We start from the raw sequence: 144,179 nt of genomic DNA, 5'->3' as shown, positions 1-144,179 counted from the left end.
ACCACTATGCCACCAGGCCAGCCCCACAAGCTGAGTTTTCATTTATCCTATTCTTAACAATCTCAGGTGTCCTCCAGTACTTTCAGCTCAGTCAAATCCTACCCACCCATCATGCTCTCCCTCAAGTTTCAACTCTGCCCTGAAAATATTTTTCATAATCAGGCAACCCCAAAGAGCTCTCTTCTCCTTCTTGCCTGAACTTTTGCAGCCTGGAATGTCTGTGTCACAGAACTCAATCATTGTAGTGTTTGAATTTTTTAACCTAGCAGAGTGACATTAGATGTGTTCCTTGATAATGTAAATCATAATTCAGAGAGGTATTGTTAGGACCACGTCAGAAGGTAAGGGGTGCAGTTCAAATGCCATATAGGAAACTCATGAGGGTAACAGTGACTCCAGGACTCAGGATAGTTTTTATCTCACTTATACTAGCTCATTGCTGTCTAGCAGACACTGTCCCTTAACCAACTCTCAAGAAATCCAATTCCTACAACCGTCTATGAAGATGAGAGGGAAAACCTTTGAAAAGGCACATTTGTAGTGTCAGGAATACATGGAATATACCTGTAAGGTTTTCACATCCACAGAGTGAAGAATAAAATGAGGAAACCAGTCATCCATACACACACACACACACACACACACACACACACACGCTGTTCCTGCCATGTATTCTAAAAGTTAAAAAAAATTCAATTAACAAAGAGATCTTCATTGTTTTACTCTCCTGAAGAAACACTGTGGTCCTTTTATAGATTTTGTAGTTTGCCATTAAGAAAACTCTCACTCCCTCTGAGGGGAGGGACTCTTAAAGTGTATAAATGTTTTCCTTCTAATCTAGAGGATGATGAATTCAATGAATCCTAAGAAACACAACTTAAAGTCTTTTAGACCTCATGGCTTTTGTCATTACTTTATAATCTCAAGATTATACAGCTTTTGAAATATATATGTGTATAATTATAGGTTTGTAGACGTTTGGATTTTGTATATGTTAATTAACTGTAACCATTACTGTATTCATATTCAAATTATAGCAACTTTGATCAGTGGATATTCCCTTTGGACCAGCTTTTGTGTCCTTTTGTCATGACTTGAATAGTCTTTGAAAAGCTCTCTTCATTCCCAGTACAACCAAGTCTATCGGGCTCTCCTTTGTGTCCTCTTGCCTCAGATACGGAATGAAAAGAATGAACATTTCTCTAAAGAACCCTGGATTTTCTTTGTGGAAAATTTATATAGAAAAAGACATCAGAATCTGAGCACTGGAGGCACTGTGGAACGGCAGTGTTTCTGAGACACTTCAGTGGAAAAAGCTAGAAAAAATAGGTTTTTATTTTTATTCTTGTAAAGTTATATTAATCTTTCTATTAAGTACCAGTAATATACTTTTTTTCTATTTAAATCCTTGATTATATAATTGCACCTTTTAATTTTGAATATATTAATTGCTAATAAGGTATATAATTATAATTATATTTCTTCTTTAACTAAAATATGAGACAATAATTTCAAAACAATATATTTATACCAAAATAAGACTACCGAATAGAGTTCAATATTTTCTATGTATTTCCTCATTTTTTAACACTGTATAGCATATTAGAGGTTTATGCAAATTATTTTGTTCTAGACCGGTAATTATCTGATGGAGAGCTGAGTTCACTTGATTCAGGTTCCTTTAACTTCCAGGGCACTGACATTCCCACTGCAGATAATTCTCTATTCTTAGAAAGTAGAGTCTTAGTTTCTAGTCTTTTCTTGGTAGAGATCGCTCCTGGGTAAGGGGAAAGGTTCACTCTACCTGTCCCTTTTGAGATTTAGGCAACTCTTTCATTTCCCACCACTCCGGATCAATCTTCAATGATCTCTCTCTCTTTCTATGAGGGATGTGTGTGTGTGTATGTGGGATATCTGAATGAACTAACCAATTCTACTTCCTATTACTTAATTTTCAGTAATATTAAAATCCAAGTGTTTGCATCATCAGTTAACTTTAGCTCTAACAAATCTTACCTTAATCTTATAGCTTTATGATGTATGCTGGCCTATTTTATAGGCTAAGGATCCTTCTTCATTTTATACTTACAACATTGCCTTACCAATTTAATATATTCTGCTGTCTATTGTTATAACAAAGGCTATAATAAGTAAATCCACATAGTTATCCTAATTAACATTATCTTGACCCAGTGCCAGTCAAATTGTTACTTTTCTCTAGAGAATCAAGCTGATATCTAGTATCTTTGAATCCTATATGAATAATAAAGAGCATACAAATTTTAGCATTTTAAATTTTGCCTGAGTCTTTTTTTTTCCACATGGGTCAAATTCAGTCTTTACATCCATGTTATCAGTATACTCATATAAATTATGAGCAAGTTTGTTGTAAAAACTGTTTCTCAGAGGCCATTGACTAAGTATAAACATGTATTACCTTATAATCCATGGATTTAAAAATCATTCAAGCCAATTAAGAATGTTATAAAATACAATCAGAATATATCAAATACGCTGAATTAACTTTGAAATACAGTAACTAAGAAATGTTAAACCAAACACAGACAAGGTACAAGTGGAAACCCTTTTGTAGACTCATGTGATTTCTGGATTATCTTGGTCCTGTATAGCCATTTCCCAGATGATGACAGTTGTTACAGGTTTTATAGAATTTGCAATTAACATTTGTGTGTACATCCTCTTTACAAATAGCTTTAGCAATTTAGTATCAACTATAGATATTTTTATATATATTATAAAATATATATTTTACATATTATATGACATATGTATGTATTTAATATATAATATATTATATATTTTATAATATATAATATACAACATATTTTAGTATTTTAGTATCAACAATATACATATTTATTTATTTTTCTATTAGAGAAAATCAAATTTGTGTATAGAGTCTAATATTAATTTTATATTTTAATATTAATTTTATATTATATTTGTATTTTGTAGTAAATAAATTTATTGCTAGATGTAAACATATAAGCACATGGAATTAGCAGAGGTAAATTAATAAATTTTTTTTGTCATCATCCAATTATTTCTTAAAACACTTTTTAAATCTAAAAGACATTTATTAATATATCTCCAAATTGGAGGCCAGCCCAGTGGCATAGTCGTTAGGTTCACTACATGTTGGCGGCCCAGGGTGTGCACTTTGAATCTCAGGCATGGACTTACACATCGCTCATCAAGCCATGCTGTGGCAGCATCCTACATAAAAGAGAGGAAGATTGGCACAGATGTTGGCTCAGCGACAATCTTCCTCAAGCAAAAAGAGGAGGATTGGCAACAGAGTTAGCTCAGGGTCAATCTTCCTCATCAACAAAAACCAAAAGCAGATATCTCCAAATTGAATTAAAATTTTGGAATAAAATGGTTAAAAACATATCTTTATCAATGAGGACAGAGATACTTACTTCCAGGGCACAATTTCAGGCTGCCACGTTGTTTTTCTAAGACCCTAGATTTAGGTAGAAACCTCTTAATAATTCTTTGGCCTGTGGCTTTTCCTCATCAAATCAAGTAAATGTCATTTTTAAAATTGAGATTAAAACTATGTTAGAAAAACCTTTTTGAACATTATTTAGTTCACACACTTAATTTCATATGCAGAAATTTAGTATCATTCTTATTTTTCTGGCTGAAAATCAACAAATCACACGCAATAAAAAATCTTCAAATTCAAACTCACTATATTGTAAACATTTGATTATTTATATATTAATTATTTGCTTGGAGTTCACCTTCCAAACAGACAATTCTTTTTTTAAATTTTTTAAATTCATATTAGGCCAATTTTAATTTTATAACTCACTAGTAAATTCTGTCATTTTGAACTCTTTTTTCTATAATAATGCAGTTTGCCTTAAAGTCCTTTTTGCTTGATATGAACAGAGCCAAACCAACATGGTATGTCTATTGTTTTACGTACTTTTAATGTAAGACTTTTCAAATGTATTTATGTCATAAAGTGTGTTTCCTGTGAACAGAATGTAATTTGATTTTCCTTTTCATGTCCAATCTGATTGTCTTTTTTTAAAACTATTTTTTATCTTTAATGTATTTTCTGTCTCATTTTTCTACCTTTCATTTATTCTAACTCTTCCTGGTTTTTTTCCCATCTGGTCCTTGCTTTATTTTGGATTGATTATTGTTTTGACAGTCCACTTTTCCTGTCTATTTGTCTGTTATCATGAACATCCTCTCTATTTCTTCTTTTTTTTTTTAAATTGAAGTAACACTAATTTATAGCATTATATAATTTCAGGTATGCGTCATCATATTTTGACTTGTGTAAAGATCACATGGTGTTCACCACCAAAAGTCTAGTTGCCATTCTTCACTATACAAATGTGCCCCTTTACTCCTTTTACTCTCCCCATACCAAGTTCTCCTCTGATAACCATTAATCTCTTCTCCATATCTATGTGTTTGTTTATCTGTGTAGCTTCCACATATCAATGAATGTGTACAATATTTGTCTTTCTCCATCTGACTTATTTTGTTTATCATAACACCCTCAAGATCCATACACATTGCAAATGGCAAGATTTTATCTTCTTTATGGCTTAGCAGTACTCCATTATGTGATATGTGTGTGTGCGTGTATACACACATCATTTTTATCCATTCATTTGTTGATGGACACTTAGGTTGTTTCAAGTCTTGGCTATTGTGAATCATGCTGCAATTAACACAGGGGTCCACATATTTTTCAAATTAGTGTTTTCATGTTCTTTGGATAAATACCCAGACGTGGAATAGCTAGATCATATGGTAGTTCTATTTTTAATTTTTTGAGGAATCTCTATGCTGTTTTCCATAGGGGCTGCACTGGTTTTCATCCCCACCAGCAGTGTACAAGGATTCTCTTTTCTCCACATCCTCTCCAACACTTGTTAATTCATATCTTTTTAATAATAACCACTCTGACAAGCATGAAGTGATATCTCATTGCAGTTTTGATTTAAATTTCCCTAGTAATTAGTGATGTTGAACATCTTTTCATGTGACTATTGACCATCTGTATATCTTCTTTGGAAAAACACCTGTTCAGATCCTCTCCTCAATTATTGATCAGGTTGTTTTCTGTTGTTGTTGAGTTGTATGTGTTTTATATATATTTTGGATATTAACCTCTTATCAGATATGGGAATTGTAAATATTTTCTCTCAGTTGGTAGGCAGTCTTTTCATTTTCTTGATGGTTTGCTTAATTATGCAGAATCCTTTTAGTTTGATGTGGTCTCACTTCTTTAATTTTTCCTTTGTTTCTCTTGCCTGAGGAAATATATTAAAAAAGATACTGCTAAGATAGATGTCAAAGAGCATACTACTTAGGTTTTCTTCTAAGAGTTTTATGGTTTCAGGTCTTACATTCAAGTCTTTAATTCATTTTGAGTTAATTGTTGTGTACAAGGTAAGATAATGATCTATTTTCATTCAATTGCATGTGGCTGTCCAGTTTCCTCAACATCATTTGTTGAAGACACTCTCCTTTCTCCATTGTGTGTTCTTGGCTCTTTTGTTGAAGATTAGGTGTCCGTAGAAGTGTGGGGTTGTTGCTGGGCTTTCGATTCTGTTCCATTGATCTGTATATCTGTTCTTGTACCAGTACCATGCTGCTTTGATTACTATAGCTTGTGGTATATTTTGGAATCAAGAAGTATAACTCCAGATTTGTTCTTTTTTCTCAAAATTGCTTTAGCCATTTGAGGTCTCTTATTGGATTGTGAGTTGGTTACCAAATTGAAGTGGCTATAGTCATTTTTAATGTTTTTTCCCTTAACTTTTATGTTCTAATTTTTTATTATCCTATTCTGATATAAAGTTGCAATTTTCTGGTTCTAATTATCACCTTCCTTAAAGCTTTGTCTGCCCTTGCCTTTTTGTTTCAGGTAGAAGAGCACTTTTCAAGACTTCTTATAAGGTAGCTCTAGCGGCAGTGAATTTCTTCAGCTTCTGTTTGTCTGGGAAAGCCTTTATTTTCCCTTCATATTTGAAAGATAACTTTTCTGGATAGACAATTCTTGGCTGACACTTTTTATCTTTCAAAATTTTGAATATATCATTCCACTCTCTCGGGGCCTGTAGAATTTCTGCTGAGGAATATGCTGATAGTCTAATGAGGATTCTTTTTTAAGTTATTTCATTTCTCTCTGGCCACCCTTAATGTTCTTTCTTTGTCATTGACTTTCCACAGTTTTAATACAATGTGCCTTGGAGAAGATCTTTTTGCATCGAGATAACTAGGTGTTCTATTAACTTCATATACTTGTATATCTAGTTCCTTTCCCATGTTTGAGAAGTTCTCAGCTACTATTTCTTTTCTTTTTTTATTTTTGGTGAGGAAGATTGGCCCTGAGCTAACACCTATTGCCGATCTTCATCTTTTTTCTTGAGGAAGATTGTCACTGAGCCAACATCTGTGCCAATCTTCCTTTATTTTGTATGTGGGATGCTGTCACAGTATGGCTTGATAAGTGGTGTGCAGGTCCACTCCTGGGATCTGAACCCCCAAACTCTGGGCTGCCGAAATGGAGTGCGTGAACTTAACCACTACACCACTGGGTCTACCCCAGTGACTATTTCTTTAAATAAGTTGTCTAGACCCTTCTCCTTCTTTTTGCCTTCTGGGATACCCATTATCTTTATGTTGTTTTTCCTAATTGAGTTGGATATTTCTCATAGAATTTCTCCATTATTTAAAAAAATCTTAGTTCTCTCTCTTCTTCCACTTGGATAATTTCTAGATTTCTATCTTTGAGCTCATCGATTCTTTCCTCCATATAGTCTGCTCTCTTCCCAATGCTTTCCACTTTATTATTTGTCTCATTTGTTGAGTTCTTCAGCTCCAGAATTTCTGTGTGGTTTTTTTGCAGAGTTTCAGTCTCTTTGGTGAAGTACTCCTTCTGTCCATTAATTTTACTTGTGAGCTCATTGAACCATCTTTCTGAGTTGTCTTGTAGCTCGTTGAGTTTCTTCATGACACCTATTTTGAATTCTCTGTCAGATCACAGTCTTTCATGATTTGAAGTTTGGTTTCTGGAGAATTTTCATTTCCTTTTTGTGATACTATGTTAGTAGTTTTTCACGGCGCTTGATGAGTTGCTCTTCTGCCAGTGCATTAGGGGTAGCAAACACCTTTCTCATCTGGGTAAGACTTTACTTTGATTCTGAGCTGGTTCTGGTTGTATTTGAGGGCCTGCACTTTCTATCCTCCATTGCCTCTTCCAGGGTTATCGCCAGTGCCCTCATTGTACTGCTTGTGACTCCAAGGTTTTTGCTGCCTTGCTGCTCATGGTTGCATGCCCACTACAGTCATGGGCATCACCCCCAGGGTCACCAGACTGGTGAGTACTTCTATTGCTCATATGTCACCTGGGTCTTGGGTTCCCCACTGTGGAAGGTGGAGGGGTAGAGTGCAGTGAGAGCCAGGGTCCCAGGCACTTTCACCATGTCTGTGTTTGTTGGGTCTGCAGGAACTCGGGTATAGCTGGCGGAGCCAAAGTTTTAGGTGCCACTGCAATTGAGGGGAACCAGGGTTGTGGGGTCTGCCATCACTGTTCCTGAGTTCTTCGTGGGCTGCCACAGCCTTGGGCACTGCTGCCTCAAGTGCTAGCTGAGATGCTACTCCCAGGCTTTTTGGGGTGCTAGCACCACTGCTGCCAGGGGCACTGGGTTCATGGGTGTCATGCTGCTGTCGTGTGGGCTGGGGTCACGGGAAACACTGCCACTTACCATGAAGGGAGGAGTACCTGTGTTTTGGTCACTGCTTGGGTTCCTGAAGCCTCTGGTCTTGGGTGATGGCATGGTTCCTGGAACCTCAGGGGCTGCCAGGGGCCTGTGGTCTTGGATACAACCCATGCTGCTGAAAGAGCTGGTGTCATAAGTGTTACCACCAGGGGAGGGGAAGTGGCCTGAGTAGAGGGCACTGCTGTGGTTCCTGGGGCCTCTGGTGTGATTCCTGGAACCTTAGGCCACAGGCACTGCCACAGCTGCTGGGGTTACTGGGGTCTTGGATGCAGCCTCTACAGCTGGGAGGACTGCGGTCAAAGGCCCCAACACCTGTGGAGGGGTTGGGTCGCAGTTACTGTTGCTGGTTCCTGGAGCATCCTGTTGCAGGCACCACAGTAGCTCCTGGTGCCTCCAGGAGAGTGGGCTGGCTGGGCTCCTGGAGCCTCCATTTGTAGGCATTATCACAATTCCTGGGGTCTCTGGTCTCAGGGATGGCTGCAGTTCCTGGAGCCTCCAGTTTTGGGAGCTGCCACCACTGTTCCTCTGGTTCCACCACCTCCAGGAGTCTAGTCCACCCACCTTCAGATGCATAGATGTATGCATCTCTCAGGCATTCTGGTGTGCTGTACCAAGAATTCTTTGTGGTCTATGGATGTCCTACTGGCTGTAACATACAGGGCAGAGACAAAGGGAACCGTGATGCTGACATCACCTCCCAAACAGACAATTCTTAAAAAACTAAAATCTATGAGAATTGTTTTCAGTTCAGTTTAACAAGTTTGTAACATTTGTAATAATTCTAGCTTTGTGTGTTTTTGTGTGTGGAGGGGTGACAGTTCTTTATTTGAGCAACTCACATGTTCATAAGTACACAAATTTAAGTTTGAGATTCTATTTCACATTTCCTGCTAGATTAAATTCTTTATTAAAATAAGAAAGGACTAAAACTCAAGTAACTTATCTATGCCTTGGTCCTTTGTAATCTTGTTACACTATGAGAGAATAGTTTTTATATATTTCCTATTACTCAGAAGTCAAAAACTAGATGATCACTAGAGTAGTTATAGTCATTAAAATATACATCTGAGAGGGAAGTTCTTGGTTTTTGTAATGTTAGTGGGGCAGTCTCTGCTAGAGTACAGCTCTTCTTGTGGTAAATACTCCGGGTGAATGTTTAATCCATTATTTCTAAGTTGTGCCTTCTCAAGATCTCAGAAACCCTCTTGATAATTTTTGAGGGTTTAGCATTATATTGGGATAATTTGATAAAAGATTTCTAGGCATCACCTAAATTAAGATTTCCAAATATAGCAAATAAAAATAGTGGATGCCTAATTATATTGAAATTTCAGGTAAACAATAAAAAATTTTCATATCAGTTGTATGTCCCAAATAGTGCATCCCATATTAAACGATAATTTTTTTTAGCATGAGTGCATCCTCAGCAATATTTTGGATTTTATCTAGCAAGAACTTGATGCAAGTTTAAGTCTATAAGCAAACTCAAATTTGTCTGTTTGTTGTTTGTTTTATCCTGCTTTGTCTTGTCTTGTCAAGGATCTTAATAAGGTTTGTAAGATATTGTATTTGTGAAAATGACAACTAAGAAGTTTGTGGGTTTTTTGTAAACATCATCTTTTCTCATACATCATATCTCATTCTGGCCAGGATTTTAATTTTCTAGGTTCCTCTCTTTACTATATCTGGTATCTGGCCCCATGTTAAATCAAGGAAAATGCCCATATGGATCATCTTTGGAATACAAATTCCCAATTATCCTGAATGAAGAATGTAATGGTTTAAAACAAGCTAGCGGGGTAGGGACTCCCTTCCAAACGACAAAATGAAAATTTTTTTCTGGGTCACAGAAAATTGCTGGAGCCTTCAGAGGCAATAAGCACATAGACATCCTGAGTTACGATCTCTATCTCAAACCCCACATCATTCTTAATTGAAAATAGGTCATTTATGAAGCTTAAGCTTAGCATCCCTTGGAAGCAGAGCAGTGTTACGTTTGGTCTACGTTCTTCTGTCCAAATCACTGTTTTGGAAGAGGAGTATTGCTCCATTTCCTGCCATGACTACCTCCAAATTCTGTGGACAAAAGATGACCAATTTGATGTTTAAAAACCTCTTTGGGTTTCTGCATTCTGCTCAGGGATTTATAGAACTGGGAAATACATTGTCCTTAAACTGACAATGAAGAAAATGTTGGACAAATAACAAGCCCAAAATTTTCCTTGAACCCATTTCAGCGATAAGGTCACAGGGCAACAACTGGCCCTAAATCTAAATATACACTGGAACCAGCAGGGAGAGAAGTGACAGACATGAGCAATGTTTTCTCAGGGAAAAAAAAATCCAGCGGGACATCATTTAAGACAGTTCCGTTAGTAAGACTGGTGTATTGGTGAAGAAAGAGTGAAGCTTCTCTCCAAAAATATAAGGAGAGCCTGCATATATTTGAGAGATTTTATTCCATGAAGCCCATGGGCATTCACAGAAAAATTTGAGAGAGAACTGCGAAAATCTTCCTTGGCATGCAAAAGTGGGGGAAAGAAAGAGCAGCCACTGCAGGAAGGATACGAAACTCCAGGGGGACTCTTCTCTCCATCTCTCTTACAGAATAAAAGCCATGATTTGTGAGAAGACAGCAATATACACAGTTGTCTTTGGACAATGGGAAAATCCATTGCAGCTACAGGAAGAACAGGAAACCCCTCTCCACCATGAAGAAGAGTAGGAATACACGTTGATTGAAGAACTATAATTAGGAGAGAGGCAGGAGTACCCACAGGGCCACACCCCTGAGCCCCTCAGACATGGTGCCTGCCTAAGTTTGAAGCTTAATCAGAATGTCGCATACCTGCCTTTTCTTCTGCCCAGACCATGTTCAAACTATTAAGCATCAAGTAACTCGTAACTTGCAAAACCCAGACCCTCTTTGAGATGCAGTGAAAAGACCTAAAGCTGACGTTAGATAGACATGGAAGGATACTTTGGCAAAGTAGTCCCTATCCTAAACATACAGTATTGCGAAAGGAAATAGAAATTGCTGATTCATTGATACTGGTTCATATCAGTAAGGAAAACCTCAAACGAAGCCCAAATCCTATTTATATTATATCAAATCCCACACCAAAGGCCTAACAGAAGGAAAGACATGCTTGTTTCCAAATATAAAAACTTATTTACCTCCATTTGAATTTTGATACACAAGATGTCTGGCATTCAATAAAAAAATTAGGAAACATGACAAGGCAAGAAAAAAATGAGACAATAATCAGAAACAGATTTAGATGTGACATAGAGGTTAGAACTATATAAAAAAGAATTAAAATAATCATGATTCCTATGTTAAATGCTCTAATGGAAAGCTGGACAATATTTAAGACCAGATGGAATTTCACGGTAGAAATGAAAACAATAAGAAAGAATTAAGTGTAAATACTGGGAGTAAAAAGCCGTAGTTACATAGAAGAATGCCTTGCCAGGCTCATCAGTAAATTTGACATAGCAAGGAAATAAATAATTGGACTTGAAGGTAGGTCTATAGAAATTACTAAAATTGAAACAAAAGACTATAAAAGACAAATGAAAGAGAAAACAGCATCAAAATTTTGTAGGCCAATGTCAAACAGTCTAACATACATGTGACTGGAATCCCAGAAGGAAGAGAGAGAGAGAATGGGAAAAAGTAATTTTTTAAGGAATAAAGGCCAAGAATTTTTCAAAATTAAAAACAGAAACCAAAGCACACCTCCAAGAATCTTAGAGAACACCAACCAGGATAAGAGAAAACAACCAAATAGAAAAAATAGTTTTGAAAACAGCAAGAGAAAAAAAATAGTATGTATAGGGGAACATAGACAACAATTATAAAAGGGTTCTCTTTATAAATCATGACAGCTATAAAAAAAATAGAATATTATTTTTAAAGTGCTAAAAAAAAAAGGAAAAAAACCTCAGCAGCTATTATTGGGGAGGTTTTTGATTCCTGATTCAGTCTTCTTACTAGTAATTTGTTCAGATTTTCCATTTTTTTCATAATTCCATCTCAGTAGGTTATACTTTTCTGGGAATTAATTCACTTTTTCTAAGTTGTCCAATCTGTCAGTGTATAACTATTCATAGTAGTCTTCTGATTGTTTTTTTGTGCACGTGTAGTGTTGGTTGTAATCTTTTCTCTTTCATATATAATGTATTTTTTTAATTTGAGTCTTCTCTTTTTTTCTTAGTTAGCTAAGTTTCTTAGTTTGTATATTTTGTTTATCTTGAAAAGACAACAGCTGTTAGGTTTCGTTAGTATTTTCTATTGTCTTCAGTCTCTATTTCATGTACTTTTGCTCTGATCCTTATTATTTTCCTCCTTCTGCTAACTTTGGGCTTTGTTTGTTCTTCTTCTCTAGTTACTTGAGGTGTAAAGCTGGGTTGTTTATATGAGATCTCTCTTTTTTTAAATTAATGTAGGTGTTTATCACTATGAACTTCCTTCTTAGAATTTCTTTTGCTGCATTCCATAGGCTTTAGTATGTTGGTTTTCTATTTTCATTTATCTCAAGATATTTTTTATTTCTTCTTTGACCATTGCTTGAACTAGAACATTTTGTATCTCCACATATTTGTGAATTTTCCAGCTTTCTTTTAGTGATTGATTTCTAGTTTTATAACATTGTGGGCAGAAAAGATGCTTGATATGATTTCAATCTTCTTAAATTTATTAAGAATCGTTATGTCACCTAACTTTGCTCTATCCTGGAGAATGTTTCATGTGCACTTGAGAAGAATGTTTATTCTGCTGATCTTGGATGGGATGTTCTGTATATATCTGTTAAGTCCATATGATCTTTGATGTCATTGAAGTCCAATGTTTCCTTCCTGATTTTCTGCCTGGATGATCAATCCATGTTTGAAAGTAGAGTACTGAAATCTCCTACTATTATTGTATTGCTGTCCATTTCTCCCATCAGGTCTATTAGTATCTGCTTTATATATTTAGGTGCTCCTGTGTTGGGAACATGAATATTTACCTTTGTTATATTCTCTTGTTGGATTGACCTGTTTATATTATATAATGATCTTCTTTGTCTCTTTGGCTTAAAAATCTCTTTTTTCTGATATAAATATGGTTATCCTGCTTTCTTTTGGTTCCATCAGCATAGAATATCATTTTCCATTTCTTCACTGTTAGTCTGTGTGTGTGCTTAAAGTTGAAGTGACTCTCTTGTAGGCAGCAAGAGAGTAGTTGGGTCTTTTTTTAATCCATTCAGCCACTTTATGTCTTTTGATTGGAGAATTTCATTTATCTATATTTAAAGTAATTATTGATAGACATAGATCGCTACTGCCACTTTTAAAGTTACTTCCTGGTTGTTTTGTAATTCTTTTGTTTCTTTCTTCGTCTCTTGTTCTCTTTCTTTGTGATTTGATGATTTTCTGTAGTGTTATGCCTAGATTTCTTTCTCTTTATGATTTGTGTATCTGCTATTGTTGTTTGCTTTCTGGTTACCATGGAGCTTAAATAAAACATGTTTATAGCAGTCTATTTTAAGCTGATAACAACTCAACATTGAACATTTACAAAAGCTCCATATTTATACACCCCCCTCACATTTTATATTTTTAATGTCACAGTTTACATCTTTTACATTGTGTATCCATTAAGTTATTGCAGTTATAATTATTTTTAATACTTTTGTACTTTAACCTTCAGACTAGAGTTATAACTGATTTACCCACCACCATTAAAACTTAGACTATTCTGATTTTAACTATATATGTACCTTTATCAGTGAGTTTTATACTTTGAAAAATTTTCCTGTTACTAATTATTATCTTTTCATTTCAGCTTGAATTCCCTTTAACATTTCTTATAAGGTTGGTCCAGTGGTTATGACCTCCTTCAACTTTTCCTTGTCTAGAAAACTCTATCTCTCCTTCAATTTTGAAGAAAATTTTTCCAGGTAGAGCATTTTTGGTTGGCAAGGTATTTTTTTTTTCTTTTATCTCTTTGAATATATCATGTAATTCCCTTCTAATCTGCCATGTTTCTGCTGAAAATCTGTGGATAATCTTCAAGAGTTTCTATGTATGTAGCAAGATGCATTTCTCCTGTTTTTTTTGAGAATCTGTCCTTGTCTTTAACTAGTAACAATTTACTTATAATATATCTCAGTGTGAATCTCTTTGGATTCATCTTTTTTGGAACTCTCTGTGCTCTCTAGATCTGGATGTCTCTTTATTTCCCCAGGTTAGGGAAGTTTTCAATGGTTATTTCTTTGAGTAAACTTTCTGCCTCCTGCTCTCTCTCTTCAACTTTTAAGATCTCCATGTTGCTATATTGATCACTTGATGATATCCCATAAGTCCATAAGAATCAAGAGCTATCTTACGCTTTTTCATTCTTTTTTTTTCTCGTTTGATTGGATGAATTCCACTGCTCTGTCGTTGAATTCCCTGATCCTTTCTTCCACTTGCACTTTACATTCTATTTAGCTTTTAGGATTTATTTCTGGAGGTAGGCACATGACCACAAATAATATAATAATTCCCTGGAATTCCAAGGTGCTTCTTGTAGGCTGGATAGTTAGCTGATATGCCAACTCCTCTGAGGAATCTACTTCACCCAATTTCACATTTGTTACAAAATACCAAGCAATTTTGTTGTCACTTATGGTGATAATGTAGTTGACTTTATTTTGGTATGTTGGAAAATGAGCTTGTAACTAAAGTCACAGCAACATAAAGAGTCATAATTTTCTCTTGACACAGACTTTAAACTTAGTTTAAACACTCATTTGAAGAGAAGAGACTGAATGCCATGATCCCTTCCCTTAAGATGCTTAATTATCTGTGTGGCAGTATAGCTTAATGGCTAAGAGAAAGGCATCGAGAGCTAAATTTCCCAGATTCAAATTTCTACCTCATTATCTACTTACTCCTTAGCCTTGAGTAGCTTATTTAACCTCTCTTCACCTCACTTTTCCCGAGTGTAAAATATGGATTGTACCTATTTCATACAATCAATAAAATATAATATACTTGGTATAGTGCCAGATACATAAAAAATATCATGAGTTTGCCTCTGTTGTTAGTGGAAAAATGAAATTATTACTACAAATAATAATTTCAAAGATATAATGTGGCTTACTATGCTAGTATTTGGGATAGAAATATGGAGCAAGAAGAAGTCTGATTGTTTCTTTTCTGTGTTTGTGAGGAAGATTAGCCCTGAGCTAACACCCGCTGCCAATCCTCCTCATTTTGCTGAAGATATTGGCCCTGAGCTGACAGCTGTGCCCATATTCCTGCACTTTATGTGGGATGACTGCCACAGCATGGCTTGATAAGCAGTGTGTAGGGCTGTGCCAGGGATCCAAACCATTGAACCCTGTGCAACCAAAGCAGGGTGCACAAACTTAATCGCTACACCATTGGGTCGGCCCCCTAATTCTTCCTTTTAGATGTTCTCAACTTTTTGAGAAAGACAGACCCAGCTTATTGGGATATGGTTTTAAAAGTGTAGGTTTAACACCAAAATAGAAAACACAAAGTATTTTCAACAGAGGAGATATAATGCAAGACAGTTGGTTACACAGCCTAAAATCAAACAGAGGATGGTGATACAACGCAGCAGTCAGCAACAGAACAAATTGACTCCCACCCCTGGGCTAAAAAGACAAAGAAAAGAAACAATGGTATTATCAGAGCAGCAGTCTGAGACAGAGATGAGTTGGAGAATGTCCCTGGCTTTTCCCTTTCCTTAGTCTCAAATATTTTGCCACTGGCTCCAATTGGCTGAATTCAATGGGAAGCCAGCTTACCCAGGTACTAGGAAATGTGCTCAGAAGCTGGAACATCCCCAAACTAAGCAGAGTGAAAGAAAAGCAATAAATAGTATGAGGGCAAACAGATCCATGACTGAGAGAAAATAAGTGTATTACGAGTGCTGATAGTAAGTAAAAATGATAGCGAGCCTCTCACTCTGAGTAAGAATAAAGCAAGAATGAAGCTAGAAAATCCCAAAGACACCACCATATTCAATGGTGAAAGACTGAAAGCATTTTCCCTAACATTAGGAATAAGACAAAGATGTCCATTTTCAACACTGTATTCCACATAGTATTGGAAGTTCTAGCCAAAGCAAGTAGGCAAAAAAATGAATGAAAAGGCATCCAAACTGGAAAAGAGGTAAAACTATCTCTCCTTCTGGTGACATGATCACATACGTAGAAAACCCTAAAGATTCCACACGCACACACGCAAACATGTTAGAACTAATAGAATAATTCAACTGACTTGCAGGATACCAAATCAACATGCAAAAACCAAGTGCATTTCTATACACTAACAATGAAAAGTCGAAAAAGTAAATTAAAAAAATTCACTTACAAAGCATCAAAAATAACAAAATAAATTAGAAGAATGTAACCAAGGGGATGAAAGTCTTATATATGGAAAACTATAGAACATTGTTGAAAGAAATTTTAAAAGACATAAATAAATGGAAATACAGCCTCCATTCAAGGATTGGAAAACTTATTAAGAAGACAAAAATACTGGGACCAGCCTGGTGGCATAGTGGTTAAGTTCATATGCTCTGCTTTGGTGGCCTGAGGTTCACAGGTTCAGATCCTGGGCACAGACCTACACACTGCTCATCAAGCTATGATGTAGTGGTGTCCCACATACAAAATAGAGGGAGATTGGCACAGCAGTTACCTCAGAGACAATCTTCCTCAAGCAAAAAGAGGAAGATTGGAAACAGATGTTCGCTTAGGGCCAATCTTCTTCACCAAAAAATACCCAAACCCAAATGACAATAATACCTGAAGCAACCTACAGATTCAGTGCAATCCCTATCAAAGTCTCAATGGTGTTTTTTTCTTGAGAAATAGAAAAGCTCACTCTAAAATTCATGTAGAATCTCAAGGGACACTATTGAATAAGCAAAACAATATTGAAAGAAAGCAACAAAGTTGGAGGACTCAACTTCCTGATTTCAAAACTTAATATAAAGCTACAATAATCAAAACAGTGTGCTAGTGACATAAGACATAAGTCCAATGGAATAGAATAGAGAGCCTGGAAGTAAACCTTGTATGTATGGTCAATTGATTTTGAAGAAAGGTTCCAAAACCATTAAATGGGGAAAGGACAGTCTTTTTAATAAATGGTGCTGAGAAAAAAGAATATCCATATGCAGAAGAATGAAGTTGACTGTACATTATATACGAAACATAACTCAAATTAGGTAAAAGACCTAAACATAACACTGAAATCTGTAAAACTCTTAGAAGAAAATACATGAGAAAAGTCCATGACATTAGATTTGGTAAAGCACAGGCAATAAAAGTAGATAATTTGGGCTTCTCCAAATTAAAAACTTCTGTGCATGAAAGGACATTATCAAGTGAAAAGACAACCTACAAAATAGGAGACAAAATTTGCAAATCACATATCTGATAAGATATTCATATTCAGTATATATAAAGGATTCCTACAACTAAACAGAAAAACAAACAAATGCATAAATAGGCAAAGGACTTGAATAAACATTTCTCCAAAAAAGATATGCAGATCACCACTAAGACCTGAAAAGAGGCTAAACCTCACTAGTCATTAGGAAAATGCAAATCAACGCCACAATTCAGATACTACCACAGGTCCATTAGGATGGCTATTACAAAGTCAAAAACAAAAAAGCCCAGAAAACAGCAAGCACTGGCGAGGATGTGGAGAAATTGGAATTTTTTGCTTTGCTGATAGGAATGTAAAATGATGTAACTGCTGTGGGAAACAGTTTTGCCACACCTTGAAAATTTAAACATGAACTTATCACATGATTAGTAATTTCATTTTTAGATATATACCTAAAAGAGTGAAGAGCAGGAATGCAAACAAGCACTTGTACACCAACATTCGTAGCAGGACTATTCACAATAGCCGAAAAGTGGAAACAACCCAAGTATCCCTCAAGGGATAAATGAATAAACAAAATGTGGTATATACATATAATGGCATATTATTCAGCCTTAAAAAGGAATGAAATTTTGATGCATGCCACCACAAGAGTGAATCTTCATGGTTTAAATGCTAAATAAAATAAGCCAGACCCCAAAGATAAATATTATATGATTGCATTTATATGAGGGACCCTGAATATCCCATTTCTTGGAGACAGAAAATAGACGGAGTTATTAGGGGCTGGGGGGAGGGGAAATAAGAGTTATTATGTAATGGGTACATAGTTTACATTTGGGATGATGAAAAATTCTGAAAGTGAATAGTGGTGATGATTGCACAACATCGTGAATGTACTTAATGCCACTGAATTGTACACTTGAGAGCGGTAAAATAGTAAATTTTGTTTTATTTACATTTTGCTGCAATAAAAAATATCATTTAGCAAAATGTTCAATTATTTTTCCATAATTTGACAAAAATTGTACGAGTCTTTGAGCCTTGAATTATTTTTGAAATACAATTTTGTTGTTGGCAAATTACTTCTACATATATATGTATTTATCATTTCTGCTATATCATATTTTATATATTTATCTAAGTATAATTTAAATGTGGCAAAATATAAAGGTCTTAATTGTACAGTTAAAACAGATCTGAAAAAATGCACACATTCACATGAGCCACATCCCTATAGGGCATTTCTGTCATCCCAGAAGTTTCCATATCATTTTTCATTCAATACTGACTAAAAGATAAACACTCTTTTAATTTCTTTAATCATTGATTAGTTTTTGCCTCTTGTAAAACTTTGTGTAAATGGAATCACGCGGTGTATTTCTTTGTGTCTGGCTTCTTTTACTCAACATAATGTTTTTGAGACTCACCCATGTCCTTATGTGTATCAGTAATATATGTATGATTAGTATTCCAATGTATGGATATCCCAAAGTTCTTTTCATTCTTCTGTTGATGTCTATTTGAGTCGCTTTCAGTTTGGAAGTAGTATGATAAAGCTGCTATGACTAGTATTGCACAAATCTTTCCTAGATATATGTTTTCGTTCCTCCTGCACAAATACTTAGAAGTGGAATTGCTGGGTTATATATAGGTGTGTGTTTTTAGATTGGCCTTGGGCTAACATCTGTCACCAATCTTTTTTTTCTCTTTCTTCTTCTCCCCAAAGCCCCCCAGTATATAGTTGTATATTCTAGTTGTAGGTTCTTCTGCTTGTGCTATGTGGGGTGCTGCCTCAGCATGGCTTGATGAGTGGTGCCATGTCCATGCCTAGGATCTGAACTGGTGAAACCCCAGGCCACCAAATCAAAATGGGTGAACTTAACTACTTGGCCACGGGACTGGCCCCTGATAGAAGTTTTTGCTAAAATGGTTGAATCATTTACATCCCACTATCAATGCATAAGGGCCCCAGTTGCTGCATATCCTTGTCAATTTCTTTCTATATTGTCAACATGTTTGTCAACCTTTTTTAACCATTCTACTGAGTGGGTAAGACATTCATTGAGGCTTTAATTTGCATTTTCATGATGACTAATGATGTGGAGTATTTTATTCCTACATATTCTTTTACAATGTGTACATTCAAGTTTTTTTGCCCATTTTTGTTTCTACTGGTTGTTTATTTATTATTGTATTGCAGGAGTTGTTTATATATTCTGGTTACAAGTTCTTAGCCAGATATGTGTTTATGCATATGTTTTCCCAATCTGTATCCTGTCTACTGATTTACCAGCTGATTTCTTTGCATGAAGAGAAGGTAATAACAATGAAGTCCAATTTATTGTTTTTTGTTTTATTCTTAGTGCTTTCTGTCCCCACCACCCAAAAACTGTTTACTGACTCTAGAGTCTCAAATCCTTTCTGCAATTTTCTTCTAGAAGTTTATAGTTAGATTTATGTCTCTAGTGTGATATAGAAGTTATTTTTTTATTTGGATATGTTGGCCTTAAACGAAGAGACGACCAGTTATTTCTTCAACAAAAATGCATTTGTTCAGGATCAACAAAGAATTGCAATTTGGAATCTGCAACCATGGCGCACCACGTGCAAGTTCTGAGCAACAAGGGGAGGAGAAACTTTCATAGGAAGGAAGAGGAAGTTGCGAGGACTATTGTAAACAAAGAGTCCTTTGGGAAAATAGAGAGTTAGAAGTGTAGTGACTTTCCACTGGCTGAGTTGTGACAGTCTCTCATTGGCTGAGCTCTTGCTGAACAAGAAGAGGAAGTCTTTCTTCTTTCTGTTGAGCTCGGCTAGTGTTACAGAACTGAGAGCTCCCCCTTCTGGCCTCCCAACTCCATTTTAAGTGAGGTTTCTATTTATTTTCACATTTCTCCCTTTTGATTGAGATCTTTCTCTGAAAGTATCACTGATCAAGAGTCAGGTTTTTCTAATTTCATTGGCCTTTTGCCCCTTGGTGCCAGGAAGGAGCTTTCCTGGGTGTCATGTCCCACACCAGAGGGAAAGTGCACAGATTGGAAACCTATTGAGGTCACATTTGAGAAATAAAGAGAGGTAGGAGGAAAAACTCTTAGGAATTTTTTTTCTAAAGTCCATATGTTATTAAGATAATAGGCATTAGAAATCATTTGCAACATTATGTCATGTCTAAGGTTTGGAAGTCAAACTTCCAACAGGTCTGTTCTGAACCTCTTGGGAAAACTGTCTCATCAGATGGTGCCTGCTTCAGTTCTGGGAAACCTTTACTTTTAGGTCACAAAATTATGTGCAGCTGTAGTCAGGGTTTGGTGCTTTCTCTAGGTGTGTCATATGAACCCAAAAGTCTGTTCCTTAGAGTTTTAAGACATAAGAGTTAGTTAGCAGTACCTGATAGGGGTCTTTCCCATGAGGTTGAAGAAAGTCCCTCTGGAAGTGTATTTTCCAATAGACAAAATCTCCAGGTTGCAAAGTGTGAAGCTTAAGATCTTGGTCTCCTTGGAGCACACTGTGAAAAGATTGCTCTACCAGAACATGGTTAATTTTGAACAGAATCAATTAGACATTTACGACACTGAAATATATCTCCTTTTATCAGCCATATGTCAAAAGAGGCAGGAGCCAAGTGCATAGTGTGTCATATGGCTATCTCAAGAGGTGAGAGTTTGTGAGTTCTAAAAGAGGTGGATTTGGGATTTAGAAGGACCAACAGCAATGCTTTTGGCCAAGGTATTTGGAGGGTCTCTTCTCAGTTTTTCTATTTGAGTCTTAATAATGTTATTAGCGCATTTGAATAAACCAGAGGATTGAAGGTGGTAAGTGCAGTGAAACTGTTGTAAAACCAGCCAAATAGTGAAGACTTGTCAAAATACCTGACCAGTAAAATGGGTTCCTCAATCATTATAAAGTCCAAGAGGAGTTCTCAGGTTATGGATAATCTTTTCCAAAAGGACTTTAGCCACAGAAGAATTAGTACCTCTCTGCAAGGGAAGACTTCAGTCCAGTGGGAAAACATACAGATCATGACTAAAGCAGATTTATATCCATGAGATGGGGAAGCTGTGTGGAATCCACTTGGCAAACCTTGATTGGTTCATTAGACAGTTTAAAATGTTTGGAAGCAATACAAACAGGCTTCTGTGAATTGTACTTTGGACAAGTGGAACAAGTGAAATAGACACTTTTTGTGGGCTTGTTAATGTTTCCCCAGCAATACTGACTCATGAATGTTATCGTTTTGTCAGTAGACTAATGGTTAAATGTATGCACGATGGTTAGTAATGAGAATTCTAGAGTCTGTGGTAAAACTGGGTTGTTCTTTAGTCCATACCAGAGCTTTTTCTTTTTATCAAACCAAGAATTGTTGAATTTCTACTCTTGTTTTTCACTTTATGGGGCCAATTATTGAGCTTCTCTAGCTGGTTTTTCTAGGTTATCATTTGGGGAATATCCCTTTTGACCATGTGAAAGGTTTGCCTGCTGTTGGTTTCTTTCAGGGTGGCATTCCTTGCAGAAATGTCAGCAAGGTGATTTTCCTTAGCTTCCAGAGAGTCAAGTTTAGAATTCCCTGGGTTCTTAATAATAGCTAAAGCAGCAGGTGAAAGAGGATCCAATAATTCCTGAAACATTGGGGCCATTTTTATTTTATTTTCACTGGAAGTAAGGAAATCACATTGCTTCCATGATATTCCAAAATCACAAGCTATTCTGAAAATGTATCACTATCAGTATAAATGTTGGCAGTTTTGCCCTTGACTAATGTACAAACCCATGTAAGAGCCTATAATTCAGCCTATTGAGTTGAAGTAGCCATAGGTAAAGGTCATGCTTCAATGATATCAATAGAAGTTGCAATAGGATATTGAACACAATGTTAGCCATTGTCACCTTTTTAGATAAGAGCCCAAAAACCATGAGCAGGGTTAACGTTACTAAGACATGAAAGAGTTGTGTGAGGAGCAGTCAACAAAAGAATTTCATAGGAGATGAAGAAGTTGGCTAAAATATGTTGAGGGTGAAGAAGATTCAGGAGGGCTTCTCTGAATGAGATACAAATATGGTTAAAGAGGATCCCTCAACAATTTCTTCAATGGTTTTCACCAAAAGGGCAGTGGAAGTAATGATTTTCAGGCAAGGGGGATCTCTGTGCCACAGAGTCTAGTTGTTGGCTATAATACCCCATGGGATGATGGTAGCTCCAATGTTTTCGAGTGAGTATCCCAAGAGCATGCCCTTCCTTTTCATATACAAAAGGGAAAAAGGGAATCTGATAACTGGGATGTCCAAGGATAGGTGGGTTCACTATACTCTCCTTTAAGGCTTTAAATGCTATATTGTCTGGTTCTTCCCATAATACTTGATCAGGGTGGTTGTTCCTTAGTAAAACATACAGAGGTTTGGCCAAGAGAAAGAAATTTGGAATCCAATTTTGGGAATAACCAACTAGTCCAAGAAAATACAGCTTGTTGCTTAGTTTTGGGTTTTGGGAAATGTAGGACACCATGAAGACTACTTGGATCTAGGTGTAGCCCTTGTTCTGATATAAGATGCCCTAAGTTTAAAAATTGGGTTTGGGCGGACTGCAATTTCTCTTTGGTGACTTTATGTCCTTTTAATGCTAAAAGCTTTAGCAGGTGGATCCTGTCTTCCTACGTGGAGGCTTGGGAGGGAGAGCAAAGAAGCAAATCATCCACATATTGCAAGAAAGGAGAACCCCGAGGGAACATCGCATCATCCAGATCAGCCTTCAGAATTTGTTATAAATAACGATTCTCAGTAAAACCCTGGTGCATTACTGTCTACATGAATTGTTTTTTTTTCTCCAAGTGAAGGCGTAAAGGTATTGTTTAGTTTCATCACATGGAATACTAAAGAATGCACTGCATACATCAATTACAGTAAGAATTTACCTCCAGTGGGAATGGATGATAGTAGCATATGAGGGGTAGGACGAATGGGTGTTGAGGGATAACAATGTTGTTTATCGCTAGGAGGTCCTGGACGAATCTCCCTTTGGCTCTTGGGTTTTCTCACAGGTAAAATAGGACTATTACTGGGACTATACAAGGGATAATGAGGCCTCGAGTCTTATAATCTTCTGTTATAAGCTACCTTGAAAGGCTTCTTCATTTATAGAGTACTGATTAATTATGCGGAGAGTTTTTGAGGGATCTATCTGAAGCTTGATGAGAACTACTCTCTGAATTTTACCAATATCAGCTGGAGGTTTTGCTTAAAAGGTGGGTAGTAGCTGATTCAATAGGGACAAATGATCAGCTCTAGTACTGTCAGAGATGGAGCAAATAAAAGACATCAAAGGTCATTTAATTCACTTGGTTGTCTGTTTTGATGACTACTGTCAAGTTCTAGAATTATTTCCCCCTTTTGGGAAAAAGAAATTCCAGCATGATACTTTTACAAGAAGTCTCAGCATAGTAAACAAATAGGAGTGGAGGAAATAAGGAGAAAAGCGTATGAGTCTCCCAAGGGGCCTAAACAAAAGGAATAGGTTTGGAGACGGGAAGCTGTTGAGGTTTGTTAGAAATCTCTGCCATTTGAACATTTTAGTACTCCAAAGTAAGGGCTGCTTTATTGTAGTGGTGTTAAGCACCAAGAGCGTGGCTCTGGTGTCAGTAGGACAGAGAGATCCATTCCCAATCTGGAGAACTGTTTCTCCAAGTCAGCTAAGAAGGAGGATTGGGAAGAACCCCTGAAGTTCCTCCAAGACTTGCCATTGAGAATTTGGAGAATATTGGAAAGGCTGATTAAAAGGCTGAAGTTGACTGAAGCATATACATTTGTAGCAATTTGTTTTCCAATGTCTTGGTTCTTTGCAATAATACAGAAACAAGGAAAATTTTGGTTTAATTTTTTTTTTTTTTTTTTTGAGGAAGAGTAGCCCTGAGCTAACTACTGCCAATCCTCCTCTTTTTGCTGAGGAAACCCGGTCCTGAGCTAACATCCGTGCCCATCTTCCCCCACTTTATATGTGGGACGCCTACCACAGCATGGCTTGTCAAGCGTTGCCATGTCCACACCCAGGATCCGAACTGGCGGACCCCGGGTTGCCGAGAAGCAGAGCACGCGCACTTAACCGCTGTACCACCAGGCCGGCCCCAGAATTTGGGGTTTTTTAGGGGTCTTCATTTGCTGGAGTTGAAGATTAAGAATTTCAAGTGGTCTTTCTTTTAGGTGACTTATCTAGGATGTGAGAGACCTGGTTTGCTAGATTAACTAAATCTGGAGTGGTCCTAGTCTCCCATTACATCCTGATCCTTTTTACTAGAAGGGAGAGGTCCTGGTTCAGCCCCTTAATAAGCATAAAGTTAAAAGAGATACCTGAGTGGAACCAACTTCTGAAGGAAAAGGAAAATTTTCTTTAGATCAATCTGAATTTTAACAGTTGATTGTAATAGTCGTGAATAGGTTCGTCAGGTTTTTGTGCACAAGCCTGAATTTTGTTCCAACCAGTAGGCTTTTGGAAAGCTCCAGGCGTTGCCCAGTGAAGTCATCTAGCAATTGTCTGAGCCTGACAATATAACAGCTCAGTGGGTTGGATTCCTAGTTATAACTCTAGAGAGCTTTCACAATTTTCCCAATTTGCAGTTTTCATCCAAAGTTGAGTCTGGAATTTATTGACAAACATATGAACTAGCCGATATAAGTCAGAGAAACCATGTTGGTAAATTTGAATGACTGCATTAAATTCCTCAGCAAATCGGTGAGGATCTTTGCTTACTTTGGGAAAATCTTTGACTATGGCTTATAGTTCAACTTTAGTTCAGGGAATATGCTAAATTAGGGTTTAGACTTTCGATCCTCAGAAGGCTTAATTTTAAAGGGGACTGGTTCTGATAGATTCAGAGGAAGAGAGAATAGGGAGAGGTTCAGGGAAAAGGGGAAGTTTGGTGAGACAGTATAGGGGAATTGAGAATATAGAAGTATTGAAGGGATGGAGAAAGACGGCACCACAGGCAGGGCGTAAGCGTGAGGAGTGCGGATGACGGGAACATGAGGCTTTGGAAAGCATTTTATCTTTTATTTAATCATTTACTTGCTTCAGTAAATCTTAAAATTTTTATTTTGCAAGGAGGCAATTTTAGACTCCTGATAACGTTTGGAAGCCTCAAAATACTAATAGGTGTTCCAGTCAGTCTTGGAAATTTTAGAGTTATGGTTGTCCAATTTGGTTTGAGGAAAAGTAAGTTTAGGGAGTTCAAAATTTTCCCCTAATGGCCATTAGTGTTCTGAATTACCTTTGGATAAGTTGGTCCACTTAGTTAGAAATTCACGTGAGGAAAAACTGTAGTTTTTAAACATAAAATTGTTTGTGGGGGAGGGTGCCCTCAAAATATTTAGATAACTAGGATGCCATTTCTCAGAGGTTTTTTTCTACAGTAAAAGAATATTTTTCAAAGAGCCTAAACAGCTCAAATAGTTTAAACAGCTTGCAACTCAAACAGCTTGAACAGCTCAAACAGCTTGCCAACTTACTACCTTCAAAGGAAACATCTTAATCCTGAAAGAGTCAAGCTGAAGACTAAACAGCACAGCTCTAACTGAATAGCCTAATCCAGAAGGAGTTAGGCTGAAAGTTAAACAGTACTCTTCCAATAGAACAACCTGGTTCCTAAGGAATCAGGCCAAAGGCCGAACGACACAGTTCCAATGAAACAGTCTCATTCCAGAGGGGTTGAAACAAAGGTTGAGCAACACAGTTCCAGTGGAACAACCTGATTCAGAAGTCAGTCTGAAGTGCCAACTGAGTACCTGCAGACAAAATAAGGCCTTAACCAGAAGAGGACAAACCCTTCAAATAGATCCTGAAGAATTTCAAAATCAGAAGAAAGCGGAAGCTTTGATCCAGGAGAAAGACTTACCCTCAAACTCCAAAACTGGAGTGAAAAGCAGTGAGATCAATGGGTTCTGTGGGCACCAACACCAGTTTTCCCACTAGCGTCAGAGTTGTCAAGGGTCTTCTCTGGATCCCTGTAGGGATCACCAAATGTTGACCTTAAACATTTCTCCAGCAAAAGTGATTTTATTCAGAATTAAGAAAGAATTTGCAATTTGGGATCTGCAACCGTGGTGAGCTACTTGTGAGTTCTGAGCAACAAGGAAAGAAGAAACTCTTTCATAGATGGGAGGAGGAAGTGAGAAAGGCTCTTGTAAACAAAGAGTCCATTGGAGGAATTGAGAGTTCATTGTTTGAGTCATGAGAGTCTCACTGGCTGAGCTCTTGCCAGACAAGAAGAGGAGGTCTTTCTTCTTCCTTTTGGGCTCTGCCATCATTGTAGGGCATGAGAGCTCTCCACTTTTGGCCTCTCAACTCCATTTGAAATGAGGTTTCTCCTTATTAATTTTCACAGATAGCAAGTTATTCCAGCACTATTTCTAAAATGATTTTCCTTTACTAACTAAATTTCATTGGCATTCTTTGTTCATTCTATATGGATGGGTCTACCTCTGGACTCCTGATTCTCTTTCAATCGAACTATTTATCTGTTTATTAGCCAATACTATGCTGTCTTAATTACTGTATTCTGATAATATAAGTCTCTGTATTTATTCTTTTTTCAACATTCTTTTGCATATCCTATATCATTTGTGATTTTGTATTTTTATATTGTACCCATATATTACTACAAAATATACCTGCCAGAATTTTGATGTTTTAACGTTGAATTATAGATCAATTTGTGGAACACTGACATCTGAGCAACATTGGATTATCTGATCAATGTACATGATTTATCTTTTGTTACAGTAAGTCCTAAGTTGTTTATGTATATGTTTATGTATATAATTGTAAATGATATTACCTGGAACATTGGTTTCAGTTCTCTGTCCTACTCTCAGCCTTCAACAGACTCCACGCACCTGCACTTCTTTCACATCTCATGTTTCTACCAATCACTTTTGGCTACTTCCTTGTACTCAGAAGGGGCCCAAAGTGTACCTGTAGAGTTTCTCAAGATCTTTTGCTCTGCCTTCAGACTTTAACAGGCTCATTAGGCCAGCACTTAATGGAAAGGGGTCTTTCTCAGTCACTCCCTGCAGCCACAGATGACAGAAGATTCATGTTCTGTGTAAGTCTCAGATGTTTGAGTTCTCAGTTCTCTTTTCCCATCCTCAGACTTTCAGCAGGTTTGCTGTGACTATGACTCAGATGAAGTCACTCTCAACTCTTCTTCCTCTTCAAATGTTCTACTAAAGAGGAAATCAGCAAAGGATCTCATCTCTCCTAGGAGAGTCTTGTCATTTTCCAGATTTTACGTCATCTTTTGTGTGTGTATGTGACCTCAGCTCTGTGATTGACATTAAGAAACAAACAAACAGACTATAATTTGTAGGTTTTCTGTCCTGTTCTTATTGCTAGGAGAGAATTCACATTTTTTTTTTACAGCTTCTTACATTCTAAGCAGAAGTTGAAGCCCTATTCCATTTTTATTTTCATGTCTATCTCCTCTACTATGCCTACAATTCAATTTCAGAGTTGTCATGTTAACCTCCTTTTTATTTAACCTTTTTTGATATGTTTATGACTTTTCTAGCATCTAATGCATAAAAAAGTTAATTTTTTTAAAAATAGTTATTTACACATGAATACCTAATGAAATGCACCATTTACAGAATAAAATAGATTGTTTGAGTTTCTCCAGTGAAAAATGAAAAGAATACTGGAACAGAGTCAGAGAGGAGTGGATTTAAATCTGGCTTTGACATTTATTAGCTCTGAGAACTTGAGCCTATATTCTAACTTCACTATTTCTCATTTTTTGAATCTACAAAGTAGAATTTAAAACACACACCACCAAGAATTCCTGAGAATTAAATGAGATAACCTATGTTAGTGTAGAGGCATATGTGGCATGCAAATGACTGATATCTCTGTTCCTTGAATCTGAATATAAGCAAATATCAGGTATTAGTCCAGTACAGATATAACAAATTATAATTCCTCTAAAACTTTTTAAAAGTGATATATGTTGCATATCCTTAGAGACTAGATTGTGGTTGTGTTTTTATTGGCTACAGCAAAAAATCAATATTTTTACAGTTTTGACTAATAAATGAGATTGCAAGAGACTATCATTTAGAAAAGAGTGTACATCTTTCTCATCCATTTTTCCCTCAGTGTAGTCAAAGTTTCTTTCATACATTGTTGAGGTTTTTTTCAGGAAATTTTTAAATTTTGATTCACATCTACAAATGCTGGTTTCATGATATTAAATTTATGTTTGTGTGATATGTTACAGTTTTTCTCCACTTGCCATGGTTGCTTAGGTGATTATTTCTAGCATTTGAAATGTTCTTTTCTGTTGTCTCTTTGCAGTAGTTTTGCTTATATATTTTCTGCCACTCTGTGTTTATATTTAATATTCTATATTTTCTTAGACTAATAGCTGTTTCAACATAGAGAGGAGTGAGGGGTTTGGCTGACTTATAGATTAAAGGGACTTCTCTTCTGTTGGAATGCAGCTTCTTGAATTTTTTGGTGTTTTATTGGTAGAAAAGGATGATTTTGTGACTTGTGACTTCTTCTGTTTGTTTATGTAGAAAACTTAGTTTTGACTGCTTACATCCTTCTTTCCCTTCACCGTCACGGCTCTAAGAGATGCCTTTCTCTTCCAAATCATTTCCCTTCTCCCAGAAGTTGTGCCCCTTCTCAATCTCCCTGTGGCCACTGATCTGATCAACTGGCCTCAGCCTACAAGATTTCTCCTTTTCAGAGCAGGACTTTCCTCTTCCTGAGAAATCTCGATCAATTCCTGCTTCTACAATGTCAATGCAGCTGGCTGTGAAATGAAATGCACTGAAATGATCATATCATCACTCACATATAATTTGGAGCTGTACTATTCTCTCTCTCTTACTTATTCTGGGCAAGGGTTATGGGTGGTTTTCTTTATTCTTTTTGTTGACCCGGAAGGTTTTTGGATTATATGTGGAGATAGACTTAGGCAGCTTCCATTATTTTTCAGGAAATGGCATATCATAAAGAGTGTCAATTCATATGAAAGAAATAAAATTGTCTTTCAAGTTGTAGCTAATTTGATACTTTTCATCTCATTAAAAAAAAGGTCAAGTGGTGAGAAAAAAATAAAACCCAGTTTTTATAGTTTTATTTAAGTAAAATCAAATAAACTCTTCGTATCTAATGTATACAACACGTGTTTTGACAAATATATTCAGGCAGACTTTCTTTGCATGATACAGTGTTAATGGAAGTAAGGTGTATTGGAACAGCATCCTCGCTTAGCACAGTTCTGTGACACAAGTTACCATGGAATCATGGAGTGCAAGGACTCAGTTCTGATGTGCATAAGTTTCCATTAGCTCCTTACCATGCAAAGTGAGGACTGCCTATACTCATGAGAACCTCTCCACCATCAAGATAAAAAACATATCCCTCAAAGTGTGTTTATGCCTCTTTCTAATCAGTCCATTCCCCTCTTTTTACCCTTCTTCAGCAGCCCTTGATCTCTTTTATCTTATACAGTTTAGTTTGCATTTTCTAGAATGTTATATAAATGATATAGTGTATATACTTTTGGGTTTGGCTTCTTTCACATAGCTTAGTTTGAGATTCATCCTAGTTGTTGCACATATCAATAGGTCAATAAAATAAAATAAGCGTAAATTATCCAAATTTCTTCTTTATCAGAGTTATTTTCTCTTCTAGGTCTTTTGAAATCCCATAATAATTTTGAAATCAGCTTGACAATTTTTATACAAAAGCTTGTTGGAATTTTAATTGAAATTGCATTGAATCTGTATATATAGTTTGGGACAATTGGCATCTTAATAATTTTATTAAATTTATATGTCAACTAGGCCAAAGGATGCTCAGATAGCTAGTAAAACATTATTTCTGGGTGTGTCTGTGAGGTTGTTTCGAGAAGAAATTAGCATTTGAATCAGTACACTGAGTAAAGAAGATTGCTCTCACCAATGTATGTGTGCACCATCCAATCTACTGAGGGTCTGAATAGAAAAGAAAGGTCCAGGAAGGGTGAATTTGCCCTTTTTGCTTGAGTTGAGACATCTACCTTCTTTCGCCCTTGCACATCAGTGCTCCTGATTCTTGGGCCTTCAGACTTGGACTGAGAGTTACATCATTAGCATACCTGGTTCTCAGGCCTTAGGATCAAATTAAATTACACCACTAGTTTTACTGGTTCTCTAGCTTGCAGAAGGCAGATCATGGGAATTCTCAGGTTCCATAAGTGTGTGAGCCAATTCCTATAAGTCTCCTCTTACATATATCCTATTGGTTCTGTTTCTCTGGAGAACCATGACTAATACAATAATGTTGCACATTTTGATGCATTAGGTTGGTATATATCTACATTTATTTATATTGTTATCAATTTAATTTTATTAGTTGTGAGGCCATGTACAGCTTTTGCTCAATTTATTACTTAATGTTGTATATTTTTATGTTATTTGAATTTCCAATTATTTGTTACTAGTATGTAGAAATGCAATTTGTATTTGTATTTTGACTTCATATCTTCCAACCTTGCTAGATACAATTACTAGTCATAGGATTTTTGTAGACTCTTAGAATTTTCTACATAGACGGTCATGTCATCTTTGAATAAAGACAGATTTAATTCTTGCTTTCCCATCTGATTTTATTTTTCCTACCTTACTGCACTAGCTAAAACCTCCAATGTAATGTTTTATAGAAGAAATAAGAAGAGATAGCTTTTCCTTATTTCTCATCTTACAGGAAAAACATTCAGTCTTTCCCTAAAAAATTATTAAATATGATGTGCACTGTAATTTTCTCATGCATGCCTTTCATCAGGTTGTGAAGATTTGCTTATATTACTAGTTTGCTGAGAATTTTTACTATGAATAAAGATTGAATTTTTTCAAATGTTTGAGATGATCATATATATTTTCCTTTGTTAATATTGTGGTAGAATAATCTTTTTTTCTAATATTAAATAAGCCTTGCACGCCTCAGATAAACCCCACTTTGTCATAATGTGCTGTCTTTTTATATATCACTGAATTTGGTTTGCCAAAATTTTGCTAAAGATTTTTATATCTATGTTCATCAGGGAGGTTGCTCTATAGTCTCTCTTCTTGTAATGTCTTTGTCTCATTCGTGTTTCAGGGAAACAGCCTTAAATAATGAGCTGGAAAGTATTCTCTATTTTCTGAAAAAGTTGTAGAATTGAAATTGTTTCTTCCTTAAATGTTAGCTGGAATTCCCTAGTGAAGTCTTCTGAAACTGGAGTTTTCCTTGTTTGAATGTTTTATCTGTTGTATCAGTTTTTTCATACATATGTAACTATTTAGGTAATATATTACTTCTTGAATGAGGTTGATAGTTGCGTCATTCAAGATATTTGTTCATTTCATCTAGGCTTTTGAATTGATTGACATATAGATCTTCACGCAGGTCCTTTACTGACTTGTTAAGAATTATACAGAATGAAGTGGTGTTACCTTCCTTTTTTCTAATATTGGTAGCTTATGTTTTTTCTCATATATTATGATAAGCCTGGCTGGAGGTTTAGCAATTATACTGATTTCCTCAAAGAAAAATCTTTTTGTTGCATTGATGTTCTCTATTATTTTTCTGTTTTCTATTTCATTATTTTCTGCCTTTATATTAATTATTTATTTTCTTCTGCTTAATTTTAGTTTAATCTTTTCTTTTTTTCTGGTTTCTTAATATGGACACTTAGGCCATTAATATGAGCTCTTTCTATTTTTTTAATGAACGTTTTCAATTCTGCACATTTTCCTCTAGGCACTGCTTTAGCTGAGGCTCAGATGTTGACATGATTTATTCCTTGATGCATAGATCATTTACAGGTAGTCAGGTGCCACATAAAGACATTTAGATCAACGAAGGGCCACATATATGACAGTAGTCCCATAAGATTAGCATCATATAGCCTAGGTGTGTAGTAGGATATACCATCCGGATTCATGTAAGTACTGTAGAGGAGGAAGAAACTTTCCTCTACCCTTCTAAGCTCTTCTGACTGGTCCAAGAATTTAATTGACAAGAAACAGATTAACAGGAGAAAAACAAATGAAAGTTTAAAAATATGAATGCATGGGAGAAATCCTGGAAAACCAAGTAACTTGATAAAATGACAAAGTCTTCACCTTAAATACCATCCTCAGCTAAAGACAAAAGAAGATATTGAAGGTGAGGAGAGGCAGGGCTTCAAGGGAAGGCAATTCACAGGAAGGTGAAAAGGAGCAATCGTTTGGAAAACAAGTGTTTGGCCACACGGGAACAGAAGAACACAGAGCGGAGCCCAGCACTCAGGCTTTTCTAGGTTCCTGCCTGTCTATCACCTAGTTCATGTTAGGATAAGGTGATAGCTTGCTTCCTGAGACAGGGTTTTTTAATCTGAATTCTTTTAAGCAGTGAAGGGAGAGGTAATAAGAAAAACTTTCCAAATCTTTTGATTCTTGAAAATAATTAGCCTAAAATAATCCCCATGTTAAAGAGACACATTTTGGGGTGACAAATTTTGTTCCCCTTCAGTACACTCTCTGATGTTCACACAAGAATAAAATCACCTAACGATGCACTTCTCAGAATGTATGCCCATCATTAAGTGACATATGACTTGTATATTGCTTCCTTTGTGCATATTAGGAGATTTTCAGATAGCTTTCTTTTATTAATTTCTAATTTGATTCTCACGGAGGCAGATAATACATGTTGCATGATTTAAATCCATTGAAAATGTTGGGATTTTTTTTATGGTCCAGAATGTGGTATATATTATTACACATTCAGTGAGTACTTGATGAGTGTTTCTGCTATTATAGGAAGAATGTGCGTCTTATAAATATCAATTAGCTTATTTTAGTTAATGGTTTTTAAATTATTTTTATTTCTGGATTTTTACAAATGCAGTTTCTGCACACGTAGTGAGATTTTACTGTAGCCTATATCCAAGTCTAAGATCTGCATGTAAACTAGAATTCACAGAAAAGAAAATGCTTATTGAACTTCTGCCTTTGTGTTTAATGTGTTGCCAAAAATTGTTGAAAAAGAAGCAGTGTCATACTTTTATTCTGAAATTGAGATTTCTCTGAATAGTACAACTATGTGTAAAAAAAATGTTGAGTGGAGGGAAATAATTCTCAAATATTAGCAACACATTTTGTTGTAAATCAACTTTAAAGATCAATAGAAAGTTTGGGGCTGGCCCAGTGGTGCAGAAGTTAAGTGCGCATGTTCCACTTTGGTGGCCTGGGGTTTGCCGGTTCAGATCCCGGTTGCAGACATGGCACTGCGTGGCAAGCCGTGCTGTGGTAGGCATCCCACATATAAAGTAGAGGAAGATGGGCATGGATGTTAGCTCAGGGCTGGTCTTCCTCAGCAGAAAAGAGGAGGATTGGCAGATATTAGCTCAGAGCTAATCTTCTTTGGAAAAATAAAAAAGAAAGAAAGTCTAAGCCCACGGTGATAGGGTAATAAGAATAAAGGGTATAAAACAAATTCTTTAAATGATTTATAATGAGCAATCATGACAGATTAATGTTGCCAAAATTTGGCAGATTTGGGTATTTTCTAAGCTTTATTTATTTTTTTTTGAAAACTAGTAAATAATTGCTTAAAAGTTTAAAATAGAGCAATATGATGAAATAGTTAATAATTGCATCTCAAATTTCTCACTAATATTTACCTGCAGTGGTTTAAAGAAAGAGGAAGAATTTGGTATATGTCAGTCTACTCCGATTTGTTTTCCATGTTTCTTCTGAATTTCTCTGTCTCGATATCACAGAGAAATATAGTAATCCCAACTTATTACTCAAAATTTTGATATTATGCCTTACTATCTTGGGGGTTTTAGATAACTGACCATGGTCAGGGTATCATGGATTCTTTCAACACTGAAGGCTAAATTGCTAAAATCATTCACACTGTATTAGTCAGGGTTCTCCAAAGAAACAGAACCAATTGGATGTTTATATAAAGAAAAAAACAGATCTTTTTATAAGGACCTAGCTCATGTGACTACAGAGGCTGGAAAGTCTCAAGATCTGTGGGGTGAGCTGGAGGCCCAGTAGAGAGCCAATGGTCTAGTTCCAGTCTTAAAGTTGGCAACTTGAGACCCAGGAAAAGCCAACCCAATGTTTCAGTTTGAGTCTGAAGGCAGGAAAAAGCCCATGTCCCAGTCGGAAGACTATCAGACAGCAAGAATTCTCTCTTACTCAGAGGAAGATCAGCCTTTTTACTCTACTCAGTCCTTCAGCTGATTGGATGAGGCCCATCCCAACTACAGAGGGCAATCTGCTTTACTCAATCTATTGGTTTAAATGTTAATCTCATTCAAAAACATGCTCAAAGAAACACTAGAATAATGTTTGATCATGTATCTGGGCACCCCATGGCCTAGTCAATTTGACACATAGAATTAATTATCTTACAGACCAATGGGAAGTGACTGATCAAAGAATTACATGCTATTCACTTAAGGGATATTTTGCCTTTAAAGGACATTATTTTAATACCCTCTCACAAATGAAAACAACTCCTAGTGAGAAAGCGCATATACCAAATCAAGTTGGTCAAGCACACAGTTCTTGGGTCCCCTTCAAGTCTCCAACTTTGGGTAGTTATATGAAGTAGTCTTTACAGTAGATATACTGCCTTGAAATTTAAATTATAGTTGCAAGGCAATATACATAGCAGCACTACAGTACACAGGAATAGAAGAGGAAGCAGTTATAAAAACTGGAATTTAGATATTATATGTATGCATTTGTATAAAATTGAATCCTAGAATCACAGTATAATGAGGTACAGGCCAACAGGGAGACATGAGTTTTATTAAAGATGTTTATCTGAGATACTTTTGTAAAAATAATGCCTCAAACACCCATCACTGCCAACACAGCCACAATTTTATACATCTGACTGACAATGGGAGTAGTGAATATCATTTCTGGATACACAAGTATCTGCCACTAGTCAGGTAGTTTTCTCATATTCCATCTCTTTGTCCTTGACAAGTTGGAATTAGAGTACTCAGTTTTAAAGTGATTGGTGTGAAATGTTGTTATGATAAAAACAGCTGTGATACCAAGAAAACCAAAATCAGAAGCAAAACATAAGATGAGTAATCCGTAACAGCACAAATTCTCAATGCAGAAATATTTTCAGAACACATACACACACACTCAGAAAAACATTTCTTGTCATTTACGCTGCACAAGAAAGATAGCAATTTTTCTTTCAATAACTTCTGGATATTCTTGCAAACTTATGTTTCTTTTGAATTTTTAATAGCGAATTAAAATTTTCATCCCCAGTCAGTAGAGACTAGTGGAATACATTAGGAACTTCAATCTTCCTTCCACAAAACAGAGGGTATCCATTATAGGAACTCCACAATTGAAGCTGGCGTCCCACTATGAATAGGAGTCAGGTTTGCCTTACACTTTTCTGACACCACCGGGATGAATGTCTTTATTTCCTCACCTTGTACCAAGTATCACCTATACACGACTCTGTCTTATTCTGGTGTAAATAAAACCCGTAGACAGATGAGCTTAGAGAGACTCCAGATTGGGAAGGAAACTCAATGGAATCAATCCACATAGCTCAAGAGAAAGTGATGAGAAGGATGTGGTTTTGAAAATCAATTCAAATGAATGGCTTGTTGCCAGAAATGGGAATCCAGATTTCACACTCAACATCTAATTAGGCCAAAAGTACTGTTCTGCACAGTTTTCTACTGTTAAATGAATGTAAATGAATCCTTTCTGAAAGTTATTGGAAGATTCTGATAGGCAATTTTTCCTTAAGAATTATGATTGGTGCTTATTTTTACTCTATCTTTTTGGTATAAGACAGTTTTGTTAGGACACAGCTTTATGAGATAGAAATTAGAACAAATAATTAAAAAACTGATATAAATACACACATACGTAATGAAAATGAATTATATGTAATCTATATATACATACATGCATATAATATATGTCTAACTTTTATATTTGTTAGACTATGCTTTTATATGTGGCCTATAAAAGGAAAACCTCAATATTTGGTAAGTGATATCTTCGTTTCATAAAATTTAATATATAAAGCAAATAGTATATTAACGTCTCCTCTCATACCTTTATTTTAAAATGTGCTTATTTAAAGAAATATCTCAAAAAGGAAACAAGAATTGATAATGAAATAATGAATTTTAACATACCACCAACCAGTTGGTGTACGTCATAAAATGGGTGTAACTTTTTCAGATTATAAATGTATAGTTTTGCTTCCTCCCTTCCTCCTCAGAGGAAATCTCTACAAGAAATTTTTGTTTTATATCACGTGTTTATTTTCCATTTTCCATTACATATGTATACTCCTACACATTTTGTAATATTTTAGTCTTAATAAATGAGGTAATATAATATGTGCATTTTTCTGCCGATTTGTTTTTTACGTTGTTTTGAAACCTATTCATGCTAATGTATATAGGCTGGTTCCTGAACTTTAAATACCTTATATCACTGAATAACCTTTTCATAAATTGTATGTCCATTTTAATTTTGAAGGTCTTTTATATTGTTTCAATTTCTTGAACTGTGCAACAATCAACATTCCCGTAATTTTGTACTTATGTACATAGGCTACTCTTTAGAATATACCTAAGAGTGGAATATATTCTGATACATCACCAAATTTTTCTCCAAATTAGATTTATGAATTTATGTGGATATTCACCAGTTTGTGAATATTCTTACTGTTTGCATTCTTGGCAACATTTTGTATTCACAGGCTATTAAATTTTGGTGTAACTACCCTGAATACTTCACCTTTTGGTGGGACCAAGTATCCGGGTAGGCTGGAAAAGGCAGGTGGGCAAGCTCAACCTCAGCAAAAAACACCTTCGCTGGACTTTCTAGTGGCTCTTGTTGCTAACCCTGGTCAAAGAAAATTGAGAGACCCATCTAACCAGTAACATGGATTTCCTATTCATGTATTAATCTCATTTTTCTAATATGTTTCCATATTTTTCTTTTGACTTGTAGTTTTCTTCAGGTCTCCTGAGTACTAATCCTCTCTCAGTTATGTATATTGAAAAAGCCTTGAGTACTTGTTTTCTTTTCCTACTTTATTTGTGTGAAAAATATTAATTTCAATGTACACAATATTCTCAAGATTTAATTTTGTATTTTATATTTTTTGAATATTGCTCAAGAAATCATTTTCTACCCTAAATATTCACATAAAACACTTCAAGTTATACTTTTCAGTTTTGAGTCATTAATCTAATTTGGAATTCATTTACATGTGTGGTGTATTATGGGGTGTCTATCTATCTACCTATTTTTGCATGCCTAGTGAATTATCCTAGCATCATTTACTGTCAAGTTTTAATATAAGAAGCCATGGTATCCCTTCGAGTCCCCCACCATGCTTTTCCTCAGGGATTGTGTCAGTCTGCTCAGGGACTGCTGTATCAAAATACCACAGACTGGTATTTTGAGTTGGTTTCTAGTGGGACCTCTCATTGTGGCTTGTAGATGGCTGCTGTCTTGCTGTGTCCTCACATGGCCTTTCCGCTGTGTGCATGAAAAGAGAGAGAGAAAGAGAGAGAGAGACCTCTAGTGTCTCTTCCTCTTCTTACAAGGACAGGAGTTCTATTGAATTAGGGCCCCACCATATGGCCGTACTGAATTTCAATTACCTCCTGAAATGCCCTATCTCCGTACATAGTCATATTGGAGTTTAGAGCTTCAGCACCTGAATTGTGTGGGTGTGTGTGTGGGGGGGTGTGTGTGGGGGGGGGGGGGGAATTAAGTCCATAACAGAAGTTATTACTTGTAAATTTTAGAATCAACTAACCAAGGATCTCAAAAATCTTTATTGCAATATTGATTAGATATATAATTTATAAGTTAATTTTGGAAAAGTAGGTGTTTTATGAAATTGAACCTTCCAATATGAATGTGGCATATATTTTACTCATTTTTTTTCTTTCAGTAGTATTTTGTAACTTTCTTTTTAAAGGAGCTAACCATATTTATCCAGGTGTTTTTTTAAAATATGCAATGCTTTTTTTTAAAGATTGGCACCTGAGCTAACATCTGTTGCCAATCTTCTCTTTATTTTTCCTTCTTCCCAAACCCAACCTAGTACATAGCTGTACATTCTAGTTGTAGGTCCTTCTGGCTCTGCTATGTGGGACACCACCTCAGCATGGCTTGGTGAACCGTGTTAGGTCCCTGCCCAGGATCTGAACTGGTGAATCCCTGGACCTCGAAGAACAGCGTGCAAACTTAACCGCTTGGCCATGGGGCCAGCCCCTTTATCTAGTTTCTTTCTAGGTAACGTATATTTCATTGTTACTGTGACTGGAAAAATTTTTTTCTGTTTTCTTTTGAATGAGTTATTGCTGTTGTGTTCATTTTAATTTAAGTAGCTATAACAATATCTTATTGGTTCCAATTATTTGTTTGCATATTCTGTACGGTCATATCAATACAGAATGTGAAAAGGAAAACTGAACAAATGTATAGATGTGCAAGAAAATAAAGTAATAAAAATTTTAGTTTATTTCATTTTAATATAATATCTCAAGAAATAGTTGACAATGAAAAATGTGAATAAAACTTTACTACTATCTGGTTGTATTTTGATCCATTGAACATCAATGTTTAATGTGTTGACCAACTCATAAAATTATTTCAATCAGGATGGGTAAAGAATTGAAAACATAGAGACACAGAATATTTTATGAAAGGACTCTTATGAGCTGTGATTAAATAAACTGTAAGATTGTGAGATTTGCAATGCTGACACTTTAAGAAAATGAGGTAAATTTTGATATGGTAAGTAAATAAAGAAATAACGAGCTAAAATATTGGCTGCATGAAGAAAGAAAGTTTAAAGAGTGGAGCTGATGTTGGTATATGAGAGATTAAAATAATACTTTGGTAATAAAACAGATGTAAGAGGAAGGTTTTGTTTGTTGCTTTTAATCGTGCTGTTTTCTAGGGGCACCAGAGTGTGAGAAAAGCATGGAGGATGTGGACAGGCTGGTTTGCAACTATGACAGAAAGAGATGTCAGAGCATAAGCTGTAAAAGTTCCTTCATGAGGAACTGTTTGACATTCTGGGCAAATATTGTCTTGATTCACACCAAGAAGGGAAACAATAAATAAAAGAACAAAAGAATGAGTACGTTCTAGGTATGAGACCAGACCTATGGATTAGCAGATTAGCTGTCCATCAAGTGAGGAAAACTCTCCACCTTTCACTTGCCAGGCAGACATATACCTGGATTTCATAGGAACTGAAATGTCTCATTGTATAATTAGAGTTAAGATTTAGTCAAAGTCAGATATAATGTATTAATTCTCATTTCTGCAAATTTACTTAGAAAGAAGCTATTGAAACTGACCTTGAAAGAGGGTAAAGGTTATGGGAAAGAGAGTCTGAGGGCATCAAAGACCAATTCACAGATCTGAATTTTTGCTTAATAACAGGCTCCCAGAGCTTTTGCAGACTTATCAAGAAATATTACTAGAATGAAGGACAATTCCCCTGGAATAAATTAATCTAAATAGTTAAAACCCAAGTTTCCCCAGCCTTCTTCCACCAGCCTATGGTTCACATGATATCATATTGATAGCAATAAGCCAAAGTTGCTTTTCCAGCATTTGAAAATTTGCAATGCCCAAACACTTTTGATATTACCGAGAGTCCCCAAAGGATGCCTTACATGCACTTAGCAACCAGTTTTACCAGCCACGCATACCACTTCCACACCTGAGATATTGCCTTCAGGGCAGTCATCATGGCATTGCATGTGGTATTCACCATGAGAGTGCTACCATTTATAGCAGGGTACTGTGAACTGGTGCTCCCCAAACCAAAATCCTTATGATTTCATAGTGGCACTGAATTCCATGCGATGGAGGGACATTGATTATATCCCTAATTGTTTGCAAGCATTGGCATCTGGACCTTTAATTCTCATCTCTGTACACCAACTATCCACCTTATTTAAAAAGTATGATTCATGTTCACATCCTCTACAGAACTTACTCTGAACAGCCTAAATCTAAATGAGAAGTGGATGATAACTGAAATTAAGGTCTTTTTAGTCAACCAGCTACTGGAACAGGGCAATTTAGAACCTATCAAATGTCATTTGTATTGTTATGTAATTGTTTACACATGTAATAAGATGTTTTGCACAAATTCTAATCTGTGCATCTCTAGGGCATAAGGGCAGTAACTCTCTTCTTTGTGTTTAAGAGTTCAGGGCATGTCGTGGGTTTCAGTAGATTTCGACAAATTTACCACTTGATTGATTACCACTAACAATAAACGCTTTCCAAATTGTGTGTGATTTGTAGTTATACAGACATATATTTAAATCTTATTCCAAAAGTTCCTTATACGAAAAACTTCTACATGCAACTATTTCTCATCTGGAAAATGAGGATAGTATTGCTTAAATTACAGTACCTTTATAAGAATGAAGTAGAATAAAAATACAAAAAGTCCCTTATCAAATACATACAAAAAGTAATCATCATAAATTTCTAAATCATTCGTGCTGCACTGTAAACACAGCACCTGTGTTGTTATTTTTAATTTATTTTATTTTAAAATGTGGACTGCTATACCGTTTGTGTGTTTAGAGAATCTTGAGATTTCAGCTAGAGATATATATATATATAGTTTGTATATATTTATGTTTATATATATATATATATGCATATTACCTTTCTTCCAGTGGCTGAAATATTTACAAATATAAGTTGATTTTTCTTCACAACTTGTTCTATGAGGTTGAGAATAATTATTTCCAGCCACTGTTTTATAGGAACAGGACCAACTATTGTTTGAGTGGTTTGGGTAGAAACCAAAAATAGCAGGAAACTTTAGAAATAAATTCTAGAAAGCCTCAGACTTTCACTGGAAAGCAGTGGTTCTCAGGGCTGGGACCATGGTGGGTTGACTTAGGCACTTAAATTGTAAAATGCAAGAGACACTCACCATAGTACCTGCTCTGGTTTTTCTCAAACTTTAGCTGCATTAGAATCACCTGGAGGATTTATTAAGATGCACGTTGCCAGGTTCCTCTTGAGAGTTTCTGAGTCAGTAGACTGGGGGTAGGGCCAGAGAATTTTATTTCATACAAGTTGCCAAGTGGTGCTCTTGTTGAGCAACCTATTTTGAGAACCACTTCCCTAGAGTTTTACTCCAATCTATCCATTTGTTTTTAGAAAATGTGATTTGTAAAAAAAAAAAAAAAAAAATTAGTAATAGCTTAAAAGTTAACTGTATTAAGTTGTTATTTTTTTGTTAGGAGAGAAAATCTTTTTATTCATGTCTGAAACTTTAACTTTCCTGGAAATGATGACAAGGTCTGTCAATTCAAGAATATTGAATAGATATTCACAATAATAAGTAGATCTATATATTCCAAAAGGAAAGTTTTAAATGCACTGGAAAATATATTCAACATTACTAGTGAAGAGAAAAAAGCAAAATTCAAAAGTGTGTGTATAGCATTATAGGTAACGACTCTTTGGGAAGAAAGCAATAAGAATCCAACTGAAACTGGCTGGAGCAGAAATTTTTAAAATGTAGGGATATAACTTATTGACTTATGTAACTGAATATTCCAGGTTGCAGGTGCATGTGGATCCTGGCCCTGAAGATCACGTCAACAAGCCTCATCTCTACAATCTCTGTCATCCTGTCTACACCCCGGCAAATGCATACACACACACACACACGTACACTCACACCCACTCATATATACAGTCACTTGGTTCTGTTTTCTCTCTGCTTCACTCTTCATGTAGTGATCTTCTGCAGCTACAGATATACAAAATCCCAGCTTTGCAACTCCAACAGAACGAAAATATTTCTTTCCTAATCATCCAAAAAGATGCCCTGGCCTTGACGGTCCTTAGATTAATTTGGGTTTGCCATTGTAAACTCAATTGTATTCTCACAACCATGAGAATAAAGAGTTAAGGTAATAGCCCAAACCTGGACCATGTGTCCACCTTTGGACCAAATTGAAACTGGAATGAGACTAGAAAAAACACAAATACAAAAACACAAGCCAGAAAAATGCAGGTTGTTTATTTTCCTAGGATTACAGCTAAACTGTTTTCCAGTCTTCCAGGTATTTAAGTGAGGAACATATAACAGAAAACTGACAAATGACCTGTGAGTAGAAGTGACGTGTGCCACCACTAAGCTTGCCCATAAGGAACAACTGATAATCGTCTCTTCCTTCAATGAACCCTAAGGATTCAGTAGAATATTTCAATGACTAAAGTTATGGCAGATGCACAAGATGGAAATTTCTGAGGTCTCTGAATTACTGAGAGCATCAAAAGCCTCATCTACCACCCTTCCCTCTGCTGGTTGGATTTACCAGGGTAAGAATTCATCCAACAGATATACAGAAGAGTGCATAAAATATACGTACGGTTTAAAGAATGATATTAATGGAAAAATACATGTAAACGTCTTCCAGGCATATAAAAGGAAAATGCTCAGGACACTAAAAGCATTCAATATGCTCCTATCTCCGGAAGCAATTATAGTACTATAAGAAGACTTGAATTTATAATATATAAAGAGGTCTGACAAGTCGACAATAAGAAAACAATCCAGTATAAATTGGATAAAATATTGAACAGACAGTTCACAACAGAAGAGATATTGAAGAGCAGCAAGGACATGAAAATATACTAAATATCATTAGTCATCACAGCAATGCTTAGAGTAAAACCTTAATGAATTACTACTACAAATTATTAGAATGGATCACATAAAAAATATTGACTTGCCTAAGTGTTGATGTGGCAGCTAATTTTATGTGTCAACGTAACTGGGCTAAGGAATGCCCAGATAGCTGGTAAAACATTATTTCTAGGTGTGTCTGTGAGGCTATTTTTGGAAGAGATCAGCATTTGAATAAGTAGACTGTGCAAAGCAGACCACGCTCACCATTGTAGGTGTGATCATCATACAGACTACATCATACAAACCACAGAGGGTCTGAATATTGAACAAAAATGAAGAGGAAGGATGAATTTGCCTCTGCTTGAGGTGGGAGATCCATCTCCTCCTGTCTTTGGACATCAGCATTTCTGGTTATGAGGCCTTTGACCTTGGACAAGGGCTTACACCATTGTCTCTCCTGGGTTCAGGCCTTTGGGTTTGGACTGGAATTTCACCACCAGATTTCCTAGCCCTCCCATTTGGAGGCAACAGATCATGGAATTTCTCAGGCTCGATAATCATGTGAGCCAATTCCTCATAATCAATCTCTTTTTATACACCTATGTATATCCTATTGGTCCTGTTTCTCTGGAGAACCCTCACTAATACTATTGGCAAATATGTGGAGCAAATGGAACACCCAACATTGCTGATAGGAATGTAAAATCATATATCACTTTGAAAAACTGGGTAGCAGTTTCTTATAAAATTAAATGTACACATTATAAAACCCAGCAATTTCACTCCTAGGTATTTACCTAAGAGAAATAAAAGCACACATATAAGAATGTTTATAGCACATTTATTCATAATAGTTGAAAACTAGAATAAGTCCAAATGTGTATCTACAGAAGACTGGATAATCAAATCTTGGTAGATTCATAAGAAGGAATAACATTCTGTAATAAAAATAAATGAACTGATGACATTAAACAACATATATGGATCTCAGAAACAGCAATACTGAAGGTAAGGAGCCTGAAGAAAGATAATAAGTGCTGTGTGATTTTATTTATGTGAAATTCTAGAAAAGGCAAACAATCTATACTGACAGAAAGCAGATTCATGATTGCCTGAGCATGAGGGAGGGGTTGAAATTCAAAGAGGCACAATGGAAACTTTAGTGGTGAAAATTATAGAGATAAATATATTTGCCTAAGCTTATAGAACTCTATGCTTGTATTTATTGGTTTCTTCTCTAGCGGTTCTCTGGAATCCTTGTATTAATGTTGATTATATATTTGTTTTTGTTGTTGTATTTTTAAAGATTGGCACCGGAGCTAACATCTGTTGCCAATCTTTCTTTTTTTTCCTTTGTTTCCCCTAAGGACCTAAGGGGAGAGTTTTATATTCTAATTGTATGTCCTTCTGGCTCTGCTATGTGGGATGCTGCCTCAGCATGGCTTGATGAGTGGTGCTAGGTCTGCCCCTAGAATCCAAATCAGCGAAACCCTCGGCTGCTGAAGTGGAGCACGTGAACTTAACCACTCTGCCACGGGGTGGACCCTGATTATGTATTTGTAATTTCTTTGGGAACATTACATACACAGTAATATAATCCATGTATATAATGGCAGATTTGTTTCTCCCTATAAATTTCTTAAACATTTTTCTTGTTTCTGCCTTACTCTACAAAATAGCATTGCCAGTAAATTTAACAGAAATGATGAGATTGGACATTTTAGACTTCTTTCCAATGAAAAAAAAGGCTCCTAAATATAAATATATGTTTATTACATATATAGAAACATTCACACACATACATATGTTTATATTTATAATTTTATATTATATGTAAATGGTTAAAATGCTGACATACATACACGATTAAAATGTGCCTATGCATGTATACATATATATACATACATAGCCATATATTTAATCAGGTTAAGAATGTATTCCTGTATTCATAGTCTTGTAATTGTTTATATCATGACGATAATTTTGCATCTATAAGATGATCATATAAATTACCCTTTTAAATGTTCTAATATGGTGAATAGCATTGATTAATTTGAGACTGTTGAAACAAGCTTACATTCCTGGGATAAATCTAACTTGTTTATAATGTATTATCTTTTCATGTAGTGTTAAATACTTTTGCTAACATTTTGCATCTATGTTTGTGAGTAAGATCAGTCTGTAATTAATCTTTTTCATACTGTCCTTACCATGTTTCAACTTCGAGGTTCTGTGAGCCTCATAAAGTGAGTTGGGGAGTAGTTTCTTTTTCCTACTGTCTGGGAAGGCTTTAGGTCTAGATGAAATTATGTTTTTCTTAAATGTTCAGTAGAACTCACTGATGAAGGCATCTACACCTATGTTTACTTGGTGAAAAGATTTTTGTCTACTGATTCTCTTTACTGATATTAATTCAAATTTTCTATTTCTTCCTATATGTGTTTGTAAGACTTATTTTTCTAACAATTAACCATATTGTCTAAATTTCCAATGCATTGGTGTAATTTTGTATGTACTATTGTCTTATCAGAAGCATCTGTAATCATGTGCCCATTTCATTGCTGATTCTGGCTATCTGTGCCTTTTTTCTGTCTTCTTGAATACTGTCACCAAAGATTGGTCATTTTATTCTTTGAAAGGATCAGATTTTTTTTCAGCCAATTACAATATTAATTCCAAACTCCTACAAGTTCAGTAGGAGAAGGAGAAAATATGGGCAATCACCTTAGGGGCACGGATATAAACATTCATGAAAAAATGTTAACAAACAGAATTGAGCAAGGGGTAGAAAAGTAGTCTATTTTGAACAAGCTGAGTTTATCCCAGAGATGGAGGTTTATTTCAGTGTTAGGAAACTCTACTAATAAACCATATTACCAGGTTCAAGAGGAAATCTCCATGTTCATCATAGCAGCTGCAGACATACGATGTAATAAAATCTATATTGATTTAAGATAAAATTCATGACAGTTATTTAGAAATAGAAATTGAAATGCCCTTACCTTCATAAACGGTATATGTGTAAAATTAATACCAAATTAAACGTTGAAATACTGAAGCTTTTCCTTTAAATAAAAAATAAGGATACCTACTATTACACACTGCATTAGAAGGCACAAGTGCCATAAAGACTGGAAAGGCTGAAAGAGTGACATTATTTGTCCATAAATACTTTCCAGACAAATGGGGAAAAAAATATCTGCAGAGAAAGTTTTAGAATTACTACAGTGTGTCAAATTTTCTGTACATAAGACGTAAAAATCAAATGCATTTATACACACAAGCAGTAGCAATGAGAAAATCATTTAATAATTAGCCCCCTTATATTCACACCATATACAAGAATAATCTCCAAATGAGTCATCAATGTGAATACAAAAATTACACTCTACTAGTTCTAGAAGAATGCATGTGTAGATTTCTCCATAAAACAAAAAGCCCACATTCACAAATACATTGTTGCAAGTGGGTTTAAATCTCCCATGGTGTGTTCTACAAGGCAAGGATCAAGGAACACTCGCATTCTTCAAGCTGGTTGTGTGTAAACTTTCAATTTAATAATAAATGTCACTTTTGGTACTAATTTTTGTGTTAAGCTTCAATTTGTAGTAAGCTTTTGTCCTAAAATCCATGTGTCTTTTGGCTAACTCAATATCTTTCATATAATTTATATAATGAGAAAAAAATTCAGGAACTATTCTTCAACTTTTTTTAAAAAGAGGCTTGATATGTATTTTAATAAGTTGATGCTGTGTTACTGTTCCATTTTTCAGAAAAGCTCCAAAGGTATCAGGGATAAATCAAACATGATACACCAATTAAAAATGTACAGCATAACTACCTAAGACAGGCAAGGCTAAGAGTTACTGTCCGACCTTCAGCACACAGCAACCCTGTTCCCAAGATTGTACTAGGCCTATCAGAAAAGCTGGGAACAGCAACATCATAGACACAAAAGGGCCAATCCTGGATTCTCCTTACCCAAGTAAAAGATGGAGGCAAGTTAACACAAGGTTTTGAAAAAGATATACTAAAATGAAAATCACTAAGAGCAAATGTCTTCCTTAGGACATGAAGGGCTAATATAAGGGATATAACAGAACCGTATGCATGTTGTCTGTGACCTCTGTGGACATTTGCCTAAATTCCCAGCTTGGAGTGATCGGAGCAATGGGGCTAAGGTCACTGGGGAATGTTTGGTTTTCAGTGGTATGTGTGGCACTGTCTCTGCGGTCAGGGGGCATAAGAATGAGAAAGCAAATAGAACAGGATGGGCAAAGAATGGAATGATTAAGACTAATGGCAGCTCTAACTGGATCTACTTTGCCATGGTTCCCCACCAGGCCCTCCACAATCACATGAGACTTCAGGAAAGCACCACACAGCATTGATTAAATGAAATACCACACAGAACTGATCTGTTAAATATCACCCCTCCCTTACTGTCTGCCTCCAGCATACTCCCTAGAGTAAGTTGTACAGGCAGGGAAGACACTACTATTGGGAGGAATCCCTAAGACTTTTCCAGGGTAGAATTCTGGCTAGTTCAAAAAGGGTCCTTCTTAAAGGGTTTTGGGAAACTAGACACTGTAATTTTATTAATATCGATGACGTTTGTTTGGAGCAAATTCTGCTCCAGGAGCTGCATGGTTGAATGCAGGAGGGGTTCCACCAATTGCCCCAATTCCTTCCGTTGTAGCAGGTTGGCCAAAGCCTTCAGTTGTTGGTGAGGTCAATCCCAAGGTTCCATTTGGCATCATAGTGGCAGGTCCCGGAGGAGCTGGAGTACCAGCAGGCACAGGAGCAGGGGGCATGGCGTCTCTGTTGTTTATGCCCATAGTACCTCCCATAGCCAACTGGTCCAGTCATATCTCCTGCTCTCTTGCGTCAGGCAAGCTTCCCTTGAGTCCTTCCTGTTGTTGCCTCATCTCTTCCTCCCGGCACCTGCGCTTGTCCTCCTGCCTGAGCTCCAGTTGCTTTCATTTTTGAACTTCTTGGGTGTGCAGCTCTTCCATCCTCTGAAGTTCTTCTTGACGCCTCATCAAATCCTGCCTCATTAGCATGACCTGGTGCTCATGGCAAGTAGCCTGCATCTCCATCTCCAGTTTCTCATGCGCTTCCTTGATATTGTGGTCCACTCGATCCTGCTGCTGCTTCTCCACCTCAGTGAGTGCATTCCAGCGCATGGCATACTCATACTCAAAGGAGCCAGGCTGTGCAAATCTGGGTGGATGCTCTTGTTCATTGTGAAATTGATTGTTCTTTATAACCAGAATCTCTGGAAGTCCCTCTTCATCATCTAACCGGTCCACGAGCTCTAAAGTCACAGGCCAAGGAAATGTGGTTAGCAGGAAGAAGCCTTCACTGTATCTGTCCAGAGCTTTCCAAGCAGCTGGCTTCCCTGAGAATTCAACAATGCCTTTTCCTGAGGGCCTTCCTCAATCATCCACAACAACTATAGCCCTCTCCACCTGGACGGACACAGAAAAGGCTTCCTCTGGCAGATCGTTGGATACATACTAAGGAAGGTTTCAGACAGCAAGGGATCCGCTATGGCAGGCAAGGCACACACAGAGCTGCTTTCCCTGGAGTGGCATGTTGTCCAGCTCCACTTTGGCAATCTCCCATGTTTCCAAGCTGATAAGGCAAAGCCCTTATCCTTATGAATGAAGACTTCGCCTGCCTTCCCATGTTTCTCAAATAATTTCCTCATTTCCTCCTCAGTGATGTCAGAAGGAAAATTGCCAACAAAGAGCCGGATACGTTGGGTGAAGGTCATCTCTCCTGGTTTCCTAAAATTCTTCAGGTCAATAGTCAAGCCTTCATTTTGGCTGCTGGCTTGTTGACCATTTGCAGGTATTGGTCGTGGCGGTGGTGGCTGCTGGTGGTGATGCTGATGATGCTTCCTTGGAGTATGGTTCTGCTTCTCCAAGTTAAAGGTTTTATTGCTCCGCATTTTTGCACCCCTCCACCGACTGTTTTCTCCTCAGAGGAGCGGCCATTTATTCTTCAACTTTAATGTCATAAAGATAGAAATAACTTTAGAAAGAGTTCTTAAATGTATACAAGTGTTTGCAGATTTCTCCCTTCAAAACAAAGTTGACAGATAATTTTGTATCTCAACTCCATCCTGGTAAAGCTCCTCCTTCAGTATTTGAATGTTTATAAGGACTTCAAAAGTGACTATCTTCTTCCATATTGGCAGTTTATGAAAGAAAGTATATGTGTGTGTGTGTGTGTGTGTGTGTGTGTGTGTATTTAGTAGCATTAACAATAGTGATTTCAAGACCTTGTATTGAAAGATATAACTCATTCTCATTGTTAAAAATATCTATCAGATATGCCAACCTATGGATAAAATCCTTTCTTTAAAAGAGTTCCAAGAGTGGGCTTACTTTTTTTAAAAAAAAAAGAAAAAGACACACTTGACTGTAGTCTAAGTAAGATTTGGACTTGAACTTTAGTTCAAATAAGACTTGTCTTTTTGAAAGCCAGTAAATTGTGTGGTAGCAAAACATTTTTGTATTCTGCTCCAGTTTCTTGACAAAGTGTTTTTACAATAATAAAGCTGATGACTTTTATGGTTGTTGACAAAATTTTCAGGGTTGTTGGAAGAATCTTTAATGTCAGTGCACAGTTCTGTAAAAAGCAACACATGGTAAGTGTATGAGGAACTTGCTTTTCTGCTAAGTAGAAGAAAATAGAAGCTTTTACAAACATTTCAGGAACTCTGTGCAAGAGGATGAAGCTTTTATTTCCATTAAAAGCTATATTCTGGAATCAAAACAAAAACAACCCAAGAAAGGTCCTTTTAGCTATTTAAAAAATTTTCAACGTGTATTCTGCATTAGCACTTTCCAAAATGAATACACAAAAAATGAATTTTTCTTTCTTGGCATCAAGATGCACCTAAAGAATAAATTTGTTTTAAAGGGAGATGGCTACCATGAAAGCTTTAGCCAGTTTCATATTGAAGTGGAGTAGTGAGGCTGCCAATACCTCCATGAGAAATTTCAGAAAGTTAAAAGATAAATCAACTAGATATAGAATTGTATTTAGAACAATGTTGATATAAATATGGAGCATATATAGAAGTAGATAGATGGATAGATAGACAATAGCTGATACATAGATAGATAGACAGGCTAGCAGAAAGATAGGTAGATAGATGGAATATATTTGGAGGTAAACCAATTGAAACACAAAAATCATTTAAAAAGGGAATCACTTTCCAACCTTTTCCTCTTTTCCAGTCCACCAATCAGTGTGAAATTTTTATGTGGGATACATGGCTTTATTAAATTCTCTGAAAAACTATGGGTATTTTTTTTTTTTTTTGGCAATCTATTAAGTAATTTTACTGGATGCTTCAAGAAAAGGTTTTAAGAAGTAGAGGCCCTTCATCTTGGAAGTATCCCATTGGAAAATTTAAAATTCTCATTTGAAGTGCCCCAATTCACAACCAAAAATTTTAAAAGAAAGGAAAAGAAACAATCAACTTCTTTCCAATTATTGATCACTGCACAACTGTGAACAGGAAACACTGAAGTAAACTTAGATGTCTGGGTCACCAATGTGAGAGGATGCAAATTTATCTCACTGTGGCTAAATGGCTCCTGCATGCCAATTTGTGTAACATAATGCCAGTTACGTCATGGAAGTATTTGAAGACAGAACGACTGTGACCACATGACTCCTGGCACAGGGCCTAATAACTAGTGTAATTTTTGATGAAGTCATGAATATAATTAACATTTTTAGATATCTGGAACAAGTGCAATTGACTATGAAAATATTCTCAATTTCTACTGGTGACTAAATTTTAGGTACTTCTAATAGTAATTTTCTTCACTTTTTGTTTAAATTTACAATTGAAGGAAATGCTACCTTTTGGTTACAGCTTAGTAAATATAAAGATGTAATTTTTCCTCTATCCAAGTTTAAAGACCTTAGAAATATAAATATAAAGATGTAATTTTTCCTCTATCCAAGTTTAAAGACCTTAGAAATATACTCACAGACCCCTTTCATTAAATATCATTGCTTTAAAAATATAAATTTTATTGTATTTTTCAAGCTATGTGACAGGCATTTATTATTCTTTGTTAAAATTTGTATATATGTTGTATGAAGTATTTTGTATACATGCCATATTTAGCAATAAAAGATAGCTATTACATTTTAGGTTATTTTATTATTTTTAGCATTAATTGATTGACAGGTCACACTTGGAAAAGTCAGACATTTCCAATGTAGAGATGAAAGTTGCCAGTACTCCCCTACTCTGAATAGAAATTGCCTCATAATTTTCAGGGTGGATATAGACAACAACTTCCTTTCCTGGAGACTGTTTCTTGTTTTTTCCTATCCCCATGATAAAGTGGATATGTGATTACATGTGGGTCTGTTCAAAGCAACTCAGATAGAAAACTACAGTTGAAAGGATGAAACTGACTTTGCATTTTGTTTTTAATTTGCCTTTTAAAAGATCCTTCACTCCTCTGTGTATTCCTTCTTTCAATTTAATTTTTTTGTTTTAATATGGTTTGTTTAACACTGATCTGAAAGGCAATGTGCCACACAGAAAAATTTAAAAAATACATAAAACAAGAAAAATTATTTTAGAAGGAGGAAGTAAGTCTAAAGATGATATAGCTTAGTAAATACTGTATTTGGAACCATAACTTTCTTCTAATTCATTTTGTGGCTCTCAAAAACCATGCAATACATAATGAATTAAAGGTTTATATTAAATGGAAATTAAAGCATAATAATAAAGATATAACTATATCAACTACCAAAAACACTTTTCCAGGCCTCTCCACAATTGACAAACACAGTAATGCAAAGGAATTGCTCTGGGCAGAGATGTGAATAATATCCCTAGGTGATACCTGAATTTATCTTAGCATATGGAAATGCTACTGCTGATCTATTAATTGGCCATTATCTCAAATTGCTTTATCTAATCATGATAATGAATTGAAGTAAGCCAAGTACAATCTGTCTTTTCCAAAAGCTAAGCTTTGTGCATCAGAGAAAGAGAAAAAAGGTGCAGTCCTTAGACCAATAGATAATCAGATGGAGTGATGTCTCAGGAAATGGCAGAGTAAGGTGCTTAAATAATGGATCCCTCCACTGAAACAGCCATAAGCTTGTAAGGCTAACAGAATCAACTGTAGAACTCTGGAAGCTAATTGAACCCAAAATTTAAAACAACCAGGGGAGTGCTTAATGAGTAAAAGGACTGCTGAAATTTGATAAGTGAGTGTTGGAACAATTTTTACTCATCTAATTATCATCCCTACCTCCCCAGCACACCAGGGATGGAAGCCATGGGGATGGTGGCCCCATTTCTGGTGCAACTTGCTGGTGCTGGGTACTAAGGGATCTTATTTTTAAACTATTGTGGTTGCATGTTTTGATCTGTCTTGTTGTTTTAGTCAGTTTGTGCTGCTATAATAGAATGCCACAGATGAGGTGACTTACAACAACAAAAATCTATCTCTCACAGTTACAGAGACTGGAAGTCTGAGATCAGGCTACCAACATGGTCAGGGTCTGGTCAGAACTCTCTTCTGGGTTGTAGACTACTGTCTTCTTGTTGTATCCTCACATGGTGGAAGGGGCAAGAGTGCTTTCTGGGGTCTCTATTATAAGGACGCTAATCCTATTCATGAGGGCTCCACCTTCATTCACTAATCACCTCCCAGAGACCCCACCTCCAAATACCATCACATTAGGGATAAGGTTTCAGTACATGAATTTGGCTGGGGTCGGGGGGAGGATATAAACATTCAGTGTATAGCACAGGTGCTTCTCTGAGGGACCAGTGCAGAGGCTAACATTTATTTCTCTGTCCTCCAATCCCAATCAGGCTGGAGTGGCTTTATGGGCAGTGACAGCATCTGTCAAAAGATTTAAAGATGTACTCTATCTGTGCCTGCCTGGGTCAAGGGCCAGTAAATGGAGCAAGCAGAAGACAATTCCAACACCTGGGAAAGAAGCAACTCAGGAGGAAGTTTCTTCAAGAAATAAAGGCTCAGAAGAATCACAGTGTTCACTGGGCAAGATGGAGTGCAATGAGAATGCCCAGGACTTGTAGCAGGCTCAGAATAGACCTGAGAAGACCCTAGGCATGCACAGTCGATGGATTTGTGGATTCTTCAAAAGCAAGAGATAAAGGATAAGACAGAGTTCTAGCTGGCCTGGCTACACATTGAAGAGATGCCCAAGCTCAGAGCCAATCTGAAAAATTTGGCAGGGTGTTTTTTTTTTTGTTTTGATTTGTTTTGTTTTTTACTCCAGATGTATATGGAAATTTCTGTCAAGCCCACTGCTGAGATAATGGAACATAGACTTCTGTAACCCCACAGCAGAGGAACACAGTCTTTGTAAAAATAGTTTGTAAAATTCAACAAATAGATTTTTGTAGCCATGAACCATTAACAACAGCAAATTCTGGGGTAGAATTTTATTTCCTGGAGAATTTGATTTCCAAAGTTACCACATTAAAATGTTCCAAATGCCCAATTTTTAACAAAAAAAAATTCACAAGGTATAAAAAGAAATAGGAAAGTATGGTCCATTCATATGAACATATTAAATTGATAGAAACTAGTTCAGAGGGAGCACAGACATTGGATATATTAGACAAAAACTTTAAATCAGCTGTCTTAAATATGCTCAAATGGTTAAGGAAACCATGGATAAAGAAATAAAGGGAGCCAGGAAAACAATGTATGAAAAAAATGTATCAATAACAAGATTGAAATAACAAAAAAGATCTAGAAATTCTGGAGCTGAAAAGTTTAATGATTGAAATAAAAATTTCACTAGAATGATTTAACAACAGGTTTCAGAAGACAGAAGAAAGGATCAGCAAACTTGAAGATGACAATTGGGTTTAACAAGTCTGGTGAGCAGAAAGGAAAAAGAATGAATACAAATGAACAGAGCCTAAGGCACCTATCAGACAGTATCCAAAAGATCCTGGAAGTTTCAGAAGGAGCAGAGAGAGAGAAGGGCTAAAAGAATAAGATAGAATTAATGATGGGAAACCTCCCAATTTGATGGAAGACATGAATCTACACATCCAAAAAAGCTCAAAAAACCAAACAGGATCAATGCAATAATATCAAATGCAGGTACATCATAATCAAACCATTGAAAAACAGAGAGAATCTTGAAAACAACATGAGAGTAGCAACTTGCCACATTCAAGAAATCCTTAATAATATTAATAGCTAATTTCCAATCAGCAACTATAGAATCCAGAAGGAAGTGGGGTGACATATGTAAAATGCCAAAAAAAGCGTGTAAACCAAAATTTCAATATCCAGCAAAACTATCCTTTAAAGATAGAGAAAAAATTAGTACTTATCAAATGGACAAAAGCTGAGGGAGTTCTTTGCTGGTAGAACTGAAAAGTTAAACATAGAATTACTATATGGCCCAGCAATTGTATTCCTAGGTATATATCAAAAAGTAGTGAAAACAGGAACACGAAAAGATATTTGCACATCAATGTTTATATCAACTCTATTCACAATAGCCGAAAGGTGAAAACAACCTAAATGTCCATGAAAAGATGATGGATAAAGAAAATGTGCTATATACATACAATAGAATACTATTCAGTCACAATAAAAGGAATGAAGTGCTGATACATGCTACAACATGAATGAACCTAGAAAATTTTATGCTAAGTGAAAGAAGCCAGACACAAAAGGTCACATGTTGTATAATTAGATTATATGAAATATCCATAATAAGTAAATCCATAGAGAGAAAACACAGACTAGTGTTTTCCAGGGGATGAGGATTGATTAATTAATGGGCAGAGTTTTCTCTTGAGGTGATGGAAATGTTTTGTAACTAGAGAGATGGTGGTTTTACATTTTCAATGAACTAAATGCCACCAAATTGTGCACTTTAAAATGGTTAATTCTATGTTATATGAATTTCACATCAAAAATAAGTTATTTATATTATGGTGAAAAACACGTAACATCAAATTTGCCATCTTAACTACTTTTAAGTGTATAGCTCAGTAGTGTTAAACATATGCACATGGTTGCACAGTAGATCTCTATAGCTTTTCATCTTGCAAAACTGAAACCCTGTACCCATTAAATACAAATTCCCTCATCCCTTCTCCCAAGTCCTTGGCAACCACTTTTCTCCTTTCTATTCATAAGATTTTGTCTACTTTAAGATCTTTCATATGAGTGGAATCACAGAGTGTTTGGCCTTTTGTGACTGGCCTGTTTCATTTAGCATAATGTCCTCAAGGTTCATCCTTGTTGTATTATGCGACAGAATTTGCTTCTTTTTTAGGGCTGTAAAATATTTCATTATATGTATATACTACAGTTTATTTATACATTCATCTGTTGGTGAATGTTTGGGTTGTTTACACCTTTCAGCTATCCTGAATAATGCTTCAGTGAACAATCAGTGTGCAAATATCTTTTCAAGATTCTACTTTGAATTCTTTTGAATATATATCAAGAAGTGGAATTGTTGGATTATATTGTAATTCTATTTTTTACTTTTTTGAGAAACTTCTATACTGTTTTCCACAATGGCTGCACCATTTTACATTATCTCCAGCAGTACGCAAGTGTTCTAATTTCTCTGCATCCTTGCCACACTTGTTCTTTTCTATTCTTTTGATAGTGGCCATCCGAACAGGTGTGAGGTAATATCTCATTGTGGTTTTGATTTGCATGTCCTTGATAGTAACGTCAAGCACTTTTTATGTGCTTGGTCATTTGTATTATCCTCTTTGAAGAATTATCTATTTGAGTTTTTAATCTATTTTTTAAACAGGTTATTTGTTTTTATGTTATTGAGTTATAGAAGTTCTGTATATATTCTGGATATTAATCCCTTATCAAATATAAATTTGCAAATATTTTCTCCCATTCTGTAGGTTGTCTTTTCATTCTGCTGATAATTTCCTTTGCTGGACAGGAGTTTTTAAGTTTGATGTAGTCCCACTTGTCTAATTTTGCTTTTAATGCCTTTGCTTTTGGTGTCATCCAAGAAATTATTGCCAAATCCAAAGTCTGAAGCTTTTTCTCTATATTTTCTTATATGAATTTGATGTCTTATGTTCAGGTCTTTAATATATTTTGAGTTGATTCCTATATATGGTGTAAGGTTATATTCCAAATTCATTTCTTTGCATGTGGATATCTAGTTTCCCCAGCACCATTTGTTGAAGAAAAGATTGTCATTTTCTCATTGTATAGTCTTGATACCCTTGTCAAAGATCAGTTGGCCATATACAAAACAATTTATTTCTGAGCTCTCTAATATAGTCCATTGGTCTACATATGTTTCTTTATCCCAATACCACACTATCTTAATTACGGTGGCTTGTAGTATATTTTGAAATCAGGAAGTGTGAGACCTCCAATTTTGTTCTTTATCAAGATTGTTTCGGCCATTCAGTGTCCCTTAGACTCAATATGAATTTAGGATTTTCTCCTATTTATGTAGAAAATGGTGTTGGGATTTTGATAGGCATTGCATTGAGTCTGTAGATAGCTTTGGATAATACAGACATTTTAACAACATTAAGTCACCCAGTCCATGAACACATGGCGTATTTCCATTTACTTGTATCTTCTTTTATTTCTTTTAGCAATATTTTGTAATTTTCAGTTTACAAGTCATTTACTGCCTTGGTTAAATTTTTTCCAAGGTATTTTATCCTTTTGATGCCATTGTAAATGGGATTGTCCTTTTTGGATTAGTCACTGTTAGTGTATAGAAACACAGTGGATTTTTGTGTGTTAATTTTGAATCCTGTGACTTTGCTAAAATCTTTTGTTAGTTTTAACAATTTGTGTCTGCGTGTGTGTGTGGAATCTTTAACACTTTTCAACACATAAGATCACATCTCTTACAAACAGAGATAATTTTACTTCTCCCTTTCTTACTAGGATGCCCTTTATTTTTTCTCTTTGTCTATTTGTTCTGGCAAAGACTTCCAGTACTATACTGAGTAGTTGTGGTGAGAGTAGGTATCCTTTTTCCTGATTTTAGAGGAAAAGTTTCAATCTTTCACTCTTGAATGTGACGTTAGCTGGGGGCTTTTTGTATATGGATTTTATTATGTTATGGTAATTTCTTTCCATTCCTAGTTTGTTTAGTGTTTTTATATGAGAAAGTGTTGAATTTTATTAAAAGGTGTTTTTTTTTTTTTTGCATCAATTGAGATGATCATGTGTTTCTTACCCTTCATTGTGTTAATGTGGTGTATTACAAGGATTTGTTTGGTGTGTTGAATCACCCTTACATTCTAGATATTAATCCCATTGATCATGGTGTATAGTCCCATTAACTTGTTTTTGAATTTCTTTTGCTAATGTTTTGAGAAGTTTTGCATCAACATTCAAAAGAGATATAGGTCTGTAGTTTTCTTTTCTTGTCATATCTTTATCTGATTTTGTTATCAAGGTAATCTGCCCTCATGCAATGAGTTTGGAAATGTTTCCTTCTTTCTCTTCTTTCTTTCTTTTTTGTTTGCTATGTGTTAAAGGTAGATTAGTGTTAATTCTTCTATAAATGTTGAGTAGGATTTTCCAGTGAAACCATCTGGTGTTGGACTTTTCTTTGTTGGGAGATTTTAATTACTGTTTCAATCTCCTTTCTAATTATAAATCTGTCCAGAGTTCAGATTATTTTTATTTCCTTATGATTCAGCTTTGATAAATTGTATGTTTTTAGGGATTTATACATTTCTTCTCATTTATCTAATTTGTTGGGATATAATTGTCATACTAATCTCATAATCCTTTTCATTTCTGTAGCATCAGTTGCAATATCTCCTTTTTCATTTCTAATTTTAGTTATTTCAGACTTTCTTTTTTTTCTTAGTTGTCTTGGCTAAGAATTTATAATTTTTGTTGATCTTTTCATAAAACCAACTCTTCCTTCTATAATTTTTCTATTCTCTATTTCATTTACCTCTTCTCTAATCTTTATTATTTCCTTCCCTCTGTTAATTTTGGCTTGATTTGTTCTTCTTTTTCTAGTTACTTGAGGTATATTATTAAGTTGTTGATTTGAGAACTTTCTTCTTTTTTTAATATATGTATTTACTGCTAGAAATGTCCCTCTTAATACTATTTTTGCTACAGCCCATAAGTTTTGGGATACTGTGTTTTTATTTTCATTTATCCTGATATTTTCTAAATTCCCTTGTAATATCCTCTTTTATTCGTTGGTAATTGGAGACTGAGTTGTTTAATTTCCATATATTTGTGGATTTTACTATTTTCCTTCTGCTATTGATTTCTGGTTTCATTCCACTGTGGTCAGAGAAGAACTTCATGTGATTCAATGGTGAATTTGTTAAGATTTGTTTTGTGGCTTAACACATGGTCTATCTTAGAGAAGTTTCTACATGCACTTTAGAAGAATGTGTATTTTGCTTTTGTTGAGTGGAGTATCTGTATGTGCCTGTTAGGTCCAATTTATCTATAATGGTGTTCAAGTCCTCTAATTCCTTATTGATCTTCTGTGTGGCTATTCTGTCCATAACTGATGGTGGGGTAGTGAAGTTTCTTACTATTTTTGTGTTACTGTTTATTTCTTCCTTCAATTTTATCAATGTTTGCTTTATATATTTTGGAGGTTCTTATGTTAAGTACATATATATTTACTAGTGTTATATCTTCCTGGTGAATTGATCCTTTTATGATTATAATGCCCTTCTTTGTCTCTGTGACAATTTTTACATAAAGTCTACTTTGTATCATATAAACATGGTGATCTCTTCTCTCTTTTGGTTACCATTTGTGTATAATAACTTTTTCCATCCTTTCACTTTCAACCTCTGTATTTCTTTATATCTAAGATGAGTCTCTTGTAGACAAAACAGTCTCTTGCATCTTGTTTTTCTTTTTATCCATTCAGCCACTCTATATGTCTTTAAATTAGCATGTTTAATTATTTACATTTAAAGTAATTACTGATAGGGAAAGACTTACTGTAGCCATTTTTTTAATTGTTTTCTGTATGTCTTGCTTATTTTTTATCCTTGCTTTCTTCTTTTGCTTCTTTCCTTTGTATTTCATTGACTTTTCGTAGTGACATGTTTTGGTTCACTTCTCATTTCCCCTTGTATATATTCAATAGAGATTTTCTTTGTGGTTACCATTACAATTACATGAAATATCTTAAAGTTATAATAATGTATTTTAAGCTAGTAACAACTTAACTTCAATCGCAAAAATGTTTCAGAAAAGACAATGATGGAAGAATGAGAAAGTCACTTGATTGATAATTTTTTTTTTTCCTTTTCCTCCAGGTTGTCAGTCATATCTTTAATTATTTTTCCCCTGCCTTAGTTCACAGAGAATTTGAGGTGGCTTATAGGTAATGCTCAAACTATAAATAAAACAGGAAATAATTTTTTTAAAAGGAGCAACCAGTTAGGCAATATTAGAGAAGTTAAATTTCAAAGATTATAAAAACAATCTCAGTGCTGTGCCTTTATCTCCTGATCTAAATAGTCACAGACATATTCAGGGACCAATCACTCAATCATGGTTGGGTTATAGCTATTTTCCCCTACTCAATCATTTTTATCTTCTTCATGCAAGATGCATTTACTAATTTGTTTATTCAACTCATTAAAGTAGTTACTATATGCCAGACACCATGCTCAGGACTAGAGATATAGTAGTGAAAGAGAGTTATTGTCTCTGCTGTCACAGCGCTTATATTTTATTAGAGCAGGAGAAAAGAAAAACAAAATAAACACATAATTGAAACAAATATTTCAAACAGTTATAATTGCCTTAAAACAAAATATTAACAAAACAAAATTTGACCACAGGCACAATTCTTTTGATGGGGTGGTAAAAGAGGTGTTTGTTTTGAGGAAATATTTGTCCTGAGATCTGAAGAGATAGTCATGCAAATATATGATGGAATAGAATTGTAGGTTTACAAAATATAAACTCCAAAGACACAGAAAAAGTCCCAAATACCCCAAGATAAGGCATAATTACAAGATAAATATAGTCACTATCCACAAAGGACACATATTACAGTTCAGTGTTTACTTGCACTTAAGAATTATCTAGGGAACTTGTAAAAATACGGATACTCACACCCATCTCCTAGCAATTCCTATTCAGAGACTCTGAAAATGATATTTAAAACATTGACGTTTTCAAAGAGTGGCCTAAGTTATTAATTTAAAAATTCGACTCTTTATTCATTCAACACATACCTAGTATCTGTTATAGTTAGTCACTGTGCCATAAACTGAATTTGTAAGATGGGTAAGACCCAAGGAGGCAGTGAACAAAACTGGAGAGTTTTGTATACTTGCTAACAAATAAAACCTTTATTTTGTACGCAAAGATGAGATATGGAAATTGCCCTAAGCATACACCTTATTCTGTTACCTATTATTAAGTATGTGTTTTACTAATTATGAAAACTTGTTCTTTTTGTTTTAGATCCATTTATTTTTAGAGATTCTAAATGATAAATATTCTTCACTTCTAAGTAGTGGATACTTCACCACTTCTAAGAGATTAGGCCCCAGTCCTGCTTATGTTGACCTCTGCTTCCCACCTACTTTCCCAGATCACTTGATTCATACTCCCCATTACAAATTTGATTAATGTAAAAATAATAATTCCAATCCGTTGTCATTTACATAAGAGATTTGTTGTTTTTATCTAAAAGAATCCACAGAACAATAGGAATGTAAAAAGAATCAGCCATTGAAAGATCCTAGCTACTTAATGGGTTATGCAGGTGTCTTTAAACACTTTTTTTAAATTACTGCACTATATTGATGAGTTCAGTCATGGGGTTGTGTTGTTTACAGACGTGGCAAGAGGTCGACGTCAGTCTGAGAAATGTGTTTATTGAAGTGAGTCTGTGTGTGACCATGACTAGTTGAATGGATTTTAGAGGCCTGTTCACTGAAGTGAAATGTTATTGATAGGTTACAGGTTTAAAACTGATTCTGGCCTCTTCTGGATACTGTAGTTATTAAATCAAAGGTCATTTTCTAAGAGTGGATGATTTTTTACTATCATATATAACGATTTCCTAACTGACTTTCCCACTTACAAGTTTGACAGCCCCTGAAATGTAATTTTTTGTTAATATTAATTACGTCTTCTTACTCTCTTCTTGAAATTCTTCAGTGTTTCCCATAGCTCTTTGCATAAAATCTAAAATAAAGTCTATAATAATATCTAAAAATAAAATCTACAAGACCATATGTGATCAGCACACTCCAGTTTTTCTAATATCATTTCTGACTCAGGCACACCTCTCCTTCTTACTCATGATTCTCTGCCACTTGACATCCTTTCCATTCCTTAGATACCCAGACTCCTTTCCTTCTCAGATTTCATCTGGGCGGGCTGGTTATTTCTTCTACTTTTTCTGCAATCTGAAGGAATGACAGGGGGTAGCGAAAGTTCATCTTAAGTGGTGTGCAATTTTTTTTAGGATACCTGAGCCCATCCCTCACTCCTCAGGTTCTGTGGATGACACATGTTAGGGTTGGCCACTCAGAGTTGATGGAGTCTGCCCCACGGGGTATAGCCCCGGGGTTCAGATGAATTCCCAAAGCAGCATGTAGCTCTGGAAACTTCATTGATTTCAGAGAGGCAGAGACACCATTTTTTAAAAATTTCATATGAATTGTAGTTAAATAGCCTTACTTTTACGACAAATAGGCTGGAAATTATAAAAATTGTAAATCCCTCAAATACAGTAAAATGATTTTTGTTGCAGTCGCTTTTTCCTCCTTTTACAGTACTGAATAAAGGCTTCATAGAGGTGGTCCCTGCTCTGTGTCATCTTTCTGGAACTTGGGCTGACAGAGACTCTCCTGACTTCAACCTGTAGTTTCTCTAGGTCTTCCTTGGAGCGGTCTCCTCTCCATCTAACCTGAAACAGATACAAGGATATTTCTAAGAGCCTGGACTAGAGTGGTCCTAATCAGTTCCACTCAAGTTCCTTTGGGTGAAACTTAGTCACATGGCCATGCCTAACGGCAAGGGATGTTAGGCAATGTAGTAGAGCTGTTACTAGGAGGAAGAGGAAAACATGCATTTTATTCTGCCACATCTGTTTCACCTATTTTTCCTTTTGGGTCCATTTCATTTCTCTCCCATCACAGAAAGAATGAAAGTTTTCTATGTAAAAGACATGGGACTATTAGTGAACGTTCTTAGGATCTAGAATTTTAGGGTACCAGTTTGCCTTCTGAGGGGAAGAAATAGGAGCATGTATCTTGCCATATTGTGATTTACTACTCTAGAATCTTTTAGTTTGCTCTCTGATCTTGGCTTTTGTGCTTTATGATATTTATGCAATTCATCTCTGTATTTTTCCTCACTTATTTTCTAGTGGTAACCTGGTTTTTTTTTTGGGGGGGGGCGGGATTTACATTATCTGCTTCAATAGTTCTTGAAAAAAATGAGATTCTTGTAAAGTGGTTTTGCTTTATATATACTTCCTATGCTACCCATTTCCTCTTCACAAAAACTATGAGGTGTTCCCCATTTTACAAAGCAAGATAACTGAGAGACGAAATAACTTAGTTAACTAAACAACTGAATTAAATCAAATAATTAAACAATAAGATAATTTAATTAAACATCTAAATTTAATTAGATAATTAATTTAGTTAAATCTACCAATAAGAAAATGTTGGGGTTTGGGTCAAGGCAGTCTGGTTCTAGAATCTAGGCACATGACTATGATGATAGACCATTTCCTGGCCAAGAATAAAACAAAACTCAGGTAAAAAGAAGGAAATATTCCTCATATTTATGGAAGTACAGAACAACATACTAATAATTTCAATTTTACAAGTTTACAAGGGTAAGATGATTTCAAAATAAATGAGATAAGGAAAAATAAAGAAGTTAGACATAAGGCGACAAACCAAGAGACACCAGTAGGAACAATAAGAACCAAACAGAATTAAAGATCAAGGTGTAAATTAGAAGAATTCATGTGCCTGAAGAATCAAATTACTGACACAGAGAAAGGCTGTGAATAATTGCAGTGAATACAGGTGAGAAAGACAATCAGAAAAGACGTCAAAATTAATCAAACAAAAAGATGGCTTTTTTGCTCATGTGGAAAAATAAACAAATGGAATAGAAAAACATATTTAAAAATATAATGAATTAAAATTTCCCTGAAATAAAGAATAGGGTCTGCTTATTAAAAGAACAGCTGTTCCAGCAAACTTGTACAATCACCACCAAAGCACAGCCTAATTAAATGAATGGTTTTTCTGTAAATGAAGGAATAAAGTCAGGTAGAAAAGATAAATCTTACAGTTAGAAAAAATATCAAGTTGGCCTCCAACTTCTCTAGAACAACATTGAACGTCAGAATGTAATATTAGAAAGTTATACATGCCGAATTCTGAATGAACAAATATTCTGTCTAGCCCAAGTATAATATATATCAGGTGTAAGGACCAGGCATAGGTTCTGAATATGAATAACTCAGGAAATAGGCAGTTAATATCTACGACTGTTGAAATTATACCGTTTTACAGTAGAAAATTTCTGTTGTAAAATTTGGCAGTATAAAAACAGTGATTTAACTAAACACAATCAGAGTAGCAAGAATGAAGCAGCTCCTGGAGTGAAGGTGGAAAAAGAATCTGAATACTAATGCCCTCACCTTTCATAGCAGAGAGTCACGAATTACTATAGAGAATTGAAATGATTGATAAAAAAGTGTCCCAAAGTCTTCATGTTTTTCATAATATTTTCACATTAGAGAAAACTTTAGGGAAGTAGTATCTTTTATGAGAAGATATTTAATAGTTCTACATTTTATTTAATTTCTTTTTCTTTTACCTTTCTGTTTTACTTGGGTGAGATTCAAATAAATATTAATTTAATATTCTGTCTATATATATGCACGGAAAACTGATGTCTAGAGTTCCTACTTATAGTTAGTGGTGTGATGATTTATTTCTTCTTGTTTGCTCCTTTATGTTATAAATGCTCTGTAATAAGCAACATTTTTTTTACAGTAAAACTAAGTGATTTTCATAAAAAAGGAAGGAAAGAAAATTTCAAGTGATTATGCGTATATATTCATGTGTAGAATAAGTGTATGAAGCTCAGGATCTGAATGTTCAGATTATATCTACAGGATTTCAGAGTTTTCCTGAGGTTGTCTTTGCCTCGCCATTCACTTTGATAACACAAACCAATGGTCTGAACGACCTTTTTTAAGGCCCGTCCAAATCCTTCTTGATTCTCTTTCCTCTTCACCCAGCTCTAAGTGGCCTTCATTTTTCATCACCCCAAAAGCCTACGCCTAAATGTTACAGACTGAAGAGTGGAAAGGAAAGAGAACGCTTTACTCTACGTCATTTTCATAATCTGCATTTTTGGAGCCCCCTGCTATGTCTCAAGCACTGTATTAGGTGCACAGGATGCAAAAATGAATTTCTTTTTATTTTCTCTGCCACAATTTATAAACTATTTTAGGAGAGAGGTACATATTAAAATAAGCTTTTTGCTTATGTGTTCATTCAGCAAATATCTACTAAATGTTTCTTGTATCATAAATAAATCGCATGTACACAGACGGCAGAGGATCAGATTGGAGAGCTGACTATGAGACTTGGGTGAGGGGTTAGGGAAACGCCAGGGAAATATGACCATGAGGTAAAAGACAAGTTCTGACCTGTCTCAAAGCTCTAACAGGCACATTCAAGAGCAAGGTGGAGAGGAGCTTAAGGAAAGTTTTCAGGGCCTGGGAGCAATGGGTTTGGTCAGTCCACTGAAAGAACATGTGAAGGAAAGCCAATCACCAGCTAGTTTTACTCCATTAGTAAATAATTCTGAAATAGAAAATACATATGTAGTAGTGCCAGATTTTACAGTTCCAGAGCAAATTTCCTGATCACTCCATCACTTGGCAGTCAAGAATACGTGGGGTCAAAGTTTCAGAGTACCAAGCTGAACATGCAATAGGGGAAAATTCACATGGATGAAAACTGTCATTTTAGCCTAGAGGATGGACTCTTTAGGAAGCAGATATTCTTCTAAGAAACCAGAAATATTTTAATATAGCGGCAAGTGGAAACTTCTCAAATGCCGTACATGTAGTTTTGCATTGGGGAAGGAAGAGCTTGGATTCTATTTAATTTCAAAAAGCACAGCATATTTTCTAATATTGCCTGAATTGCTGCAGACAGATGGGAGCTTCCTTCAGAAACTGATGATTATATTAACATATCTATCTCTGTCTCCTATGATGTAGTAGGGAAAAATATTGTGAATATCAAGATCATTAATAATAATTGTCAGGTTATTGGAAGGCAGGAACAATTACACAATTCAGCTTTGCCAAGATAAAAATATGAAAAATAAAGAGAGACACAACATTGATAGAAAAGTATACACTATCAGATATTACTGCTTCCAACGAAATGATACTCAGTTAGATTTGAAAATATTAGATGATAATAGAATTAGATAAATATCACAAAATATTTCATTTTGTCAGCTTCCATTTTATGACAGTGGAGGGAATGATGGGAAAAATAACAAATAAAAATTTTTATAATAGCTCTGAATGTATGTATTTTATATTTAGCCACCTAAAATTCACTGTGAAGGTATGTAAGAGGAAAAATAGATTAATTTCTAATGTTACACAATGTTGTTTAATTAGTCTTTTTTTGAGTAAGTTAATGAACCAAAAACATTCTGATATTCTGTTAAAAACTGGCTCTTAATTTGAAAATTGCTGATTATTATGGTAGTGACAGAGGAAAAAAATGTATTGCAAGTGTATGTCACAAATTTGAATCAGTTAATTTCTTATGTCTTACCTTATTCCACATTGAAATTGAGGCAACAAAAAAAAGCCAAATTAATATGTAATTGGTAAAAATGAAATCGGAATAATTAAATTGTACTGGCAGACTATTAATAAAATAATAAAAATTAATTATGGTAATGATGACAATAACAGTTATTATTTTTAGCTTTTTTGTACTAAGCAACATTTTGGCAGATATTTGGCATATATGTGATCTCATGTAATTTTACAGCAGCCGTGTCTGTTGTGTGTATCTTCATTTTGCAGAAGCGGAGACTGAAGCCAAGTGAGGGGAACAACCGTGCACCAAACTGAACAGCTTGAGAAAAGCTAATACTCAAAGCAAACTGAAAATTTTTTCCCCATTATTCAATATCCAGTGTCAGAGGATACAAACATTTAGACATTAAGGTGAATATAATTGTGATAGCCAATTTCAAATTTAAACTCCACTTCAAGTCTCCTAAAACAAAATACTATTATCAAAACGTTAATTGTGAAGTAATAATTTCAGAGAAAAGAATAGCATCACAGAAGAATTCAGAAAATTTTGAAAAATATGTTACCAGCATAGGTAAATCTTAATATATGCTTGACATTTTCTAGATCTTGATAAAAACTTAATGACTGTCTGAGATTTTGTACCAATATAAGGTATAGTTCTTTTTTGAAGGCAAAATATGAAAAATTTTTAAGGAAAGAAAAGTTAGCTAATTTGGTAAATTAGCTAGTTAATTAATGCTTTAAAATATGTGCAAATTTAGTGGGTGACAAAGTTAAATAAAAAGCTTCTCATTAAATAGGCTCAAATTCTAACATTATTAATTAAAATCAGTAACTAGCACTTTTGAGGATATTATCTTTTTAGTTTATTGAATGAAAAATACCACGGTTTTCAAAAATTTATGTACAGACAAAATTATCAGGTAAAAGTAATTTCATTTATGACGTTCTTTACAGTTTCCAAAGATCTCCTTTAGTTATATAGACACAATTCTAAGTTTTTATGAAGGTGAATTTTATATTGAAATAATTAATGGTAAGCGAATGAATAGAAAAGTAAAAATTTTTCTTCCATGCTTTTTTTTTCCGCCATCAGTTAATTTTGTTGCTTTGCTTCATAAGATAGTGTGGTTATTCTTAACTTGTCTGTTGAGATAGGCCAATAAATTATAAGCCTATGAATGAGCAAGTGTTCCTATATTGGTCTGAATTGTAAAATTCTATACACACATATATAATATGTACACATATACATATATTTATATGTATATATACACAAGTATGTATATGTACATGTATATATATTTCAATTTTTAATTTTTTGTTCACATAGTTAAAATCCTTGGTACTTAACATAAAGCCTTAATTTCCCTTTCAAATTTGCTAATACCTTTAATTTGTTGACTTGCTCTCTCTGGAACCTGGTAATTTGAGGCCCACACAAAGTAAGGAGATGAGTAATCCCTTTTTTGGCCTGTGGATTTATTGATGAGGTTTCCTGTTGAGCTGGTCTGCAAATGTGGTAAAATGAGAATAGTATTGAAATCAGAATACCTGGACAGGAGTCTTGGTTTCATCATTTACATATGTCTTACAGCACGTTATTTAATCTTTGTGACAGTTTTCTCCTCTATGTGGACATATAAAACCTGTATTTCAGGGTTAACATGTAGACAAAATGAGCTATTGTTTATAGAGCATGACACTTGGTACAAAATGATATTTTAATGAGATCTTAATAGAGGTAGTAGTTGTAGTTGATTTAAATAATAGTTGACACTGAAGGGGATCAGAATTTGCCACCTTAAGATGTGTCTCTCTGGTGTGAGGATTATTTTTGGATGGCTATTTTTTAAAAATAAACTGCATATGAGGGGGTTGGCCTGATGGCATAGTGGTTAAGTTCTTGCACTCTGCTTTGGCAGCCCGGGGTTTGCAGGTTCAGCTTCTAGGTGTGGACCTACACACCATTTGTCAAGCCATGCTGTGTTCGCATCCCACATGCAAATTAGAGGAAGATGGGCACAGATGTTAGCTCAGGGACAATATTCTTCAAGCAAAAAGAGGAAGATTGGAACAGATGTTAGCTCAGGGCCAATGCCCCTCACTAAAAAAATTAAAACAAAACAAAACAAAAAACTGGGAACTTTGGAAAAGCTCTGAAAATCAAGTAGAAGTTATTCTTTGCAAGAGACATTTACATTTGTGAGCAAAATCTCCATTTGTAAAGATATCTCCCTTTCTGTACCAGGAAGACAGGGATGATGTTGTCTTTAGAAAGAAGACCTAAATCTGCCTAATAAACTTACTCTTGTTTACTGTGCTTTTTCTAGCAATCTCCCATAACTGACTCCCCCAACATCCTCCTGTGTCTTTAGCTGAAGATGGTATTTAAAGTGGCGATGACAGCCGTTCTGGTAAATTGCTCAGTTTTCCTGGCTTTCTCCCATGTATATATGTTATAAAGCTTTGCTTAATTTTCTCCTGTTATTCTGTTTCATGGTAGTTTAATTCATAGCCCAGCCAAAAGGACCTAGAGGATAGAGTAATTCTGTCCCTCCCCTACAGTTCAGTGATGAGAATGGGATAAAATTTCACTGGCTGGACACTGCTGTCTCCTGAAATACTGCTACAGCTGAGAGATCTTCAACCAGTGACAAGAGCCAGCAGAAGATAAGAATTCTTACCACATCAGTCTCTCAAATCTCTGCCTGCAGTGTCCAGTGGAAGCGAGAGTGGTGAGGTTATTTTTATTTTCTAAATTTAGATTAGAAGAAAATGTTGGTGAAGCTAGCTTCTTGAACTCAGTAACTGTAGGATTTGGTTTGAGTACTCATTGGTTTATTGATCCTTTTCCTCCCAGAGATAGCTATTATTTTTCCTTGTTGCTGTCTTTTTTTGTCCTTTGTCACAAGACATGGACATCTCCATAAGTCTGTTGTCTGGGAATATGTGCATGAGGTGAAAACTGCTGCTATGGGCATCTTGGAAGCCAAAAAGGCTGCAAATTTGGTGGGCATGGGTTAAGCAGTTAAAAGCCATTAGGGCACTCACCACCTCAAGAAGTCTCTCATGACAGGATAAGTTGGGTCACAGAATGGGGTAGATGACACACATCCCTTGCCAACTTCAGGAAAATGTCCATGCAATGATGAGGTGCTATGTAAAACTACACACACTCCCCAATCCTGTGGCACTTCTCTCCTAGCTATTCATTTGGCTCCAAGACACCTAAGGCTTAGCTAAAGCTGTTAATGTGCATATGAGATGAGGTTTTTGCTTTTGTCTTGTTCTACGTCTTAAGAGCTTGGCTTTGTGACCTTTCTGGTCTCCACCATCTGGAGGATGCATATACTGGCATGCATCCTGGTGGCCAGTGGAATAGACTGGCATTCTGAGATGCACTATTTGTCTGGCTGTGTCAGCTCTCAGGGGACTTTGTCATAAGGGGGTCCCAGTTGCTTTCATAAGGGACCTTTGTTGTGTCAACCTTTGTTGCTTGTTTTGCAACAATGACCTTTGCTTTCCTAGACTATTTTTGGGAGTGAACTCTCTGGATCTCTTTTGCCGACACCTCTTGCATACATGGTTATGCTTATTGATACGAGTTGCTGTTACGATCCTACTCATCAATGTGACCAGAAAATGGATCATTTAAATTGGAAAAACTTCCACTTTGGAAAAAAAAATTTGTTTGAGAGCTCTCATCATAATCATTTTATTGGTACCTATGAAAAAGCCAAGCTAAAAAGATAATAAAATAAAAGCCTTAAGACCCTGACTTGGGGCTGCAATTGAATTGAGAAAATATACAAGTATAAGTCTTGATAAAATTATAAAGTTTTGAATGTTTGAGCTGATCTTTTATAGAGAAATTATGTCAACTTTGCCTGAGTGTGTTTTAAAATTGGACATTATGTTTGGCTGGGAATTCTTCCCCTATCCAAAATTGTAAGACTGAGACCTATTGATAAAATCCTGATGAAAACTATGATTAGAGGTATGTGAGTTGATAGAATTCAGATAAAAGTTTGTAGGAAAAGGTGGAGCTGACACGGTAGCATAGTGATAAAGTTCGGCGTGCTCTGGTTCAGTTGCCTGGGGTTTTTGAGTCTGGATCCCAGGTGCAGACCCACATCACTCATCAAGCCATGCTGTGGTGGTGAACCACATACAAAATAAGGGAAGATTGACACAATGTTAGTTCAGGGCCAATCTTCCTCAAGCAAAATGAGGAAATTGACAACAGGTGTTGGCTTGGGGCCAATATTCCTCACCCCCACCCCCCCAAAAAAATGTTTGTAGGAAAATTGACATATTTACGGGCTTTATCTGAAGTGATTGTATCTCTTTTTGCCTGATTGTATTATAGATTGTATTGTAGGCATAGACATTGTGATTCACAGGGGAACATCTCCCATGCTGATTGCAAGAGCACATAAATCTGCCCTTCAGCCAGTGTTAACTAAACATGCTAAAGGGAAGGCAATAAGGTTGTTTGAGCCCACATCGCATGAGATAAAAACTAGAGGCTAATATTAGGTGCTAATAAAAAGATAATAAGGGCCTCTTCCCTGCCCCAAGTAAATTGGTCTAGCGTTAAATTGTACTCTTAGAAAAAGCAAAAGGACCTGCATTAAATGTCTTGTGCAGACTTTTTCAGGTGCTATACAGTGTTCTGAAGCTTTAGAATGTACAATTCTTAAGCTAAAAATTTCCCTCATATACAGAAGCAATTGGAAAAATGTTGCTGGAAGGGTGGGCCAACTCCATTTTGTCATTCAGGCTATAATCTGGTTCTTTGGGGAACTGGAAGCAACCATCTTTGTCTTAAAAATCTCTGTAAGGCTGGAGGTATGGCTCTGGAAATTAGTTCAAAGTTCACGTGCCAATCTCAAAACCTCCCCTGTTCCTCTCAAAATGCCCCTAGATATTGATTGAGACAAAAGATTGAGACATTAGAAACTGATAAGGCAAAAGTGCCCCAGAAACTCCATCTTGAAGAAAACTTGACTGCTTTCCCTGTGTCTTTATGATGTAAATTTTCTGCTCCCATCTTCTCTAGGATCTGAGAGCCATTCTTTGAGATGCAAATGTTTCTCATAAACTAGTGAGCTTTGTATTCTACCTGATTCATAAAAGAAATTAAATAAAAGCTATAAGGTCTCTGTCTGTGTCTACCTGTGTGTCTATATCTATATTTTGTAAATGTGTGGTATTTTACCTCTGGATAGTATGGTCAAAAATTAAGAGGTTTGTTTAATTGGCTTAAAGTATGTGCTTACATAAATTATTTCTAAATATAATAGTAACTAACCCAAATGTGACTTTCAAGTTAAGGTGATAAAAAATAATCTTTGGTGAATGAATGCTTGTTTAAGTTTGTTGGTTTGATTAAAATAGATGTGGGGTCTGGCCCAGTGGCACAGTGGTTAAGTTCGCATGTTCTGCTTCTCATCAGCCTGGGGTTCACCAGTTCTGATCATGGGTGCAGACATGGCACTGCTTGGCAAAAGCCATGCTGTGGTAGGCGTCTCATATATAAAGTAGAGGAAGATGAGCATGGATGTTAGCTCAGGGCCAGTCTTCCTCAGCAAAAAATAGAGGAGGATTGGCAGAAGTTAGCTCAGGGCTAATCTTCCTCAAAAAAAAAAAAATAAAATAGATGTGTTCTTAGAGTTATCAGCATTGGATATGATGCAAACATGCAGGCAGGGTTTACTAGTGAAATAAACTCGCATTATCCCTGTTACAAATTTGTCAGCAAAAATGTCTTAGAATGATAGATGATTTTGCCTAACATCTCATGAAGTTTTCGTGGGTAATATAAACGTAATTGTTCAGGACAAATGATTTAGATGTAAATGATATAAGATTTTATAGATAAACTTTTAGCAGTAATGTGTATTTAAAATAACTTCCAAAATCTCTTTGGTAACTGAAACTTTGAAGTTTTGCTAGGTTAATTTAAATGATAAAAATTCATTCAGTATGTAGATCATTTCCAAATAAGATAAAATATTAGACATTAATTATTAAATATAAGCTTATGCACTTTTGGCTTCCTCTTACAGAGAAACTAAAAGATGTTTGGGTTTATTGGTAAATATATCTAGTATTTTAATAAAGGATTGTACTATAAAGTAACATGTTTCTAGAAATTACAAAAAGTGTTTATAAGTTTTGCAAGCCACAGAATGCTAATGTAAAAGACAGTTCATAATTGCTCAATTCTTAGTTTACACTAAAACTTAAGCTTTCTAAGAATTAAGAATTTTAATCTATATATGTGATTAAAGCTACTAAAAATTAATTTAAAAGATGTTTGTACTCAAGGAAAGTAAGATATGTTTTCAGTAAAGAAGGTATAAAGAATGAAAATATTTTTGTTTGTTTGGTTAAAAAGAATAAATTTGTCCTAAAGTACTGGAAGGGAAAAAGAAGGCATGGGAAAAATTATGAATGTAAAAAAAAAAAGTTTTAGAGGTTTGTGGAGGAGAAATCCTGAGAAAAGAGTTGTGCATGGTCAAGTTGGCTAAGATTGAAATAAATTTAATTGAGTGAATAAGTTTTAATACCAAAAGTAAGCTGGTACTAAATTAGGATCTGGCTTTTTCCATCTCTCAAAAGGATAATTTTCTTAAACTTTTAGTTTGCTCTTGGAAAGGAAATTATAGAATGTTTTTTCTTTGAGTAGTCTACCAGAAGGATAGGGATTTCATGTTTTATCAAGATAAATTTCCTGTATTGTTTTTATCAAGTCTTTAATCACAGATGCTAAAGTTTTTCTTATAGCTGTTTAATCTTCTGTATTCTCCTAAACATCTTTAACTGTCACGATCTTTAAATGGATAACTAAGCATTGTTTCATAGGGACTTATGATATCATGTCAGTAGATGTATTGATACAAGTGTTTTAAAAATTATATAATATTCCTAAAATTCTTATCTGTCCTAGTTATGAGTCATAATTCTATTTATTACTGTGGAGTGTTTTATGTCACAGAAATAACCAAATTTCTTTGCCAATTGCCATTTTGAAGACTCTTGTCATTTACAGACAGTTGTTTTACTCTCATGCTTTTGCAAATATCTCTCATCTTCAGAGAGATTCATGGAAAGGACTCATACTTGTTCTAGAATACAGGTTTCTGATATACTTTCAGATCATAAAACTGAACTATGTAGAAAAATAAATTACAGAACTCCTATGGAGAAACTGATGACTTCATGAAACTGCTAACAAAAGATCAAGATCAAAAGTTGATTACATGGGGCTAAATTAACTGATAAGGATGATTTTAATTTTTATGATTTTTTGTTTAAAATACTGCTGATTTTTTTAATGTTTTATTTTTTCAGATTTAAGGAAACATTTTTCTCTTAATCTTAACTATGACACATAGCAATTTGGTAAGTTATACTTTTGAATGTAGAATTGATTAATTGCAGAATTATCTTTTTCTCCCTGCCTGATTCCTCCAGAATTTGAAAACTCTTAGTGAATGAATACTGTTATTTTCATGGCTACATAGTTATTTGCATAAGTTCAATAAGTATCTAATCACCTTTATAACAAGACATAATTGGAAACATTGGTTATATTACCAAAACTTTGACTGGAATGTCATATTTGAGAAAAACATACATAGACTCAGATATGACCAGACATCTTTTGAGGAACAAAGATTAGACTTTGTGAAATAAAGCTACTTGGAAATATTGGCCGGGCACCTTGTTTTACAGGGTTTCCAGCAACCTTGTTTACTCTTGTTTACTGTGCTTTTCCTAGTAATCTCCCATAATTGACTCTTCCACTCTCAACATCCTCCAGTGTCTTTAGCTGAAGATGGTGTTTAAGGTGGAAACCTCAGGCATTCCGATGAGTTGCTCAGTTTTCTTTGGTTTCTCCCACCCATACACATTAAAAAGCTTTGTTTGATGTTTTCCTGTTATTCTATCTCATTTCAATTTAATTTGTAGATCAACCAGAAGGACCTAGAGAGTAGAGGAATTCTCTCCCTCCCCCCCAAGAATAAGATTAGACCAGGACAAATCCAGAAACCAGACCAACAAGGCAGGTTCTGAGAGTAGGAGATGAGGATTGCATCAATTTCCTGTTATTTTCCTTGGTTTAAAAGAGAAAAGACTGAGAAAAGTTTGCTTGGAGCAGGAAGGAGTAGGCAGATTTTAGAAGTCCAGGCAGCTAGAAACTGGAGAACAGGATGTCAGTAACACTAATGAGCTGTAAATAGTGAGGTTGGCCCCAAAGAGAACATTTCTAAAGAGAAGATTCTACTCTGAGCTCTGTTTTATATGCTCTTGCTGTCATTAACTCTCTTTGACACACGGGTATTCAACATAACCAGAAGGAGGTCGGAGGACTGAAAGTCAACTGTTGTAATTTCAGGCATACAAATGGGTCACTGGCAGATTCTTCTAACTCTGCTGAGAGGATAAAATATTCTAGCAATGAATGGAAAGTACATAAAGAGAGAATTAAATATTTGGGGGTCTGTTAAGTTATAACAAAAAAAATGCCCAATCAAAGAACAATAAAGAGAACTGAAGAATTACACATCTAGAAATACTCTCATTTAGAAAAACAAAATAAATGAACAAAGACAGGTTGCAATGCACACCCCAAGAATTCGGGCCCCTTTGGAATCTATGGAATGAGTAATTGAATTCTATTTAAGGATTATCTTTTTCACAATCAAATCAGGTTCTGTTTAATATGCAAACCCATGAGTGCTCAAAAGAAAATATTTAATAAGTGTCTGAGTAGCAAAGATTTCCAAATACTTCCTTTTCCACATTGACTTTTCCATAGCTGACTTCATTGAGGAACCAATTCTGGTGACTCATTTCTCATTAGAATTGCCGATATCACCAAGCCTTTAATCCATAAATTAATAAAGTTTTCAGTTGTGGTTGCTCATCTCTCTCTCTCTCTCTTCATGTCTTTGCATAGCCAATATATTAAGAAACCTGGCTTAGATTCCCCCACGATATTCATGTTTGGTAAACTATAATTTCCTCACTGAATTATTTGTTACAAAGTCTATTTGTATGTATTAAGGCTTTGTATAAGCGGGAGAGCCTCTACCTATGAATAGATTAGGTCTCAATAGGCTATTAGTCCATTAATTTGAAATCTCCAAGTCTCAATGTATTATTGATTACTAATGTCATCTTATGGCAGAAAGCCAAAAATATAAAAATTGTTTACATTTGTGACATTTTATGAGCTACCATGAGGTAAATTTCATAGCAATCTGTTTTAGTTCAATGATCTGCCTGAAAATTTGTGAACTATTTTTGCCTTAGAATATATTTTATTATGTAGCAGGAAGATTCAGCTATGCTGCTTTTTTCATCTATAAGCTTCTGTTTACTTTTTCAGATGGAATTTTGAATAATTTATATCAGCTTCTAGAAAATAATCTTATTGGGGTTTTTGTAGGAATTATAATCAATCTATATATAATCAATTCCAAGTATTTACAATTTTCAATTTTGAAATTCTTTTTAAAATTATGCTTTCTCTCAATTCTCCCTCAATAGCAGCCAACATGTTTTCTGGAAGACGGTAAAAACATAATATATGTTTGACCAATTTGACATTTAAATTGTAAGCTTCTCTCGTAAAGCTTCTGGATATTAGTCACATGTCCATGCATCTAAGCAAGTCACTCTTTATTGAAGGTAAAAACAAGTAATCCAAGGGGCCAGCTGGTGGCATACAGGTTAAGTTCGTGCACTCCACTTGGACAGCCCAGCGTTTGCAGGTTTGGATCCTGGGTGTAGACCTATGCACTGCTTATCAAGCCATCCTGTGGCAGGCATCCCACATATAAAATAGAGGAAGATGGGCACAGATGTTAGCTCAGGGCCAATCTTCCTCATCAAATAAAAGGAGGATTGGCAGCAGATGTTAGCTCAGAGCTAATCTTCCCCCCCAAAAATGTAATCCTAAACTTTTGTCAAGTTCTAAAATGATACATCCACCTAGCTATCTTCCCTTCTCTAATTCCACACTAATTATTTCCATATAACAAAATAATTTTTAGTTGTTCTAGGTGTCGACGAAAATAATCCATAACCAATCTATAAACGAAAATTTGGGTGAGTTTATTCTGAGCTAAATTGTGAGGACCATGGCCTGGGGCCTATCTTCCTGAAGGAAGAAAGGGCACCAAAGAAGTGGGGTGTACAGAGTGGTTATATACCCCCAAAGAGGATGTTTTATGTATGATTGAAATGCCCCTTTTACAATAGTCGCGAGACTGCTCTGTCAGCACAGACATTGATGGACACAGCAAGTAGGTCTGCTGTCTTGTTGAATATAGTAGGGTGGCAGGTCTGCTGTCTCAAGCTGGGTGGTCACAGGTGAGCTGGGTGCTCAAAGGTGAGCACAGCAATCAGTTCCTAGCCTAAGGAAAGATGCTTATCCTTAAGGAAATGCCAATGTGGGGGGAAGGTGCACCTTTATCTTAAGGCCATTTGTTCTTGCCATAGTAAATGTTTAAAGCAGATATAGAATACATGCTCAATGGCCACAGTCAGGCCCTTTTGGAAAAACAGTCAGGCCGAATTAGGTTTGTAGCAAATGGCTTCCTCATATACTCCAATATATCCTATTGCTTTCCATTTCTATTTGTCATACAAAATAGCATCTGAGCTTTCTTTGCCCTCATTTACCCAATTATGTGAGCAGACTTTATGCTATTATTCAGTCTTTGGAATACTCACTCAGCAACAAAGTAATAGGAAGAAAATTTCCATTTCCCTTTGGTTTCTTGACTGTCTGAATATTCAGTATCTGTGTTGGTCTCATTCCCACCCAGACCCCAAGTGAGCATAGCTATTCAAATCCAATCTGTCCACATGACTCCCACATACGTACAATCAATATGGCCTCTACGGTATCTAGAACTTGAATGTCATTGGTTGTTTGCTTTGAAGTGACAAAGAGTTAGAAAGTATTTTCTTTTACAATTTGCATTAAAATAAGTTTTCTACAGAAATATCATATAATTACTGAGCAAATTCTCCTTGGGGTATTTTGGAGTTCCTTTTTGTTTTGAGAGTGAAACATTTAACAAAATTATTATCAAGAAATCTTTTGCAGAAAATCTCACTTTTATTTATTTATTTAATGCCAAATCTACTCTCTTTTCTGTCTCTCCTAGTGTGAGAGATCAGAATTTGCCACCCCAAAATGTGTCTTTCTAGCATGATTATTTTTAAGAACAAAAGACTCAGAAAGAAAATTTGACCTTCCCTTTAACTGCCTAAAAGAACTTAAGATAGAAGGCCTGTCTCAGGAAGGAGTTAATACCATAAGATAGCTAGAGTATGATACAAACTGGATGTGGTAGACAGGGAGGAACCTAGCAAGGCCTCCCATAATCAAAATCCTCCCCATGTCCCATTGTTTTTTGTAAGGTATAGGAAACATTTGTTTACCAAACATTTGCTTTTTCATCTCCATTGAATTACTTGCCTCTCCTTTGAAGTCCTAAACCAGAACTCTCAACATCTTTCTTTGTCTTCAGCTGAATATGTTATTTAAGGAGATGGCTGTGGTCATTTTGGTGAGCTACTCAGTTTTCCTACGTTCCTCTATGTGTACATGTTATTAAACACTGTTTGATTTTCTCCTGTTACTCCATCTTACGTCAATTTAATTCTTAGACTGGCCAGAAGAAACTACAGGGTAAAGGAATAATTTTTCCTCTCCTACACTAGGTACTGGAGCGTAGGAAAATACATTTTCCCCAAAATTCTCCTTTAGTTATTTACCTCTGAGATTTCCAGTAAAGAAGGCTTTTAAAAAAGGGGAAAATAATAGTAACAGAATAAAATTACTCAGAAACTCCACAATTGGGAAGAAATGCAAATGTTCTTTTTAACACTGGTAATAAAATACACTGTGTTCCCTTCTATAATTACTTTGATATTCCTTATGATTTCTAAAGGTCATATTTATACTTAGACATTCCTGTCAACTAGTCCTTGGTTAAATTTTAAGCTAAATAATTATTCTTTTTACATAAGAGATTGTTCCTTTTAACTTGGATTTTTAAATTTTCTAAGGATGTATCTGGTTAGGTTACGCAGTATATAGAGATGGATGTTAATCGACTTCATTTCACAGAGGAAGAACGTAGATGGAAATATTTATTTAATGCTATGCAGAAAGTTGGTGGCACAGTCAAGCCCAAAACAGTGATTCTTATACTTGGAATGCTCTATGAGCTTTATTAAGATTTAAAACCTGAAAACAAACATAATCACTTTTTTCACTTTCATTTCAGTAACTAATATCTTTTGTGTATATAATATATCATGGGCACTCTTTTAGGCAAGAGAAATGAGAGAGAACTTCTTCTTCTAGAATATATAATGTGGTTGAAAAATTTTATATGCAAGAAAATTTAACTAATAATAAGCAGCAATGACTGATTGATGTCACTGCCATAGGAGTTCAAAAGTATAACTAGAATATTTTGTTTTAAAATGCTTGAAAAAGCTTCCTGAATAGATCACATTAAAATTATGTATGGAATGATGGGCAGCATCTGGATAGGCAGAACAGAGAGTATATTCCAGTGAAATGGCATGAGTAAGGATATATTATAATTACATGTGTTTAGAGAAATAAAATAAACTTGCTCCTGGGATATTATTGAAAGATCAACATTATAGAGTTAGTCTGGGATGAAATTATGGAGAAGATTAGATGTTTGACTAAAAGTTCTGTAGAATGTTCTGCAGGCAATTGGGAACTATGTAAGTCTTATGAGCAAAGTTGTGACACATAGAGAGTTGTTATATTTGTGCTTTATATGATGAAGATTGCAACAAAGAGAGACAGCAGGTGTTATAATAGGAAAACCTGAGCTTCAATGCTTTTTAACATTTGCTGTATTGTTATTTTTGCTTTTTGGTGGAGAGAGGTGGGGTATGGAAGGACAATGCTCTGGAACAGTCAATCAAAAAAAAGGAACAATTAAACACTACTTCAGCACCATTGATATGAAGGGTGTGGGCATAAAAATAATCTCCAAGTGAGAGTATTGCAGTGGAAGAGTATCTTTATGGTAGAAAACAGCTTTCAGATAGGGCAAGAAGTGGAAGAAGACTTTCAAAGAAAAGGTATTTTTATATCGTGTGAAAAATAAGGATAAGGAATTTTTCTACTGTAGGACCATGTATTCCAAGAGGGCCAGGGGGAAGGTTTGGAAAGAGAGAAAGAGGTGGAGGATAGATCATATTATACAGATTGCCACATTTTCAGAGAATAGAGAAAGATGTAACACTTCCTGAATTGTTTTGTGAGGCCAGCATAATCAACACCAAAATTTGTTACAAGAAAAAATCCTGAAAATGATTCTCTCTCATCAATGTAGATGCAAATAACCTTAGCAAAAGTATCAAATCAAATATATTGAAATATTTTTGAAAGAAAGATTATACAGCAGGACAAAGTGGTTGTTTAACATTCAAAAAACCAAGATAATCATCACATTAAGACAATAGAGAAGAAAAACCAAATGATCATCTCAGTAGATGACGAGAAAAGCGTTTGACAATTTTATCATCTACTTGTGACAAATACCTAGACAGAACAGAAATAGAAGGAAATACACTTATTCTTATAAAGAATAATTGCAAAAAGAGGCATAGCTAACATAATATGAAATTAAAAAATGAAATGCTTTGTCTCTGAGGTTAGGAATAAGGACATTTATTTCTATTACTTCCATTCAGCATTCTACTAAAGGTAAGTGCAATAAGGAAGATTAGAATGGAATAAAGAAATAAAAATGTGTTTGTTCACAGATAATGTGATTAAGTGTGAAATCCAAAATAATATACAAAGAAATTATTAGCATAGAAAATTTTGGAAGTTTGTTGCATACTCGATCAATACCTCAAAAAATTTTATATTACTGTAAAGCCACAAGGAACCTTTGGAAAATGAAATTTTAAAACCATGCCATTTATAATAATATAAAAGGAAAAAATCAAATATCTATCCATAAATTTAATAAAAATGTTGCTGAAGAAAATTAAAGGCTTAAGTGAATGGGGAAATATAAGGTTTGGCAGACTCTTTATTGTTAGGGTGGAAATTTTCTGCAAACATTTCAGTTTTTAGGTGGAAATTGACAAGCCGAATTCTAAATTTTATGTGGAAATGCAAAGAAACTAGAATGACCAAAATAATCTTAAAGAGGAATAACAATTTGGAAGAATAATACTACTACATTTCAGGACTTATTATAAAACTATAGCAACAAAACAGACTGTTGGTGGAAGGATAGGTGAATGAATTAATAGGACAGACATGAGAGTACAGAAAAAACATCTACACATATGAAGCAACTTGATTTATACCAAATGTTCCCTGAAATTCCATGGTGGAATAGTCCACTGTATATATATATATATATATATATATATCACATCTTCTTTATCCGCTCATCTGTTGGTGGGCACTTGGGTTGCCTCTAAGTCTTGGCTATTGTGAATAATGCTGCAACACAATTGTCTTAATTGCCTTTTAATTATCTGTTATTTTTCTCATTACTCCTTTAACATTTATGTCTTTCATTTCCATGTACATTTAAAGACGCTTCACATAAACTGAAAAAGAACTCTTATTTTTGAAAAACTTCTTTTCTCTATAAACTCACCTCACTGCATTCCTCATGACTGGTTTAGTACTAAGAGGAGTATATTTGTTATATACTGCTGTATAGTAAATTACTCCCAAACTTTTGAGCTTAAAACAATGTGCATTTATTATCTCACTTTTGCTCTTGGTCAGAAGTCCAGTTATGATTTATCTGAGTTCTCTGCTTCAGAGTTTCTCACAAGGCTACACACTACATGTTGACTGGGGTCTCAGACATCTCAAGTTTCAACTAGAGAAAGATCTTTTTGGGCTCATTCAGTGGTTGTTGGCTGCAGTCAGTTTCTCATGGGCTGCTGGACTTGAGGGCCTTGGTTCCTTACTGGCTCTTGGCTTGAGGGTGTCCTTAGTTCCTTGACATATGCGTCTCTCCAATATGGCAGCTTCATCAAAGTCAGCAAATGGGAGATTCTGTTAGCAAAATCAAAGTCACAGTCTTCTGTAGCCAACTTTAAAAATTGGGATATTGCCCTGGTTTGGGTCTTCTCTGTTGACAATGAAGGGGAAATTGCATTGTCAGTATGCAATGAGAGTAAGTGGCAGCAAGTTTGAAATACAAAACATCCCCTGGGAAGCCTCATAGTTCTTGCTGAGGTTGGAGCTGATGATGAGAAATGGCTACAAGTTCTAGTTGGTACTTATGGATTCCAGTTTTTTTGTCTTCACTCTCCTGCTTTACTTTTATCTTTTCTTCCTGACTGCCAGCCCTACTGACCTATGCTGACTTCAGGTACATTGTCACTAACCTTCCACGAATGTTTCCACCAGCTTCCACAGTTGTATGGTATCAAATCCCCATAACAAATCCCTTATTCATGACACTTATTCCAGTTTTGCTTCCTTGATCACACACTGGAAAGAAGAAAGAAGAGAAGGAAGGGAGGGAAGAAGTGTAGGAGAGGAAGAAGGAGGTGGGCAGAAAGGAGGAGAGAAGAAGGAAAAAGGACGGAAGAAAGGAAGGCAAAGGAGAAAGGAAAGAAGAAAAATTTTAATTACTAGGTGTGAGAAATTATTGTTAGCAGTAAAAATTATAACACGTTTGTTGAATGTCTGCTACATGCCCGGCAATGTGAGTCAAAGTTTTCCTGGACTATTTAATTTAATCATCAACATATTTATTGCATACTCATTATAATGTTCTACAATGTTTTGTCTACACTGACACATTTAAAACTTCTCCTATGAGGTGGGCACTACTATTGGCTCTATCTTACAGATAAGCAAACTGTAGAACAGAGCAGTTATATAAATGGTCCTGGTCACAGAACTAATAGCTGAGAGGTCTCAGACTTTAATCCTAACAGTCTGGTTCTAGAGCTCACATTTTTACACTTGATCTTAGCCAAAAGGCCAAGAAGCAATGGAGAGCTCACACTTATTTCTCTACGTCTACCATCAATATCAAAACATTCCAGGTGGTGGGACTAAGGCTCAAAATTAAAGTAACTCTCTAAATAATAAATTGGAAGTAAGGACTGGGCTGGGATTCAACCCATCTGACACCAAAAGTTGTATTCTTGATCATTATTAATTTGCAAGCTATATGACAATTAGATGTCTCTCTAAACATGTGAGACACAGCTAAAGCTACATTCAGAGTTTTATCATAATTTAATATGAAGTATATTATCATTTGAGAATGTGTGAAAATTAGTGTAGTAGATATTCGACACTATTTAGAAAAATAACGCTAAACCTGAGGAAAGTTAGAAGAAATCTGCACATAAAATTTAAAAATTAATTAAAATCCATACATTTAATAAACACATCCAAAAGTTATTGTTTTGAAAAGACCAAAATAATGAATTATCTTTGTAGGCTAATCAAGGAAAAGAAAAGGGTTAACAAACTAAAGCAAACATTAAAAATGATAAAGGAGATATAAAGAAGACTTTCAACAATCCTTGAGGAATATACAATATTTTGTTAATAAATTAGCAAGTCTCAGTGAAATGAAGATTTCATAGGAAAATGCAAGAATTTTAACAGAGAGGAGTAGAAATAAATAGAATGAATTTTCAAAAAACGAAACTCTAATTTTGGAATTTCAGAAAAAAAATACGTCATCTGGTTGGGGGATTGTTAGACCTTGCTGCATTTTATATCATGCCACTCGGGAAAGGACTTAATGTATTTATTGTAAAACATTGTCTCTGGAACCTTATACCGATTAAGCTTTAGTGGTGATTGGAAGCACAGAACGTTAGAATTGGCATAAACTAGACAACAAAGAATCTGCATTTTCATCGCCATGACCTTCAACAATGCATCTCAACTGACCTCAGTTCATCATCTGTGAAATAAAGAGTTTAGGCCTCTGATGTCTAAGATTCCTTCTAGCTGTATAATTATGTGGAGTATCAGCTTTCTTATTTGTAGGATGATAATTTAAACTTTATTGCTAACAAGACGTTCCTTTGAGGTGTGATATCACTTTATTGTTATCCTCTACATGGAGAGGAGGTTTATTTTTCACAGTAAGTGCTTCCTTTATATGCAATTCAATCTTTTAAAAGCATGGAGGGGCTAGGAGGAAAAATCACTGTAATATTTTAAAACAAATATTTGAATGTTCAGATTGCCCCTGTTTCTCCAAATTACTGTTTTGGCTCTGGTACAAAAGGTGTAATTTGATCAATTGTCTGAAAAATTATACTATGCCCTCGTTATCCAGAATCACTCCTTTGTGCACAATGCCACATGAAAAGTCATGGCCATTGAAGCATAGTAAGGAGGCAAATTGCCTCCATCTTTTTTCATCTAAAGTTCTTAAACCTAAGCTACCTTTTTCAGTGCAGTAATTCCTGGAAATGAATCAATTGCAGCAGATTTCATAGAATCATAATTCTGAATAGCGCCTTATCAGTAATTTACCTTATTTTGGCAAGAATGGAACAAACGCACACAAAAGTTAAGAGATGTGCTGAAGGTCACCATGTTACAGCCAGGCCTTGATCCAAGGCTTGGGTTTGCTGACCCCTGACCTCACTTGGTCCTAAGCCTGGTTAATCCTCAACAACCTGTGATATGTATTATGCCACTTGTTACTATTATTTTCTTTTCTTTTGTGTGTGTGTGTGTAACAGGAGGCTTAATAGTATTCTTATTTTTTTAAATTGTGATAACATTGGTTTATAACATTATATAAATTTCAAGTGTATATTGTTATATATTTCGATTTCTGTATAGATTACATCATGTTCACCACCCAAAGACTAATTACAATCCATCACCACACACGTGTGCCTAGTCACCCCTTTCACCTTCCTCCCTCTCTGCTTGCCCTCTGGTAACCACCAATCCAATCCCCATTTCTATGTGGTTTGTTGTTGTTTTTAACTTCCACTTATGAGTGAGATCATATGGTATTTGACTTTCTCCCACTGACTTATCTCACTTAGTATAATACCCTCAAGTCCCATCCATATTGTCACAAATGGCCAGATCTCATCATTTCTTACGGCTAAGTAGTATTCCATTGTGTACATACACATTTTCGTTATCGATCTGTCCCTTTATGGGAACCTAGTTTGATTCCAAGTCTTTGCTATCGTGAATAATGCGGCAATGAACATAGAGGTGCAACTATCTTTATGCGTTCGTGTTTTCATTTTCTTTGGATAATACCCAGCAGTGGAATAGCTGGATCATATGGTAGATTTATTCTTAATTTTTTGAGGAATCTCCATACTGTTTTCCACAGTGGCTGCACCAGTTTGCACTTCCACCAGCAGTGTATGAGGGTTCCCATTTCTACACAATCTCTCCCACACTTATCATTGCCTGCCTTATTAATTATAGCCATTGTGACAGGAGTGAGGTGATATCTCATTGTAGTTTTGATTTGCATTTCCGTGATAATTAATGATGTTGAATATCTTTTCATGTGACTTTTGGCCGTCTGTATATCTTCTTTGGAGAAATGTCTGTTCATATCTTTTGCCCGTTTTTTAATCAGGTTGTTAGAGTTTTTTTGTGGGAGATGTATGACTTTGTAGGGCCTGAGCCTTGCTTGCTCAGAAGAAACCCCCAGGCCCATTGCAACCATGTGTTCTTCTGGCTCCCTTCTGAGCAGGCAGCCCAGCTACTGGGATTCATAACGATCTGGGCCTGGCCAGCCTGGATCCTCCCTTATCCCACATGAAGAACATCATGTCTTACAGGGACACAAAGCCCCTTCATGTGAGCTACTGTTCCTGGGAACTCTGGTCATACCAAGGACAGCCCTTGGCAAGCATGGAGCCTTTGTTCCTCTGCCTACTTAAGCAAGCTTCTCTTAGGGGGCAGTAGTGGGTTCACACTTCCATGCAGCAGGTCGCCATTGGATACTCCCTGTAAGTCAGTCCCAATAAAACTATATGTCTCATTTGCAGTCTCTGAGTCATTTCTTTGGTCTCTCGGTGCAATATCCTGCTGCCCCAGCCCCAGCTGGGCTTTCAGCCTTACAGAGTTCTTCGTATATTTTGCTATTAACCCCTTATCAGATATGTGATTTGCAAATATCTTCTCCCAATTGTTAGGCTGTCTTTTCATCTTGTTGATGGTTTCCTTTGCTGTGTAGAAGTTTTTTAGTTTGGTGTGGTCCCGTTTGTTCATTTTTTCTATTGTTTCTCTTGCCCATTCAAACATGATACTTGAAAATATGCTGCTAAGACCGATATCGAAAAGTGTACTGCCTATGTTTTCTCCTAGAAGTTTAATGGTTCCAGGTCTTACATTCAAGTCTTCAATCCATTTTTAGTTAATTTTTGTGTATGGTGTCAGATTAGGATCTACTTTCATTCTTTTGCATGTGGGTGCCAGCTTTCCCAACATCATTTGTTGAAGAGACTTTCCTTTCTCCATTACATGTTCTTGGTTCCCTTGTTGAAAACTAGCTGTCCGTAGATCTATGGGTTCATTGCTGGGATCTTGATTCTGTCCCATTGATCTGTGTGTCTGTTTTTGTGCCAGTACCATGCTGTTTTCATTCCTATAGCTTTGCAGTATATTTTGAAATTGGGGAGTGTGATAGCTCCAGCTTTGTTCTTTTTTCCCAGGATTCCTTCGGCTTTGTGGGATCTTTTGCTGTTCCATATAAATTTTAGGATTCTTTGTTCTATTTCTGTGAAAAATATTGTTGGAACTTTGATAGGGATGGCATTGAATCTGTAGATTGCTTTAGGAAGTATGAATATTTTAACTATGTTAATTATTCCAATCCAAGACCAAAGAATATCTTTCCACTTCTTTGTGTCTTCTTCAATTTCATTCAACAACGCTTTATAATTTTCGGTGTACAGATCTTTCACCTCTTTGGTGAAGTTTATTCCTAGGTATTTTATTCTTTTTGTTGCAATTGTAAATAGGATGTATTCTTCATTTCTCTTTCTACCACTTTGTCGTTAGTGTATAGAGATGTAACTGATTTTTCTATGTTGATTTTGTATCCTGCAACTTAACCATATTCATTTATTATTTCTAAAAGTGTTTTAGTGGATTCTTTAGCGTTTTCTATATATAAAATCATGTCATCTGCAAATAGTGACAGTTTGACTTTCACTTCTTCCTTTCCAATTTGAATCCATTTTATTTATTTTTCTTGCCTGATTGCTCTGGCTGGGATTTCCAATACTATGTTAAATAAGAGTGGTGAAAGTGTGCATCATTGTCTAGCTCCTGTTCTTCGAGGGCTAGCTTTCAGTTTTTCTCCATTAAGAATGATATTAGCTGTGGGTTTGTCATATATGGGCTTTATTATGTTGATGTACTTTCTTCTATACTCATTTTATTCAAAGTTTGTATCATAAATGGATGCTATATCTTTTCAAATGCTTTCTCTGTGTCTATTGAGATGATCACGTGATTTTTATTCTTCATTTTGTTAATGTGGTGTATCACGTTGATTGATTTGTGGATGTTCAACCATCCTGGATTCTTGGACTAAATCCCACTTGATTTGTGTTATGCTGCTTGTTATTGTTATTTGCTTTATTAAAAATTGCTAAAATTTTTTAAATTACAGTAGGACACCAATAAATAAATGTATAAAAATGGTAGAGTTGAAAAGTCAACATTTTGAAACTATTTTGGTGATAAAGAAACATCAATGGATGCTAAAACTAGTGAGTGAACGTTTAATGAGGAAGAGAATGTTCATATACTATCAAAATATCTCCCCACCCAACAAATTAGCTGTTGATAATAAAAAGAAAATAGTAACTTTATAGTAGAGAAACCTGGCAGATACCTTCTTAACCAAGTGATCTAAGTTAACTCTATGGGTAACGTCATCTGTATGATGTTCCTATGATGTATAACCTGTGTCTAGGCAAGAGGAAACATCAGACAAACCTAATTTTGATGACGTTTTACAAAATTGACCTGCAATCTTCAAAGATAGGTGTCTCATTATTTCTCAGTAAAACTGGGAAAAAAAGTAAAAAAAAAATACAAGTGTTTTGAAGTACAAAGAGAGACTAGAACACTTTCATATCATCAGAGACTTTAAGAGCTAACACACTTAATGTAGCATTGAGATCCTGGAATGGATCTTAGATAGGGAAACATGCTTTGAAAGATAACACTGGGAAAATTGCTGAATTTTGCAGATGGGTATGTGTTGATAATGGCATTATATCAATGTTAAATTTTCTGATTTTGATCATTGTCACATAAAAGAAAGCAGATTGTCCTTAGGAAATATGCACATGTGTGTTTGTGTGCATGTGTATAGATAGAGACAGCATGCATTGTGTCAAAATATTAACAATTGATGAATAATAATAAATAGAAATTATCTGTACTTTTCTTGCAAATTTACAAGTTTAAAATTATTTTGAGATAAACAAACATTAACAAAAACTCTCAAATGAAATAGTAATATGCTCTTTTTGTAACAAATAAAATCTTCCAAAAATGTGTAAAAGAAAGTTAATAAATTCTCCCTTACTGTCTCCTTCCATTCTTTTTCTTCTGAGCTAATAAATGTAAGCAGAAGAGTTACATAACTCCACACCTTGCCACATGCACAGCCAAATATATGTGTAGATGTTTACACAAATACACACATATAACATTTTTGTTAGTTTTCACAAACAATTTATTGTTTGCACATTACTCTGTACCCTGGATCAATACCTCAACAATATCTGCCCAGTTTAATACGTTTAGAAATTGCTCATAATGAAATTGTTTCATTAGTTCCTCAGTATCCTGTTGTATGGAATGATCTGTTCTTTATTCAACAATTTCTCCAGTTGTTTGAAATTCAGCTTGTTTTCTTTTCCAACAATAAACAACCAAATATCATGTGGAGACACACATGTGTATGTAGCGCACTGAGCCTCAGGCTGTGGTCTCCAGCACTATAAGCACAGAGGTGTTTGTTTTTTCTTTATTTAATCACCTAGATAGGACCTACTTCACAAACTGTTGGAACAAAAGCTTTAGGGGTAGGACTCAGTCACATGACCTGAAAATATTTTGTTACAAGTTGGAAAGAAACACAATTGGTTTGACCTTTGAGTGGTCTCTGCTCATTACCTAGAAATGATGTATGCTGTCTTATGTCTTACAGCCACAGCTACTGTTATGTAATTCATTTATTAATTCATAAACACATTCTTGTCAGTTATATTTAAGACTAGATGGTGCCTTTGTCTTCTCAGGTTATGTTTTCTAAAGTAAGCCTTCTCAGGCTCTTTGCGATAGAAGGTAAGTTTCTGTTTTTGTTCTTAATTTTTAAGTGTCCAATTCATCGCAGACCGATATATGTTGTTCATACGACTTGCTATTCAGCACATAAATTCAACCACACCTGAACAGATCTACAACTGGTCTGTAATAAGGAGATTCACTTGCTTGTTGCTGCCACGTGTTTCTAAAGTCTCTCTCTTACTTTCTCTATTTTCTCTTTGTTAATATTTAGCAATTTGTGGACCAGACCTGGGACCACACTAGGAGTCAAAGACTAAGAAGGATGATCAACCTGAAATATTTGCTTACTTAAACCCATCTCTTTGCTTTCTCTCAAAATCTTTCCTTACTGCCCTGCCTCTTGTCATCACCTACTACATATATTCCTATCCTTATTCTATCTCTTTTCACATAAGGTAGAACTAAACAATTATATTTAAAATGGAAAATGATAATATAAAACATCAGAGTAGAAAACAACAGCAACTACCTAGCCCTGGAAATAATACCCCATACCAATCCCCTTACACTGATGACAAAAGATATGTGCAGTATTGAGTATTCTCAGATTAAACATATGAATGAAACACCATTCAAAAGGTGAAAATATTCAACAATTAATGCATATAATTGATTTTTCAGGACTTACAGACCAGGGATGATTGGAAAGGATCTGTGTCTGCCAGCTTTTACATCAAGTTTATAGAGTTACTTTTTTTTTTTAATGGAAGCTAATTCTCTTGCTAAGACACTTGTATGGTAAAGACCCTCAAGGGGAAAATAGAGGATGTAGAATCTAGAAACATTACAGGACTCAAGCCTTTCTCCACTGTAATTGTAAAATCTAGCTGTGCAAAAATACTTGGCTTAAACTATGATGTTCTTGGTATAGGTGCTAATTCTTTTTCTTTTCCTCCTTTATTTTAAAACCTCATATAAATGCTTGCATAGTTACTAGTTTATTGCAGATTCCTGGTACATGGCTGGCTGACTGAATATTTGTATCAGAGAACAAATATTTACTAGATTCTGTAGCAGATACCCATGGTTGCCCGTGGAAAATTCTCCCTAACCCCTTCTTTCCAAAACCCTAATTGTGTTGAGATTTCACCCCTCAAAGATGTGTAAATCAATAATGTAAATTCTTCCATAATGCTTATTTTAGGAGTGGGCGTGTGACCCAGTTATGGCCTATGAAATGTGCTAAAGAGAAAAAAAGTATTTTAGGGAGTTTTGAAGAAAGATTCACTAACTTTTAAAAAGGGACACCTGGGAAGAAGTGGATTATTTTTCACACTTAGTATTGTTATGTCTGCAAGTGTTGGCTGGAAACAAAATAGCCACTTTTACCCACGAAGAAATCCAACATACTAAGCATGGCAGAACAAAAAGGTGGAGAAAAGGTTGGATTCTTGATGACTTCATTTTGCTGAAGAACTAACACACTCTAGAGCTACTTTATCCCTGGACCTTGGCTAAGTGAATAAATTTTCCATATTGTTTTGGTTATTTTTAGTTAGGTTGCACCTAACATCATTTATACTCATCCCTGTGTTATGCACCAATGATAAATATTTGAACTAGTTATAATCTGGCTCTTCAGCAACTTGCATTCTGGTGCTGTTTCTCAGGACCTTTGGGGTTAGGTAGGAGAAATACTTCTTGATGTTAATTCTGAACTACAGATTAGGATCAACCAGTGATTAATAGTAAAGTAAGTTATATAAAAAGGGTTAATATTTTCAAACTATATGTTTGGACACGTTCACTCCTACTTAGGTCTATAGTTTGATAAGAATCTTTATGAACTGTTTGAGATATCTTTCTCTACAGTTTCATCAGTTTATTGTTCAAAGAGAGGAACCCAGGAACAAGTTTCAGCTCTTGTTTCTGATGAATGCTTGCTGTGTGAAGTGATAATAGTTTACATCTATACATAACTCTCTTAGGAACTTAATGGATTTGGAAATTGTCACAAGCAAATTCTAGATTACTGTTGAAAGTACTTTGGAAATGCCCAGTGCTGCTAGAGTTAAGCTGTACTTGGAAAGAGGTTTATTTATAATATCTATGGTTTGAGCACATAAATTAAAATAAATATGCATAAAAATATGGAATCATTATGCTGTATACCTGAAACTAATATAATGTTATATGTCAATTATACCTCAATAAAAATAAATAAGTAAAGATAACAAAAATAAATAAATAAATAGAATGAACCTAGTGTGGAATTAAAATTAATCAAATGAAACAGATTACAAAAAACAGATTAATCCATTCCATGAGTTAGGGAATAATTTAAGGATTCCAAATCTCCAAAAACATGCTTGGAAGATATGTAAAAAAAGTTCGCTGGTCTTAATAGTGTTCTTTTTATTTAGACATATCTAAAGGATTGGTGTCCAATCTTGAGTGAGATCTAAAAGTAAATTTGTTGTGTTGGAAGCATGTGGTTGCAAATATCTCAGATGACTGTTTAAGAAGTTTGCCAGTAATTACAAAGTATAAAACATCAAGGTAAGTAAGAAACTTGACACTGTATTTCATTTCTTAAAAAGAGTATAATTAAAAAAATATATATGGGGGCTGGCCCCATGGCCGAGTGGTTAAGTTCGCGCATTCTGCTTTAGGTGGCCCAGTATTTCGTTAGTTCGAATGCTGGGCGTGGACATGGCACTGCTCATCAAGGCACGCTGAGGCAGAGTCCCACATGCCACAACTAGAAGGACCCACGACGAAGAATATACAACTATGTACTGGGGGGCTTTGGGGAGAAAAAGGAAAAAACTAAAATCTTTAAAATATACATATATATATATATATATATGAAACACTAAAAACATTAAACAGATGAGATGTGAAATAAATTTTTAGTGAAATTCCTCCTGGGTAATTAGAATCATGGAATATCGTCAAGTGATATAACTTCCCTGGTCTCAAAACTCTTAGAAAACACTTATATTTCAGAAAAGCTCCCTAAGCAAAATTCTATCTGTGTTTAATTAATGGAAAATATGCTTTAATACACATGCAGTTTCAAACTGAAAGAGACAATTTGTAATGCACAATTATTGTGTCCTTTTGGTAAATATAGGTGGTAAACAATATTTGATGGTGTGTGAACATTAGCTTCTCCTCCGTAAGCTCCTTCATAGACTATAATGAAAGCAAGCGTCAGATTAAACTCTACTGCACACACACTTTTAAGAAAGTAGGAAAAAGCCAATTTTACAATCCCCTGAGTACGCTCAGTGACTTCTGGTCTCAATGTTTTTGGAGCTCCAAAACTTGATGCATATAAGATTGACCCGAGACAAATACGACAGTGTTCTGGGGCAGGACTAGGGTGACCATTAGTCAGATTGAGGCAAATAAGATTGTCCAAACGAGTGGCTCTACACAGGGACATTTATAGATCAAGCCAAGAAGTCAATTTTGAAGAGTTTATGGGATTCACATGCCCTGTTCATTCAAGTCAGAATCTATAAACTCTTTTAAACACTCATCATATCTTGAATATTACAGATTTTGCCAAATGAGAGCCAAATTGTGGCAGTTTTAAGCTTTTTTGTAAGTCATATACTTCTCCAATTAAAGGGGTTTTGTGTTGTTTTTTTGTGCGGAAGATTGGCCCTGAGCTAACATCTATTGGCAATCTTCCTCTTTTCGCTTGAGGAAGATTGTCGCTGAGCTAACGTCTGTGCCAATCTTCCTCTATTTTATGTGGGATGCTGCCAAAGCATGGCTTGATCAGCAGTGCTAGGTTAGCACCCAGAACCCACGAACCCTGCACCACAGAGGCAGAGCATGCAAACTTAAACACTATGCTACCAGGCCAGCCCACCAATTAAAACTTAAAAAAAAAATTCATTGCATTAATTAGGAAGGCTTCTGGTATTGATATGAGTATAAAAGAAGAGCTGTCCCTAACATGGTCTAGAAACTTCTCAGAACCATGATTCACAACTTTCTTCTGAAAAGAAATTAGCATTTCTGATAAAATAAGTAATTTTTGAAGAACTTTATTTTATTTATTTATTTATTCTTTTGTTTGTGTGTGAGGAAGATTGACCCTGAGCTAATGTCTGTTGCCAATCTTCCTCTCTTTCCTTGAAGAAGATTGTCACTAAGCTAACATGTGTGCCAATCTTCCTCTATTTTGTATGTGGGATGCCACCATGGCATGGCTTGATAAGTGGTGTGTAGGTCCATGCCCAGGAGCCCAACTGGCGAAACCTGGGCTACAAAAGCAGAGTGCACGAAATTAACCACTATGCCCCGGGCCAGCCTCTGAACAACTTTATTGAGAATAAGATTTGTTCTGAAAATAATGAATAAACTGTTTATACTCCCACCTAGCTAACTGTCAATCAATAGTATAGTGACTTTAACCAAGTTTTCTTTTCGTCCTTTTTCTGTCTAATAATGATTATTTCTCTTATAAAAATGTCCTAATAAGAATAAATCTTTTAGGTGGCCTGCTAGAAGATTTTCTCTTTACAAGTACTATTGAAATAAAAATTTAACACACACTCATAAATAAATTGTCTAAGAAATTTTCTTTGCCAGAGATAATGATGGCTGAAGCACTTGTAGTAGCTGCCCCTAGAGTGTGGTCTTTTCATCAGAATACCACCATTGGAGTTCATGTTGCTGGTTAGAGCACCTGAATGTCCTGAGCATGTTGTTTAATCTAGCTAATAAGTACAGACTATGTTACAATGTCTATGTTAAAACACTTAAATATAAATCATATGGACTTCTGCTTCCAGAAAATAGAACAGACATACTTTTCTCCTTATCTCTGGATAAGCACAACTAGAAACCTGTGATGTTATATATATAACCAACGTAAGAAACTCTAAAAGGTGGAGTGAAAAAGCCCTGACTAGTTAGGGATCCCAGAATTCAAAGAATGATGGTGGTGAGTTCTCCGAGTTTTCTCTTTGCCTTATATGACCCGGATTTGGTGTTGAAGAAGCCAACAACTTGGAAACACCAATAAGAACAGACCAAAAAGAGTGCCAAGAAAAGCCTGCTCTCTCTAGCAAAAGGACCAGGAAAGGGGGTAGCCTAAGAAGATAGAAAACATTTACAAAATAATGTCTTTAATCCAACCAAAGACCACAAAACAAAAACAAAAAGACAGCAGTCCCACCACTACCTTGCCAGCAAAGGTAGATTGGAGAGCCCAAATTTCCACCCTCATAAGACTGGAGCCAGGCAACCACACCCTTGCCATGATATGTTCGTGAAGGCTGAGAAGGGAACATGGCGTGTCACCCCTGCAGAGCAGTAATGAGGACCCATCCTATGGAGTGAATGGAGTCCATACAGGGAGCCTGAATTTCCACTCCCACCAGGCAGTAACAAGGTGACCTCTCCCTTTCTACTGAAGTGAATTGAGAGAAGTACGAGTTGACAGGATATTCACCACTATCCAACAGTGATGAGGTCATCGCTAAACAACACATTCTTAAGTAATCCATAGGTCAAAGACGAAGACACAACAGAAATAAAAATATGGATTGAACCAAATGAACATAAAAATATGTTAAAATTTGTGAAAACAGTTAAAGTAGCACCACTGAGAAGGACATTTATAGCACTAAGTACACGCATTAGATAAAAGGAACAGACTCAAATTGACAATCTAAGAAATCATCTTAAGAACTTAGAAAAAGAAGTGCAAAATAAACCCAAAGCAAGCAGAAGGAAGGAAATAACACAGGGCAGAAACACGTGAAATTAAAAACAGAAAAATAACAGATAAAATGAACGAAATAGAGCTACTTCTTAAAAAAAAACAATAAAATTGAACCAGAGATAGATCCATGAAAATATGCCTGAGTGATTTTTGACAAAAGTGCAAAAAATTCAATGTAGGATAGATAGACTTTTCAGCAAATGAAAAATAACAAAGAACCATAAAACATTTTGGAAAAAAGCAGTAGGAGAAAATCTTCAGAACTAGGGCTAGTCAAAGACACTCATTACCAAAAGCATGATCCTTAGGGAAACTTAAACTAGACCTGATTAAATTAAAATCTTTTTCTCTTTTTAGGACACTGTTAAGAGGACGAAAAGGCAAGCTACAGATTATGATTAAATAGTTGTAATTGAGGTATCTGACAAGAGCTAGTGCCTAGGACATACAACGAACTCTAAATCTCAATAGTAAAGAAACAATCCATTTAGAACACGAGCAAAACGCATAAAGAGATATTTCACAGTCAGAAGATTTACACATGGCAAACAAGCCCATGCAAAGGTGTTTGACATCCTTAGCCATTAGGGAAATGCAAATTAAAACCACAATGCCACATCACTACACACCTATCAGAATCGTTAAAGCAAAAAATAGTGACAACATCAAATTCTAGTGAGGATTCAGAGAAACTGGATCATGTATTTTGTTGGTGGGAATATAAAAGAATATAGTGATTCTAGAAAACATTTTGGCAGGTTTTTAAAGGTGTAAATTTTCAATTACCACACCTACTACCATTTGTACCCCTGGGTATTTATCCCAGAGAAATGAAAACTTGTGTTTAGACAAAAATCTGTATACCAATGTTTATAGCAGCTTTCTTTGCAATAGCCAAAATATAGAAAGATCCCAGATGTTCTTCAACAGGTGAATTGTTAAGCAAACTGTGTTACATTTCCACCATGGAATACTGCTAAGAGAAAAAACAGGTTAACTCCTGATACATGCAACAACCTGGATGAGTCTCCAGAGAATTATTCCAAATGAAAAAAAGCCCAATTCAAAAGATTACGTGCTATATGATTCTATTTACATAACATTATTGATGGCGAAACTATAGAGATGAAGAACAGATTAGTGGTTGCCTGGGGTTAATTAGCAGGTAAAGATAAGATTGAAGTGGATGTGGCTAGTAAAGGGCAACATAGAGAAACAGGCAAACAAAATCCTTCTGGTGTAAATGTTCCACATACGTTTGTGACCTTGCACTGTAGTTTTGCAAGATGTTACCATTGGAAAAATCTGGGTAAAGAGGACATGGGATTTCTATTTTTTCTTACAACAGCATGTGTATCCACATTTACATCAAAATAAATAATTTTAAAAATAAATTTTAAACCACGTAACACATACCAAATATTAGATTTCTAAATTGCTATAGGCCCAGAGAAATTGCAACGGACTTTAAACTGAAAAAACACTTAGTCTACTCATGAACAGTGATGGTTTTGTCTTTTTCCTTCAGGCTTATTTCCTTCATTGTCTTTTTACTCAGTTATATTCAATAATTATTAATTTGTCCATTATATTTGTCTTTTGGCATATTTGAAACACTGACACACCCTTACTTTGATGTTCACTCATTCAGCTACCTCTAATCTCAGAAACAAATAGGAATTCCCCATTAGCTCATTTGCTTTGGGATGTAAGAGGAAGTATATCTTCAATTCTGGTCTTAACCTATCTTTATTATTAACCTATAATTAAGACAATTATTCAGAGTAGTTTTTGGCTTACAACAAAATTGAGAGGAAGTACAGAAATTTCCCATATATCCCTGGCCCTACACATTCTTAGCTTCCTCCATTATCAATACTGGTATCAGAATGACGCATTTTTTTTTTACCAAGGATTAACCTACCTTGACACATCCTAATCACCCAAAGTCCATAGTTTACATAGGATTCACTGTTAGTGTTGTACATTCTATGGATTTGGACAAATGTATACTGACATGTATCCATCATTGTAGCAACTTGCAGAATATTTCCACGGTCTTAAAAGTCCTCTGTGCTCTGCCTATTCAACTCTGCCCCCACCTCACCTCTGTCAACCACTGACCTTTTATTGTCTCCATAGTTTTGCCTTTTCCGGAATGTCGTATAGTTGGAAACATATAGTATGTAGCCTTTTCAGATTGGCTTCTTTCATTAAGCAATACGCATTTCGTTTTCCTCCATATCTTTCCATGGCTTAACATGAAGTTAGCTGTGGGATTTTTTTAGATAATCTTTATCATGTTGAAGAACTTTCTGTCTATTCCTAGTTTAGTGATTGCTTTTATCATGAAAGGCACTGATTTTGCCAAAAGGTTTTTCTGTATGTATTGACATGATCATGTGATTTTTCTTTTATTTTTTTGAAGCAGGTTGAAGCAGATGCTCTATGAATAGTTTAGGACCAGGTTCCCCACAAACATGCATTTAGCTGTTGATGTGACGGATTACATTAACTGACTTTTTAATGTTCAATCAGCCTCACATACCTGGGATAAATCCCATTTGGTCATGGTGTATAATTCTATTCATGCCTTGTTGGATTCACTTTGCTAGTATTTTGTTAACGATTTTTGCATCTATGATCATGAGAGATGTTGGTCTGTAGTTTTCTTTTCTTGCAATGTCTTTGTCTGGTTGTGGCATTAGGATAATTCTGGCCTCATAAAATGAATAAGAAAGTATTCCCTCTGCTTCTATGTGCTGAAAGAGATTGTAGAGAGTTAGCATAATTTGTCCCTTAAATATTTGGTAGAATTAGCTAGTGAACCCATCTGTGCCTGGTGCTTTCTGGTTTGGAAGTTTATTAATTATAGATTCAATTTATTTAATAGATATAGGCTTATTCAGATTGTCTATTTCCTCTTGTGTGAGTTTTGGCAGATTGGGTCTTTCAAGCAATTGGTCCATTTCATCTAGGTTATCAATTTTCCGGGCATAGAGTTGTTCACAGTATTCCTTTACTATTCTTTGATGTCCCTGGGATATGTAGTGATATCCTCTCCTTCATTTCTGATATTAGTAATCTGTATCTTCTCCATTTTTTTTCTTAGTTAGCCTGCCTAGAGGCTTATCAATTTTATTGATCTTTTTGAAGAAGCAGGTTTTGGTTTCATTGATTTTTCTCTATTGATTTCTTGCTTTCAATTTCACTGATTTCTGCTTGAATTCTTGTTATTTCCTTTATTCTGCTTTCTTTGGATTTAATTTGCTCTTCTTTGCCTAGTTTCTTAAGGTAGATACTTATTTTAATTTGTTCTTTTCTTATACATGTATTTAATGCTATAAATTTCCCTCTAAGTACTGCTGTTACTGCCTCACACAAATTTTATAAGTTGTGTTTTCATTTTCACTTAGTTCAAAGTATTTTTAAATTTCTCTTAAGATTTCTTCTTCGACCCCTGCGTCATTTAGAAATATTCTGTTTAGTCTCCACACTTTTTCCAGTTATCTTTCTGTTATTGATTTCTAGTTTAATTTCTTTGTGGTATGAGAGCAGACATTGTGTGATTTCCTTTTTGTTCAAATTGTTAAGGTGTATTTTATGGCCCAGAATGTGGTCTACCTAGGTGAATGTTCCATGTGAGCTTGAGAAAAATGTGTATTCTGCTGTCATTGGATGATGTATTTTATAGGATCAATTCTCTAAGAAGACATTTCTTATGTGTATATACCAAACAAGAAAGCATCAAACTACATGAGGCAAAAGCTGATATAACTCCAAGGAGAAGCATATGAATCCACTAGCGTAACTGGAGACTTTGGCACCCTTCTTTCAGAAATGCACAATTTCAGAAGGCAGAAAATCAGTAAGGGCATAGCTGAACTCAACCATCAATCTACTGGACAGAATTGATATCTATAGAATATGTCATCCAAGACTTTCTCAGAAAAACAAAAATTAAGGGAATTTGATGCCAGTAGACTTGTCTTACAAGAAATGTTAAAAGAAATTCTTTAGAGAGAGAGAAAATAAAATGGGTCAGAAACTTGAATCTATGTAAAAAAAAGGAAGAGCATTGAAGAAGGAATAAGCAGAGGTAAAATAAAAAATTTTATTTATCTTATTCTTAATTGATCTAACAGATGATAGTTTGTGCAAAATAGTAATAGAAACAATGTATTTGATTATATATGCTTATCACATGTATGTTATGTATGTAGATATATATATGCTTATGTATGCTTTTACATAGGAGTGAAATAAATGACAGCAAAAATATCAGGGATAGAAGGGAAGAATTAGGATTATTTTGTCATTGTATGGTACTCATACTATCTGTGTAGTGGTATAGTGTTATCTAAAAGTTGACTTGAATTAGTCGTAAATGTATATTGCAAACTTTAGGGCAATCATTAAAAAAAGACGGGCTGGCCCAGTGGCGCAGCAATTAAGTTCACATGTTCCGCTTGCTGGTGGCCCAGGGTTCACCAGGTCAGATCCCGGGTGTGGACATGGCACCGCTTGGTAAAAGCCATGCTGTTGTAGGTGTCCCATGTATAAGGTAGAGGAAGATGGGCATGGATGTTAGCTCAAGGCCAGTCTTCCTCAGCAAAAAGAGGAGGATTGGCAGTAGTTAGCTCAGGGCCAGTCCTCCTCAACAACAACAACAAAAACAAACAAATAAAAAAAAAGAAGTGTAACTGATATGCTATAAAGGGAGAGAAAGTGGAATAATATAAAGTGCTCAATTAAATCTCAAGCACAGAAAAAGAGCAGACAACAAAAATAGGAACAAACAACAAGTTGACGAAATGGAAAACAGTAACAAATATAGCACATATTAATCAAGCTACGTATATCAATAATCACTTTGAAAGTCAATGGTGTAAATGGACCAATTAAAAGACAGATACTTCAGAGTGGATCAAAAAACACCACCCAACTGTACGTTGTCTACAAAAAACCCACGATAAATACAAAGACACATATAGATTATAAGTAAATGGATGGAAAAAATTTATCATGTTAACACTAATCACAAGAAGGCATGAGTAGCTATATTAATTTCAGACAGAGCAGACTTTAAAGTACGGAAAGTTAGATCAATTAAGAATAAGAAAAATGAAAGATGTTCTCTGGGTTTCCTGGATATGTAGTTTGGTATCTGAACTTAATCTGGAGAAATTCTCGGTCATTACTGTTTCAAGTATTTCTTTTGTTCCTTTCTCTCTCTCTTCTTCCAGCGTTCTCACTACATGTATGTTACACACGTTGCAGTTGTCCCACCGTCCTGGGATATTCTGTTGTCTACTAGGTGCAAGGAAGTGCTGTAATAGGCCTTCAGCGATGTGGTGGTGAGGTGTGTGTGGAGGGAGGGGGAAGCATTCTAAAGCCTATGATTAGGTCTCAGTACTTTAGTGAGCCTATGCTTCCGGACTGTGGAAATGTTTCTCAGTTTTTTTCTCCCTCTTAGATGGGAGAGGATGGCTAGAAAGGGCTGGATGTGGGTATTTCCCTTCCCCAGGTCAGTTAGGCTCTGAAACTACCCTAAGGGTTAGGCTCTGGTTACTGATTCTCCTGAGGGCAGTTGTTAAGAAGAACAGAGTGCTCTGGAATATTTCAAAATGGTTCCTTCCCTCTCCTCCTGCTGAAGCTGAGGGGATTTACTCCCATATTTACTGTCAATCCAAGAGGTAAATCTCATAATATTTTGATCCCCCTGTTACTGGGTCCCCCTGGAGTTTTTAACCCTTAGAGTTGTCTGCACTGAGCCTCCAGCAATTTATCAAGTGAAGTTCAGGTTTTCCTACTCCATCTCCGGTTCCCACCTGGCTTCCGTTGGTGAGTCTCTGCTCTGGTAAGCCCCCACTGCCTGTATTCACCTGTCTCTCCAATGCTGGGGGCAGTGGTTTGCCCTGTGTCCGCCCCTCTCTTATGGGCCTAAGAAGAGCTGATGATTTTTAGTCCCTTTAGCTTTTTATTTGTTGTTAGGACGGAGTGTGACTTCCAACCTCGTTACATGCCGCCTGGCAACCATGGCTCCTTATTTATTCTTGCTCATTGAGCATAAGATCTTGTCTCAGAAGACAGCTAGGAGTATGAACACAGAGCCAATTCATCCCAATGTTTCCAATCTACCTAGAGGAAGAGACAAAGTTATCATTGTTTATTTGCTCAGAATTCATTGTTCAGAGTTCAATGGTCACAGATAAGAAGGCCAAATATTCATTTATTCAAGTAGAGGTTACATAGTTACCTTAACATTCACAAAGCAGAATTATTTCATTACATATTTAAATATTTTCTATTAGAAGTATCACAAAATACATTAAAATGCATGCTTTCATTTGTTACTACATAGCAAACTAGGTTTTGAACCCCAAAACCTATGACTCAGGCCAACAATTTATCTTTTTTCACAGTTCTTGAGGCTGACAGTCTCAGATGGTTAAGGTCGTTTGTTGAATGAATGAGTGAATGACCACTAGTCAATCAGATAAATTCCCTATTGATTATTTCTCCCATTGCTTTCAGTGGCAGTCATTTGGTAAATATTTGTTGAGTGAATAGATACATGAATGTGCTTGAGGATAAATGGTTGTTGTGGTAGACCAATCTTTCTACCAGGGACTGTCTCTGTGGTAGTCACAGTGCACAAGTAAACTAGTGATATAAATGTTGAACCTGTGTGCTCACGTAAAGAAAAGCCCATGAGCTTTGCCTCACAACGAATATTTATATATTATAATTAGGTTGAATTGGCTGATTGAATTTTCAAAGGAAAAGCATAAATTTCATTATATTTGTACATAAGTATTAGTCACTATTTATTTACCCAGGGCTTACTATATTAAAGACAATATGTAACTTTTTTTTTTTGAGTGTGAGAAAAATACTTAAGGAAAAGTTCCTATCCTCATAAACCTTATGGCCAACACGTTCTTGCTTGAGGTTAGCAAGGAAAGAATTAGTCAAAGAAATGAGCTTACTTCTATAAATTTAAGTAATGATTATCTTTAACAAAATAGTGTAAGAAATTGCCAGATATTCTTAGTAATTTTTTTTTTCAGGGAAACATTCTCCCTGAGCTAACATCTATTGCCAATCTCCCTTTCTTTTTTTTTTTCCTCCTCAAGGCCCCAGTGCAAGGTTGTTTATTGAGTTATAGGTCCTTGTAGTTCTTTTATGTGGGCTGCTGCCACAGCATGGCAACTGATGGATGGGTGGTGGGGTTCCACGACTGGGAAGTGAACCTGGGCCACTGAAGCAGTGACAGCGCCGAACTTTAACCACTAGGCCATCAGGTCTGGCTCCAATAGTCTTAGTTATTTATTTTGCTGTAGAGCATTGGTTAATCTTTTTACCTCCAACAGCGCATCTAGTGAATAATTACAACAAAAATCACAAATCCTGGTAAAATCATACCTAAAAAAGGTAAAAAAAAATCCATCATCAAATAACAATAGAAATTCTGTCTGAGTTTCAAGTGCACAGGCAAAAATTCTCCAATTACTTTCATCTTAGCATGAAACATTTTGTTAATTTAAAATTAGAATTTAAACATGAAGGGCATTGTTTCCTCCAGGCTTTCTAAGCCAAATTAGTATGTGCAATTTAAGTCTTTCTTCACCTTCTAATCTTTGAAAATCTAATCAGGCAAATGTTTTTGTCTCAATATTATATTATCACATCAAAGATATCTTATTGCCAGTTTTACTACTATTCTAAGTTCAGTGACTTTTATATTAAACTTAAGCAATATGTTACTTGTATGAGCAATTTTCACTTTCTAGCATCCCTAAAGTGCACTCAAGATCGGTTCAGTAAAACGAAATAAATTATGAGGCATCATTCCCTGAAATAATTAAGCATATTAATTGCAAATTGATTCATTAGGAAAATGTTTAATGTATACTATTTATTCCCTGATTTCAGAATTCTCGTGAGAAACCATTTGTTACTTTGGCATACACTTATCATTATCTTGGAAAGTTTTATATTAAAGTCAGGAAATGAAAATGAATGACTCAGTAAAGATCATCTTTTTATTTGCAGAAAGTGAGGCTATGGGAAATGATTTCAAAGTATAATACTGTAAGCTACTAATTTATAGAAAGTGTATATCTTACTAGACACCAGAAAGTTTATGGATATTATCTATTTATATTTAAAAACTGAACAAATGTTATTTATATTGCTGTGTTTTGTTCTAATCTCACTCAGTCAGGTCAGGTCAAGGTGAGATAAAAATGAATACAACTATTTTTTTTTCCAGTAATTTTATTGAGATTGTAATTGTCAATAACATTGTGTGATTTTGGGTATACATTATTGTCTATCAATTTTTTAATAGACTTCATCGTGCTCACCACCAGTAGTCTAGTTTTTCTCTGTCACAGTACATATGTGCCCCTTTACCCCCTCTGGTAACCACTAATCTCTTCTCTTTATCCATATGTTTGTTATCTTCCACATGTGAGTATAATCATGCAGTATTTGTCTTTTTCTGTCTGGCTTACTTTGCTTAACATCATACCCTCAAAGTCGATCCATATTGTTGCAAATGGGACGATTTTGTCTTTTGTTTATGTCTGAGTAGTATTCCATTGTATATATATATATACCACATCTTCTTTGTCCATTCATCCGTAGAAGGGCACTTGAGTTGCTTCTAGGTCTTGGCTACTGTGTGTAATGCTGCAATGAACATAGGGGTTATACTATCAAAGATTTTTTTAACACACAATTGCTATTCACATGTATATTGCAATCTGCTTCTCATGGGGAGCTGGTACCTCAGAAAGCTGACTTTAATTTTAGTGGTCTACAGTATACTGCCTTTTAAATTTATTAAAAAGACATCTTCACGTAATGAATGAATTTGAGTCCCAAAAGTATCCTATCTCTTCAGAAAAATTACATTTCTCTTTGTAAGGTAATGTATTACACAATTTAATTTATTCCTATGGTCTTTTGATGATTCTCTCCATACGATAATTCACAAACATGTCTTTACTGTTATCATATATGTTCTTTTCATTGGCATTAGTTATTTCTATGTCTTCTCTAACTTTATTTCAATATCTTCCAGCAATGCCTCCCATTTCTTCCTCTAGGATAGGACAAGGTTCTTGTGCTGACATCCATATTCTCCCTAAAATAGAGCACTCCATTTTGAGTCTGGAACTTTCCCCATATTATCAAAGAGGAGAATGTTCCCAAAGTGGTTGTTGTAGTCCACTGCTATAGGCGATAAAAGACTACAATGCAGTCAGTAGGAATATGGACAGACTTGTATTAGAGTTGGAATTACCTGATGGCTACCATAACACATTATCACAAACTTGGTGGCTTAAACAACACAAATTTAATATCTCACAGTTCTAAATGTTAGAAGTCTGATGTTACTCATATTGGGTGGAAATCAAGGTATTGGTAGGGCTGCATTTGTCCCTGGAAGCCCCAGGGGAGAGTCTCTGTCTTTTTCATCGCCTACATCCATCCACATTCCTTGGCTCATGACCCCCCTTTCTCCATCTTTAAAGCCAGCAATGTTGCATCTTTCCGACCCTTCTTCCATAGGCACCTCTCCCTCTCAGACCCAGCCTGGAAAGATTCCTGCTTTTAAATACTCATGTGATTAAATTTGGCCCAACTGGATGGTCCAGTATAACCTCCCCTTCTCAAGGTCGGGATCCTTAGCTACACCACCAAAGTCCTTTTTACCGAGTAAGGTGACATATTAAATTCACAGGTTCTAGAGATTCAAACATGGATTCTTTGGGAGCCAATATTCTGCTTACTGCAAGTATCATACATTTTTACATAGTAAATTAGAAACGAACACTATAAATTGGTCTGAATTTGTTTTCTCCCCGTATTTTTCAGAAGTCTTCCCCCTATAATTCAGTCAAATCTCACGCAATGACCTCTCTTCTATCCTGGTTTCTTCATTCCAACCACCTTAAATCCATCTGTATCCCAAAGACTCGCCTCCATGTATCATCTGCTTCTTACCATATACTTTCTTTTCCTCTAAGAATTATTTTAAGAATAATCCCAGGTCTGTGGCCCCTAAACCTGCCTCATTCAGCTAGAGAAAAACATAGCAGTGCTTTCAGTGGGCTGTCAGATGATGTTTTCCCTCAAGATGCATTGAAGATAAAAAAAAGTAAAAGTTACAAACACTGTCACTGACTAATTGACCCAAGGAACTCAAGGGAGGTTTTGGAAGCATTTAAGTGTTTCTCCAAATTGTTTTTCTTTTTTTTACTTTAAGAGATGCAATCATCAACCACCTTGAACCAGACCAAGCCCCACCAAAAGAGCAAGGTCTATGACCTTTGTCTTAATTTTAGTGCTAAGATCTCCTCTTGGGGAGGAGCTTAGGCCTTATTACCATAAACTGCAGTATATGTGGGGGCATGTTTTCCAACTGAGCCTGCGCAATCTAATACCACCTCTCCCTTTTGCATATTCAATCTCCATCCAAAATGAAAGGTTCCTAGTGTCCCATGCTCTGAGCCAGCCAGGACTTTGGAAATGATTATGTGTGGCCTCCCACTTGCTGCAAATATAGTTTACCTTGTGCAACAACTACTTCTGGTGGAGAGTCTGATATTAACTCCTCATGAGGCCAACCCACTTTGGTTCGGTAACAACACTTCCTCGTTTTTAACTTGGCTCAGTGCTGAAACACAGCATCTGCTACGTTAGTGATTTAAACTTCTTCCTCTAAGCATTTCCATGGAACTTCTTTTTCAGCTTTTCTGTCTAGTATACATTTCTTATTTTCTTTATGTTAAATTATTAGTACATCACTTTGACATATAAGGTGAAGTAGTATTTAGATAGTGCATTTGACTTGTATATAAAAAATATTTGACAAAGACTCTTTACCGACTGTTTGAATGTGGCCCAGTTCCTTAAACCGACATATTCCCAGTTCCTTCTTATAAAAGAGAATTAAAAATACCTGATTCTTTACTTCAAAAGTTGATTTTGAAGCTCACGTAAGTTTATAACATATTTAAAATTTCATTAGATAACTTAATTAAACAGTTTAAAATAATTACTGAAATATAATCCTAATTTGTTCAATTTATATTTAAGATGAAAAATGAAAGAAAAAGTGATGTATATTATAATTTACCTTTATACCTCCTTTTTTCACTTTGTCCTTATATACTATATATTTATGGACATGCTGCATGCTGTAAACTGATGGGAAGTTGTATTTTTTTTTAATTTACTTTGTTCTTATTAGATGAAAGAAACCCTTTCCTTGCTTGGTTCATCATCTCAGTGGGAAAGCAAGGTGTTTACGTATGGAAATCATATCCACAGAAAGTAAACATATGAACTGAAAGAAAATGTGAAAATGTCAGTATCAATAAACAGAGGCTGAATTTTCCCAGAAATATTAAGAGAAGATTAAGTTCAATAGTTTTCTTAATAGTGATCATCAATTAGATGTTCTATATGATAGGTGAATTACATGTTAAGCACTATATAAAACTTGTCATATTCACAACAAACCTGTGATTAAAATATTCCTGCCTCTATTTAACAGATGAGAAACCTGAGACTCAGAGAAATTAAGTAACATCCTTGAGTCACAGTTACACAGGATTATAAATGGCTTTGCCAAGATTTAAATCCACGTCAGCTTGATTTTGAAGCCTGTGCCCTTGCTGACTCTGCTTCACGAAGAGGTCTGTGCTGACACGATGCGATGTGGATTAAGAGAGATAGGCAGCCATCGAGACCCGTCACCACTAGACCAAAATTAGATACAACGCTCAATATGTTCTTAGCAAATTCGATGTGTTTTGATAGCAAGAAGAAATGCTTAGATACTTGTAATCAGTTGCAGAAAGCTCTGATTATAGCAAGAAACTGCCTTTGTTTAATTTTGGTGTGATTCTGTTTAAAAATAGGTACTTTTATTGTCTCTTAAAAATGAACAGAATCACCCCCTTAACTATCTCTCAAGTAGAAGACAATAATCATAAGACTAGACTCACAATACAAGGGAAAAGACAAAGCTCTTAGATTTCTAGTGCTCAACCCAAAAGGGTTGCAATAGCTAGTATTTAATTTATATTTGACTTTTTATTTTTTGAATTTTGTATTCATTTAGTGGCAATTATAATATAAATCGTCACTCAGTTTATGGCAAACCTTGCAATTATTAAAATTCTAGAGGAGAGACTCTAAATTTGAATTTCAACTATGACCCTAAAGTATCAGAGATTCATATTCTAGAAGCCTGCAACTTTAATTTATTTTATATTAAAATTACACATCTAGTGAAATTAATGCCTTAACCATCATAGTATTTGGCATCAAAAAGTATTTTTAATGTTGGATATAATTGTTAAATTTCAGAATTATACCTTGAGCACTCCCTGCTTATAGCATAGCATAATGAAATTTCTTGATTAAAATAATTTGAAAAACTCCCAGACTTTTAGAGTAAAACACAAAATTCTTATTCTAATTGAGAAGACCCTGAAGAACATGACCCTGGATTATCTCTGCAACCAGAGGTTCTTGGTATCTTTCTAATCCAGCTCTACACATTTTCATTGAATTATTTGAACTTTCTAAGCACATTCTAGCCTCAAGGTCATAGTGCTCATAATTTCTCTGATTATAAAATTCTTTACTATATATGTCACTATCTAACTTTTACTTTGTCAAAATTCTCAATCTCAACATAACTTACTCTCACATAGAATTTAATTTTTGAATGTTTTCTCATTCACATCACAATTTTGTACATATTAAGTGCTGATATGAGCCAGACACTATCAGCAGGGTGCAGATACAGCCATGAACACAATTGTCCAAAATCCCTTATCCATATGTTTCAGCATAGTTACTGTCTTTCATTCAGAGCAGCAAGCTCTGGTGATAATGAAGTGGTAGGCTGATCTTATTTTCATGGATATTTTGATGGACTTCCCCTAAGAGTTTTGTTTATTAAAGATCTTAGCCTTGTCGTAAGAATCTTAGCATAATATGCTTAGAGATAGTCATTTTTGTAATTTATTATATTATTAATAGTTCTTCAAGGAAATGAATATTTCATCTTGGAAAAGTGCATTGGTCAATATTACAGTTACCGAGACCTGGAGAAAATGGTGAGATCTATGGAATTCTGTCCCCCACACTTTTTGCTCTCAGTCATATCTTCATACCTGGCAATCCAGGTTTTTAAACATTCACTCTATGAACTTTCATTTTGTGAACTTCCTTTTGCTATTGTACTTAATTATTAAAGTAGTTATCTTTACAATTAATCTTATAATTCCCTCTTAAAAACTATTTTTATGATTGCGCTCATAAATTTCTGTTAACAATCACTGTCATGGTATTGTTCAGAGTGTCACGGAAGGGTCATTACCTTTTATAACCTTTTATTAAAACTAATTACATACCATCCCTGTGAAACTCGTGGGATAATAATTAGTTCTGTAAACTCACTGAAAGTTTTTTCTATCCTAAAAGTGTCTCCTTCCTGCTTCTGTAGTGTGCATTCTAAAGGGTGTTGACAGAGATTGGTGAAGCCGATGTTGGATTTGTATTTCAATTTCTGAGATTTGATTAACAAATTTAGGCTCATATTCACTCAGTCTATCTATTTCAGGAAGCTATAGATTTCACACATATCTTATTTGTATTTTTATAATTATTAATCTGAAGGAGATAACATTTTTACTCTATATGCATGTAAATTCGACTCCATCACTTTGCTCATGTATACTTTTATTCAGGTGTGTTAACTGCATGCTAATTTAGTCCCAAGTGCAGATTAATTAACTAACCTATTCATTTATTCAACAAATATTAATTGAATATTGATTATGTTCTTGGCCCTAGGGATCCAAATTCATAGACAACACCTTTGAGGAGTTTGTGTCTGATAGAACAACTAGAAAAGTAAATAAACAAAACCCAAAATGCCACAATGCAAGAAAATCCAGTGTGATGTTAAGAGCACAGAGATATGACAAAATACAAATTTGCCCAGAAGTATTAGAAAAGGGTCTTTAGAGAAAATAAACAAGTGAAAAATGGAAATAATATTGCTTAATTTTTGAAATTTAAAAATTACGGGAGTTTAAGATCCTTGATAATCCTATAGCATTTTTAGCTTTGAGTGAGAGAAGAAATTCAGCCTAAATGGAGGACACAAAAGGAAACATAATTTGTCCAATTTAAAAATATAGGTAAAAATTAAACCTCATAATGAGGTATATGCTGGTAATTATGAATATATATACAATATTATGTTAAAAAACACGTGATATAAATTTACCCTCAATTTTTAAATATACTGTACAGTATTGTTAACTATATGCACATTATTATATAACAGGTCTCTAAAACTGTTTTATCTGGCATCATTGAAACTCTATATTCTTTGAGCAATAACTACTCTTTCACCCTTCACCCAGGCAGTGACAACTACCACTCTATATTCTATTTCTATGAGCTTGATTACTTTAGATTCCTCATATAAACGGAATCATGCAGTATTGGTCTTTCTGTGACTGGCTCATTTCATTTAGCATAACATTCTCAAGTTTCACCCAAGTTGTAGCATTTGCCAGGATTTCCTTGTTTTTGAAGGTTGAATAATATTCCTTTCCTTGTATAAACCACATTTTCTTTATTCATTCATCTATCCATGAACATTCTCTTTCCTTCCACTTCTTGGCTATTGTGAATAATGCTGCAGTGAACATGGGTATACAAATATCTCTTTGAAAATGATCGTGTTTTAAATTTTTTGGGTATATTCCCAGAAGTGGGATGACTGGATCATAGGATAGTCCTATTTTTCATTTTTTGAAGAACCTCCATACTGTTTTCCATAATGGCTACAACATTTTACAATCTCACCAACAATGCACAAGGGTTCTAATTTCTCATCCTTGGTACATTTATTATTATTATTTTATAATGACCATCCTACATGAGGTGAGGTGACATCTCATGGTGGTTTTGATTTACATTTATGTGATTATTAATGATGTTGAGCATGTTTTCACATGATTGTTGGACATTTGTATATCTTTTGTATATCTTTGGGTTTTTTGTGATGAGTTGTAGGATGTCTTTATATATTCTGGATATTAACCCCTTATCCAATATATGATTTGCAAATATTTTCTCCCATTCCATAGGTTGCCTTTTCACTCTGTTGATTTGTTTCCTTTGCTGCACAAAAGTGTTTGTTTGATATAGATCCATTTGTCTATTTTTACTCTTCTTGCCTGTACTTTTGGTATCATATCCAAGAAATTATTTCCCATTCCAATATGAAAATTTTCCACCTGTATTCTTCTTGGAATTTTATAGTTTTAGGTCTTATAATTAAGTCTTTAATCCATTTTGAGGTAACTTTTTATAAATGGGGTACTGTAAGTGCCCATCTTCATTCTTTTGTATGTGGATACCCAGTTTTCTCAACACTATTAAAGAGACTGTCCATTTATCATTGCATGGTCTTGGCTCTCTTGTAAAAGATCACTTGACCACATATATGAAGGCTTATTCTGGGCTCTTTATTTTGTTCCAATGCTCTCTCTATGTGTCTTTATGCCACTACCATACTGTTTTGCTTACTGTAGTTTTATAATATGTTTTGAAATCAGGAGGTACGCAGCCTCCAGCTTTGTTCTTCTTTCATATGATTGTTTTGGCTATTTAAGGTCCTCTTTGGGTTTGTCATTGTTGGAGTCCTTTGAGCTTCTTGAACTTAGATGTCCATTTTCTTCCTCAGATTTTGGATATTTTCAGCCATTATTTCTTCAAATAAGCTCTCTGTCCCTTTTCTTCTGTATTTTCCTTCTGGGACTCTCATAATGCGTATATTAATCCACTTAATGGTACACCATAATTCTCTTAGAGGTTTTTCACTTTTCTTCATTTTTTTTTTTCTTTTTATCCCTCCAGCTCAACGATTCCAAACGGCCCATCTTTGAGTTCTGGTTCTTTCTTCTGTTTGATTATGTCTGCTGTTAAGACTTCCCTCCAGTGAAGTCTTCAATTCAGTTATCTTATTCTTGAGCTCCAGATTTTCTGTGTCTCTTTTTCATGGTCTCTCTCTCTTTGTCGATATTCTTATTTTGTGTGTACATAGTTTTCTTGATTTTATTTGGCTGTCTATCTGTGTTCTCTTGTAGATAATTGAGCTTTTTAAGATTGTTATTTTGAATTTTTGGTGAAATATTCATAGATCTCTGTTTTGGGGGGTTAACTTCTAAAGACTTATTTATTCCTCTGATTTGGCCATGTGTCCCTGTTTCTTTATATGCCTTTCAATTTTTTGCTGAGTTTTATGCATTTGAAAAAGCAGCCATCATTCCCAGTCTTTATGAGCTGCCTTTGTACAGTGCAATAGTTTCACCAATCAGCCTAGCTAGAGATTCTGGAGCCGTCTGAAACATTTTTGGGTGTATGAGAATTCTCTGGGTGGAGGGCAGTAGTTTCCCAATGAGAGAGGACTGTTGGTTTCTTTTTCAGGAGTTCATAATCTCTTGCTCCCTCTGGTGTCTGTCTGTGGTACAGTAGGCTCTGTGGTGCAGCACAACAAGCTTCTCTACTCTCCTTTTTTCTCAGTGTCCAGGCATCCAAAGTATGACAGCTCCCTGTTAGCACCCTGATTCAGGAGAAAAAAAAATCAGTCCCTTGGGCAGCCCTCTGAAAAGCCAGAGTTCCACCTGCATGCTCTACTTTTTTCCCTCCTTTCCAAAGAAGAAGCAATGAGTTGGGCACCTTCTCCCACTTACACCAAGCCACACCTATCCTTTATCACTGCAGTCCCTTTGGAACCACAGCAAATGCTCCCACTCTCTTTTGCTTTCAGTGATCCCCAGGCATCCAAACTATGCCAGTTTCATCAGTGGTGCAAGTCAGGGAGACAAAAATAACTCTCTGTCAGCCCTCCAAAAAGCTAGAACATTGAACATGTTCCAGTCTTCCCTTCCTCTCCTAAGGCAGAAGCCAGGAGCAGAGCTTCTCTCCTGATGGCACTGAGCTGTGTCAGCTTGGAGGCGGGATGGTCGAGGGTAAAGTGAAATGACTCTTGGTACATATTTCAAAGTGCTTGTTCTTGGTTTTGCCCATACATGGGATACCACAAGTTGTCACGTGGTTTCTGCAGTTCTCATAAAGATATTTTGGTCCTTATATTCTTGTAAGTTGGTGTCTCTGCAGGGAAGGAAGCCTTAGACTTCTTATTCCATCATATTTCTAACTCATATATACTTCTTATCAACATTTATACTGATACAGATAAATGACTTAATGCTTTTGTGTTTGATTTAGGAAAAAATAAATATCTATATATATGAAAAGAGCAGAAGTAAATTAATCCTAAATTTGAACATTTCCAGTTTGTAAACTTGGTTCTGCCAAGATGTAACACTTTAGGTTAGCAAAGCAAATGTAATTATGAGTGGGGTTTATTCCTCCTAAGGGTTCTTACACATCTGTTTCTGTGTTTAGAAAATGTCAATGTAAAAATAATGAAAAGATAAAAATTTTGGTTTTGCCCTTAAGAAATGATGATAAAGTTTTGTGAGATTCCATGTTACTATTTTAGTATTCCAAGAGATTTGGGAATCTGTTTTAAGCACTAAAATTGCCTTTTTCCATTTGTGATCATAGCCATTCAGCTGAAATTTTAAAGTTTCATATTCCTTGTCATTTTAAATAAAATGTTTACTAATAGTATATCCAGATGCAAAGATATTTTTAGATGATGATTCTTCAATCAAATACACAATTTATGATATTCTTTTACAAAATGTGTTTTCTTTTTAGTAAGTGAGTAAAACATGAGTAGATCTGACTATGTTGATTATTTTTTATAATCAAGATACCAGACCTCATGTATTCGAGAAAAGTGTCCTATTAAATATTGTCGTGAAAAGTTGGACACCTGATGTTACAGTGGGAGGAGCAGGGACTTGGCAGTGATGTTGGCCTGAGTTTGGATCCTGGATATGTCCTTTTTTCCCTGTGGAATTTTGTGAGTTACTTCAATTCTTTCCAACCTCAATTTTGGGCCTAAGTAAAACAAAAATAATGGTGTCTACCTCATATTCTTATAAGCATTAAAATCAGATAAAATGTCCTTTGTGAGACAGCCAGGAGAGTGCTCTACTTTCAATGAAGATTAAATATTACATTGACAAAAAGAATTTCCTTGAACTGGTTCAAAACTAATTCCTTTCATGGAATGTTCTTCAGAGCCTATGGGATGTGGCATAAAATAATGATAATTATTCACTATGTACATAAACTGGAACTGAGAATTGTTAGAAAAAGAAATCCAAAATATTTTCTGAACGTTGTTTAAAAGAATTTTCTGATAAAATTTTTTTAATTTATGAAGATAATGTTAACAGATAATGCTACATGAAAGGATCAGGTATTAAAAAACTTTTATTAGTAAGGGTCATATTACCTTATTTAGAGGATTCTTTTTTATATTGGGTTTCCCCAGAATTTTCATGGCCAGCAGATGTATTTTCTAATATTCATGAATCCTCCATGTTTTTAATTGTACACTGTTGTGTGATGAAATAGAATATTAATAAAAGCACAGTATAATCATTAGGCTATCAACTATATTGAGAATTGCTGTCAGGAAACTTCAGTATCACTGTTTATACTTATATTTCAGATTTTGTTGATGCATAAAAGTATGACTTCATTGCAGACTATTAAAAACACATAGAGGCAGACTCACCATAGAACAATTCTCTTAAGCTAACTAAAGAACAAATAATATCTGGAAATGTTATAAATAAAGACTTAGCTGTAGATCAAATACAAAATAAATCATGGGGGCCTGCCCAGTGGCCAAGTGGTTAATCTTGCATGCTCTGCTTCGGCAGCCTGGTGTTCTCTGGTTAGGATCCTGGGTGTGGACCTATGCACTGCTCATCAAGCCATGCTATGGTTGCATCCCACATAGAAGAACTAGAATAACCTACAAGGATATATAACTGCATACTGGGGCTTTGGGGTGATAAAAAAAAAAAAAAGAGAAAGATTGGCAACACATGTTATCTCAGGGGCAATCTTCCTTACCAAAAAAAAGCACACCTCAAAAAAAAAAAAATCAAAAAGAAAATGGTGGGAGAATTGAACCATAACCTGGTGGCTAATAATTGCACTAGAATGACAAACACAGGAGAGCCTGAGTATCAACAGTCAACTCTGTTGATGTTCATTGTACCCTCATAAAATATTGCTGAGCTCCTATTAGGCAGCAGTTTCATTTCAGCAAAATAATAGTATGAATTATGTTGAATTATTCTTAGTAATTTAAGAGTTTATAGATTTATTTGTAGTTTTTTTAGTTGTAAAAGAGTTATAAATATTCCAAAGTGGAGTTTACATTTATATATTTGGAAATATTAAAATAAAAATGATTCAAGGAAATAATTTTTTCTCTCCCTTAAAAATGTTCCAAACAAGTATGAGTCTGAGAAACACTGATGACGTGCTTGGTCCTCCCAAGGTTGTAGTTCAATTTCTGATGAACCCATAGGCTTCTCACTTTCAAAGACACAGACTATACTTAACTCTTTCCGGGTATGACACAAGTAAGGGCTGATTGAGAGGACGAGGTTGATGACTCATCATATATATGGCTTGAATGATGAACAATATTGTAAGGCACATATCATCACTTGACTTGTGGAAATAGAGGCTGAGAGAGACTCACTCTGATGGGCATTCCACAGACCATGAGCAGGTGGGGAATCAAAACATTATCTGATTTCAAAGTATCTCTAATGATAAATACTCAAAACTGAAAATAAATAATAAAATATTACCACAATATAACCAAAGTTTCTTATTAGATATTTTTATTTGATAAACACAAGAATTGGGTTATTTTAGGGATAAAATAGGTTAACACACATTAACATTAAAAACAACATTATTATCAACAGGGGAATTTTTAAATTTTACAAGGAATAACATGGTAAGTGTCAATTCATAATATCAATAGTACAAAAGCATTTTTTACTACTGAATTTTCACTTGTACCATTGAAATCATTGACTCTTACAAGGAGAGAATATCGCACTAGAAGGCCTGTGAATGCATCTTATAGCTTTATGATTCCATTATGTACTTTGGGCAACAATCTAGACAAGTGCATAATTTCAGTATTTGGAAAGCATTCTGCTTTCTACGTAGCAGAATTTCTTATGTACCAAGCCAGCCAGCTTCTTAACAAGGCATAAGATTTGCGTCCCTGGCTCCTAAGCCCCTTCCTAGTGTTGTCTCCTAATGCTTCCCCTGGGTGCCCTATGGACTGGCCATGCCCTTCTTGTTACTATTCCCTAAAGACAGCATGCACTTTCATGCTTCCACCTCGCTGCATGTGCTGTTTCCTTTGCCAGGAATCCATTCTCCTCTCACTTTGTCCTTGATGAATCTTCACTCTTCCTCCAAGACTGCTCAGTTTTAAACTCTTCTGGAAGCTGATTAGACTTATCCCACATTTTACGTAGTCACTAGAATAGCTCACAACTTTTGCCTCAGGCTTCAAATCACATCAGGTATTATGCTCTATTATCAGTCACTCCAATGTATCTTTTAAAACCCTAACTTCTATTCTAAGCACTTACCTACGGTGAGAGACATCTTTCTCATCTTTATGTCTCTAGCACCCAGATGGATCACGACATAATAGGTACTGAATAAGTCAATATATTGGGTGGATGGGATTTTTGTGAAATAGCTACAATCAAGTCATCAATACAGAAGACGCATTACAGTTTTCTGATTTTCAAGAGAAGAAATAAAGTTTTACTTGAAAATATCAATTTATAGATGGGGCACTTGCTAAAGGAATGGAATTGTGTCTTAAAAATAAGGAAAGCAGTAGTCGATATACAAAACAAGAAGTTTTCATTTGAATTTTGGTGCTAAATAATTGATATGGATGTTTGTATGTGATTAATTTGCTTTTAAAATGTTATTTTTGTTATAAAATTGACATAATGCATAATTTAAAAAACATAAAATACAGACAATTATTGAGTACATCAAATAATATATAATCACACTACCTAGAATGTCTAATGTTAACTTTGAGGTGAATTTCTTTTCACATTCACAGACATGTCATGCATCAGTTTTAAAAATAAATTATTTAAGCATACATTAACCACCTAATATATTCCATGCTAGGCCCTGGGAGACTCAATGGTGAGTAACATAAGGCAAAAACCCTTGTCTTTGTTAAAGTAATTTAATCAAGATATTAATCAAATAATCTAAAAAATAAATGTAATATTACAAGTAATATAATGTTTTCAAGGAAAGATATATAATATCACAACAGCAAATAACGTGGGCTCATGACCCAGAATGAGGTTAAAGGAAATTTTCCTGAGGCAACAGCATATAACTTGAGATCTGAATATTGCAATTTGATGTTTTTAATAATTTGTAAAATGCTGCAGATACAATGTCAAATAACTGTCTGATCTTATCAGTTTCCCTGAATAAATAAAATCCTCCAATGGATTTTGATTTTATCACAATGAAAATGAAAAAAACATTAGGGGGCTTTGTACGTAGAAAGAGTTCAACAGAGATGATCTGGGTTGTTCTATTTTTGTTAAAAATCAGCCACAAAATCTTATTTGCAAAGCAACTTACATTTCAGTTATATGAAAAGGGGCAAAATGACATGCCTCAGAGGTCTAATCTCTACTATTGGGAAGCAAGAGAAAGTATCACGTTCCCATTTAGTTTTTGTAATCCACAAATAATTGTGACTCCTTCCAAAAAATGTGTATTTTACAGTCACTCAAACACAGGTGTGCACTATTTTTATGAAAGTCTCTTCAAACACAAATCTGAGCATAAAAATCATTGGTAAATCTTCTGTTTATGGAAGAATTTACCACAGATTTTCTTTATATGAAGAGTTCCTGTCATGCATTTCACATGAAGTTTACAGATTTGTATTTATATAAACAATTTATTTTTCAGAAACACATTTTCTGGAAAAAGCATGCTCATTTTACCTTGGATCTAGCAAGTTTGAAGTTTAACTTCGCCTTCTCTGTTTTTGATAGAGTAACTAGAAAAGAAGAGAAAATGAAAAAATCTCTGCAATTTCTGCCCTACATTCCTATCATTCCGATGGTGCAGCAACTAATTATAATGTTCCATTTGGGTATGGAAATAAAGAAAAGAGAATGATTCATGAGAACAGGGAGTGATTTTGTAAGATGTAAAAAATATATATTTATTTATCCTTATCTCAACCAAGTTTCTGCATTGATTGTCACATGTCTCCAACCCAATGCAGAGAGAAATCACTTGGCGGCGCCTGTCACTACTTACATGATGAGAATGACACACGGCCAAGCTTAGGACCTGTGGGCTTAGAACTATAAACATTAATGAATGCTATGGAGTCTGAAATTATCATTAGATACATTTCTGCATGGTAAGCCCAACATTTTAAGAACAGACAGACATAGTTGTGCATCCTGTTTCTGCTACTTATTCACTGTGTGAATTCAGAAAATTACTTAACCTCTCTGATCTGCGAAATGAGAAAAACAGCATATACCCGACAGGACCATGGCTGAGAGAAGATAAGGTGTGCAGACAAAATGCTTGGCATAAGGAGGCTTGGAAGGACTGTGTCTTAGTCAGGAGATAGGCTATAAATCAAAAGATAAGACAATAGTTTACCAAAATGTACATATACTATGTATTTATATGTATATGTAGCTAATATGTGTATGTGTGTATACATATACAAACATACATATATAAATGTGTGTGTGTGTGTATACATTGCTAGATTGCCTTAGTAATGGCACTCTGAAATCACAGATATACTTTGAAGAATGATGGTGTCAAAAGATATGTAGGCATTAGTATCACAGATACTTCAACAGGTGAACAATAGTATCTGAAAAGCATGGATCACACAAAAATTGTGGAATGGTGTAGAGAAATAAATCTTAAGGGTCTGACAGGGAAATATAGATGAAATGCAAGATATTTGTGTTTCCATTTTTAAGTTCAGAAAATGTATGGCTCTTCTAATCATATGTTTCCTTTCATTCTTTCACCCTGCTTCATTGCATTCATTCAGAGTCTTACTGTCACCTAGTTTCATCTGAATCCTTCACCACAGTTAAAATTCTCTTCTTTCATTCATTATATGACTGACCATCTTTTTGTTCCATGCAAATGAACCAACTTCAGTATAGAAACCTACCTTTATAGTCTTCAATAATTGTCTGAGGCATCTGTCAATTCATGTCCACCAATAAAATTTAGAAATGAGCAGAGTAGGAACTGTTCTCAAGTAAGATCCATTTTCTCTTCAGACACACACTCACACACACATTTAGAAGAATAATAATATTTACTTTTGAAATGCGAAATTAAGGATGTTCCTTTTTGCTTTCCTATATTCCTGACAATGAACAAGACTAAGATATTTTAAATAATTTATTTTTTGTTGGTGTGATCCGTAAGTTCATTTTTTAGTGTGGACACTGAAATGGGTAAGAATGTGACGAAGCAAGTCAGAAAATGTGGCAAATACAAATAATTTTGAGGGTGAGAAAGATCTTTGTGGATGAAAAACCATGAATGTAGGCTGTAAGAACATTTTTACACATAATGAGAATTTGCATCTTTCCCTTCTCTTTTACTAGTGTGAAATATGCTCATTTTAAAGTTTATAACTAAAGGACAGCAGACGGTGAAGGCAAAGATAAAAGGAATAGGTCACTCAAATGACTGAGTATCCATCTCTCAAAATTCCAGTAAAAAGATGCATTCCTGCATTATTTCACAAGACATACTTTAGATTAAAATAAATAAAACAATTTAACGTTTCCTCTGATTCAAAAATATTTTATTTGTATCAATCTGAATTGTCTCTGTTTTCTATCAATCCTTGCTAATTTTCTAAGAATATTATTTAGGATGTCATTTTGATTAATAATTAATATTCTTGGGGCTGGGCTGGTGGCGCAGAAGTTAAGGTCACTCCTTCAGCTTTGGTGGCCTGGGGTTTGGCAGTTCGGATCCTGGTTTTGAACATACACACCACTTGGCAAGCCATGCTGTGGCAGACGTCCCACATATAAAGTAGAGGAAAATGGGAATGGATGTTACCTCAGGGCCCATCTTCCTCAGCAAAAAGAGGAGGATTGGCAGCAGATGTTAGCTCAGGGTTAATCTTCCTCAAAGAACAAAATAAAAAATAATATTCTAACAAAGTTTTTGCTTATTATGTATTATGTATTTTATATTTAGCTAAATTATTTTCATCCTTACATTAATCACAGTTAGAAAACTAATAGTATTAATCTTAGTACAAAAGCTTTATCATATAAATAAAAAGAGAAGAAATTTTTTGCTAGCATCTTCCAGAAATGGTTCAGGAAACAATTCTTACATTGATTCTACCAAGAGAAATGAAACTACAATATGTTTTCTGATTATAGCAATAATTTTGACTTCAAAATTATTATGAAATACCTAGTGGTATGCCACAACTAAAAGGACCCGCAACTAAGATATACAGCTATGTACGGGGGGGTTTTGGGGAGATAAAGCAAAAAAAAAAAAAAAAGATTGGCAACGGTTGTTAGCTCAGGTGCCAATCTTTAAAAAAAAAAAAAAAAACCTAGTGGATCTATCTTCAGGTTTTAATATATCTACAGCAATGGATAATTAATTAAGGAAAAAAAATCTTGAATTGCCATATAGAATAAAAAAAGAGAGAATGTCTTTCCTCACAGTTTACTTAACAGCAAAGCTAAATCTTTTCTTCAGCAGTGACAAAAATCTGTGCTTTATGATGGAGTATCATTTAGTTCTCTCTCTTTCTCTCTCCTTCTTTTTTTTCGTGAATTATATGTTGCTCCCTAAAACCTGCAGAACCAAGTATGACTCTTGAAGTGACTGTAATTTCATGGACAACAAAAGATTCTATGACTTAAGTTAACATTTTAATTAAAAAAAATTGAGTATCTGAACAACGTATTTGATCATATTGATAACACTGTTAGTGAGGAATTACATAATCAATAATTTTCCTAACATTTCACCTGTGAATTTTATCAATAGCAAAACCCTTGCAAATGCAAAATAGAATACTAGCAAAAACAAACTCCAGTGACATTTGATTGCAAAATATTTCCACATAACACAAAGAATCTAGATTAATGCTCTTCAGAATCATTAGTTTTTCTTGTCTCTATAGATAATTTATCTTGGGTTCAACATCTTCTGATTTTTGAATAAATATATAGACTAGAGGGAAATTGATATAGGACAGAAGGACACCCCTGGACTAAAAAAGAAAAAAACCTGGATATTGGTTGAAAAGTTCAAAAATATGTACTTTTGTCATCAGGAAAAAAATAGCAAACCTTTGAAGTTTGATAAAATTTTGGTTTTTTGAAATGAAATTCAATCAGAGCCATTGGCTTGTGTAAACAAAATAGAACCAGAAATGGGTCTTCATTCAATACTGGTGACAGGAAATAGTAATGTATTTGGCAACGCCAGTTTATAGGTTGGTGAAGTAAAATGTCTTTAAAACTATCTCTTTCATCCCCTTATTTGACACTCACATACTGTGTGATTTGGGAACATTGCAATACAATGTCTAGAGCTCTCTGTTGGGAATCATGGACTCTCCCAACTTTGCCATAAAAGTGAATTATTTAAATTATTTAATAATAATAAATAATTGGATAATAAATAAACAATTTAATAATAATTAAATAATAAATTATTTAATTAATAATTAAGTTAATTATTTAACTCTATCTCCAGTTGGAATTATAGTAACTTGAAATTGCCAATAAAATGAAAACTAAGAGACAAATTTACAAATATGCAACCTTACCTTAAAAATGCAAAATACTGGGGGCTGGCCCAGTGGCACAGTGGTTAAATGTGCACATTCTGCTTCAAAGGCCTGGGGTTCACTGGTTTGGATCCTGGGTGGGGACATGGCACTGCTTATCAAGCCATGCTGTGGTAGGCGTCCCACATATAAAGTAGAGGAAGATGGGCACGGATGTTAGTTCAGGGCCAGTCTTCCTCAGCAAAAGGAGGAGGATTGGCAGCAGACGTTAGCTCAGGTCTAATCTTCCTCAAAAAAAAAAAGTGTAAAATAATCCTTATGCCAGCAAAGTTAGGAGTAAGGGGGAAAGGTACCTTATAATAATACACATGTCACAGTAAGAGTTGAGCACATTTCAGAAAGAAAAGTCAGTCAAGAAGGCTCATTTTATCAGCATCCATCCTGCATTTTGCATGAGGTGTAGAACCTGTAGCCATTTGGTTCTGAGTATTATGGTTCCAGGTATCTTCAACAAGAGTTCAAGAGCTGCTATTATAATCAGGTTGACGCTTTTAGTTCTTTCTTGACGATTATTGAATGCAACATGGTTAAGAGCACAGATTTAAAACCAGATTGACTAGGTTCAAGTCTAAGCTCTGCTACTTCTGAGCTATAAGACTATGGGAAAGCAATCTAACATCTCTGTGTCAGCTATTCCTTATCTGCAAATGAATTGTTTATAGGGACAAAATGGGCTAATATTGGCAGTGCTTAGAACAGTGACACATAGTAAACATGCTCTAAATGTTTGAAAAAGATAATAAGTTGGCTTCCAATTTAGAAGCTTCAGTTTAGAACTTTTCTCTGAGAGACAGATAACTTTTATAGCGAAAACAATATTGGATTTCTGAAACTTCACGTCTGAGGACCGGACTCAAGACTGTGATACATTCTCCAAACTAACTGACACGAACATCGGAAAGGGCTTTGTGAAGAGCTAAACTAAGCAATTACGGTGATACGTGGCTGTCTTCCCGGAAGGAAACTCCAATGATAGGTACGCATTAGAGAGTTGGAAAGCACAAATTAAAGAGCCAGCCTTTGAAAGAGCTGGGATAAAAAAGCAACGACTCTCTGACTCCACAGCCTGAGTTATGTCTGTGTAGTCTTTTTAACTTTTTATTATAGATTATGAATTTCAAACATATACAGAAAAAGATATTATAGTATAATGAATCCCCATACACCCATCATCCAGCTTCAACAGCTATCAATGCACGGCCAATTTTGTTTGTTTTTACCCTCATCTACATCGTCTTGTACTATAATATTCTGAAGCAAATTTCTACAGTTTTATTTTATCCATAAATTTGAGGACTCTTTAAAAAAATAACCACAATGAAAGTAACACACCTAAATAATTAATAACTTATTAATAAAATCAATTATCCACTGTGTGTTCAAATTTCCAAATGTTTCTTATAAATGTCATAATGACAAGTTTTACTTTTCTTTATTTAAAATTTATGGCTTTTAAAATCTTTAATTTAGAGAGTCCTATACCCCCTCTTTTTTCTCTATCCTCTAGAGTTTCCCACAGTCTGGATTTTGGTAATTAGTTTGCAGTTGAACAGTGTGGTTTAAAATGTCACTCTCTCCCCTGATTTACTAAAAACTAGTAATTAGATCCAGATTCAGTGGGGTTTTTTTTCAGGGATTTTCTATAGATAGTTGATTTTTAAAAATTTTTTCTCCCATCAGGAAGTAGTAATGTCTGGCTGAATATCTTTTTTTTTATTAGCAGTTATTAATGACATTATCTAGATCGATTCAAAAACAGTTGCAAAATGATAGTACATTAATTATATTATTTCTTCTTCATTTTTTTCTTGAAATATTTCTTTAAAGATAAACCTCCCTTCATCTACTACTTGGCTATTCAGGAGTTCAATTTGCATGAAAAAGACAGGATAAATATTTGTTTTTCTCTTTATATACTGGTTTTCTAAGAACTAGTTGGGTTCCAAGTCTCTTCCCATAAGACTGATGAGTTTTATTTTCTGTTTTAATAAGAATTAATAAAATTAAGCATTTTGATTTGTTTTTTAACACACTTCAATACTGTTTTAAATATTTTCAACATTTTTTAATAAAATTGTGTAAATCTAAAGAAAAGTTGAAAACTGTATAGTGTACAGCCATATGACTGCTAAATAACTTTACAATTAACTGTTTACTATGTTTGCTCTGTCACACATTCTACCCAATTATCCATGTCTCTATACATCTACCAGTCAACCTGAGTTTTTAACTACTCTATTATCCTATCTTTCATTATAATTAAAACATTCTATGAGATACACATGGTTCTTAGCATCCTTGTTTTCATAAATATCGCATTCAAAGTTGGTCCCTAAATAGTTACATAAGGATGAATGGATGGATGGATGGGTACATGAAAGGATAAAAGGACAGAATGAAATTGAAAGGAGAGCATTTAAAGCAAAGCTCTTTGCCCGCTTCTCATCCATTTCCTTTCACTCTGCGAATTTCTTTTCCTTTGTTTTTTTCATTTTTTAATTTTTTTAATTGCAGTAACATTGGATTATAACATTATATAGCTTTCAGATGTACATCATAATATATTTTGAATTCTGTGTAGATTACATCATATTCACCACCCAGAAACTAATTATAGTCCGTTACCTCACAGGTGCCTAATCCCTCCTTTTGCCCTCCTCCCTTCCCCTCTGGTAACCACCAATCCAATGTGCTGTGTGTTTGTTTGTTGTTGTTTTTATCTTCTACTTATGAATGAGGTCATATGGTGTTTGACTTTCTCCCTCTGAGTTATTTCACTTAGCATAACACCCTCAAGGTTGATCCATGTTGTCACAAATGTCTAGATTTCATCATTTCTTATGGCTGAGTAGTATTTCATTATGTATAGATACCACATCTTCTTTATCCATTTGTTCCTTTTTGGGCACGTAGGTTGCTTCCAAGTCTTGCCTATTGTGAATGATGCTGCAATGAACATAGGGGTGCATCTATCTTTATGCCTTTGGCGTTTTCAAGTTCTTTGGATAAATACCCAGCAGTAGGATATCTGGATCCTATGGTAGATCTATTCTTAATTTTATGAGGATACTGCATACTGCTTTCCATAGTGGCTGCACCAGTTTGCACTCCCACCAACAATGTACGAGGCTTCCCTTCTCTCCACATCACTACAAAACCTGTTGTTTTCTGTCTTGTTAATTTATCGCCGTTCTGACTGGGGTGAGGTGATATTTTATTGTAGTTTTGATTTGCATTTCCCTGATAGCTAACGATGTAGAACATCTTTTCATGTGCCTATTGGCCACCCGTATATCTTCTTTGGAGAAATCTCTGTTCAAATCTTTTGCCCATTTTTTAATTGGGTTGTTGGTTTTTTTGTTGTTAAGATGTATGAGTTCTTTGTATATTTTGGATATTAATCCCTTATCTGATATATGGTTTGCAAATATCTTCTCCCAATTGTTAGATTGTCTTTTCGTTTTCTTGATGGTTTCCTTTGCTGTGCAGAAGCTTTTTAGTTTGATGTGGTTTCATTTGTTCATTTTTTCTTGTGTTTCTCTTGCCTGGTCAGACATGGGACTTGAAAATATGCTGCTAAGACTGATGTCAAAGAATGTATTATGTCTTCTTCTAGAAGTTTCATGGTTTCTGGTCTGACCTTCAAGTCTTTAACCCATTTTGAGTTGATTTTTGTGCATGGCGTAAGATAATGGTCTACTGTCATTCTTTTGCATGTGGCTGTCCAGTTTTTCCCAACACCATTTATTGAACAGACTCTCCTTTCTCCATCGTGTGCTCTTGGCTCCCTTGTCAAATATTAGCTGTCCATAAATGTGTGGGTTTATTTCTGGGCTCTCAATTCTGTTCCATTGATCTGTGTGTCTGCTTTTGTGCCAGTTCCATGCTGTTTTGGTTACTGTGGCTTTGAAGTATATTTTGAAATCAGGGAGTAGGATACCTCCAGCTTTGTTCTTTATCCTTAGTATTCCTTTGGCTATTCAGAGTCTTTTGCTGTTCCATATAAATTTTAGGATTCCTTGTTCTATTTGTGTGAAAAATATTGTTGGAACTTTGATAGGGATTGCATTGAATCTGTAGATTGCTATAGGAAGTATGGACATTTTAACCACGTTAATTCTTTCAATCAAAGAGAGCGGAATATCTTTCCATTTCTTTGTGTCTTCTTCAATTTCTTTCAAGAATGTTTTATAGTTTTTGGTGTACAGATCTTTCAACTCTTTGGTTAAGTTTATTCTTAGGTATTTTATTCTTTTTGTTACAATCATAAATGGTATTGTATTCTTAATTTCTCTTTCTGATACTTTGTTGTTAATGTAGAGAAACACAACCAAATTTTGTATGTTGATTTTGTATCCTGTGACTTGACTGTATTCATTTATTATTTCTAAAAGATTTATAGTGGATTCTTTAGGGTTTTCTATATATAAAATCAGGTTGTCTACAAAGAGTGACAGTTTCACTTCTTCCTTACCAATTTGAATCCCTGTTATTTCTTTTTATTGCCTGACTGCTCTGGCTAGGACTTCCAATACTACGTTAGATAAGAGTGGTGACAGTGGGCATCCTTGTCTGATTCCTGTTCTTAGAGGGATAGCTTTCAGTTTTTCTCCATTGAGAATGATATTTGCTGTGGGTTTGTCATATAAGGTCTTTATTATGCTGAGGTATTTTCCTTCTATACCCATTTTTGTTTAGAGTTTTTATCACAAATGGGTGCTGTATCTTGTCAAATGCTTTCTCTGCATCTATTGAGAGGATCATGTGATTTTTATTCTCCATTTTGTTAATGTGGTGCATCACGTTGATAGATTTGGGGATGTTGAAACATCCCTGTGTCGCTGGAATAAAACCCACCTGATCATGATGTATGATCTTTTTAATATATTGTTGTATTTGATTTGCTAGTATTTTGTTGAGGAGTTTTTTTTAAAAGATTTTATTTTTCTTTTTTCTCCCAAAGCCCACTGGTACATAGTTGTGCACTTTTAGTTGTGGGTACTTCCAGTTGTAGCATGTGGGATGCCATCCCAGAATGGCTTGATGAGCGGTGCCATGTCTGCGCCCAGGATTCGAATGGGTGATACCCAGGGCCACCAAAGCAGAGCTCGTGAACTTAACCACTCGGCCACAGGGCCAGCCCCTTGTTGAGGATTTTTGCATCGATGTTCATCAGTGATATTGGCCTGTACTTTTCTTTTTTTGTATTGTCTTTGTCTGGTTTTGATATCAATGTTGGCTTCATAGAAGGAGTTAGGAAACTTTCCCTCCTCTTCAATTTTTTGGAAGAGTTTGAGAAGGATAGGTATTAAGTCTTCTTTGAATGTTTAGTAGAATTCACCAGAGAAGCCATCTCGTCCCGGACTTTTATTTTTGGGGAGGTTTTTGATTGCTATTTTGATCTCCTTACTGGTGATTGGTCTATTCAAATGTTCTACTTCTTCTTGGTCCAGTTTTGCAAGGTTGTATGATTCTAAGAATTTATCCATTTCTTCTAGATTACCTAATTTGTTGGCATATAGCTTTCCACAGTATTCTCTTATTATCTTTTGTATTTCTGAGGTGTCCATTGTAATTTCTCCTCTTTCATTTCTGATTTTATTTATTTGAGCCATCTCTCTTTTTTTCTTGGTGAGTCTAGCTAAGGGTTTGTCAATTTTGTTTCCCTTTTCAAAGAATCAGCTCTTGGTTTCATTATTTTTTTCTATTGTTCTTTTAGTCTCTATTTTGTTTATTTCTGTTCTGGTTTTTATTATTCCTTTCCTTCTGCTGACTTTGGGCTCTTCTTTTTCCAGTTCCTTTAGATGCACTTTTAGATTGTCTATTTGGGGTTTTTCCTCTTTGTTGGGATAGGCCTGAATTGCTCTAAACTTCCCTCTTAGAACTGCGGTTGCCGTATCCCATTGATTTTGGCATGTCGTATTTTCATTTTCCTTTGTCTCCAGGAATATTTTGGTTTCTCTATTGACCCAATCATTGTTCAGTAGCATTTTGTTTAATCTCCACATTTTTTGGCTTTTCTGGTTTTCTTTCTGTAGTTGATTTCTAGTTTCATACCTTTGTGGTCAGAAAAGATGCATGGTATAATTTCACTCTTCTTAAATTTATTGAGACTTGTTTTGTGGCCTAATATGTGATCAATCCTGGAGAATGTTCCATGTGCATTTGAAAAGAATGTGTATTCTCTAGTTTTTGGATGGAATGTTCTATATATATCTACTAAGTCCATCTGGTCAAATGTGTCATTTAAGGCCAGTGTTTCCTTATTGATCTTCTGTTTGGATGATCTATCCATTGGTTTAAGTGGAGTGTTAAAGTCCCCTACTACTGTTGCATTACTGTCTTTTTCTCCTTTTATGCCTGTTAATAATTGCTTTATATATTTAGGTCCTCCTATATTGGGTGCATAGATATTTACAAGAATTATATCTTCTTGTTGGATCATTCCCTTTTCATTATGTAATGCCCTTCTTTGTCTCTTGTTACCGTTTTTGTTTTGAAGTTTATTTTGCCTTATGTAAGTATTGCTACCCTGCTTTTTTTTCTTTGCCATTTGCATGGAGTATCTTTTTCCATCCTTTCACTTTCAGTTTGTGAATATCTTTAGGTCTTAAGTGTGTCTCTTGTGTGCAGCATATACATGGGTCTTGTTGTTTTACCCAATTGGCCACCCTATGCCTTTTGATTGGAGCATTTAGTCCATTGACATTTAAAGTAGCTATGGATAAATATGTATTTATCTTCATTTTGTTATTTTTTTTCTGGGTGTTTAAGTAGTTCTCCTCTGTTCCTTTCTTTTTCTCTTGCTGTCTTCCCTTGTGGTTTGATGGCATTCTTTATTTATATGTTTGATTACTTTCACATTACTTATTTGCTTACTTATGATAGGTTTCTGGTTTGTGATTACCATGAGTTTCCTATATAATATTCTATGTATACAGCAGTCTATATTGAATTGATAGACTCTTTAGCTTGACCTCTTTCTAAAAGCTCTGCTTTTTCAGTCCCCTCCTCCCACATTTTATGATTTTGAAATCATATCTAATCTCTTGTTTGTGTGTGTCTAGCCATTACCCTCTTATCATTGAAACAGGTAATTTTAGTACTTTTGTCTTTTAACCTTCATATTATCATCGTAGGTGGTTGATCTGCAACTTTTCCTATGTTTTTACCTTTACCAGTGATTTTATTGCCTGTTTTTTTGGGGGGAGTTTTTGAGAATTTTTTTATCCCCATTTACCATCGTCACTTTTGCACTTAACTACATCCCTTCAGTATTTGTTGTAGAACTGGTTTCTTGGTGATAAACTCCTTTAATTTTTGCTTGTCTGTGAAGCTCTTTATCTCTCCTTCCATTCTAAATGAGAACCTTACTGGACAGAGTATTCTTGGCTGTATGTTTTTTCCTTTCAGCACTTTAAATATGTCATGTCACTGCCATGTAGCCTGTAGGGTTTCAGCTGAGAAGTGTGCTGATAGCCTTATGGGATTTCCTTTGTATGCCACATTGTCATTCTCTTGCCACTTTTAGGATTCTCTCTTTATCTTTAATTTTGGATATTTTAATTATAATGTGTCTTGGTGTGGGCTTCTTTGGGCTTATCTTGTTTGGAGCTCTCTGTGCTTCCTGTACTTGGGCGTCTGTTTCCTTCCTTAGGTTAGGAAAATTTTCAGCTATTACGTCTTCAAATAGATTTCCTGCCCCTTTGTCTCTCTTCTTCTTCTGGGACACCTAGAATACAAATGTTAGTGTGCTTGATATTGTCCCAGAATTCCCATGACTGTTTTCATTCTGTCTAATTCTTTTTTCTTTTATTTGTTTGGCTTGGGTGATATCCTCTAGTCTTCATCTAGCTCATTGATCTGTTCTTCTGTATCATCTACTCTGTTATCGAGTCCCTCTAGTGAATTTTTCATTTCCAGTATTGTAGTCTTCATTTCTGATTAGTTCCTTTTTTATATATTCTAATTCTTTGTTGATGAGCTCACTGTGTTCATCCAGTCTTGTCCAAATATCAGTGAGCATCCTTATGAGTTTTTATTTGAACTCTTTGTCAGGTAGGCTGTTTATTGCTATTTCATTTAGTGCTTTTTCTGGGGTTTTGTCCTGTTCTTTTGCTTGGAATATATTCCTTTGTCTCCTCATTATGCCTCTCTCTTTGTGCTTATTTCTGTGTATTAGGTCAGACGGCTATGTCTCCTGATCTTGGAGAAGTGGTCTTATGTAAGATGCCTTTTGATGCCCAGCAGTGTGCTTCCCTCTCATCACCAGCCCAAATGATCCAGGAGTGACCCCTTTGTGGGCTACTTGTGTCCTTCTGCTTTGGCAGGGTTGCTCCCACTGCAGGTACCCAGGGAGTCTAGTCTTTCCTTCCCTGGCCAGCTGTTTTTAAATCTGGTTTAGGGAACCTGAGCACCTTTGACTACAACATCTAAAAGCACACTCCTGTTGCTGTAACAGTTTTCCTGTTAATTGGGTAGGTCCCCAGTGTAGCTGGTTGCTAGGCTCAGGGGCTTACAGTTGCTATAGGCCTCAGGCCTGCAAGCCTGTTGTCAGTTCTCTTATGAGTGCAGCTGAGTTGCTTTGGCTCAGGCATGGGTGCACTCAATTGTTTCAGGCTTTGGAAGGTGGGGCTTATCATTTTTATGGCTATTTGTGAATCACAGGTCTTCTGTCGCTGATAAGCCCCACTTCCCACAGGTCCACACACATCATCAACACAGTCCTGGTCCATGAACACTTCTTAACCCCCTGGAGTGTACCCTAATGCCCCACTGCAAAGGCCCCCACCTCTCCATTAATGCCCCCCACAGTTCACCTGGTCCTCACACAGGCCCTGCCCCACAGAGGTGGACACACTCACCTGCCTGTGGAGGATCAAGGCAACTAGTCAGTGCAGCCCAACAAGTAGCCTGAGGGCTTGCTGTTGGGTGGGGCCAGTCTCTAGGACAGGCTGCCTACCCTGGCTGAACTAGATTAAATCTACACTCTAGTGGGTGTGGCAGACCCCTGGGCTAACAGGCCCAAGGAAGAACTTCAGTGGCATCTGCCAGGGTCTGTGTCAGCATGCCTGGACTAGGTAACAACAGTGGCCACAGCCAATGTCTTAGTCTCTAGAGAGGTCTCTTCTCTCACCAAGAGGCACCCAGAGCCTACCAGGTGAGTCTCTTTTCACCAAAGGACACTCAGCGTTCTTTCTGGTGATTTTAGGTTGCTCTCTCAGATGTGTGTTTGTGCATGGGACCTTTATACCTGGGTTTTTTTGGCTTTTATCCAACAGCTTTTCTCGGGGGTATCCTTGCTGCAGTTAATACCCAGCAAAGCCAGATGATAAGACCCACATCTCAGTTGTGCTGAGTCTGAAGGATGCTTATAGCAGTGTCAGACCCCCCCCACTCAAGATCTCACTCCTTCAGAGTGGGCTGCATACCTTAGGCTGGCTCCCATCTGGCCAACTGTGAAATTCTGCTGCTGCCCCTGAAGGTAGCTTTTTTTTCTCTCCAGAAGGAATTTCTACCTCTTCCACCTTAGTCAGGACTGTCCCTTGTTGTGGGAGTTCTTTTTACCCAGTGTTCAGTTTTCTATCCAGGAGAATTTTTCCAAAAATATTTGTAACCTGGTTGTGTTCGTGGGAGGAGATAAGGTCAAAGTCTCCTTAGGCCGCCATCTTGACAAGATCTTCTCCACTCTGTGAATTTCCTTTCTTACCAGTTTGTTGCAATTCTAAAATGGAAAATAAATACAGTATATTTTCTGGTACCTTAAAATACTATCCATAGGAAAATTAAGATAATAAAACATCACTATGATCACCGTTGATGTGATTGAGTTATTAACTCATTTAATCTTCATAAATATCCCCTAGATTGTAGAGGAGGAAATCAAGGCACAAAGACATTAAGTAATTTGCATATCTGACATAATAAATGTGTATACATTCCTCATCTGATAACCTACGGGTTCTTTTTTTGGTGAGGAAGATTGGCCTTCAGCTAACATCTCTAATCTTCATCTACTTTGTATGTGGGATGCCACCACAGCATGGCTTGATGAGTGGTGTGTAGGTCTCTGCCCAAGATCCAGTGCCTGGGATCCAAACCTGAGAACATCAGGGTGCAGAAGTGGAGCCTGCAAACTTAACCATTAGGCAACCAGGCTGGCCCCTAATAACCTACTCTTAGTTTCCTTGTGAAAACCTCAGAAATTCCTGCTGCTTAAGATTTACAGTACCCAGGTGTTCATGCCCATAATGTTTTCCACCAACCCAAGTGTTGTCATGTGTTTTTCTTACATGTGAAGACATGTTAGTTTCTTTTCCTCGGAAATTAAGCTTTAGTAGTATTAGTGAGTTAAGATGTCCAGATGATGACTTCTTGTAAATTGCATCATCATCTAAAAATACTGCTGATTTCAGCACGCTCTGTATTTCCAAGCACAGATCTTCTTGCAGCATGACAACAGCTCCTTACATGGTTTGTTTAATTCTAAACCCTAAATTTTACCTATTGCCCAAAACTTATTGCTAGATAGCTTTCTTCCAAGAACAAAAATTCAAAGAAAATAAGAAGTAAAGAGTCTGTTAGGAATAAGAAATTATGATGTGCTGAGTGAACAAGTTGTTCTCTTTCACTTGAATCAAAGAACAGATTTGTCACGTTTCCCTGAGGACATTAATCTTAAATTTTGTACTTTTCAGTTGCCAGGATATTAACGCAGCTGAATTATAATAAAGGACTGAATCCTGTGAATTCAGTAGTTCTTACTCTTCTTATTTCCTGCCTTCAGATATTTAAGGATAAGATGGAAAAAAAAGTTAGAGTGTATGTGAATTAGCTAATAGTGAGATCCTAAAATGTGAATTAAATAGAAAGTAAAGTCTCCCTGCATGAGTTTCTTCAAAGTTGACTCTTTTTAGACCAATTTGGTCAATTCTTATTGATGGTTTCCATATCTGAATTAGTAAAAATATAGAGGAAGTAATTCATTATTGATAAAATAAACAGCCTGCAATTCTAGATTTATTGCATATCTAACAAAAAAGTGAAAACAAAAAGCATGAACCTGAATTTGCAGTGTGGTGAGGTAAAGTTGAATAAATTCACATTACTTTTCCAATTTAATGAATATACAATGCAATGGTAAAGTCATGTTAAATAACTATCTGATTTCTTGGGCATGATGGACATGAAATCATTCCCTTCCCTCTATATGGCTTCCTTTCTTCAGTTTCTTCCACTTTCTGTCCTCTTAAATCCTCTCCATATCTATCCTTCTTGTTCCCTTGTAATTTAGCTAATAATATTTTTTTTCTACCTAGAACGTCCTCATTACTCATGTCAATAGCACCTGCTTATCAAGCACAATTCAGCTAAAAGTCTACTTCATCTTGTCAGCAGGTGCTAAAAATCCCCACTTCTAGAGCACTTCTTAGTATCCTGCTTTGGGGATTCTCCGCTGTGTTCACATGCCCCTTAGTGATTGGTGTGGTCAAACTTCTGAATTGTTGCCAATCTAGTGAGTGTAAAATGATGTGCCACTGTGATCTTAGTGTTTTGGGTTTTCTTTTCATTTTTCCTCTTTTGTAGAGTGTATATATTTTCTACCTGACTGTGTACTCCCTGAGGGCCCCAACTCATTCATTCGTATCTCTTTATCAGCAATATTTGGCACAGAACTATTCCTCTTCAAGGCATTCTAGCAACTATTAAAAGATAATCACTAGTTGTAACATTGCAGCCTTATGTATTTAGATTGATTGAACATTAATGAAATCTAAGTATTTAAAATATTTTGAGGGATATTTGCTTCCCATTTTTATATGCAAATAATTTTATTTGATAAATTCTGCTATTGTTTTCACATTGTCATCTTGTACTCTAATAAAATATAGGTAGAGGTTGCAAGTTCCACTATCATAGCTACACATTCACACTACCTGTCAAGCAAAATGCTTTTGATTTCTTAAATTCTTTTGAGGAGATGTCTATTTGTGGGGTTTTTCATTTGTTTGTATTCTTGTTTTCCTTTCAGTGAAACAGTCCACACATATAAGCCAGAATCATTGTGTTCTAACCAACTGAAATTACGGAAAACATATTTCAGTTTTTGCCAGCCCATTCATACAATTAAAAAAAAAATAAAACTCTAACATTAGGTAATAGAAATAAAGGTTAAAAAATAAAACTATTTTAGTTGAATAAGAAAATAATTAAACTAGTCAATGTTTTCCCATTATTCAACCTCTGTTCCCAAAAGAGAGGATTTTCACAAGCTGGGTATCTTAACTCATAACAGATATGGTTATCCAAATATATAATACAACGTAAATAACTGCTTCACTCCCCCCACTCCTTGCTCCTTAGCTTGAGAGTTGGCTCCAATTTTTTATTGTTTTATTTATTCACATGGGGGAAGATGATAAGTTTTAAGTTTAAGACCAAAGTTGCCTGAGCAAATAGGTATCCAGGGTCTCCACTCCCTACTGAGTCTCAGTCCTAGCCCTACCTCCTTTCCACCCTGCCCACTGGTTTTTACAGTCCACATCATACTAGCCAAAGTTATGTGTGATTTAGCAATATGTTATTTTAACAAAAACATGTGCAGAGTACGAACCTTGATCATATATCTGCTCCTCTATTTTTCAAAAGGAGAAAGGGCAGACCAACAGAGGAAATTTCTCAATGTACAAGCTGACTTCTTTTTTCTTTATTTTTATCACAGAAAATGTTAGAAATCCTAAACTAAAGTTTATAAAATGCACTCTATACCTTGGTGGCAAGAGAATTTCTTTAATCAGGTTGTAGGCTACAAATTTAGAAAGAAAATTTAGCCCTTCACTTCTATATAATTGATATTTATAAAATAAGTGGTGGCTATGATCATACATTTGGTGAAAGACAGAAAAGAGAATAAGAAGTTAATGGGCAACTCACGGTTGATGCTATGATTGAGAATGATAGAAAATATTAAAACAATAGTATCTTCCAGATCAATACTTGTCAGGGATAGTTTTGTCCAAGAATCTGCACTTTAGAGGTAGAATTTGTTTCAAGAATGTCTTTAGGGAAGTGTTACCAAAATGTATCTACTAGTGCCCTAGCAATTAACTGATATGACTGCTCACTTCCTTTGTTTCTTCTTTATAAATATTGAAGATTTGTGCTTTGAAAGATATGTTACATAAAGACAAAGACCATGTTTGTCTTCTCCTTTATTGTGGACTCTGTTGCCATAACAATCTCTGTTTCAAAGTGGATAACTCAATCAACATGCATTAAATAAAAGAATTACTATAGGAACCTCAAAAGGTTAATTCTTTCTAAACCATATCTACTTATGTCTATACTCATGTCAAATTAATAAACAGAAACCTCATTAAATTTGAGTTGGGAGGCCGAAAGGGGGATCTCTCACATCTTTTGTCACAGCAGAGTCCAACAGGGAAGGAGAAAGATTTCCTCTTCTTGACTAGAAAGAAGCTCAGCCAATGAGAGACTGTCACAGCTCAGCCAATGAAAAGCCACTACCCAGTGAATTCTCAATTCCTCCTGTGGACTCATTGTTTACAATAGCTCTTGCAACTTCCTCTTTCCCTCTATTAAAGAGTTTCTCTTCCCTTGCTGCTGAGGGACTTTGCACCTGTCGACATGGTTGCAGACCCCCAGTTGCAATTCTTGACTGATCCCAAACAAACCCATTTTTGAGGCAGAAATAACTGGCTGTTTGTTTAAGGTCAACACTCACATACTCCATCCACTAATATCTTTAATTTCTCTGTATACAAATACACTCACAATAGAATGAGTTGCTTCTTTCAACTAATTTTTTTGCACATTTATATGTATTTGTCAGGGGTACTGGGAAACTAAGATGGACAAAAACAGACAAAACTTTCTTTTCTTCATATAATTTATGATTTCCCAATGATAGATATCAAATAAATATTTACACAAATGAATATACTATTATAGACTGGTGAAATTGCTTTTGAAGTGTATGTTATGCATGGAATGTGTAACACGTGAACCTGACCTAGAGTGAAGAAAACATCATCCAGCTAAGAAAAAAATAACTATGGTATATAAGATTCCTCTAAAATGTAAGATTTACAATGGCAAGTAAAGATTCATGTTTGTCTTCTGGTGAGTCCCCAGCACCAGGTACAGTGAATTGCATATTGTGAGCACTCAATAAATATTATATAGACTATGAATAGGAGAATGAAACAAGACTTGGAATCTGGTGGGTCAATAGAAAAGAGAGAATAGAATTTCATGCAAAACCTTCTGCAAAAACTTTGTGCAATAGTATGTGGCATTGCAGACCCGATATTTTTAAGAATAAAGAGCAATTTAGTGTAATTGAAGTGTCAAGAGTGAAGAACATGCTGTGAGAATGCACTGGAAAGGGTCTGGCTGCATAAAACATGTTGTCCCTACTAAGGAACATAGTCAATATTCTCAGATCACTGAGGAGCCATCAGTTGATTAGATTATGACTGAAATAGCCTTTTGTAGGAACACCACTCTGGTTAAAATGTGGCAAATGGGTTTATGGGAGATATGAATAAATGTTGGAGATGAATAAAGAAAGAACATAAGGTAGGAGATTGGCGTCAATTGCACAGGCAGAAGATAACCTTGGTTTATACTATACTGACTGTGGGAGGCTGAATAATGGCCTCATAAGATTTCCACATCCTAATCCCAAGAACTTTTAAATATGTTAACTTACATGCAAAGGGAATTTTGTAAATGTGATTAAATTAATGATGTAGGGGAGCAGAGTCTGCCACCCCAAAAACTGTCTCTTTGGCTTGGTTATTTTTAAGACAAAAGGCTCAGGAAGAAAGTTTGCCTAAAACAATTTAAGATAGAAGGCCTGTTCCAGGAATGAGTTAATACCATGGACAACTCTAGTATAATATGAAGCAGGCATGGTAGACAAGGAGGAACCTAGCAAGGTCCATTTGATAAAATTTCTCTCCATGTCCCATTGTCTCTGCAAGGCATGGCAAAGATTTGTTCACCAAAAATTTGCTTTTCCATCTCCACTTGAATTGCCTCCTTTTATTTTTTTTTTGAAGTCCAAACCATCTCCCCCAACATCCTCTTTTATCTTGAGCTAAAGATAGCATTTAAGATGGTGGCTTCAACTATTTTGGCAAGTTACTCAGCTCTCCTGGGTTTCTTCCATGTGTATATGTCATTAAACTTGTTTGATTTTCTCCTGTTATTCTAGCTCATGTCAATTTAATTCTTCAACTTGCCAGAAGAAACTAGAAAGGTAGAGGAAAATTTCTTCCTCCCTTGCAATGATCTTGAAATGAAAAAATGATCCTGAATTGTTTGGGTGGGCCCAGTGCAATCACATAAGTTTTTATAAGAGGAAGATAGAAGGGTCATAACCAGAGAGAGGGAGATGAGAAAATACTATGGTGTTGGCATTGAAGATGGAGGATGTGGTCTTGAGCCAAGGAATGGAGTGGCCTCTAGAATCTAGAAAACTGGCATAGGTATAGATGGCAATGGTGAGGAGTATAAATGTGCAATGAAATTAATGAAATTAATAAAGATAACTTGAACTTAGTTTGGATATTGTGGGTGAGATAAGGAGGATTATCAAGAATGGCTCCTAGGCAACTGTAGGATGTGGTCCTTTTATTTGAAGTTAGGAAGAGCAGAAGAGGAATAACAGATTTGGAGCAGGACAATTATAGAGTTCCTTTTAAAATTCAGGGAGAATGAGTTGCCTTTAAGATATTCAAAAGGAAATGTCAAGTAGGCCATTGAGATTATGCTTCTGAATCTCAAAGAAGCAATTCAGGCTAGATTGCCTATGGGGGATGAAAAATAATCACTGACTTCAATGACAATGAAGTTCTGAATAAGAGTTGCTTAGAATGAAATACGGGGTAGAAGCCAGACTGGAGTGGAGTGAGGAGAGGCTTAGAAATAAGGAAGTGGAGATAGCTGGTGTGAATACTTTTTTCAAGTAGTTTGGCTATGAAAGAGGAGGAGAGAGAATTCTATAAGGATGTGAGGCCAAGGGAAATTTAAAAGGTTTTGAAAGTTTTAGTTTTTTTAATATTTAGAGAGCTTATATACATTTTCATGGTAAGGACTTTTTTAAAGAAGGAAATGTTAAATATAAAGAAGAAAGAAAACATAATTGGCATTGTACGGTTTTAGCTTCTAAAAGATGAGAGGAGATAGGAACAAAATCATGAATTCATTGCCCAGATAAGAGAATGACCAGTATCTGCAGTATAACAATAGAGGAGAAGTGAGAAAAGGATTAATATAGATGATAGGAGTGAGTTAGAGTTTTGGAAGTGAGAGGCTAAGAGAATTTGTGGTTAATGGAATGTGTGGTGCATATATGTATTTGTATACACACATATGTATATGTGTGTGTGTATATATATGTTACTTACATATTTATATACAAATACCATTAATCAATTATGTATATGGAGAGAGAGAGAGGTTGGGAGAGTAGACCTGTTTTCATTCACTAAGAGTGAGGCTGGGTGGATAGAGTGTTGGTCAGAGAATAAAAGTGGGCTTAGACTTTGAGTGATAGAATTTCATATTTTGTAGCTCTGTACCCTTAGTATCTTATAAATGCTTGACAAATAAAGACACACAACAAATCTGACTACTTTCCTCCTTATTTCTCTGTAGATTTCCTACCATAATCACTCTTCCCACACTATTGTTTAATATCACTACTGTTTGAATAAATAAACTCTCCTGTGGTTATATTGTTTTTTGAATGTTTCACCAGAATTGATGCACAAAGCCCCTCCTACATCTTTATTTATACATCATTACTATCCATTATCCCATGTCTTTTACTTCATTTAATAAAATGAGGCCAATGCCCCAGGCACTTCGTTTTCTACACACTGTGAAAAAGAAAGAAGAAGATGAGTAAAGGAGAAAAATTGAGTAGGGCAGATAAATTTGCTTGAGATTAAATATGAAGGCCCAGAAGTGATGCAAATGTGCAATACTAACTCAAATAAGAAGATGAAGAGTAACAATGATTTGTTGAAACAGAACATAGAAGAGGATATTTAAGTAAATAAACACTGATAAAGGTAATGACACAATGATGATAAAAATGGAGGAAAGAGGGTACAGAGTCCTTCCCCCGACTTCCTCTTCCCCATCATCTTTAGCCCAATAACTGCATCAGATTTGGAACTTTAAGAGTGAAATAGGTAAAAATGGATGGAAATGATGGAAAATTATTGTGCTCAAGTAGCTTTTTTGTGGTTGGTAGTATTCTTGGTATTTTCAGAAGAAAAAGAAGAAAAGAGAAGAACAGTTTGATTAAGGTGACTACAGAGGAAGTCCACATTCACAATATTTAAGGTCTTTATTGTCTTCTTTAGTTAATTTTAACTGCATACTTTAAAATATAATTGACGTTTAACAACACTATTTATCATTCATCCATGACTGTGATTTTATGTATGTTGGCTAAATCTATATTATTATTCTTTGTTTAAAAAAGTAGGAAAAGGTACCAAAAATTAGCACATAATATTCTCTAAAAATATGCAGGCTAGGCCAACATGTTTCATATTTATAGGTCTAGCTACACTTGATTATATTACATTCAGTTTCTTGGAAGAGAGCAAGGTAATTGATTATGTTATTGTTTAAATAAAAGGCCGGTGAAAATAGTATTTTAAAACCAGTTTGAACCACCCCTATGATGTACATAAAAAGACAATTCAAGAAGAAATCAATATAATTGAGTAAAAAGACAAACCTCTGTTGCCAGCAATCATATAAATAACACCCATTGCAAGCTGCTTGCCATTATTAACTACAGTCTTATATGCCTCACTGTAGCCAAATATGGAAGCAGGTATGCACACATATATTTAACTAACGGCACAAATGTTTTTCTCTATTTCCTAACGTAATATAGCTTATATGTTTCTATCAGAGTTGCATTCTTAAGGCAAAAGAGTTTTGAACTAAGTATTGAAAGAGATGCTGACCTTAAGAAAAGGAGAATGAAATATATTCTGAGAGAATGGATTGAGCAATAGCACGGAATAGTAAGGAGTAGGAACAGAGGGAGAATTAAGGATGTTGAATAGAACGAGGATGGGCTATATTGGCACTCAACAAAAAATAAGATTAGAAAAGACTGCCTCAAAGAAATTGTGAGCTGAGAGTATGATAGATTTTTGGAGTGAGGTGCCACTTTCCTATCTGTAAGTAGACGGTTATTTTGGTGATCATGAGCTAACATTTGTCTATTCATTGAGCTTGTGCTAAAAGTTCCTAAGAAATTTGCTTTAAAATTTAACATGCTCAACTTTAAAATGTTAAGTCGTGAATAACTAAGCTATTGTCTCTTATTTATTTAAGTCACTGAGATCTAACATACTCTGTTGAAATGGGGCAGCATCCAGTTACATTTATACTGATTATAGCATCAGGAGAAAACTACAAAATAGTCACATGGTTCAGAATAGCTTAAGAACAATAACCACAACCATTTGGAAGATAATAAGTTAAAGTATGTCCATTAAAAAGTTAAAATAAACTCATTCCTCCAGTAGAATTAGCATAAAAATAAATAAGACTATATGCACATGAGGGAGAAAAACTGCGTAACTAAACATGAAGTTTATTGAAAATGTTGTAGGGAATGGAGATTATTGTTAAAGTTTAATTTGTAATGTGTCATATATATATTTTTAAATCATGATTACTATAGTTTAAGGAATAAAGTTTTCCTGCAACTTAACTTATTGAATCTTTTTCATGGGATTTTATATCTCATCTAAGATAATATCCACACATAAATGCTGTGTCATTATGCATCAATTATCTCAGTGGAATCAGAAAAATTCAGTTAGGGGCAGGCCCGGTGGCATAGCGGTTAAGTTCGCAAGTTCCGCTTCTCGGCGGCCTGGGGTTCACTGGTTTGGATCCCAGGTGCAGACATGGCATCCCCTGGTAGAGGAAGATGGGCATGGATGTTAGCTCAGGGCCAGTCTTCCTCAGCAAAAAGAGGAGGATTGGCAGTAGTTAGCTCAGAACTAATCTTCCTCAAAAAAAAAAAGAGAAAAATTCAGTTAGATTTGTGCATATTGCCTTAGAGCCCTGGTGGTCTAGAGGTTAAGATTTGGTGCTTTCACTGCTACTACTGTGTTCATTCCCTGGTCAGGGAACATACCACCTGTGTGTCTGCTGTCATACTTTGGTGGCTGTATGTTGCTGTGATGCTGAAAGCTATGCCACCAGTATTTCAAATAACAGCAGGGTCACCCATAGTGGACAGGCTTCAGCAGAGCTTCCAGACGAAGACAGACTAGGAAATATGACTTGGCCACCCACTTCCGAAAAAATTGGCCATGAAAACCCTATGAATAGCAGTGGAGAATTGTCTGACATGGCTCTGGAAGGTGAGATTACTATACACAGTGTTGCTAGGAATTGGAATTGACTTGATGGCACTAACAACAAAATACTGCCTTTAGGATACAAAATATGTAGACAAAATGTTTGAAAACTTTCACCCTGTTGTGGTGGCAGATAAATAGTTATAAACTTTAGAGGAATAATTGCAACTTAATGTTTCCCCAGGTAATACTTGTTTGAAAATCTTTCTTTATTTTAGCTATTAATCCTATTGTGTACTGTATCTAAAATAACCACTGTATGTTTTTGGAACAAATTCATAACTCCAGGAACTAAGTGGATTGTTTTACTAATTTTTTATTAAATCATTCATATAACTGTAAATGTCCAAGTAAACTTTGGGCGTGAGATGAGTTTTTCCCTTTTTCGTATTAATTAAGCTGCATTTTACAAGCAATGAAAATGTTGCATGAGTTTCACACGTGTTTGTGTGCTATGATATTTGAGAATCGAGAGTAAAATAGGCAGAAAAAAATAGCCATTATATAGCTGCGGACCACGGAAGAGCATTAATCCTCCCCATCCATTTGGCCTGTCCAGTCAAGATTGAAGACTAATAACAGAGTGATATTAATGCATTGCATTTACCCAAGAGGAATATATTCTAATCATATCTACTCTACTCGTTCCTTAATTCATGCAGTTTGAGAGAAGTAACAATATATGTAACAATATGAAGTAAATATCTACTTTGTCCAGAGGATTAATTTGATATCCAACTTAGGGAGCGGGAGAATGTTGAGGGGTAAATTTACTTATTTTTCTCACTGTGCTGCTTTCCAATAACTGGCCCTTGGAGTTCTGAAGGTGACATGCATTACATGAGAGGGATTTTAGTAGCTACAGTCAATATAGAGGATATTATAAGTGGGGAGAGGTGATAGAAAGAAATTAGGGGACTGGCTGTTATAGAGAGATTTGGGCCCAATTGAAAAATGAATAAAATATAAAGATTTAGGATAAATTTGGGCACAAATTTAAGATAAATAAATATGGTTTGTACATCTTCTGTGTCACACCAATAATACTCAACAAATTTCTATATTACTTACTAGTGCATTGTAAAGTTGTTTCCTTTTGCCTATAATGTCCCAAATTCTCTCTGATTTTTAATTTATCTTTGAAATTCAATGAGGTGTCCTCTCAGAATTCAACATAGACATAGGTAGAGCTAAAGTTCTTTATAGGAGGCCCACAAAATTGAGGTGATATAATTTTCCTTTTATGTACACTATAATATCTACATTGCTTTTAACCACAAGCTTAATTCTGTAATTCTGTCTCTAGCAAGTTTGATAGGTGTGCATGCATAAGTTATCATTTAATTACATACGTTTAATTGTATTGTAGTCATCATGTACTCTTCAATCTTTGGACTTCATCTTCTCAGAAGATTCTAACATTGTTTTTGAGCAGGACGACTGTTTTTCTTCCCCTTCATTCTCTTTATTTATCATAGGTGATCAACTTATTTTATATTCTTTATAGACCATCAGTTTGTTGCTTCATTTTTAATACATTTTTGGCTGCATTCTATGTGTTAGGGGTGGTCTTAGACACCAAAGTTGCAAATATATACAAGTTATAATCTCCAATTTTGATAACAGAAATTATAACTATAAGGTATTAGTCGAGTCCTTTTTAATCACATGCGAACAAAATTCTAATCACATTGAGATTTAAGGATCCATTAAATAATACAAGCACTAATATAATATGTTAATTGGGGTTAAGGGAAAAAATTTAAAAAACACGTCACTCCACAAATTCCAAGTAGAAAGGGTTTAATATAGGAATCACCGGAATATGTGACTGTTGAGCTGAGGGGATTTGGGGTGAGAAAAGTCACTCCTGAAGATCAGGGAATGTATCAGCCAGGGTTTCATCAGAGAAGCAGAATCACCAGAAGTGATATAGAATAAGGACTTTATCACAGGGATTTGAACTTATACAAGGTGGGAGCTAGCTACCCAGTTTATTCCCAGCTATTGCTTCCATGTCAGGTGCTAGGCTGACATTGGCAGGGCAGGGAGTCAAGAAGAGAAGATGAATGCGGAGTGGAGGAGGGCAAGGACAAACTGGAATGCATAAGAGCAAACTGTAAGCCATGAGGGTGAGCTGGAACGCACGTGGGCCTCTCTTGGCTTCTAAACTTGCCTTCTATGATGTGAGCAACCTGAAATAAAAGCTGGTAACCTTCATTACAGAGCTACGCATGCATCTGTTTGGAGAGTCAGAGAAGCCAAAGGAGGAGATACTGAAGAAGCTATAGGAGCTGTAGGCTGAACTGCTGTTTTCACACCCAGAAAGAAACAGTGGACTCATCACAACACAAGCTGATGCAGAGCCTCAGCCAGCATTGACCTGTCAAGAAGAGCCGTGCATGCTGCTTCACTTTCACCTTACAAATCTCAATGAATTTCCTTTGAGGTCAACTTTGTCCCAGAATCCAACAGAGGAAAAAATTCTGTGAAATACAGCTGCAGGTTAGCTGACACAGAACCAAGCCATCACAGGGAAACCTCATATAGGTCGCTGAAGATCAACCCTAAGGCACTAAAGCAGGTCATCCTTGAAAGTTCACTACAAAGCCACTAGGGGATCTCTAAGAAACTCTAGTCAACACTGTCTGCAGCAGCAAAGTGGGTGGTTCTTAGAAGCTCATTAGGAAGACTGAATCTCCTGTCTGCCCCACAGATCTGTCTACAACTGTATGAAGAGAATAATGACTCTTCCTTCTTTTCTACTTTCCAAATTTCCAAAGAGTTTCTCTTATTGGAAAAACCCAAAGCCAGAAACATAAAGGGAAGGAGGTTCTGGAAAATGAGGTTCTTGGCTTCTCTTGCAATGCAATAAAGCCCTTAAAAGAGGATGTCCTGGGGATGCTGAGCTGGCAAGAGACAATCCAGGAAATATAAGTATTAAGTGAGTGTTCTTATGTAGAGGAGGATCATGTAACATGCCTAAAAGGATCAGGAAATAGATACCAGACGAGATGGTATTTGAGCTGGCTCTTACGAAAAATAAAAATGTCCAGGCAGTGACTGTAAAGGGAGAAAGGTGGAAAAGGAGGGCAGGCATGGAGAGGACAGAGCTTAAGCAAAGGCACAGATAGGTAGAGGCACATGGCACGTACCAAGAACTGTAAGAGTTGGAGATAATTGCAGTGCAAGGGGCACACGAATGGAGGGAGAGGAGTTTGGAAAGGCAGAAGATGCTTAAAGGCAATGGCGTACTTTGTGGGGAATAATATGATTAAATGTGCCTTTTAAGCAACCCAAACAGTCAGGCAACAGTGAGGGAGAACAACTCAAAGAGTGCAAGACTGCAATCAGTGCAACTAGGTACCCATTCAGAAAGTTTAAGTGAGATGTGATGGAAAATGAATTAAATCTTGACAGTTGAACTAAAAATAGGAACTAGAACTGAGAGAGAATGAGATGACCAAATTAATGAGTTTGATAAGTTGGAGAGGTCTCCTGGGGTCCTGGTTTGGCTGACTGGTGTTCTGTCCATTGCACTAGAGAAGACAGGAGAACTGGAAGAAACTGGAGGGAAATGGTGAGTTTGGTTTAAAGCATATAGGAGTGGGTATTCTGTGAACTACTTAAACAACATTGTACACTGTATAGTTGCAAATATGAGTGCTGAATTCACGGAAGAAGCCTGGGTGAAAACACATATTTGAGAGTAATTATTAAAACATAGTTGAGATATAGGCATGAGTGACTATTGGAGGAAAAACAAGTCATGTCACAGATAAGAAACCTCTTATTAAGTAGTTAATAAGTGCTCAGCACTATGCTTCAATTGTGGACTAAAAAAAGTTAATAATACATTGTACCTGCCCACACAGTAACAAGTAAATATCTGTTTATGTGTGTGCATGTGTGTGTGAATGTAGTTCAGATTTTAAACAAGTAGGTATAAATAATGTACTCATAAGAATTGCAAATAAATAGCAAAAGTAGTGCATATTTTACAACTAGCTTTTTTTTGTTGGATTCTCAGAGACAAATCTCACTATCTTTATAATTTTAGTCTCAGTTTTGTCATCTGTATACTGTTGCACGGAAAGGGAAATTAGAAAAGCCTATACAGTAAGTTTCTGATATAGGATTAAAACTCTATAGAGGTGTTGTAAGAGGAGCTGTGATTATATATGTCAAGGTGGAAAGTCTAAAAGAAGCATTTGGATATTCAGTCATCTACATCTTTATAAATTCTCTGCAATGGGTTAGACCAGACATCCAGATAATTAGCTCTAATGTCCAGTTTTCATACAGATTTCAGTTTTATATTGAGACAGTACTAATTACACTAAACAAGTGTATGTATTCTGTCCATGCTTCATTTGTCCATTACCTCTGGTAATAGAAAACATTATTTGGTGGGAAAAATAGCAGTTGGATTTTCATATTCTGATGATAAACAAATGAAAAAACAAGTACTACTTTTCGTAATCTTCTGTCTTAAGCCCTGCTTGATTTGTAGGTACTTCAGCTTTTCTTCAAGATCTGAACCACAGAAAATAAATTTTAGGGGAAGCATAAATGCATAATAGAGACACATAGATACAGTCTTATCTTCTAACTTATTAGGAAGTCTCAGTGTGCCATACTTTCCTCCTTCTTGCTCTGCATTCAACCTTTAAAGAGAGAAGCTTGGGCATGAATCATGCACAGAAACTTGCTCTCACGGACACATAGTTAGATAACAGTGGCTTTTTCTAGAAGATATGTTGGGATAAAAGTTCTATTTTATTTTCGTTCTCTTCTTTTATTTCTTCCCTTCCTTTCTTTCTTCATGTGGCTAGATCATATCTGGAGGGTTGAGGAGCATCACTGTGGGGCCCAATTGAAATGACATACAAGTCAAAACTA

At 35.5% G+C, this 144,179-nt stretch overlaps 1 pseudogene; it reads right to left on the bottom strand.

Annotated features, from left to right (window-relative positions):
- Positions 1-47,501: 47,501 nt before the first annotated feature.
- Positions 47,502-48,896, bottom strand: LOC100050153 (non-POU domain-containing octamer-binding protein pseudogene; annotated as a pseudogene).
- Between the last annotated feature and the right edge of the window lie 95,283 nt (positions 48,897-144,179).

This window comes from Equus caballus, chromosome 18 (assembly GCF_041296265.1).
Source record: "Equus caballus isolate H_3958 breed thoroughbred chromosome 18, TB-T2T, whole genome shotgun sequence".
NCBI lineage: Eukaryota > Metazoa > Chordata > Mammalia > Perissodactyla > Equidae > Equus > Equus caballus.
This window is presented reverse-complemented; position numbering and strand designations above follow the sequence as displayed.